Raw genomic sequence first — 144,179 nt, 5'->3', positions numbered from 1 at the left:
GAGTACAGGAGAGCATAAGTCTAAGTGGACGTCCATGACATGCGGAGTCCCACAAGGCTCAATTCTTGTACCGCTCTTTTTTAGCCTGTATATGCTCCCACTAAGTCAAATAATGAGAAAGAACCAAATTGCCTATCACAGCTATGCTGATGATACCCAGATTTATCTAGCCTTATTGCCAAATGACTACAGCCCCATTGACTCCCTCTGCTAATGCATTGATGAATTTAACAGTTGGATGTGCGAGAACTTTCTTCAGTTAAACAAGGAAAAAACTGAAGTCATTGCATTTGGAAACAAAGATGAAGTTTTCAAGGTGAATGCAAACCTTGACTCTAGGGGTCAAACAACTAAAAATCAAGTCAGGAATCTTGGTGTGATTCTGGAGACAGATCTTAGTTTCAGTAGTCATGTCAAAGCAGTTACTAAATCAGCATACTATCATCTAAAAAACTTTGCAAGAATTAGATGTTTTGTTTCCAGTCAAAACTTGGAGAAACTTGTTCATGCCTTAATCACCAGCAGGGTGGACTATTGTAATGGTCTCCTTCCCAAGAAGACCATTAGACAGCTGCATCTTACCAGAACGCTGCTGCCAGGATTCTGACTAGAACCAGAAAATCTGAGCATATCACACCAGTCCTCAGGTCCTTACACTGGCTTCCAGTTACATTTAGGATTGATTTTAACGTACTTTTACTCGTTTATAAATCACTCAATGACCTAGGACTGAAATACATTGCAGATATGCTTACTGAATATAAACCTAACAGACCACTCAGATCATTAGGATTGAGTCAGTTAGAAATACCAAGGATTCACACAAAACAAGGGGAGTCCGCTTTTAGCTAATATGCCGCCCGCAGTTGGAATCAGCTTCCAGAAGAGATAAGATGTGCTAAAACATTAGCCACTTTTAAATCTAGAGTCAAAACTCTTCTGTTTAGCTGTGCATTTATTGAATGAGCAATGTGCGTTATCCGACCTGATTGCACTGTATTTTATGTATTCACTGTATTTTATTTAAAATCATTTTCTATTTTTAACTGTCTTAAATTCATTTTAAATCAATTTTTAAATCATTTTCAAAGTTTAAAAAATATATATTTTTTTTATTTTTTTCATGACTATTTTACTTTCTTTTATGTAAAGCACTTTGAATTACCATTATGTACGAAATGTGCTATATAAATAAATTTCCCTTGCCTTGCCTATATGGTTGGCTCAAAATTAGAAAAGTTTCCCACAATCTATATTTCTCACACACATGCCACACAAAACCAAAATGTGCACACACAGTCACTCCATTAGTGAAGTAGTGGTTAGGTTTAGAAATGAGGCAGAAGATTATAGCCCTCAGAAGGTGTTTGAAATAGAAAACTCTGCAAAGCTTTGTTCTGTTCTGTTTTTGTCTTGTTCTGCATGGTTGTGTTGATAGGTGTTTAAGTAGCAAGTCAAAAATAACTTTTTGTCTGAATCTGCAGTTGAATACACTTGACCTGAAATGGGTGTGTCAGACAAAGGAGAGATGCAAAGTGTGCAGTGGGTGGTGGGGGATGCTCCAGGAACATGGTTGGAAACCACTGGGTTAGATCATTTATTTACCTCCATGTTCATGTTCTCCGTAAATTAGAGTTGGAGCTAAACTCTGCAGGACAGTAGCCCTCCAGGACCAAACTTGCCTATCCCTGCTATAGAGTCTAAAAGTCAATCTTCAAGTTCCTTTGTATGTCAGTAAGTTTAACATCACACTTAATTGAATGGGCAAACAGAATGGAAGATCCAAGAGATCAGCCATTTTCTGAGAACATACTGCCACAACCATCAGCACAACTGGAACCGATACCTTCCCTGGGCCAAGTATGCAAAACTTTCAGACAGCTCACCATCAAACTCATCCCATTCCAGTGCATGCTCGCCTTTCAGTTACCCATTTCCCTGGTTAGGTGAGCCATCAGGAGTTCCAGCTGTTGGTTCAATGAGACTGAGAGGGTCTGGGACCCATGTAGGGGCGTGCTCACAATCACTAGACTTCATATCATGACTACAATTAAGTTCCACTTCCCCTCACTCAGTTGTTTACCAAGTGAATATAGGACTCCACCTGCCCTACTTACCTGTTGATGCCAATCTTCTCCAGTCCTCTTCTTCTGTTTTGTTCTTGGTGTTGTGACAGAGCCCTGACACTCATGTGTTGTCTAGTCTTTGTGGGAATGTGTGATTTCAAGTGTCCTTGGGCCATGTGCTTTCTTGTACACATGATGTTGCATGAGCAGAGTGTTGTGTTTGGAACCTGGGACTCCTGTCTAGTTCAGATTCAGTTCAGTCTCATAGTCTGGCCATGCATGCCTCATGTTTAGTTGTGAGCACATAGGTAGATTTTTTTTATTGCTTCACCTGTTTTGATTGGCCAGGGGTCTGTTCTTTGTACCTCACTTAATACATCTGAGATGATTTGACTGTTTCCAGATCTTCTAATCTTCTGATTATTATTATTTCCTTTGGTTCAATAGTCTTGTAAGAAAAAAGCAGTGACTGGGATAGACTTTCAGTACCACCTCCACTTAAAAAAAATATGTAATTTAATCTTGTTTACGTGAAATAAACCTGAGCATGATTGAATTTATGGACCTGTTGCTATGACAGCAACTCCTGGATGAGCTCCAGGTGTTACAAATCCAGATAACTGAGTTATCCACATACGAATAATTGAATACTTTGTATCCCTGTTTGTGTTCCTGGTTGGTCTAGTCTGGTGGTAAAGTTAACTTTACAACTGAATATAACAAAATGTTATAAATGTCAAATAACCTCTGCACTGGTTCTCACACAGGGCACCAAATAATAATAATAATAAAAAAAACTGTAAACACGGCATTATCTCAAGAAATATCTGTATACACATGAAGCCACTGAAACCAACTCAAAACTATTTAGTATACATGCCAGACCATTATGTGGTGCTGCAATTCTGCCGCAGAGATACACTAAAAACAGAGAAGACTTGGAGAATGCGCATAAACCTTGCAAGCTGTATACAAACATTTTTGCTTTAGTAATTTTACATTTTTCTTTAGTAAAGCTAATAGGCTCAATAGCATCTGCAGCACGAACACAAGCATGCAGTCTGCCATTGTTGTTGTTACCATTACGTGACACTAGCAGTGTCTGATTAGTGTTGAGACATGGGGTGATGACATCATTGTTTCACAAAATATAAGGATTGGTTATACACATGAAAATGCAAGGGTCATTTTCAGATTCATTCACTCTGGGACCCGGTTTCAAAAAATAGCCTTTTCAGGCTCCCAAAACGCTGGATCCATCTGGACGAAATGCTAATACGATACAAAATTTTTAGGTATACATCTAAACACATCTCCGTGTGGACCGGCTCTTTGTCACACATCACTTAAGGGAAGTGTGAGAGACAGATGACTCCTTCCTCTTTTTTACCTCAGGGTACTAGTTAAGGAATTTCACCTAAACAGAAAAGAACAATTAATTAAATTACATTTTTGTATGCTGTAAAATCTGAAGGATTTATGAGACATCAGTACCTTGTAGAACCTCTTACAGTATTATTAACATAATGCATACCATGAATGGATAAGGAAATGCATAAGACTGATAAATACAAGTGATTAAGCTGAGTGTTACTATGGTAGAGTAATGTTGTTCTACAGATAGATAAACTTATGATGAACAATTGACTATGGAACAACCGAGCGACTTATCTCGGGTCTGCAGATGTGGGAAGATATGTAAAAATGAGAGGGGTCTGAAGATACATCAGTCAAAGGTGAAGTGCTTGCAACCTGAAAATAATGTGCAGTGCACAGGGAAACCTGGTGAGACGGAGGAGAGGCCGGGGCAGGAGGCAAACCACAGTCCCAAGAATCTCCAGGCACATGATGAAGACAGGAACAGCATCATTGATGTGTCAGAGGACATTAAGCACCAGACAGAGGCGGAGGGTACATTTGGCATTAGACAACCTGGACAGGATATATGGGTAGGAGTGGTCCGAAAGGAACTGGTGAACTGGCCTGCTGCAGTGGCAAGGACAGAGTGAGAGAAGTTTGATCATGATGTGGATGAGGTGCTGGAAATAGCTTTGGCAGGAGATGTGGGTAAGAAGCTCAAGGCTATGGCTTCCATTATTTGGAGCATAGGTGCTGATCGCTCTGGAAAGAAAGAGCCGAAGATTAAAACATACACTCAGCCAAAGGAAAACAGACGGCTGAAGGAGATAGCAATCCTTAGAGGGGATTTGCGGAGGCTGAGGAAGGCATTTCGTGAAGCAACAGTGGAGGAGAGACCAGCATGTAAGGAAATTTGTGATAACCTGAGGGAGCACATTAAAATTTTGCGAAGAGCTGAATGTCATCGCAGGGATAGGAAGCGACGAATGAAAGAGCAGACAGATTTCACCAAGAATCCTTTCAAATATCTGTCAAAACGTCTGGGTGATGTAAGATCAGGTCAGCTGAAAGCAAAGAAGGAAGAGGTGGAGGAGCACCTTCGGCAGGTCCATAGTGATCCTAGAAGGGAGGACAGTTTGGAGGAGATGGCCAGAGTAAAATCAGCCCCAGGGCTGAATGGCATTCCATACAAGGTATATAAATATTGCGAAAGGCTCAGGGGATGACTTTGGAATCTACTGAGAGTGGCATGGAAGAAGGATTTTCTCACTGACAGTTGGCTGGTTGCCGAGGGATGCTTCATCCCTAAGGAGGAAAATTCTTCAGGAGTCAAGCAATTCCATACCATCTCTCTCCTCAATGTCGAAGGCAAGATTTTTCTTGGGATTCTGGCAAAGAGGCTGACCTCCTTTAAATAACGGGTAAATAAATAACGGGTAAATAATGGGTACATGGATACGTCCATCCGAAAGGGGGAGTTCCGGGGGTAGCGGACTGTCTTGAGCACACTAGTATAATTACTAAGATCATCAAAGATGCAAAGAAGGACTGTGGTGACCTGGCAGTTTTGTGGCTGGATTTAACAAATGCATATGGGACAATACCCCACAAGTTGGTGGATTTGACATTGAAAATCTACCATGTCCCAGAAGCTTTTTCAGTGCTACTATGACAACTTCAACATGTGCTTCACCTGTGGAGATTTTACCACCGAATGGCAGAGGCTAGAGGTGGGCATTGTCACTGGCTGCACGATTTCAGTGATCTTGTTCTCAGCAGCGATGAAACTTCTCGTAAAGTCAGCAGAGAAGTTGCGGCAAGGTGCAGTGTTGACCAGTGGCATCCAGCAGGTACCCATAAGAGCATTTATGGATGACCTCCCCATCACAGCAAAATCAGTACCCGAAGGGAGATGGATCTTGAAGGATCTGGTTCAGCTCACTGATTGGGCAAGGATGGAGTTCAAACCTGAAAAGACCAGAAGCCTGGTATTGAGTAAGGGGTGCATCCAGGATTAGTTCCACTTCAGGATCAAAGATACCATCATCCCAACAGTCCAGGAGAAACCAATGAAGAGCTTGGGGAAGTGGTATAGGGCAGACCTTAATGATAAGCAAAGTGTGAGGGAGATTATCCAAGCAGACACCTGGATGACAACCTTAGAGAAGAGTGGCCTACCCGGCAAATATAAGGCCTGGGGGTACCAACATGGGGTACTCCCTAGACTGCTCTGGCCTCTGCTTGTTTATGAGGCACCTGTCTCGACTGTATAGAGACTGGAGAGAAAGATTAACACCTATTTAAGGAGGTGGCTGGGTGTCCCAAGAAGATTTTGCTCCATTGGCCTGTACAGCACACGCAGCAAGCTTCAGATGCCGGTGACATCAGTGCTTGAGGAGTATAAGACAGCAAAGACACGCCAGGCCATGATGCTGCGAGATAGCAAGGACAAAAGAGTACGCCAGGCAGGCATTGTCGTCAGGACAGGCTGTAAATGGTCATCCAGCAGAGCATTGACGGCGGCTGGGGATCGGCTGCAGCATGCGGACATTGTTGGGACAGTAGCCCGGGGCAGGCTTGGACTGGGTCGTTTCACCAGAATGAGTTGGAACAAAGCTGACCCAAAGTAACACCGCAGCATGGTACAGAGGGAGGTCCGTAAGGCAGAGGAGGAAATCCTACATGTAAAAGCTGTAGCCATGAAAAAAACAGAGCAGCTGGACTAGATGGGAGGGCGTACGAGAAAGGGCCCTGATGTGGCAGGACATTTGGATCATGGAAGGACGCCAGATAAAGTTCTTGATGTGTTCTGTCTACAATGTGCTGCCTACTTCATCAAACCTCCATATTTCGGGGATGGCAGAGAATCCCAGCTGCACATTGTGTGGAAAGCAAGACAACCTTGAGCATGTCCTCTCAGCATGTCAGTCAAGTCTGGCAGATGGGAAATTCGTCATGATAAGATCCTGTCTCAGTTGGCAGATGGTGTGGAACAGGCAAGGAAAAGGTTACATTTTCCAGCAAGCACCACTTCATTCAGTTTGTCAGGACAGGAGAGAGCACTGGAGCAGGACGGAGCATTGTCCTCTGGTCTAGAAGCACTAAGCAGGTGGTGCTTATAGAGTTAACAGTACCCTGGGAAGAAAGGATGGAGGAGGCTCATGAGCATAAGCACAAGAAATATCAAGACCTTATGCTTGAGAGCCAGCAAAATGGATGGAAGGCCTGGAATTCACCAGTAGAGGTCGGCTGCAGAGGTTTTGCTAGGCAGTCACTATGGAGAACCCTTGGGCTGCAGGGTATTGAAGGCATGGCCAGGAAACTGCTGGTAGGGAAGGTTACCGAACAGGCTGAAACAGCATCTCAGTGGATCTGAATGCAGCAAGAGGTGCGGTGGCAGATCCAACCTAATGAAGGGCGAACAATGACATAGAGTTGGTGGTGGTCAGCAGGGGTAGATCCAGGATGCTGGATCTGCTGTCGAGCCTTCCCGAGGGCTTAAATCGGTGAAACACCAGTGAAGGGGGGTGCCCATCGGACGACCACCTGTAACTACCAACTCTTTGGTCTGGTGCTTGAAAGGAAGAGAGAAGGAAAGGAGAAGTGATGCTACTGGCTCACAGTTGATGCAAGGCTAAGTGCCTTTAAAGGTGGGCCAGTTGCGATGGCCTCATCGTATTTTCCATATATTCTGTTGCTAATGAGAAGATTAATATTTAATATGTTGAATTTTTGTTATATAATCTGATTTTTAATTCTGGACAGTTAAGTGAGTCCAATGATGGAAATGTTTTCTACTGGTTGTGCTGAGCCATGATAATCTTGAACATTAGTTTCTAATCCAGGGGCCTGTACCATGATGGTAGATGAACAAATTCAGAGTTACAGGATAAATTTCGAGTTGACAAAACCAAACCACTCCAGTCCGGCTTTGTTGGTACCATGATGCTGATCATCAACTTTCTTTGTCAACTCATGCTTTGATCCTGAGTTTGTGGAGCATTTGCACATGAAATGTGTGACATCACTGGCGAACAGCCAATTAAGAGCTTTGGTTAAAGATGAAAGGTTTTGCTAAAGGTTAAGAGATTGAAAAATAAAGATGAATGTAAATGCATTTACAAGGAAAAAAGTACTTGTTCATGAAAGAGGAACCAATAAAAGAAATCATCTTACTTTATCAGTGCAGTCACAAGTGAAACTTGTTGTATATATACAGCGATTCTACAGCTTATTTATATTACATAAGATCTGTATATATTAACATTCATTTTAAAATAAATGATTTATAATAACTGATCAACTAAAATTGCTTGTGTGTAATGGATTAATAATAGTATAAATCATATAATTATATAAATCATATAAAATAACTAAGTAATTATCATTAAAGCCAGACATTTTTTCTAGTACTAGTGACCCTTAATTTGGAGCAAGATAAATTGGGGGAGTGACTTTTTTGTGTCAGGCATGTCTCTGTGCTCACATCTGATTGGTCCAATTTCAGTTTGAGATCTCCAACTCAGAACATAACCTGCCCCGGAGCAGGTTAGCCATGGAGTGTAAGTACTAATGAGCTGTTGAGTTGAATCAGGTGTGTTTGATTAGGGAGGCATCTAAAATTTGTAGTGTTGGGGGTTCTCCAGAACCAGAATTGGGGGTCACTGGTTTGGGAGATTCTGTTTTAACAGCTTAGAAACACAAAGATCTGGGGAATGCTGAACTATGCTCTGGTCTCCTCCCTGCTTACCTTGGTGACGAGATGCATAGCAGACTGTTGTCACTCAATGGCTGGAAGTCTAAGTGGTGCCCGCAGAATAACGTTGGATTCATAGACAACTGGATGAGTTTTTGGGGCAGACCTGGTGTCTCATTTATAAAACTCTCCGTAGATTTCATCCTAAAAGTGTACGTGTGCACAAAAGCTAGTTTCTCTTCAGGAACTCGAGCTGCATCGAACACTATGGGGAACGCCTTCAGCGTGAGCGACTCTGAATATCGTGTGCAATCTGTCAAATGTAAGGGTGTGACGTCAAGGGGGTGGTAACGTAAGCAACCAGGAAGCTATAAAAGCATGTTCCACGCAGCTGGCATCAGCTTTCTTGTCTTTCAGCAAGCGCTCTGTGTGTGCATGTGTTATAAGTCTGTCTTGTGAGTCTTATTTGGTGTTGTCTGTCCTCATAAGCTCCACAATGTCTAAGAGCAAAGCAAAGACAAAGCATTTGGGTGACAGCAGATCATGCTTCAGATTGTGTGTTCCTCCCTGCCTCTGCTACATTACGAGTGGGGATACACACAGTCTGTGCGTGGTCTGCTTGGCAGTGTAGCATGCCAAGTCGGCTCTCGAAGACGCATCACTCCCGGAAAGCTCTCTTCGAGAAGGGAGCCTTCGCCAGCGTTCCCCGTGGGTCTGGCCCTGCTTCTGCCAAGGCAGAGCGGCAGCTGCACTCGTGGGGTTCGCAGGTAGATCTGACAGAGGGAATGGAGATGGGCAAGTCCCTATCTCCTTCCTCATCTGCCAGATCTGGCGCCCATTCCCTGGGTTTAGAAGCCCGCTCCACAGTTTCTTCCCCCCGGGGAGAGGGATCGACACTTTGCCTATCTTCCTCAGAGAAAGTTGATGTGGAGAGTGTCAAAGAGGATTCGCCACCTCAATCGCCCCAGTACGAGGAGCTTTTGGAGGTGGTTACTCGCACGGTGGCCAAGCTTAACATCGACTGGCCCGCCGAGAAACAATCTGAACTGCAGAAAAGCAAGCTTGATGAACGCTTTCTGCAGGCGAGACAGCCACCTCCATGCCGGATCCTACCCTTTTTTCCCGATCTGCATGATGAGATCGCCAGATCATGGAAGCCGAGATTCAACGGAGTTATTCCAACGTTTGTCGGACCCTAGCATGCTCTGGTTATGGAACAGGAAGTGAATACCCTATTAAGTAAGGAGGCCATTGAGTTGGTCCCTCCTCAAGAGAGGGAATCCGGGCTTTACAGCCGATATTTCATAGTTCCAAAGAAGGATGGGGGGTTGCGTCTGATCATAGATCTGCATCAGTTAAACCACTCAGTCATGTGACTGAAGTTCAAGATGCTCACCATCAAGCATGTTGCATCTCAAATCAGGTCCGAGGACTGGTTTGTCACAATAGATCTCAAAGACGCATACTTCCATGTCTCCATCCTTCCCCAACACAGGAATTTTCTGAGGTTTACTTTTGGGGGCGAAGCATACCACTATTGAGTACTTCCGTTCGGCCTTGCACTCTCACCCTGCATGTTTACGAAGTGATTGGATGCTGCTCTGGCTCCACTGCGACTGCAGGGCACCCGCATACTAAATTATATCGATGATTGGTCGATTGTGGCTCACTCGGAACAGATGGCGGTTCGACATTGAGAAGCCGTTCTTGTCCACATGGGGGAGTTAGGTTTGAGACTGAACACCAGGAAAAGTGTGCTTTCTCCATTACAGAGGACCACTTATCTAGGTGTGGTATTCGATGCAGGCACGTCTGTCCCCTGCTAGTATCGAGTCAATCCTCACGTCAGTCAAGAGAGTCAGAGAAGGCCAGACACTCACTGTAAAGCAGTTTCATAGATTACTGGGTCTAATGGCAACTGCGTCCAACGTGATACCTTTTGGCCTGCTGTACATGAGACCCCTACAGTGGTGGCTCAAGACCAAGTGATGCGTGTACACAGGGCATGTAGCTTAATGAACATTACATAGTAATGCGCAATGAACCTCGATTTATAAATGTTTATGCAATTTAATATTTCAATCCTACTGCTCAAAATGGCAATTAAGGACAGATGGGTCTAATGATAGAGCTGATGTGAGAGCTCAGTCTGAAATTATGAAATATCGGAGAGAGAAATATTCCAAATTCAGTCCAAATTCTATGGGCCTACACAGCTCAGCATTTTGCTGCAGTATAGTGGAGTAAAGAGTGCATATGCTTTGCAATGATTTGTAAAGTAAGCTAATGCAAGCAAAATGTGAATTAAATCTTACTGTACTGTACTGCAGAGAGTATTAAGTCATATATTTTACAAAATACAAAGAGGCAGGGTAAAAGTAATAATGATTTTTTTGTCCATTGCAATATCAAGTCAAAACACAGGTATACAAAACATAGCATTTACACAGGTGTGACTTTGCTACAACTGCAAAGACAAAAAGATTTAACTGTGCAAATACCGCTTCAGACCCTCACGTACATCCCTGCTCTCCTCCTCAGCACCCTGTGCCAGAGGCACCACTGGCTCTGCTGCAACAGGTGTATCCCATTCGTGCTGGTAATCCTCTCCATGACTTTCACAAAGATTGTGCAGAGCACAACAAGTCAACACCATGGATTTCACCAGTTCAATGTCACTGTCATTCCTCTTCATAAGGCACCGCCAACTCCCTTTGAGTCTTCCAAAAGCATTTCCTACCACCACCATGCCCTGCACACTTTCTTGTTGTAGGTCTGTTGTTCTACCATCGTCAGGGAATGGTTTTAGGAGCCAATTCTGCAAAGGGTAGGCAGAGTCTCCCAGCACATAATAGCCAGCAGTAATCCCACCAATGTTCCTGGTGTAAACTGAGTAAAGGGCTCCACGCTCAACTAGCTCCCACAATGTGGACAGTCTCAGAACCCGAACATCATGCAAACTCCCAGCCATTTCTGCATATACACTCCAAAACAGTCCTTTTCCGTCAACAACTCATTGCAGGATGATGGAATGCCAGCCTTTTCTGTTGAAGTAATCACAGCTTCTTCACCATCCTCAAATATCTCCTGCTTTTCCTGGGTAAAAACCCAGCAGAGCACTTACCTCAGTATCAGAAAGTGTTAAAGATATAACATCATCCTCCCGAGGCTCTCTCTTTTGTCCGCCGCCATTACGAACGCAAAAGGGAAAGTCCCTCTCTAAATTATTCAGACAGATCCACCTGAAATTCCCACGAGCTCATTCTCCTCCGTGCCTCAGCAGCGGCGCGTCCTGAACCGTGGGAAGCAGATGGCTGCCTTTTTTTTTTCTCGGAAAGAGAGTCGAACGAGAGCGGAGCTTTTTCATTGAAAAAACGCTCACAATGCACGCAGATTGCCTCCTCAAAGACATCGCTTGCAGGCTCTTTACCCAAACAAATGACGCAAAGATCGTGTGTGTCATCGGGTGTCAAATAACGCAGACACGGATGCACACATTATCTAAACGCTTGCTAGTAGTCACCATGATAGACAGAGAAAGAGCGTTCTTACTGGTTCTTTCAGATGCACGCTTCAAACAAAACAGTCAGTGAAGACGAAGAAGAGAATGACGTGTTCCCCCGGTGCCTGTTTATAGTCACGCCGGTAGTGACGTCAGAGGCTGTCGCCGGCCAACAAATTGGTGTTTTTTCAATGTATGCTTCAGACACGGGTCACGACGAGGTGTTCCCCATAGCGACCCCTAGAGGACACAGTTCGAAGTTCCCTTGAAAGGGAACTGCCTACTGCATATTGTCCTGTGGAAGATGATCTGGTCGAGAGTGAAGACCGAATGTCCTGTATGCGTTTAAACAACTTTGCAGTACTAAGTAACTTAGACTCGTATCTTGCTCACTATAATTGTGCTGATTAAATTATAATTGTGTTGATTCTATAAAAGTATTCCACCATGGATGTTCCTTGCCAAACTACCATTCTCACAAACAATATTGATATAGGTGACTCTGTACCTATTAAATTGCATCCTTACAATGTCAACCTGCAAAAACGAGAAGTGAAGTCAGAGACTGAGTATTTGTTGCAACAGAGTCCCTGGAGTTCACCATGCTTGCTAGCTCCTAAATCTGACTCGCCATACCGAGTTACCATAATGTTAATAATGTTACCAAGTCCAACTCTTTTCCTCTTCCACGAATAGAGGACTGTGTCGACCGAGTTGGTTCCGCCTGGTACATCACCAAATTGGATCTGCTAAAAGGATACTGGCAGGTGCCCCTTACACCACAAGCCTCAGAAATCTCTGCTTTCGTTACCCCTGACATCTTTTTTAAAATATTCTGTGATGGCATTCGGGGTGCAAAAATGCACCTGGGACAAATTGGGAAGACCATCCGAATAGTCTTAAAGTTATATTAGATTATCTGAGGCATCATTGACCATTAAACCTGGTGAAGTGTAATTTTGGCAAGCATGTCGTTACCTATCTTGGTTAAGACGGTGGGCCCGGGAACAGTAAGGCCTGTCGAAGAGAAAGTTACTGCCATACTGAATTTTCCCCCTCATACTAATAAAATAGAACCAAGGAAATTCCTAGGTATGGCTGGTTACTACAGAAGTTTCTGTAAAAAATTTGCCTCTTTGGTTGCCCCGTTGACAGACTTCCTCAGCACCTCCAGGAAATTTGTGCGGAGTCACGATTGTAACTATGCATTTAATGCTGCAAAAGACCTGTTGTGCCATTCCCCTGTCCTTTCTGCCCCAAAGTTTGCTCTCAACCCCCTAGTGTGCCTCAAATCAACGCCTGATGCACTGGTCGCTCGCTAATCATTCAAGAATACAATCTTGATATTCAACATCGGAAAGGTGTAGAAAATGTTGTAGCCAATGCACTTTCCAGAGTGTGTAGTATAGATAAGTAGGATGTGTGTGTAGCAGCTATGAAAATGTTGTTGTGAACCTACTTCATGATTTTAGAAACATTTATTTAAGGGTATTGTTTGTAACTTATGGTTTGGGGTGTTACGTCCCAAAGATGTATAGTTTTGTAATGACTTTAGGATACTGTGTGTTTCCTTCTGTTGTTATGTGTGTCTCCTGCTCTCCTCTGGCTCCTCCCACTCTTCACTCTGGCAGGTAGCCTGATTGCTCCCCCAGCTGCACCTGCTTACCAACCGGGGGAAAGCAGCATAAAAGCAGAGCAAAACTCAAATCTGAGGAGAATCCTTCTCCAGAGAATGATCTGTGTCCTGCCCAGTCCAGTTTGTTTAAGCTGAGATGCATCCGTTGGGGATCTGTGTGGTTGTTAACATTTTAACTCTTTGGTTTAAAATGCTGATGCTCTAGTTGCCTATTCTCTAGTGAATGCTGTGGTCCTGCTAAACATGAGTTAAGAGATCTGTTGCTCTGTTGTGACAGAGTACCTTAAATTCTTTGTTATTTCTAGAACTGTTATCTGTTATCTTATTAACTGTTGTGTGTTCCTGTGATATCCACGGCTGCCTATTTGCGTCCCTGCATTACCAAGATTGACTTATATCCTGAACATGCGTTATTTGACTCTTGCCCTTTGTCTTGTTGGAACTCTTCATAATAAATTGTTATATTTCACATTTGCTACTGAATCCTCCTTTGTATTTGTGACAAACAATCCCTTGACACTGTTAGGACGTAACAACAAATATATATATATATATATATATATATATATATATATATATATACAGTATATATATATATATATATATATATGTATAATACGTTAGGGGAAAAAAAGGAAAATACTTGTTCATTTACCAATAGAAGCAGGTTAAACATTTGAGTTACAAAACTATGCCTTTTGGAATATTCAGTGTTATTGTCACGAATCCAGTCTGTGGTCTTCTGTCCGCTCGCCACCAGTGGTCTTCTGATTACATCGACTCACACCACACAAACTCTTGCACGCCACCCTGGACTACATTTCCCATGCTCCACTGCACTGATTGGACTCACTTGCAGCCAATGACAAACACACTATATTACAACCACTCAAATCCTTCTCTAATCACCGAGTATTGTCTGTGTTTATTACTCTCCTAGTGATAGCAGCTTTACGGAGCCATTCCGTGTTTCTGGAATTTAGTCCCTGTCAGTCCTGTTTGTTTCCTGTTAACCTTGATTCTAGCCTGGTTTACCTCATAGTGTCTGATCTCTGCCTGCCCTGGAATTATCGCCTGTCTGTTGGATTACCCATTTGCCTTGCCCCCTGGGTCACGTTCACCGCCGATCGACTTCTGTCTGTTCACTGGGCTACTCTTTTGTCTTGCCTGCACCATACCCGTTTTCTGGTGTTCGACCCTGCCTGTGTTTTGACCATGTTTATTAATAAAAGCTTGCATATAGGTCCACACGCTTCGTGTCGCCCCATTACAGTATTAAGCATGTTGTTGATATTCAGGACTGTGTGTGTGTGTGTGTGTGTGTGTGTGTGTTTTTCTCTCTGGTGTTCTGTGCTTTATTTAATTTCAGTTCTAATCCAAGTCTTCTTTTTTCCACATAAAAATGAGGAATATGTGGTGTATTGAAATACATGCATAAACAGTAGACCAGTATTCCAGTTGTATAGAGGGCACAGAGAGGACACATGAAGAAGAGAAAAAGTGAGATGTAGTAATAACAGAAGAGTTGTAAGCTGAATACTTGTGGTTCTGAAGTTTGTTACTGTAAAATATACAGCAATAGTGCACTATAAATCCCCTGAGGAACAATTCAACTCATAATCTGCTATAAGAGAGGAAGAATTGTATAAACTTGTTAAATCATCTAAACCAACAGCATGTTAGACCCTATTCCACCCAAGCTACTAAAAGAGGAGTCACACATCCTCTCTTCTGAATATTATTAATTTGTCAGCCATTAGCATATGTCCCAAAAACCTTCAGACTGGCAACTATAGGTTGACCCGAATCACCTAATTTATTCTTAAAGTTTAGGCTAGGACCACAATTTCTTTGTGTTCATGCAAGTGTCTTATTAATGGTACTTGACTGTTAACACAACAGTTCGCAGCAAGTGACGTATTAAAGCATAACACACTACTGTAGTGGAACTCTGAGCCTATCCCATGGCACACAAACAGAAATAACCAGTGATGCTGGACTAATCTTCTGACCGTGTGCAACATTAATACAAACTTACCAAACTTCTTTGTATATATTCTTTACACTCTTTATATTCTTTATACTAATAATATATATATTATGACCTCAAGATCCCTTTGAGATCTTGAGAAAACATGTTCTTATATAAGAACATGTTTTCTTTATATATGATGTTCCTATGATATTCACATTTTATGTTCAGACATTTGTCATGCACATACAAAATTGAGTTTTGATGAGTTACTTATGGATCAATGTTGAAATGAGATGCAAATTGTCTCAAATGTTTCAGTTCTATTTGCTGGACTAAATTCCCTGAGGGGCCTTGTTTAGTAAAGGGCTGTAATGAGAAGTGTACAGAATGCAATGGACCTAGAGAAGGCTCAAATTTCATATTAAATGCATGGACTTAATTTTTGAATTTGCATACCTTCTGACAAAATTAATAAATGACTGTCTGTCAGATTACTAAATTGTTGATATTTTTCTCATGCAGTAAGGCTTGCCAATCAGAACTGTGGTTATTTACTGACAAGCCTTAAGGGAGACATCACATAAAATGGATTGTATTAGACAGAGAGTTTGCAAATATATGATTTGCATGTGAAAAAAAAGAAGAAAAAAAAGATTCAACCTTAAGTACATATTAAAGAACATATCCTCAAAGAACAAGAAAGAAAGAACAATCTCATGCTTTAACAGAGAATAGAAAGAAACTATGTTTGCACACATGTGCAGTGTGTGAGAATCTGAAAGTCTATTTGGATTTATCTCCCTTTGGAGGACTCCTTCAAACTTAATTACTTACGCATGTGGGGTATTTTACACACACACACACACACAAAACTGCAGGACTAAATAATAAAACTATGTCCTCTCTGTCTCTCCTTTGCAAGGGTCGAAGTTCAAGCCCAATTGGACACAGTCTTCTTGTCTCAAAAGAGGGGGAATGCTGCAGCTGACCTGCAAAGAAATACCCTTATCTGGATCAAAGCATAAGAAAAGTTTAATTTTAAACTCCAGAGAAAAAGACCTGCTGGTTACGCTGTTTTAACATCTATTCTCTTGTCCTGCCTGTCAGACCCCATCCTGAACAGTTTACTGACATGTTTCCAGAGGTTTGAAGAGTAAATATGAACCACTTGAGCTAAGAGAATTTCTCTGCTTACAATTCCAGCACATTTTTTAAATGTTCCATAGAGAAGCAGAGAGACAAATTAACCCAATTAACTAGTCTATGTGACTTGGTTACTCATCCTCATGTTGTTTCAAAACCATGTGTGTTTCTTTCTTCCATGCAACACAAATAAATAAATTCAGAATAATATATTTAGTCCCTCTCCCTCTCTCTGTTGCATGCTGGGAGTGGGTTGAAAGTGGTGTTGGGTGAGACCGGAGCTGTGTGAATTCACCTAACCTTTATTAAGGTTTTCTGTTCTTCCGAGTACAACACGAAGGGATAACTTATATGGTGTATGCAATAAATGGAAGTTTAAGGTGCTTTGAATGTGGCAATTTAGGTCATAAAAAGTTTGCATGCCCACATAAAGAGTGTGAACCAGAGAATTGGCCTACTGTCTCAGAAGAGGGAGAAGTGGAGGAGCACACTGCTCAGGAGGAACAAGCAGGTTCATCAGAGGTAAGTGATTCTGGTGCAGTGCCGTCCACTATGGAAGTACATAAGCATGTTGTTAATGATACAGATTCCAATGTGAATGAATGTCAGTGAAATTAAAACACTGCAAATACTGTAACTGTACAAAATATAAATGCAGATGAACAGCAAGATACTATTGTGGTAATTGCAAGGCCAAGTTCAAGTAGATGTGAGGAGCCTGTTTGTTTAGGTACAAAAAAGAGAGAGTGTCTCAGCAATGATGGTAGTGCAATGGACGATGTTGTATCTGACAAAAAGAGTTCTATTCTTGATTATGAATGTGACTCTGTATGTGGACCTGAAGGTGATTCTCAAGATATGTCCATTAAAGATTATTCTTTGTAAACATTGGAGGAAATGAATGTCTTTCTTGAGATGACTGGAAAACAAGTCAATATCAAAGATTTTTTTCCTGATGTTGAAACATTCAAGATGTCAGTAGCATTTCTGCAAAAGTCTTGACCAGATTTTAGTGATGGAAACATCATTATTGGTGGAGAATTAAACTGTACAGAATGTTTCATTGTTGACCATAACAATGTAGAGCCCCATATGTTTTCCTCCAACTATTTGTCAAGATTGGTGAAAGAGGCTGAACTTTTAGATATGTGAAGAATCAACCATCCACTAGACAAACAATATACATGGATTAAAATTTCTGACAATAGAGTAAGTGCTGCTCAATTAGAGAGCATCTATGGTTTCTGTGGTTATTGATTGTTGTATTTCTCCTATAGGTTTTTCTGATCACCATCTGGTTTTTATTTCAGTAAATATAGCACAGTTTCCAAGAAAATCCTCTTATTGGTATTTTAATGCTAAATTGTTACAGAGTGCTTTATTTTCTGAACATTTTGTGGCATTTTGGAACTAGTGGGGGGAGGGGGGGGGTTATTAAACAAATTTAAAACAATGGTGAAAGGTTGGTAAAACCCAAATAAATAATCCTGTCAACAGTGTGCTGCATATTGTACCACCACTCAAAGAGAAACCATTCAAACCCTGGAAAGAGATATACACTCTATAGAGACAGAAATACCAAGAAGACACGACCAAGCCTTTATCAACAACTTACAACAGAAAAAGAAACAGCTAAGTTTTCATCTGAATGAGTGACTGAAGGCAGCATTGGTGAGGTCACGATTTACACCAGTCACTGATATGGATGCACCAAGTGCCTATTTATTTATTTAATTATTATTTAATTTAGAATGTTCAATGGCAAAATATAAGCAGATGACATGTTTACATCTTCCAGATGGGAAGATTACAAATGACATTATAGAAATGTGCTGTCATGCTGTTGTTGTTTATTCTTCTCTCTACAAAGCTGATCATTGCAACTCTATTTGTGCAGCACAACTTTTGCATGAACTTCCTCAAATAGACTCTGCTTGTAGGACTGCTTTGGACACGCAAATTACCTTTAAAGAACTCACTATTGCTGTTGGACAACTAAAACCTGGTCATTCTGCTGGCATTGACCGTTTGACTTCTGGATTTTATAAACATTTTTGGCAATATATTGGAATGGACCTTTATTAAGTTTTCTGTGAAAGTCATAAAGATGGCATTCTACTTGCTACATGTCAACATGCTGTATTGTCTCTACAACTTAAAAATGGAGCTTTGACTTTGTATAATAACTGGAGACCTGTTGCTTTATTAACAACAGAATATAACATATTATACAAATGTCTTTCTAATAGACTAATTGAGTTTTTACATTTGATAATTCATCAACACCAAACCTATTGCATTCCAAAGAGATCCATAATGGATAACCTGTTTTTGTTGAGATATGCGGTGGATATCTGCAATATGTTTGATGCAGAGGTTGGATCGATTGCTTTAGACCAAGAAAAGGTGTTTGATCAAGTTGATCAAAATTATCTTTTTAATCTACTTGTTGATTTTGAGTTCAGTCAGGGTTTTATCAAATGGATACAGTTGCTATACACCAGAGCTTCTTGTATGGTTAAGGTGTGGAGTAGCCTAAGTCAGCCTATTTTGGTTTCAAGGGGCATTAGACATGGATGTCCTTTATCAGTGCAATTGTAGAGTATTGCTGTTGAACCATTAATTTTAAATAAAACGAAAATTTTAACTGGTTTATCAATACCCACAATGCCTCAATATATAAGAAATCAATGTTAAGATTTTACAAGAAACTCATGGTGATGAAAGAAATGAAACTGATTGGGGATTATGGTGGGATGGAGGATGTATTTTAAGCCATGGTAACAATTTGAGTGCAGAGGTGGTAAACCTTTTCTTTTCAAAGACAAATATTAATAGTTTATCTCAATGTGAAGTAGACAAAGTATGTCTCCTTGTTTTAAAGTATCGATAAAGAGTATGATTTTTTATTATTATTAATATTTATGCTCCTACTGTAGGGAGCAATAGATGTATTTTTTTTCAGAAGCTCGAGATTGTTCTTTGTGATTGGGGTCAAGATGATTTTTATTGTGGGAGGAGACTGAAAGTGTAGTATATATATCATTAATGACAAGAATGGAGAGGAGCCATTTATTTAACCCTTTTTACACTTTATTTGCTTTCTACTTAAAAACAGTTATAAAACAGTCAGAACTTATTGATATTTGGAGAAAGAAAAATGGAGTGAAAGAATGTACTTGGGTTAGACTAACAGAGAATAAGATCAGTGCTGCTCGTTTAGACAGATTTTAGAAGAAGAAAAGCATGAGTAATAGAGCAGTGAACCCACAAATAATTCCAAATGTTATTTCAGATCATCTTGTTACTTTACATATATCATTGTCACAAACATTTCCTAAAATTTATTATTGCAGATGTAACACCAAACTCCTATAAGATTTTTTTTGAGGTATTGGTCTTCTCAGAAAAGTGATTATGAGAATATTCTTCAGTGATGAGAAGTTTTTATTGCATACACAAAATATATTTAAGCATGGTCAATATGTTGTAGAACAAGAAATCTGTGCAGTTCAAAACAGTCTGGTGAAACAAAATGAGTCTTGTTTGCTAGATCATTTAAATGCTAAAAAACAAGAATTAAGAGAAATGTTACAAGAGACTTGTCTTAACTAGAGCATGTTTTGTTTCTGTGCAAGATGGATGCTCCTACGTTTTTTTTTTTTTCTTTAATTTGGAGAAAAATATTATTCATCCAAATGTTGTGCATTGCCTTCATAAATCAGATGGGACAATTACCTCAAATCCTCAAGAGATTAGAAGGCTTGCTGTGGACTTTTATACTATACTTTTTCCGTAAAGTGAACTTTTTTTCTGATCTGCCAGTGTTGGACACATTTTAGAATGTGATTTTTCTTCTGGGGAATTTTCTTTCGTTTCCAAACAAAATGGATGAGATCCTCACCAGCGTTTCAATTCAAAGGGAGTACAGAGACTGTTGTGCCTTAATATTTACTGAAACGTGGCTAAATGTGGATATTCCGGACAATGCAATCTCTTTACAAACCCACTCCGTATACCAGAGTGATCAGACAGTTGCCTCCGGTACTTTAACGCTACTTTTATCACAGCTGTTTACATTCAACCACCAGCGGAAACACAGACAGCACTCAGTGTTATTCACGATACTATCAGCACACATGAGACCACAGACCCAGACGCTGTTTTTATTATTTCTGGGGACTTTAATCAGTGTAAACTGCGTTCAGTTCTACCAGAATGTAATCAACATGTCAACATTCCTACTAGAGAACAGAACATACTGGATCATGTATATACAAAGTTAAAGGGAGCTTACAAAGCTAAGTCCCGACCTCATTTTGGACGCTCAGACCACAATACAATTTTTCCATATCCAACCTACAAACAGAAGCTGAAACAGTGTGCTCTAGAAAGGAAAACCATCAGAGTGTGGTCTGAGACAACTGAACTAACACTGACTGCCTGCCATGTACTGACTGGGATGTATTCAGAACAATCAGAAACCATGGGTTACTGCACAAGTACGCTCCAGTCTACGTGCTTGCTCTATGGCTTTTAAATCTGGGGACTCTGAAGCCTACAAAAAGTCAAGATATGATGTTTGCAAAAGCATTAAATCTGCCAAAGCATCCTACAGTCATAGACTGGAAACTTACTATGCTACACATGACCCAAGGAAATTGTGGCAAGGCCTAGCTCACATAACAGACTACAAAGGCCGGACTTCTGCAAACATCTCTGCATCTCTGTCCGATGAGATCAACGTTTTTGAACGTTTTGAAGCCCTGAACACAGAGCCCTGGACAACACTGGAAGTGACTCCTGAGGAGGGGGAACGGGCACTGACGCTAATGCCAACACAGGTTTATAAGTCACTGAGTAAAGTGAACTCATGCAAGGCAGCAGGTACGGATAACATCCCTGGATGCGTGCTTAGGTTTTGTGCTTCAGAGCTAACCAATGTAACCACTGAGAGCTTCAATCTTTCCCTCTCAATGACTACAGTCCCTATCTGTTTCACGTCCACCACTATCATCCCTCTCCCAAAAAAAAACAAACACAGTTTCTAGTCTGAATGACTACAGACCTGTGGCTCTCACACCGGTTCTCATGAAGTGTTTTGAAAGTCTCGTCAAGAAACACATTCAAAGTATTGTACCAGCCACCCTGGACCCATTACAGTTTGCGTTCAGGACTAATAGATCAACAGAGAACGCCATTTCATTTACCCTTCACAAAATCCTAACTCACCTGGAAAATAAAGACAGCTATGCCAGACTGCTTTTCATTGATTACAGTTCGGCATTCAACACTATCATCCCCTCCAAACTCATAAACAAGCTATATAACCTAGGCCTGCCTTCTACACTGTGTAACTGGATACTGAGCTTCCTCACCAGTAGACCTCAACATGTCCGCCTTGGAAAACACTCCTCCAGCACCATCATAATGAACACAGGCACTCCCCAGGGCTGTGTACTCAGCCCGTTGCTGTAAACTCTTTCACTCATGACTGTGTTGCTAGCCATCCTAACAACATCATCATAAAATTTGCAGATGACACCACAGTCATTGGCCTTATCATTAACAATGAAGAGAACGCATACAGGAAAGAAGTGTCTGAACTGGTCACATGGTGTGAGGCTAACTATCTCACACTGAACATCAGCAAGACCAAGGAGATGGTTGTGGACATGAGGAGGAGTGAGCGTGTCTATCAGCCTATGCTGATCAGAGATGCTGAGGTTGAGAAAGTGGGGAGCTATAAGTTCCTGGGTGCACACATCTGTGAGGACCTCAAATGGACAGTAAATACAAAGAAACTAGTAAGTAAGGCTAATCAAAGAATGTACTTCCTGAGGAGGCTAAGGAAATTTGGCATGTCATCACAGATTCTCCATGACTTCTACAAAAGCACTGTGGAGAGTGTGTTAACTTGCTGCATTGCTGTGTGGTTTGGCAACAGCACAACACAGGATAGAAAGGCTTTACAGAGGGTGATAAATCTGGCCTGGAAAATTACAGGGACTGATCTCCCCTCACTTCAGGACATATACAAAAAAAGGATCTGCAAATGGGCTTGCAACATGATCAAGGACACCACCCATCCCATCCACAACTTCTTCACCCTCATGAAGTCTGGCAAGCGGTACCGGAGCACTGCAGCCAGAACATCCACACTCCAGAACAGTTTATACCCCCAGGCCATTAGACTGATAAATAGTCAAAACCCACTGCCACTTCCACCTGTATCATCAGAATAAACTCAGCCTGTTAAATGGCACTCTGCACTTTACCTGCTGGACCTTCATACCCTCATAACGCATCTGACTGACAATTTAAACACTAGTCTTTACACTGACACTTTATCACCACTTGACACTTTACAATTAGTCACTTTATTGCTACTTGCAGTGCACATTTATTCTGTGTAGAATTTTTTATTGACAGTTTTTTTTTTCTAATTAGCATACGGGTTCTGTTTTCCTTTTCTTTCTCTTTCATCTCTTTCTTTTTTAAGCTATTATTATTTATATTTTTACTTACTGTATTTTCTATATTTTTTACATACTTGGTATTGCCTGTGTAAGATATATTTGTTCCCATTATACCTGTAACGCCACGCCAGCAGAGGGAGCTCTCACCTGAGTATTGACTGTTCACCGCTCCCTCTGCTTCTACAGTCATTTCCTGTATGGGACTATTTAGCATGAGTCAGCATGTTACTTCACTGCGAAGTATTGCCAGTTTACCTGCCTTACAGAGTGGTTTCCTTGTGATTATTCTGACTGCCTGTTTGTTTATGATTCTGCCTGTTTCCTCGTTCATGTCTCTTGGATTTCCCCATTGGATTTACTGCATGATTGGACGGATGTTTGTGTTTGACCTGTTTGCCTGCCTACTCGTCTCTGCCTTTTGGATTACCCCTGTGCATGTTGAAAGATCGGACTGCCATTACGGTACTGACACTTTGCCTGGTTTCACGACTCTGATTGTAAGATCTTCCCTTAATAAACTCCTGCAAATGGATTCTCATACTGCCTCAGCCTTGTCGTTACAGAATACTTCGCCACAACTGAATCCAGCAGAAGTTACTAACATACAAGTGGCGTTCGCTTATCAAAGTGAAGTATTAAAGGGGTACCAAGATCAGTTGGGTAAACTTCAAGCAGTCAACAAGCACTTGACGAGCTACATCCAGTCACTTCCATCAACCATGCCTAGAGCGGTGAGTTTTGCACTACCCGATAAATTTGATGGTTCTGCTGATCAATGTAGGGGCTTTGTTCGTCAAGTGAAGATTTATTTCGACAACCAGGAAGACAAGTTTAACTCTTACGAAAAGAAATGTGCCGTCATGATGTCCTTGTTGTCTGGAAAGGCGATTGACTGGGCTGCAGCTGTTTGGGATACTGACATGCGATTCAGACGATCCTTTGACTATTTCCTGCAACAACTTCAAGAAGTGTTTGAATATCCCGCAGGGGGCAAGGATATATCAACTCAACTTCTGCAAATGTCACAAGGAAACAGAACAGCTGCAGAGTACGCCATCTTGTTTCGCATTCCGCTACCCTTTGCCATTGGTTCCTTCAGCTCTGGAACAGCTCCGTGAAGCAAGGATATACACCAAACTAGACCTACGAAGTGCATACAACCTCATTCGAATCAAAGAGGGTGACGAGTGGAAGACTGCCTTCCTCACCACTAAAGGGCACTATGAGTATCAGGTCATGCCGTATGGACTTGCCAATGCACCCGCTGTTTTCCAGTCCTTCATAAATGAAATCTTCCGTGACTTGCTGAACCAGTACGTAATTGCCTACATTGATGACATTCTCATCTACTCCAAGTCTGAAGCAGAACACGTTAACCATGTCAAGACCGTCCTCACGTCGGCTCCTGAAGAATCACCTGTACGTCAAGGCAGAGAAATGTGAGTTTCACGTCAAGCAGACATCGTTCCTGGGTTATCACATTAGTCATCAGGGTTTCAAGATGGACGAAGCCAAGGTCAAGGCAGTAACGGAATGGCCCCAACCTTCCACCGTCAAGGAACTTCAGAGATTCCTGGGATTTGCTAACTTTTACAGAAGGTTCATTACAGCATGGTTGCATCACCGCTGACATCACTCCTCAAGGGAAAACCTTCCAAACTCAGGTGGAGTGAGGAGGCCACTCAAGCGTTCAACATCTTAAAAGTTAAGTTTACCACAGCTCCTATCCTCAAGCACCCTGACCCCAACTTACCCTTCATTGTGGAAGTAGATGCCTCAGACTCAGGAATTGGAGCCGTGCTCTCCCAGCGCCATGGTCAACCGGGTAAACTGTACCCTTGTGCATTCTTTTCCAGGAAGTTAACGGCAGCTGAGCAAGACTATGATGTGGGGAATAAGGAACTCCTGTCAGTGAAAGCAGCGATAGAGCAATGGAGGCACTGGCTCGAGGGAGCAGTCTACCCGTTCCAGGTGATTACCGATCACAAAAACCTGGAGTACATTAAAAGTGCAAAACGACTCAACCCACGCCAAGCTCGATGGTCCCTCTTCTTCACACGCTTCCAATTCACAGTGACTTATCGCCCAGGAAGTAAGAACAGTAAGTCAGATGCTCTGTCCAGGCAGTATGATCTTCTCATGGACAACAATACCTCAGAATACATTCTTCTTCCATCTGTAATCATTGCCCCAATTACTTGGGATATCATGGAGGAGATCCAACGGGAACAGATCCAAGATCCAGCTCCTACCAACTGCCCCCCAACCTCCATTACGTTCCACAAGGTCTGCGTCCCAGGGTCATTCAGTGGGTCCACACCTCAGTCAGCTCTGGCCACCCAGGTATCTCCCACACTCTACACCTATTACGTAACTCATTCTGGTGGCCTTCAATGTCCAAGGACATCACTAATTACGTCAAAGACTGTCAGGTTTGTGCTCAATCCAAGACCCCCAAGGAATTACCCTCCGGACTCCTGCAACCTCTGCCCATTCCACAACGTTCCTGGTCTCACCTCTAAATAGACTTTGTTACAGACTTACCGCTGTCCCATGGTTTCACGACAATCCTCGTTATCATAGACCGGTTCTCCAAGTCCTGCCGGTTGGTCCCCTTGAAAGGACTCCCCACAGCCATGGAGACTGCACAGGCTATGTTCCACCACGTGTTCAGGAACTATGGAATCCCGGAGGATATTGTCAGTGACAGAGGCACCCAGTTCACATCCCAAGTATGGAGAGCATTCTGCAAACAGCTGGATATCAACGTCAGTCTCACCTCTGGTTATCATCCACAAGCCAATGGTCAGGTGGAAAGATTAAATCAGGAACTAGGCAGATACTTACGGTCCTATTGCAGCAGAGAGCAGCATCGATGGTCAGAATTCCTCCCATGGGCAGAGTATGCACAGAACTCACTGACATCATTCGTCAACAGGTCTGACCCCTTTCCAGTGCATCCTCGGATACCAACCCCCTATGTTCCCGTGGTCTGGCAAACCATCATCAGTCCCCGCTGTGGATGACTGGATTCGTCATAGCGAGAGGGTGTGGGACAGTGCTCACTTCTGCCTCCAACGAGCTGTAAGAGTACAGGAACTCCAGGCTAACAAGCGATGTCAGCCACACCCTCCCTACCAACCAGGACAATGGGTCTGGCTCTCTAAACGGGATCTCAAGTTGCGGCTACCAAGCAGGAAGCTCAGCCCAAGGTATGTTGGTCCTTTCAAAATTCTACGAAGAATCAATGAAGTCACGTACCAATTAGAGCCTCCTGCTAATTACCGTATCTCTCCCTCCTTCCATGTCTCGCTGCTGAAACCGGTCCACCCGAATGCTGACCCCAATCATGAGGCTCAAGAGCCACCGCCGCCACTGGACATTGGAGCGCCGGCCTACAAAGTCAAGGAGTTACTGGACTCTAGAAGGAGAGGGGGTCAGCTCCAATATTTGGTGGACTGGGAGGGCTATGGACCTGAGGAGAGGTCATGGGTAGCCGACAGCGACATTCTGGATCCGTCTCTCACGTAGGACTTCCATCGAGCCAGACCCGATCGACCAGCACCACGACCACGGGGACGTCCGCGCCGAGTGCCAGTTCTAAAGTTCTTGAATCTTCTTGAAATGACTGAAGCAGTGAATCAGCTTGGTACAGGAAAAGCAGCGGGCATTGATAGTCTACTGGCAGAGTTTTATAATTTTGGAAAGAAATTGGACAAGATTTTTGTAGTGTTTTAAAGGAAACTTTAAATCTGAAGATACTCCCTAAAAGTTTTCAGGGGGCTGTTCTCCCTCTAATCCTCAAAAAAAAAAAAAAGGATATCTGTGTATGCTAAAAAACTGGATGCCTGTGGTTGTTCTTACCACTGATTATAATAGACTTTCTAAGTATATTGTTAATATATTTAAAAATGTCTTGGAGAAGTTCATTTTTGAAAACCAATCTTATAGTATACGTAAGAGGTCTGTGACGAGTGGGTTGGGTGGAGTAAATGATGAGCGACACCTGCGCCACTCACTGGTCTTGAGTTCCACGGAAGAGCTCCGGAAGGTTTTAAAGGAGGAGTGACTACAGTGCAAGACGAGAGAGGACCAGGCCTGGATTATTTATGTTGTTGTTTTATTATGTTTTATGCAGCAGTCGTCTGTGAGGGGCTGCAGCTTTTACTTTCGTTTTGTGTTTGTTTATTTGATTATTAAAGCTTTGTTCCCTTCAAAATTCAAGATTATTTTTTATTGTCACTAGACTAAAGGACAGTGCAATTAGAGCAATCCCTCACATAAATTAGTGTAAACTAAACATCTAATTTAATTAGAAAATAAACAATAACAGCAAAACGAACATATTATAGAAATATTGCATGGTGGGCAGAAAAGTGCTGCATGATATTGCACACAATAAAAGAGAGTTAAGTGCAACAGAATATACACACAAACTGAATAATGTAAGATTTAAACTTGTACTAATTAGACACACACAGAGGTATACAGAGGGTGTTGTTAACTGGTGTCGGCTGAGATTTTAGATGCCCCATCCGATTGGTGCATTTCTAATTTTTTGTTGTGTGTCTGGGTATGCTGACAGCGTTTAGCTACCGTATAGCGCTGGGGTAAAAGCTGTTCTTAAGTCTATTGGTCCATGATTTGATGGACCTAAAACATTTACCAGAGGGCAGCAATTCAATCAAATGATGTACTGGACAGAAGGTATTGGATGAAATTAGACTCAAAATGATTAATAGATGAATGCACAGTTATCCATGTACTGCATACATTTTATACATGTATCTTACTAACCACAAACAAATGCCTTTCAAATTGAGTGTGTGGAATTCGGGATTTAATGATTGTGCAGCGATTTGTACAAATACAGAAATGTTTGCGAATATAAATGTTCTGTTCTGCATTAATATATAATAAAAATAGCTTGTGCAAAAAGGAAACCATGCAATAGGTTATAGTCCATAAAACACTCGTTTAGAATAATTTAGTTTGTTAATTTAATAGTTTAATTAAACATAAACGTGCAATTACTAATGGCTTAAATGGTCGACTATAATAGCCCTTTAAATAATAATAATAATAATAATAATAATACAAGGAAGGAATAACTGACAGTGTGCCGTTGAATTACAGAAAGAAAAAAAAAAAACCAAGGTACCATCACAAAGTTCTTGTTTGGCAAAATTTGTATAAGCTATTCTGTGTCTTAAGGCAAGTTAAGTCAGAACAAGTTCAATAAAACATCTTTATTATATTTCTATGGTAGAGGAGAATAGCCAAACCAAAAAGAAACAAAGAAAACACAATGTAACATTCATAAAACTGTACAATGGAATGCGCACATGTGAGTGGGGCTAGTGCCATCTAACGGTCGCTGATTTTCTTTGGCTCAGCTGCGTGTGGATCACAACCTGTGTGTATGTGGATTGGGCAAGGCTAAAAGGGCGTAACGAAAGTCTCAAAATTCAAATGAATCAATCAAATAGTATCGACTCAGAAGACACATGAATGAATGCATGTGTATCGCCTGATCCACAAATGCACATTTTAATCGCTACATGCACAAACTATGATAATAAAATACAAACTATAACATTTGTATTCACAAATATGTCTCTATTTGAACAAAATGCTGCACATTAATGTAATTCTTAACTCTGCAGACACTGGTTGAAAAGCATTTGTTTCAGTGTAGTAACGCGAATTTTTCAAATCGTGTACACTTTAATGAATTGCACAGGGCCTTGTTCGTTGGGAGTTGTGTGTGTGTTTGCGGGATGTGAAATGCTGTAAACTGTGAAAATGAAGTCTCAAATGTCTCAACGTCTCAAAATCCAAATGAACCAAACAAGATTGACTCGAACTAGATGTCAATTAATGCATGCGTGTCACCTGATCCACTTATGCATGGTTTTCTTTTTGCACAAGCTATTTATGATATATTAATGCAGAACAGAACATTTATATTCGCAAACATTTCTGTATTTGTACAAATTGCTGCACAATCATTAAATCCAGAGTTCCACACACTCAAATTGAATTTCATCCCATAGGAAGGGATCCTTTAAAATGTTCGCTGCCCTTCCAAGTCAGTGTGTAGTGTAAAGTTCTTTTAAAGAAGACAGAGGACAGCTAATGATTTTTGATTTATCACCTACTGGAAAGCCTTCTTGTCTGCTGCTGAGCTGTTGGTGTAAAGAGACAGTAAGTTATCACACTTTCAATAGCACAGTGATAGGAGAACACTAGCAGCTGCTCTTGTAGATGGTTCTTCCTCAGTGTCCTCAAGAAATAGAGTCGCTGCTGTGCTTTTTTGACCACTGCTGAAGTGTTTGTGGTCCAGGAAAGATCCTCTGCAATGTTCATGCCCAAGAATCTGAAGGCCGGATCCCTCTCCACACAGACCTCGTTGATGTGCAATGGTGTAAGGTTTGTGTTGTGTTTTCAGAAATCAATGATGAGCTCTTTGGTTTTAGAAGCATTCAGAGCCAGGTTATTTGCCATACACCATTCTGTCAGTCTCTGAATTTCATCTCTGTAAGCTGTTTCACCTCCTGAGATGAATCCCACTACGGTCGTGTCATCTGCAAATTTGATGATGGTGTTGGTAGGATGGACTGAAGTACAGTCATGAGTATAAAGTACGTAGAGAAGTGGACTCAACACGCAGCCCTGTGGGGCAACTGTACTCAGAGTTAAGGTGGAGGAGAAATGGGAGCCTAACCTAACCATCTGAAGGCGGTAAGTCAGAAAGTCCTTAATCCAGTGACAGTTAGATGTATAGTTTATCTACCAACCGATCAGGGAGGACTGTGTTAAACGCTGAACCGTAGTCAATTTAAAAGCATCCTCACATAGCTGCCTTGGTGTTCCAGGTGGAGCAATGCTGTGTGCAGGGCAGTAGCAATGGTATCTTCTGTGGACCTATTGGTTCTGTATGCAAACTGATGTGGGTCGAAAGTTACTGGGAGGCTGGCTTTGATATGCTGCTGAACCAAAGTTTCAGAGCACTTCATAATAACTGGGGTAAGTACAACCGGGCGATAGTCATTAAGACCACTGATGACTGTTTTCTTTGGTAATGGAATAATTGTTGCAGGATGGGATGGTGACTGGTAACAGGGACAGGTTGAAGATCTTTGTGAAGACTGCAGAGAACTGATCTGTGCATTCTTTGAGCAACCTTCCCGTCACTCCATCTGGGCCTGCAGCCTTCCTTGGGTTAACAGCCCTGAGCACACTCCTCACCCTGTGTTCCTGTATTGTGAATTGGGGTACGTGTCCATTGGGGGTGGGTGTGGGTGATGTGATCGTCTTTAACGCTTTCACTTCAAAGCGGGCAAAGAAGCAGTTAAGTTTGTCTGCCAACGAGACATTAGCATTTGTGATTTTGGGATTAATTCTTTCGAAGTTTGTAAGATGTTGAATCCCCCGCCAAAGTCATTGTGGGTGAAGTGGTCCTCAATATTTCTTTTGTACACTGCTTTTGCATCCTTTATGACTTTCTTAAGGTTAGCTCTGGCTGAACTATAGAGGGATTTATCTCTGGACCTGAAGGCAGCATTACGTTCTTTTAAAAGGGTCCTGACCCCTCTGGTCATCCAGTTCAAGTTTATTTGTATACCGCTTTTTATGATACAAATCATTGCAAAGCAACTTTACAGAAAATTAAGTTTCTACAATATTTAGGAGTAGCCTTTCAGTGGTGACTGTCAGTTTATGAACATACGGCAGAAATGTTCAGAAAAATCAATAAAAGACGTAAACAAACAGACGATTAACACTATTAACAGCAATTATGCAATCAAACTTGTAGCAAAATGTGGTAGTTCTGTATGTTGTCTCTGGGTTAGCATCATCTGAGGTCCTCTGTGTGGTTGGCATCGTCTCTTCTCAGGTGTTCTGGATCCAGACTGGAGCTTGTGTACATCCTAGTTACCACGGGATGTAAATCCCATGGCAAAACAGAGAAACAAATAGAGACATAATTAGCATAGCTGCTGTTCCAGCCAAGTAAAATTAATTAGTTTAACCCAAGCTAAAGAATAATAATGCACATTTGATCAGATATAACTGCAGTCCAAAATTGTGAGATGCATTATTTGAATGATTGGCCAAAGAGGTGTGTTTTTAATCTAGATTTAAATAGAGAAAGTGTGTCTGAACCCCGAACATTATCAGGAAGGCTATTCCAGAGTTTGGGAGCCAAATGCGAAAAAGCTCTACCTCCTTTAGTGGACTTTGCTATCCTAGGTACTATCAAAAGTCCAGCGTTTTGTGACTTTAGGGAGCGTGATGGATTGTAGCATGGTAGAAGACTAGTTAGGTACGCAGGACCTAAACCATTAAGGGCCTTATAAGTAAGTAATAATATTTTGTAACTGATACGGAACTTAATAGGTAGCCAGTGCAGAGACTGTAAAATTGGGGTAATATGATCATATTTTCTGGACCTGGTAAGGACTCTAGCCACTGCATTTTGGACTACCTGTAGCTTGTTTATTGAGGATGCAGGACAACCACCTAGCAGTGCATTACAATAGTCCAGTCTAGAGGTCATGAATGCATGAACTAGCTTTTCTGCATCAGAAACAGATAACATGTTTCGTAGCTTGGCAATGTTTCTAAGATGGAAGAATGCTGCTTTTGTAACATGGGAAATATGATTTTCAAAAGACAAGTTACTGTCTAATATAACACCCAGATTTTTGACAGTAGAGGAAGTAACAATACATCCGTCTAATTGCAAATTGTAATCTACGAGATTCTGTGTAATGTTTTTTGGTCCAATAAGTAATATCTCTGTCTTATCTGAATTTAATAGTTGAAAATTATTGGTCATCCAATCTTTTACATTTTTAACACACTCTGTTATCTTAGATAATTTAGAAGTTTCATCTGGTCTCGTTGAGAGTGGAAGAGTGGAACAGTGGAAACAAATCCCGTATTTTCTAATGATATTACCAAGGGGCAACATGTATTTTGAAAATAGCAGAGGACCTAGGACAGATCCTTGTGGCACTCCATATTTTACTGGTGATAAATGAGATGACTCCCCATTTAAATAAACAAAGTGGTAGCGATCGGACAGGTAGGATCTAAACCATCTTAAAGCCTGCCCTTGGATACCTGTATAGTTTTGTAATCTATCTATGAGTATGTTGCGATCTATGGTGTCGAATGCAGCACTAAGATCAAGTAAAACTAGCAATGACATGCAGCCTTGTTCTGATGCAAGAAGCGAGACATTTGTAATTTTAACAAGTGCGGTTTCTGTGTTATGATGGGGCCTGAAACCCGACTGAAATTCTTCATAGAGATCGTTTTTTGCAGGAAGGAGCACAATTGAGCAGACACAACTTTTTCTAAAATTTTAGACATAAATGGAAGATTTGAAATGTGTCTGTAATTTGCCAGTTCACTAGGATCTAGTTGTGGTTTCTTAATAACAGGCTTAATAACCGCCAGCTTGAATGGTTTTGGTACGTGACCTAAAGACAACGACGAGTTAATAATATTGAGAAGTGTTTTTTCTGCTACAGGTAACAACTCTTTCAGTAATTTAGTGGGTACGGGATCTAATAAACATGTTGTTGGTTTAGATGCAGTGATAAGTTTATTTAGCTCTTCCTGTCCTATAGTTGTAAAGCACTGCAGTTTATCTTTGGGTGCGATGGATAAAACTTAAGTATTAGACGCTGTAGAATCTACATTTGTTATTGTATTTCTGAGGTTATCTTTTTTATCAGTGAAAAAATTAATAAAGTCATTACTATTTAACTGTGAGGGAATATTTAGATCGGGTGGCGTCTGGTTATTTGTTAATCTAGCCACTGTGCTAAATAAAAACCTTGGATTGTTTTGGTTGTTTTCTATGAGTTTATGGATATGCTCGGCCCTGGCAGTTTTTAGAGCCTGTCTATAGCTAGACAAACTGTTTTTCCACGCAATTCTAAAAACTTCCAAGTTAGTTTTTTTCCATTTGCGCTCAAGACTACTAGTTTCTTTCTTGAGAGAGTGGGTATAACTGTTGTACCATGGCACAGTACGTTTTTCTCTAACCTTTTTCAATTTGATGGGGGCAACAGCTTCTAATGTATTAGAGAAGATAGTGCCCATGTTGCCAGTCATTTAGTCTAGTTCATGTGTATTTATGGGTACACAGAGCAGTTGAGATAAATCAGGCAGGTTATTTGCGAATCTGTCTTTGGTGGCTGGAACAATAGTTCTGCCCAGACGATAACGCGAAGCCATATAGTTATTATCATCAATACGCAGAATGCATGATACAAGGAAATGGTCAGTAACATTATCACTTTGAGGTACAATATCTATATCAGTAAGATCGATTCCGTGCGATATAATTAAATCTAGCATATGATTAAAATGATGAGTGGGACCGGTGACATTTTGCTTTACTCCAAAACAGTTTAATAAGTCAGTAAACGCAAGTCCTAATGCATCATTTGTATTATCAACGTGAATTTTAAAATCTCCGAAAATTTGCGCTTTATCAACGGTAACCAACAGGTCTGAGAGGAAATCTCCAAATTCTTTTAGGAATTCTGTATACGGCCCTGGTGGTCTATACACAGTAGCCAGAGCAAGATATATGATAGATTTCTTTTGCATATCTGACAGTCTAGAATTAAGCAGAAGTATTTCGAATGATTTAAACCTGTATCCTGCTTTCTGGGTAACATTGAGAATATCACTATATATTGTTGCAACACCTCCCCCACGACCAGTCTGACGGGACTCATGTTTATAACAGTAGTTTGGTGGAGTAGACTCATTTAGACCAATATAATCATTTGGTTTTAGCCAGGTTTCAGTCAAGCAGAGTACATCAAAACTATTATCTGTGGTCATTTCATTTACAGTAATTGCTTTGGGTGTGAGTGATCTAATGTTTATGAGCACAAACTTTAGAAATTGTTTTTGTTCATTTATTTTACATTTTTCTGGTTTAATCATGATACGATTTTTTCTTGATCCTACATTAAATTTATATTTTGACCTCACTATTCGGGGGAACAGACACAGTCTTAAAAGATTGGATAGTGCACGTACTTCTAACATTTAAGCGGGTAGAACAAAAGCCATCATAGCAGTTATTTGAGAATTGGCTTACTAGACAAATGGAGTGTAGAGTCCTGGAGATGTTGTCCGAGAGGAGATCTGCTCCGACTGTGCTGGGGTGCAGGCCATCAGCGCAAAAAAGCCTAGGACGCTCCCAGAAAAGATTCCACTTATTAACAAATAGCAGTTTCTGTTCTTTACACTTCTTGACAATAACCATTCATTTAGAGCAAAAAGTCTACTGAACCTTTCGTGTCCTCGTCGATACGTGGGCAGTGGTCCTGACACGATCGTCGCCATGGGCGTCGTGCTGCGAACCGTCTCGATCAGGCTTCTGAAGTCATGTATAACGGTAGACATGGGGATCCAGGCAACAAATGATCGAAAGGGTCATTGAGCAGGAAAAAGCCATAACACAAGTCCTGCAAGCTGACAAAAAGACCAGACATTTGGCTCTGACATGGCAGGACATGGACGTTCTTGAATCTGTAAATAAGGCATTATGCCCACTCGTAGAGTTTACAGATGCCCTGTCTGGGGAACAGTATGTAAGCGTTTCATACTTGAAACCCGTGCTTTATCTTTTTAATGAACAGGTTCTTAAGCCACAGGATGATGACACGCAGCTCACCAGGGACATTAAGGTGAACATTCTTGACTATTTGAATGAAAAATATGCAGATGAATCCACCCAGGAGCTGCTTGACATGGCTTCCCTTCTCGACCCTCGCTTCAAAACCACATACATAAATGCAGAACGAGTGGACTACATGAAGACCAGAGCTGCAGCAGAGATGGAGAGTCTTGCAGCTGATCCAAAAAGGCCTGTCGAGGGAGTCTCAGTGCCACTAGCTGAAGATGCTGGAGAAAATTCAGAATGTCCTGCTAAAAAACAGAAGAAAAGTTTGGGAAGCTTCTTCAAAATTGCTTCACGCCAACGGCAAGCTGTCCCCCAGTCAGAAAGGGAGTCCATTGAAATGGAACTTAACAGCTATTTACAGGCAGTTGAAGTGGATGGTGAGACCAACCCCCTGGAATGGTGGAGGCAGCACGAGGCTAATTTTCCACGTGTGGCCAGCCTGGCAAAAAAATATCTGTGCATCCCTGCCACAAGTGCTCCATCTGAGCGTGCTTTCAGCACAAGTGGGAATATTGTCACATGCCGCAGATCAGCACTAAAACCTGAGAGAGTTGACCAGCTTGTTTTTCTTGCACACAATTTGTAATTGTTTTGTTTGACAGAATTTTTTATTTATTATTTAATTTATTGAAGTGTTTATATTTATTTGATATTTTTTAAAAAAAAATGTTTCAAAAAGAGTTTACATTTCTCTTGCTCAGGAAGTGTTTACAGTGTTTTTTTTTTTTTTGTTGTTTTTTTTTTTAGAACAAGCGTTTAGATTCTGACATTTTCCCCAAATGTTTACATTTTTATACTTTCTGCAAAATTTGTTTTATGTTACTGAAGTTTTATTTATTTCAATGCTCCGAGAAAGTATTAATAATCTGTTCTGATATTAATAAAAAGTCTGTTCTCTTTAAACTACACACATGTGGCCTATTTAATGTCATGGTGAGGTTGATCTAAAAGTTCACTCATTCACTACTAATGCTCTAAATAAAAGAAAAATTAATAAAATAAGATGAGAGCCTATTCTTTATTTTTAAAGTGGTATTTAATATATTAAGCATGTCCCTTTTGTTGATTTAACTGAAAAATTATTATTCCGTGATATATACCGCTACCGTGAAATAAAATAACTTATTCCGTGAAATAAATTTTTGGTCATTCCGCCCACCCCTAGTTGCCAGGATTCAATAACAGTGTTAAACATGACACTTCCTGTTGCCAGCAGGTGGCGCTATGACTATAACCGAATACGGGCATGTTGATGTGTTCAGGACAGGACTCTTGTCAAATGTGTGAAGTTTAAAGCAGTCTGTCTTCTTTATTATTAAAACAGCAAATTATATTAACAATAATAAAATAAAATTACATTTGTTTCTTTGTTTTTTCGATATCTTTTGAGTTTAGTAGGAATTATGGAAGAATTTATCATCATTTAACAGCAAATTACCATTAATGTTATTTAACTTAACAAGGCTACATTTATAACAACATTTTTAAAGTGGAACATAAAAGATGCTTTTTTTTCTGATTTCGGGTTTTTCAAAGTGCAACATAAGGGAACATCAGGAACTTAATTCATAAACTCCTGGCCGCAAGTCCTGCTGCTTTATTTTTCGGTTTTGAAGTTTCTTGCCAGATAAAAACCAACATGTTCACTTTGTCTGGTTCCAGCGAAGATCTTAAATGGAGTGATGTTGCCAGCCGCACTGAATACACTCTCCGAGGGAGGGCTCGTAGTGCATATAGTCATATATTTTCTGGCAACTTTCGAAAGAAGAGGGAATCGAGCCTGAGCCCTGCATTTCAGCCCAGGACTGATGGGCCCCGACTTTTTTACGCCCCTCAGGCCAGGCCTGTTTTAGGCTTCTCCTTATTTTTATATTTCAGACATCCATCAACTAGTGATGAAAAAAATTCCGTGCTGGTGGAAACAACAAGAGACCGTGCTACCGCGACTGTCAAGAGCAGCTCGACGAATTTGGTGTGTGCCTCAGTGCAGCTGAACTGCTCAATGTGACAGGGGGAAATAGTAAGGAGATATTTGAATAATTTACTAATAAACTAGTGTTTTCTGAGTCTGTGTCACAAGGATGAAGTTGTAGATCCTGACTCGCCATCTCATTAAATGCACCTTTAGAGACAAGTGCATCCTTACAGATTATGATTATAATGAAAGAGTTTTTGTTTTCGATGTGTTTTATTTCGTTAAGCAGTCGTTTAAAGCTTTCTATAGATATATTTATCATGTCTGTGAGGCATCTATTCGCTGATTTTTGGTTAATTTTTTTACTCCTGGTAAAGACGAGAGGGAAGAAAGCGCATCATGTTTGTTTTCTTTATTTTATGAAAGCACAACGATTTATTAATATTAACAGTACACACAAATTAAAAAAAAAAAAAAATTAGGTACGAATGATTACACTTACTTTTATGAGCAAAAAATGACGGCATATCCACTGAAAAAAATGCAAGTGATCGCGCTGGCTCCATATCCTGCAAAGTGTCTCTGCACAAACTATTGGATATAGCACGCATTTATCTAGGTTTAACGTTTAACCATTGTTATATGCTTGAACTGTTTTACATCTATAGATTTTATTTTAGGCTAGTCGTGATGATTTGAGAAGGATAAAATTTATTAAATAGGCTCACTGTCTGCCACTGGCTGCTTGATCATTACTTTAAAAAAACTAAAACTTATATTTAACAAACAAAAAATGCTCTAAACATTTTTCTGAATTAACTTAAAAAAAACAAAACAATGAAATACAATCACTTTGCTATTACATACAAAACTGAACCATTTTAGTAGCTGAAACAAACCATATTTTTGCAAATAGCCATCAGCTTTGCCTTGCCGAGAGCTGCAGTCAGAGAAAATGAAAGAAAAACACTGCAGTTAAATTATTGAATATACAGATGAAAGTTTAGTACTTATGAAGTTATGTGCGTTTCTTAGAATGAATTCAAGCAGGATAAATGTCAAGCCTATGAGCTTGTGCTTATATTTTCTCTAAGCTACACAGTATTACACCTTATTTTATATTTGACACATTTAATAGGTGTGCAGTATTATTTATATAATATGAATTATGTGTTATATTATCCTAAAGAAATGGTGATTACTTTGCATCGGAGCATTAAAAGTGGTAGCCTATTTTAGTGAGCTAGGCAACATGGATTTATATGCAAAATGTCAATATTCTCACATATTAGGCCTATATTTGTCACAAATTTATTTTTAATTTATATAAAACAGCATGCATTTTTGTCACGCAGTACTTTATTATTCGTTACCTGTCCTTTATTTTGACAGATAATTTCTTGGGAAAAAGATATCTGTCTGTACACTGATTAAGAAATTGTTGCGTGTTTTATAAATTATTTCCTTTATTTTAGGAAAACGTGAGGCGCTGTATAATTTCTCTCCCATTATTTAGGCCTAATCAATTAAAGCTGCACGATTTAGCTAAATCAGTGAAACTCTTAAGAATGGACGGATTAATAAAACTTTCTCACATTTAAACTCAAGTTCTCTCATTATAATCAACAAAATGCACACAATGTAAAAAAGAGCTTCATTAATTGAAACTTCAGTGATTTTAAAGGAAGCCTTCTTTACTTGCTTTCATATATTTTAAGAAAAAAAAAGTGCAGCCGCATTTAAATGCAGGTGTGTATCATATTCCTTAAAATATCAGAGTGCAAGATTTGCATGGCGTGCATGAAGCTGAGTGTGACTCGCAGCATTTATTCTTATTTGTCTATATATTTTATCTTCATTACAAATCTTGTTTGCTATTATTTTGGATAATTGCATGTTAAAAAAAAAAAAAAAGATTTACTTTGTAATGCACAAGCAAAATGTGAAACTTCCATCTTATTTGCAGTATAGCATTTTATAATTATTTGAACAATAATATTTAACTTAACCTGCTTTATATCTTTATTATTTAATGCAAAAGATATTTATTAAAACAAGTTTATAAAAGTCATGCATCCATTTATTCTTGATCAAGAACAACGAATGATCAATAATTTGGAGCGACATCAGCCGTTAGACAATTTTAAAACGTCAAATAGCCTTCAATTTACAGGTTATAACTGCATCTGTCTCGGTTGTAGACTTGTGAAGATTATTTTTTAATGTGGATCCCGTACTGTAACTGAAAAGCAAATGTGCTCTATTATTATTCATATTCAAGTGTTTGTGCGAAAATTATTAATGCGCATGCATGTCAGGGAGGCGCCCTCTCGATCACTTGATTTTTTTTTTCCTGAAAATGAAATAACTTAAAATTAGGGTGCCTCACATACATGAGAAATATATATACAGAAAGCTTGAAATGTAAGCATTATGTAATCTGTGAAGGTTGCATTTCTCTTTAAAGGCGCGTACATTATACTGTGGAGATGAGAGTCAGCCCCGTGAATTTCATCTTGCAGCCAACAAGAAAACATTTGTTTATTAATAAATAATTAAAATGTCTCCTTTTTCACAATTATTAGGCTACTTCTGCCTGTGCTTTGTGGCAAAACTTAATGCGTGTGCTTGAGCGCGGAATATATTAAGGATCATTATGGATTATAGATGTTAATTTAATATAAACGTGCGATTAGTTGAATAATGACTTAAATGAACGACTAGGCTACTAATAACCCTAGAAAAATCTTAGGTGGGGGGCAGGCAGACCTATTAAATACCCTCTAGAACATCTCTGTTAAAGTTTTTAAAGCGTTTTATATGCGTTTTGCATAAATTTCGAGAAGATTTTCGTGAAATCCGCCCAAGGTTTGCCATAAGCATTTATTCTTATTTGTCTATATATTTTATCTTCATTACAAATCTTGTTTTGCTATTATTTTGGATAATTGCATGTTAAAAAAAAAAAAAAAAGATTTACTTTGTAATGCACAAGCAAAATGTGAAACTTCCATCTTATTTGCAGTATAGCATTTTATAATTATTTGAACAATAATATTTAACTTAACCTGCTTTATATCTTTATTATTTAATGCAAAAGATATTTATTAAAACAAGTTTATAAAAGTCATGCATCCATTTTTATTCTTGATCAAGAACAACGAATGATCAATAATTTGGAGCGACATCAGCCGTTAGACAATTTTAAAACGTCAAATAGCCTTCAATTTACAGGTTATAACTGCACCTGTCTCGGTTGTAGACTTGTGAAGATTATTTTTTAATGTGGATCCCGTACTGTAACTGAAAAGCAAATGTGCTCTATTATTATTCATATTCAAGTGTTTATGCGAAAATTATTAATGCGCATGCATGTCAGGGAGGCGCCCTCTCGATCACTTGATTTTTTTTTTCCTGAAAATGAAATAACTTAAAATTTAGGGTGCCTCACATACATGAGAAATATATATACAGAAAGCTTGAAATGTAAGCATTATGTAATCTGTGAAGGTTGCATTTCTCTTTAAAGGCGCGTACATTATACTGTGGAGATGAGAGTCAGCCCCGTGAATTTCATCTTGCAGCCAACAAGAAAACATTTGTTTATTAATAAATAATTAAAATGTCTCCTTTTTCACAATTATTAGGCTACTTCTGCCTGTGTTTTGTGGCAAACTTAATGCATGTGCTTGAGCGCGGAATATATTAAGGATCATTATGGATTATAGATGTTAATATAATATAAACGTGCGATTAGTTGAATAATGACTTAAATGAACGACTAGGCTACTAATAACTAGAAAAATCTTAGGTGGGGGGCAGACCTATTAAATACCCTCTAGACATCTCTGTTAAAGTTTTTAAAGCGTTTTATATGCGTTTGCATAAATTTCGAGAAGATTTTCGTGAATCCGGCCCCAGGTTTTGACTGCGAATGTCACATCAGTAACTAATTGCCCAGGGCCGGGTTTCCTGATAACTATTAATCGTAGCACTTAAGAGCCTTTTCTACGAGTCATTTTATGATCATTCGTTATTGTTTCACGTGCGTTTCCCAAAAATGCACTTAACACAGTGGCACGTAGCTGTGCTTTAAGTGCTACTTAGGAGTCGCTATCCGTTAGTCAAGTGCTGAAATGTTACCTAATAGAATGGCTTGTAATTGTGGTATGCTACTTCACCCTCGTTTATTGAAATGTAAACCTTATGCTGCATTCTAGACAACTCGGAAATAATAACTTTAATACAATATTATTTTATTATAATTTACATAATAATATACTTTATATAAATATATACATATATTATAGTACTACAGTATATAATATAGAGATGTTATTTCCAGGTCCAATACATTGCTGGTGTTCGTGCACGTCAGCAAGTCATTGTTTTTTTTCTGCCCTTTTTAATTAGTTAATTTATATATTCATTTAAAACAACAACAACAAAAAACAAGTAATAAAGTGTTCAATAAAGTACAATCAAATCCTTATATTATAATCACATTGCACTTGAATAAACTTAAAGGTGTAATCTGCCGATTGTCCTGCAGGTGACCGCATAAATCTGTCTTCTTACATTGCCCTTAGGGTTTTACGATTACTCCAGAGCACGTGTAGATCTACGATGATTTTCAAGTACTACTTAAGTTACAATACTTTTGGGAAATAGACCGTAATATTAAGATCAGTCGTACGATCGTTTTTACAAACTTCTTAGGCTTACGGAGCTTTTGGGAAACTCAGCCCAGTAATGAAACTAAAAATAATTAGGCCTACATGACGTCTCGGGACAGTTTCTTATCACTGCAATATAATTTTACATTTGTATTGCCAAAACGACTGCAGCATTGCCGCGAACAATTAAAACTGAAAATAGTAGCTACAAAGCAACAAATACATTAAGAACAAATGTTTTTGTCTCTTTGGCAGATGCACGTCTCTTTCTGCAGTTTCTTTGTCTCTCTCTCAGAGGTGCCTCATCTCTCCTGAGGAAAAAAAAAAATCATATTATATTGTAATGTATCTAATACTCTGTATGCAGTTGCAAAAATGACAAAAGCCAAACCAAACAAGGCATTTGTCCTACTTTGACTAAACCTGCTCTGCAAGTTTGAAACTCTCATAAGACACTGTCCATATAAAGATTCACATCTTTATTTCAGCCCCTACAAGCTATACAGAACAAAGCCCAACCCCCTCTAGCTGAACTGAATTCGGTCTATTTTTTTTTTGGCTGCGAGGAACGGTGTGTTGTCATGTTACTGGGTTGAAATGTGCTGCCTGCACTCACAGCAGCCCTACTCTTTTTATTTATTATTTTCTCGCAGCCCAAATTATTATTTTCACCAGACCATAATAATAACAAATTCACAATTGATAATTAATCATGCTTTGGTAACACTTTACTGTAAGGGTACACAAATTACCATGAATTAATGCATAAATTAATGTGTGAATTATGCATTACTTCATGCATTAATATCTCATGAATTATCAGGAACTAACATGAGTTCATAGTCTTTCATTCATGACTTCATGAATGAACAACACCTTAATTAAGACATTAAGTAAGGTGAGTACATCATCGTGATTTATGATTTATTACACATGATCATGATGTTTTCTTTGTTCACAAAAAAACAAGGTCTTTACAATACATTGTGGATAAAGCTATGCTAATGGTACATTATTCAAAAGAGTATTATTTCGTGCATGTAAGACTACTTAAATTATTAAATTAATATACAAGAAACACTGAATCATTGAATTTTGTTGGTAACAGTGGAACTTGCGACCACAGCTAGCTAACAATGGTTTTGGGAAATGCATAGCAACTCCATATCAACACACTAACAACCACTCAGCACACCTTAGCAATGCCTTGACAACCATCCATAACACCCAGACATCATGCCTGTAAATTTTTTTTATAGACCACTCACATTTTGTGATGACGACTGTATTTGGATGTTAACAGAATGCATGTGATATGTGCTGTGATTGGCGAATGTTGGGGTCTGGTCACCACTTTAGTTGAGGGGCCACACACATGATGAAGTTATGCGAAACTAATGCTTAGTTAATGATGACTACTGTATTTGGATGTTAACAGAATTCACATGAAATGTGCTGTGATTGGCCAATGTTAAGGTCTGTCTATTTACGTACTATGAAGAAGAAATGAACATGCTTGATAACTCGTATCATATTTAATGAAAAACATTAGTTTTCACATTAATTAATATACTCTTCTAGCCTGTATACATGCATGAGGTAATGTGGATTTTTTTTAATATTCCTTTAATAATTAAAAAAAAGTATTTCATGCACGAAATAATGCTTTTTTGAATCATGTACCATAAGCATAGCTTTATCCACAATGTATAGGAAAGACGAACAAAGAAAACATCATGATCATGTGTAATAAATCATAAATCACGATGATGTACTCACCTTACTTAATGTCTTAATTAAGGTGTTGTTCATCCATGAATGAAAGATTATGAGCTCATGTTAGTTCCTGATAATTCATGAGATATTAATGCATGAAGTAATGCATAATTCCCACGTTAATTTATGTATTAATTCATGGTAATTTGTGTACCCTTACGGTAAAGTGTTACCCATGCTTTTTGCGAAAATCATTGTTATTTGTGAACATAGGCATTCGAGGAAGGCTTTAAGACCGCGTGGAATCCTCTGCCAGCTGCTCCTGCTTCACAGCGAGCACGACTCACGCTAACTGCACCCAGGTTCACAGTCCGCAGGTTTTGATTTTACAAAATCAGTTTGAGGCAAATGCAACTTATTTATCATGAGCCCAACATTTAGCAAGGCAGGAAAACATTGTCTACCTGAAGGGAGACGTATTTCATTGTAAGTTAATGCTGTTAAAAAAAAACTAGTGTAGGCTATTCTTAAACTTGGGCCTCATTATATTGAAGTACAAATCCAAACACAAGAAGCAACCTACACTCTCTAAGTGTTCTTTCATTGAAAAGTATGCATTTTATTTATTCACAGGCTATATGGTTGAAATAATATTTTAGTTCAAAACTTTAAGTGCCATTGTTAAAAAAAAAATGCTTTATTGACTAACATTTCATAGACCTTCAGTTGTTATGCTTTAAAATTCCATGCCATTTGTAATTTCACAGTATTTCACCTCCTAAATAACCTTGTAAAGTCACAATTCTATAATGGTCAAATTTACTCATTGGTATTTTTTGTATGACATTATTTATTTGTTTATTTTTTGAATAATTGTAGCCTACATAAATGGGTGAAGCAAAACAAATATGATTATTTCTGATAACTTTTTAACTGCAGGTAGATATAGGCCTACATTATTGTAGGCTACATTACAAATATTTGGATCATCCCTTATTCTGTCCCTTATTTTCTTAAAGAATAAACACTTATTTTCTAGAAGAATAAGCACTATTTTCTTAAAGAATAAAAGAGAAAGAATCACAATTAGCCCTTATTTAAAAAAAAAAAAAACCTGTTGTAGAAGATATGCGAGCGAATATTAGATTTAAAAAAGAAAAAAAGTGGGTGCTTGGTTTCCGAAAATGGAAAACGATTACAGCTCATTATCACACTGTAAAAAATTATATGATGAAAAGTCATGATAACATATTTTTAAGTTAGGCTACTTTAATTCATAGAAATAATTTAAGGAATTTAAAGCTTTTTTTTATACTAGATTCAACTTGAACCTCAATACTATTAAACAGATTTTAAAATCCCTCAACAAATTTGAAGATGATCCGATTAAAACTGTAGGAGGAGTTTGTCAAAGTATGAGGCATGGAAATGGCAAAAACTTCACAAAAATTTTAGAGGAAATTTAAAATAACGTACTTCCTGTTGGGTTTTGGACTTTGTACCAAGATACTTTTTTTTGAAGGTAATGGTGTTATACGTGTGTACCAATTTTCATTCATGTACGTGAAACATAACTCAAGGCGCACTCCGTTGAAATTTTACAGGTGGTGCTATCGAGCCATTTTGCCACACCCACTTCTGAAACCTATATCAGATGTAAATTTTTGCCAGTTCTGATGCGTGTGCAAAGCTTTGTGAGTTTTGGAGCATTTTTAGGGCCTCAAAAATGCAATTCACTTTGAAGAAGAAGAAGAAGAAGAAGAAGAAGAAGAAACTGAGAAATTCCAAGAGGGTCCTCGCACCGCGGTGCTTGGGCCCTAAATATCCAATGCCAAGTCCTGACTGGACGAGAGGAGGAGTTGGGGATGGAGGTAGGTGATTAGCTCCTGAGCAAAGTGATAGCTGCTGAATAATGACTGAAAGGACTTTATAAAGGGAATTATGATTGGCGTTGTATTCCTATAGGTAGACGTGGATCAGCTGTCAGTTGATGCAAGCTTGACTAACGTGACCTGCCAGAACTAACGCTACGCTCCATTTGAATAACATTTGTAAAAGTTTCAGTAGTCAAATACTGCACTTATGAAATAGTCCTTGTAAAGTAAGCAAAACCTCAATCTTTTCTGACAATTTTATTGTTCTTCACGGAAAGATGTTTAAGAGCCTAGCCTGCTTACCTAAAAAGTGCTGGCTTGGTGTCAGTTAATTCAAGGGCCATGTACTGTTAGTAGGTGGTGGAGTAGTCACCTTGGAAAGTCACCTTGCTGACTGTTCTGCACCATTCTGAAATCAATGGAGAGAAGGCTAAGTTGATGCAGGGTTTCTGTCAGTCAAACTGATGGTGAGAATGAGAAGTAGAAGGAGATTTAGTTTTAGATTGATCAGTGTTTCAAAGGAATCAGCACTGAATCCATGCGTTTAAAAAAAAAAAAAGTTTTTTTTTTTTTTTTTTTTTTTTTAAATTAAAATGTCATTTCTAGGTGAACTATTACTTTCAGTTCTTCCACGGAACATTCTTCAGTGGTGCTTGCCATAAGCTTAAAGGGATAGTTGACCCAAAAATTAAAATTTGCTGTTAATTTACTTGCCCTCAGGCCATCCAAGATGTAGGTCGTTTTTCTCTCTCTCTCAATTTCAATTCAATTTAGGTGAGCTTTATTGGCATGACAAAAACTGTACATTTGTATTGCCAAAGCACTTGCAACTAGGCTGCTTACAAATAGTGCACATATGCCTACTTTTAAACTAAGAAAGTGCTACCAAAAACAAATATTCTGTGATAAAGTAATCCATATGAAACCAACGCGATGTCCAGTCTTTCACGTATCCCTTCATTATATCTAATGTGATCACACCCACGCGCCGAGCGTGCTATTGGCATTATAATGGTCACAGCAGGTAAACGCCCCATAACAACAAACAAAGCAGCGAGTTTTTTACATTTTACTTTGCACTGAGATGAATGAGACTGAATTCACCACAGAAAAGACTTGCTGTGACAAATAAGAAAGAATTCACCTCAAGAAACTTTGGATTATTGATGCAGCGGCTTGATCAAGCAGAGATCCTAAACATGGGTAAGTCTTTTTTTTATTATCCTGCTTGTATTAGTTTTCACATGACCTGTACACATTTTACTAGTTAGACTTTTTTCAAACTATAATTCCTGACAAAATGTATAATCAAGTGAAACATTATAAAGTTTCATTCACAGCATCTAAATGTCTCAGCATGCCAGGATGTTTTTTTTTATGTTATATAACATAAACAGCAATACGATATAAAAAAAAAATATTGTTGCTAGCCTAATATCAGTAAGAACGGTTAGACAAAACTTTACTGAGATAGGCTATTCTCTGTTCACGAATATAGCCAAATATGTTTATAACTATATATATTGTATAGGCCTACATACAAAGCATGCTTGTGTTTCTGAATGTAACTAAGCTTCTGTTCGTAAATATCTACTCTGGTGTAAGTATTTTGAATGTGTTATACCCGGGATCCTCTGAGGTGTAAATGTATCAAGTAAGGTGTAAATATCACTGATAATATGTGTGCTATGTGGTAATTGTGATCTTTTTTCTATAAATTAGTACTAGTATCAGTGACCATCACAATAATGTTAATAATGTAGTTTTAAAAAATGTATTTTGTCCTCAGAGTCTATCTTGTAACTCTTCTCTCTCAGTCACACACCTGACTGAAAGGCTCATTATGCAGCTCATTATGCGGGCCTTTGTCTTCTCAGGTGTGAATCACAGCATTATGCAGGATAGTTGACGCCTTCTCGCATATACCTTTCCTAAACAAAAAGTGTCTTAAAAAATGTAAATCAATATATTGTTTTCTGTGAGCGAGTAATCAAGATGATTTTCACATCATTTTGAAGCAAAAACTCTTAGGCTTCAAAATCTGTTCTCAAAAGTCTTGTGAACAAATGTTCTCTAGGTGTTTTTTTGCCTTATTTCAGTGACTTCAAAATTTTAGTTTTTCACTAACCACGCATAAACGTCACTTTCTCAAAAACAGTCATGTACATACATGCTGCTCACATATTATTGTAGCCCAGTTTGTGCTGATTACAGTGTTATTAGACTTTAGCCATTTGTATTTTATAAGCAACTGAAAAAAACATGAATATCAGGGTATGTCAAAACTTCTCTATAGGCCCCCAAAACACCCTCAGGCCCCAGAGGGTTAACAGAAAGAAAAAGAATAATAGTAATAGTAATAATAAAAATATATAAAAGTATTAATAATGTAGTGCAAAATGAATTAGTGTATCTAATTAGTGTAAGTTAGAAATAAAATAAAATAAAATAAAATAAAATAAGATAAAGTTTTAGATTTACAGAGGCAAAATATACATCTAATTAATATAATACAGTAATATGGCATAACATAATCTACATGTGCTGGAAACATCAGATCAGGGCAGGTTGAGTGTTTTCTCTTCTATGGTGACATGCTGGCACATATTGAGCAGCAAACACAGCAGTTCTTGTGTTCACCTAACAGATACGGCAGTTTCTCCTGGTTTGAAAGAGTTTTAAATGTCTGATGGATCTGCTGTATTTTATCATAGAACACTGTCCGTATGTCTGTGTATTTGATAAGGTCATAGGTTTTACCTCCCATGCCACTTTCAATAAGTTTGTAAAATAGTCCTTGGTGCCAAATTGAGTCAAAAGCTTTTTTTAAAGTCAATAAAGCATGCATATATTTTACCTTTATCTTGGTTGACATGTTTTTCAATTAGAGTATGTAATGTATAAATGTGGTCAGATGTACAGTAATTTGGTAAAAATCCAATTTGACTTCTGCTCAGTACATTGTGTGTGGTGATTAAGTCTAATAGTTGTGCATTTATTATGCTATAGAATAACTTTCCCAGGTTGCTGCTCAGGGAAGTAACCTACACTCAGAATCACATTGAATAGTTTTAGAATGGCCAAATGAAATTTACTGCTTCTGTGTTTTATCATTTCATTTAATATCCCATCAGGTCCAGATGCTTTTTTGAGTTGGAGGTTTTTGATTTTTTTCTTTAAGTTCTTTATCAGTTATTGGGAAATCTAATAAGTTTTGGTTATCTTTGACGGCTAATTGTAGTTTTCCCAACTGGTTGATTGTTTGGTTTTGTTTACAGTTTGTGTCTGTTTGTACTTTATTAAACACTGTTTGTACTTTATTAAACAATGTTTGGAAATGACTTTCCCATATTTCTATATTTTGGATTGCCAATTCTTCATGATCAGTTTTTTTTTTTTTTTTTTTTTTTAGATTGTTCCAATTATTTTAAAATTGGTTTGTGTTCACTGACTTCTTAATTATTGTGTGTTGTTTTTGGGTGTATTGTGCTTTTTTGGTTCTGAGTGTATGTTTGTATTGTTTTAGTGTTTCATAGTAAAGAAGGCGGATCTCTGCATTATTTGGATCTCTGTGTTTCTGATTTGATAATGTTCTCAGCTTTTTGCGAATAGTTTGGCAGTCCTGATCAAACCAGGTTTTGACATTTTTGGGCATTTGATTTTTTCCATTTTTTGTTTTCAATTTGGATAGTTTTGCTGATTTTTTCAAATATGTAATTTATATCTTTGATCGCAAGATTGACACGTTGATTAGTGTGAGCATAGATGTTATTTAGAAAGTTATCTATCGGTTATCTATCACTTGTATTTTTTGGCTGCTAAGTGCTTTCTGATATTCTTCAGCACTGTTTTCAGCCCATCTGTATGGTTTTCCAATGTTGTACAGTTTACTGGGCTTTGTGTTAATGTTATTTTCAGTCTTTTTGAGATACACAGTGATTTGACTGTGATCAGACAGAGGGGTTAGTTCTCTAACAGTGAATGATCTGAGAGACGAAGGATCTATGTCTGTAACTGTGCTATTCCCCAGAGGTGAACTAAATGTGATTCTCCCTAAAGTGTCTCCTCGTAACCTACCATTGATGATATACAGACCCAGGCTTCAACAGAGCTGCAGGAGGTCTTTCCCGTTCTTATTTACTAAATGATCATGGTCATTTCTGTGGATATGGGAGAATGTGTTATTAAAGGGATAGTTCACCCAAAAATCTAAATTATGTCATTAATGACTCACCCTCATGTCGTTCCAAACCCGTGAGACCTCCGTTCATCTTCGGAACACAGTATAAGATATTTTAGATTTAGTCCGAGAGCTTTCTGTCCCTCCATTGAGAATGTATGGTACGGTATACTGTCCACGTCCAGAAAGGTAATAAAAACATCTTCAAAGTAGTCCATGTGACATCAGAGGGTCCGTTAGAATTTTTTGAAGCATCGAAAATACATTTTGGTCCAAAAAATATCAAAAACTAGGACTTTATTCAGCATTGACTTCTCTCCCGGGTCTGTTATGAGCGCGTTCACAGCACATCCGGTTCGCGAACGAATCACTCGATGTAACCGGATCTTCTTGAACCAGTTCACCAAATCGAACTGAATCGTTTGAAACTGTTCGCGTCAACAATAAGCATTAATCCACAAATGACTTAAGCTGTTAACTTTTTTTAACATGGCTGACACTCCCTCTGAGTTTTCAAATAAACCAATATCCCGGATGAGTAATTCATTTACTCAAACAGTACACTGACTGAACTGATGACCGAGCCAGATAACGAATGAAACATTGACTCGTTCTCGAGTCAAGAACCGGTTGCATCGGTTTTCGGATCACCGGTAGTGATGGGAAGTTCTGTTCTTCTCCGCGAACCGGTTCTTTCTGACAGTTTGATTCAATAAACCGGTTGCCGAAAACGGTTCACCAGTTCTTTTGCGCTCGACATAATGACTTCATTGGCGATGATAGCCCTTGATTCAAGCCTTCAGTTTACCCGCGCTCATAACATTAGCACAGAATCAGTTCAGAATCAATCACCAAAAGAACCAGTTCAGTTCAGACGCGCTGTGTGTCAGTCTGCTTCACGCATGCGCAGTATCATCAGCTCCTCGGTTCTCGAACCAGATGCGTCCGACAGAACCGGTTCTTGACTCGAGAACTAGTCAATGTTTCGTTCGTTATCTGGCTCGGTTCAGTCAGTGTACTGTTTGAGTAAATGAATTACTCCGGGATATTGGTTTATTGGTTTATTTATTTATAACTCAGAGGGAGTGTCAGCCATGTTAAAAAAGTTAACAGCTTAAGTAATTTGTGGATTAATGCTTATTGTTGACGCGAACCGTTTCAAACGATTCAGTTCGATTTGGTGAACTGGTTCAAGAAGATCCGGTTACATCGAGTGATTCGTTCGCGAACTGGATGTGCTGTGAACGCGCTCATTACAGACCCGGGAGAGAAGTCAATGCTGAATAAAGTCGTAGTTTTTGATATTTTTGGACCAAAATGTATTTTCGATGCTTCAAAAAAATTCTAACGGACCCTCTGATGTCACATGGACTACTTTGAAGATGTTTTTATTACCTCTCTGGACGTGGACAGTATACCGTACATACATTCTCAATGGAGGGACTGAAAGCTCTCGGACTAAATCTAAAATATCTTATACTGTGTTCCAAAGATGAACGGAGGTCTCACGGGTTTGGAACGACATGAGGGTGAGTCATTAATGACATAATTTTGATTTTTGGGTGAACTATCCCTTTAATAACAGTCAGTTTGTTGTTGATGTATTTGCTCCCTTGTGTGTCTATGAAGTCCGGCTGTAGTCCTGTTCTTGCGTTCCAGTCTCCACAGATGTGCATGTTTCCCTGGGCCTGGAAGTGGCTTGTCTCTTCCTCTAATGTGGAGAATGTGTCTTCGCTGAAGTAGGGGGACTCTGATGTCGGGATGTATATGGCACACAGGAATATATCTTTTCTGGATGGGAGCAGTACCTTGTGGATTTTAAGCCAGGTGTAGTATTTGAATTGCTTTACTGTGTTGATGTGGTTGTGGTGTTTTGATTTGTACCATGCAGATTATTTGTCCTCCTGAGTCTCTTCCCTGTCGGACTGTGTTGAGTTTTTGTGATGGTAGGATGATTTCTCTGTAGTTGAGTGGGCAGTGGGTGATGGTGTCTGCCCTGCTCCATGTCTCCTGTAGAATTATAAGATCCATTTCCTTGATGCTCTTCTGGAATTCTGTGTTCGAACTCTGTAGCCCAAAGGCTGTTGAATTCAATCTTTGAATATTCCACATTGATATTGACAGAGTCATTTTAAGAGTTCACAGTATAGAGTTCTTGTTTCCAAAAATAGAGGTAATCCTTTTCTAATGTAATATAATGTTTTGAAAAAAAAATATATATATATATATTTTTTTTCATTGTTAGGCAGGTGTTTGCATGCTGTGTGGACTGTCATGCTGTCAGCTGGGCACTGATGTAGTTCAGCAGCTGTCGGATCTCACTCATCTCCAGTGTATTTGCTTGTCCTTTCAGGGCCTGAGCGTAGCTCCTGGAGTGTGGGAGTGGTGCTGGGTTCGGTGTGTTATCAGCTGAAGGTGCATGAGCAGGTGGAAGGCTGGTTGCTGCTGCTGGTGGTGGGCTCTTCCTAGTGTTGCTCCTCTGCCTGGAGTGATGTTTTTGTGGTCGGGGGTGTCTTGGATGGTGATCTGGTGCAAACTGGGGCTTCTGCTGATGGACTGGTGTAGGTCTGTGGTGGTGTAGTGCTGGTGCATGGGGTGTTCTGATGTGGATTTTAGCATGGTGTGGGGGTCCCTGGTATTGTGCAGCCAGTGGTGGTCGTTCTCTGTGATGAGACTGTAGGTTTCTGGTGGGTGTCTGGTTTTGTGTTCTGTAGGTTGGCAGTTGTGTTGTTTTCAGGGTTGTAGAGTTGGTTTGTCTGCCCCATGCTGTGTCTTTCAGTGTTTTTGCAAACACATTGACTTTCTCTCTCTCTCTCTCTCTCTCTCTCTCTCTCTCTCTCTCGTAGAACAGTAAACAAGATTTTTTATCTAAAACAGTAGTCCTTGATGATTCATAAAATGCAAGTCAGCGAAGTCCAGTGTGTGGCCACTATATATAATTATTCTGATTACATAATCATGAAGTATTTAAAAATCATTGTCATCAAATTGTCATTTGTGTATGCCGATGGCTGAAGAGGAAGCGAGAAAGAGAGAGAAATTATTTTTTAATTTGACAGTCAATGGTTAAAAGAAGGCAGATCCAGCCATATTTTAAAGTAAACTGCGTAAAGCTTGCTTGTTGGCCCCTTGGCACTGCATCCATGACATGATTACTAAAGATCTCTCTCCAACCACCTGCTCCTCCTGTAGTCTGTCTATTCTTTGTTCCACTCTACACTCCACTGCTTGAGTGCTTAATAAAGCATCATCAGCCTTGATTAAGATAGATGATTCCATGGCTATGAGAGCTCACATGTGAGCGCTCACAGTAAATTACAAGAGGGAAATGAAGTCTGCCTGAGTGTGTATCTGTACAGGTTGGATGTCAGTATTTGTCCGAAACATTTTGGACTTAGTCCCTTTTTTCTTGTCAAAAACTATTTTTGATGCACTTCCACAGAATAGCATGCTTTTTTAGAGATGTGAAGAAAGAAATGTGTGTCATTTTGAAAATGTAAGTTTCTTAAAGGCATTTCTTTCATGGAACACCACACACACACACACACACACACACACACACACACACACACACACACACACACATATATATATATATAGTAGAAAATGTATGCTGCTCTTTTCCATACAATGAAGAATACAAGTGCAGGGGGGCAGGAGCTCTCAGGCATCAGAAGTTAGAAAAAAAAATAAGTAAATACCCATTCTAAATTTTATAAAGCTATTTATTATTATTATTTTTATTAATGTTAATCTTACATTTAATTAATGATGCGGTCATTGTGTTCAAATCTTTTAAAATATTAATTTCTGTGTTCCTAAGAATGCTTGATTATGATCACAATTATTTTGGTCAATACTGTAATCATGATTATTTAAAATGATTAGAAGTGGCCAATATGAGTTTTACTTATTCTACCTTTTATCGTCCGGTCTACTGCATCGATGTATATATCTGTGTGCGCGCGCTTCCTTCTTGTAATGGATTACCCCTATGTGGATTATTAAAGACTTTATTTTGTGATCTTCGCCTTCATGCGTTTATCCCACACTACACCGTGACAGAAGACTGGACCTAAACAAGAAAGTAATTTAGTGGCTTCTACCCCTCGTTTTGTTTTTCCTTTTTTTGTTTTGTGTATGAAATATCCTGCTGTCCTTGTCCCCCTGACCGCTCTCTCAAGGATTATATATAATCCATTCAGAATTGTATAAAACTTGTTTTTCATGCTGCTAAAACCAACGGCCACATACACGCTGCAAAGTTCAGGAATTACATCAACATATAAACGCGGGATTCACTCTTGAAATAGCTATGATTGACATATTGATAGCCATAGTTAGTTCCTGAATAAAGCAGACTTTTGGACTGAAATGGTTGAATAGTCTGATGACTGACAGACTCACTCATAACAGTCCCTTACCACCACCTACTGGATGTAACTATGTAAAATGCACTGAAACCGTTGAAAAATCCCCACAACACTAACACACAGACTGACACAATTTATATTTTTAATATCTAATAAACTAGTTTCTTGCATTTAAACAAGCCTTTTGGAACAAACACTATTACCACAAAGTGTCAATCATCCAGTTGTTTTTAGGGAAAATAATAAATACCACATTGGTAAATAATGCTACAATTATTCTGTTGGACGTGCATTACTGTTCGAAAGTCCTTTCTGTTCACCAAGCCTGCATTGATTTGATCCAAAATACAGTAAAAACAGTAATATCATGATATATTATTACAATTTAAAATAATAATAATACAATAGTAAACCATTTTCAGCATCATTACTCCAATCTTCAGTGTCACATGATCTTCAGAAATCATTCTAATATGCTGATTTGGTGCTCAAAAAACATTTTTGATTATTATCAATGTTGAAAACAGTTGTGTACAATATATATATATATATATATTATCAGGATTCTGTGATTAATAGAAAGTTCAAAAGAACAACATTTATCTGAAATAGATATAATTTGTAATATAGCTGCAAGCAGCGATGGTAAACTGTGCCCAGCGGGCACATGCATTTACAGTAATCCTCTGGCACTCAGGTTTTAAGGGATACGGCAATTAACGGGTTAATCCGAACCATCAAGACTTTGAAATCACATACACAGAACAATATTCATTAAGAAAGTGAAATTAAATGATTAATAAACTATTTATTCGAACCCTTGCTATTTTCTATCCTAATAAGAGGTCTTGGCTGTGGAACACCTGTAATAGAGTTGGCTAGCTGGATGCAAATAAAGTCATGCCTTTTATTTGTTCCCCTGTTTGCTATTTCACATTCCTGTCACTGAAGCGTTGTGGCCAAAGACACAGAAGGTAACTGAAACAATGTGGTTTAAGTCCAGGTGATCATAAGGGGTCCAAGCACAATGGTTTGTGTAGATGATGCAGTTAAACAATGGACGTGTCTCTTTTCAAGTAAATTATTATACGCACAACATGAAAATAGATAACAAATATAGTGTCCCTTCTTCACTTTTTCAGTAATGCGTGATAACTTGAGAAATATGTTGTCAATACTATTAAAATAAGATAAAAACGTAATGGTATTTCAGAGATGATAGTTTTTGCATAATTACTATATTGGGCTTTATTAAAGTTTATGAAAAAAGAATGAATGTATATGCATTTTTGATTTATTTACATAAATGAAACATTTTCAAGTCTTTGAACAGATCTTGAAGTATTTGCTGTCCTGTGGCGCCATCGAGTGGACAACATTAGCATTGTGCCCTTCATTTTTGAACAACATTATGAAAGGGGCCAATATTTTTTGATTGATTATAAATATTTAATGATTAGTTTACTGATAATATACCCACATTAAAATCGAATTTACTGAGTCTGTATCTTATTTCATGCTTAATCATGAGTTTAATTTTCAACTTACATTTTTAAGCAGTGTTGAATGATTACTATGTGAGTTGCTAAATTTGTTTTGTTTTTACAATTATAATACATAAACTATATAATGATGAAAAATACAACAGTTATTGTTTTCATAATATTTACTATTGACAATCGTTATTCTGTATTGTAAAGAAGAAGGTTTTTATGACAACAAAAATGGTCATTACTAAAAATTAATACACTAATTTAATTCATAGTTTTATTTTTCTATAGGTTAAGCACCTTTTCGTAAATATGGCTGTTTCCCAGTTGTATTTTTTTTTTGTTTTTTTTTTTTTTTTTTTTTTTGTTTTTTTATTTTAGGATTTACATTTAAAAAAATGAGCCTACTTCAAACATTTTAAGCAGCTTGAACAAAACCTGTTAATATTTATTATAGACCACTGCAACTGTCTATTATCTAAAAAAAAACACATTTATTATGAAAATAAAAGTGTGTACACCAGTTAAACTGGACGATAAAGAAATTGCTAACAATAGTTTAATAGAGCATGTTTTAGGTTTATAGGTGTTTAGATGCAGAAATGGACAAATCAAATGTAAAATAACATGTCATTTTAATTAAATATAGATTAATTCTTTAAAAAGCAAAAAAAAAAAAATAATAATAATAATAATATAATAAATACATGAATACATACAAAAAAAAAAAAAAAAGCAGCCAAGACGAATGATTTCCTGTTTTTATAGATTAAAATTAAAGACAGAAAGCAGCTGGTAAATGCAGTCACTTTAATATTCAAATCCAGTATCATGATACACTTCAGATTTATATCTCAACTGTTTATGTTCACGTGACTGTTTTCGTTTATATTCGCCAAGCTATTATGTATTTTGAAATAACCTTGTTCTTGATTTGTTCGTTCTTGCCAGAATCAGCGTCCTCTGGAGCTCGAGAGATCGATGTTATTCTGCCCTTAGACAGTCTCGCGCTGTCAAATAGTCTTTCAATTTTCACAATCAAACAGCTCACAAATACCTGAATTTAGCTCTTGTTGTGTTCTAATGGGTGGATTGTGTGCATTCGCGCGGTAATATTTTATTTTAAAAAGCTCTTAAAACTATAAAAAATGCTTTTATTGTGAGCTCGTGAGACTGCACGCGCTGATGCAGCGGTGATTTCTCTCTGGTCTTTCTCACTGTTCTGGCCAGACATCAATTATTAATGAGATCTGAGCCGGTAATAATAACATATGTTGGTTCAGCTTGTCAGTGTGAATTAAATGTGTATTTATTTGTCCGTTCTCGCCGAAAAAAAAACCATCACCGTGTTCTGGAGCGCAGAGCAATCGATGTGATGTTCAGCCCTTAGACAAAGAAAATCTCACAAGCACTCATAAACACTCATTTTCATCTCTATAATATGTTTCTTCTAAATGGTTTTGTGTTGATTCGCCGCTGTGTTTTAATGTAAAAGGCTGTAGTTTCTGTATGTACACTTTTTTTCCCTTCAAGTGTTCAGACGTCTCGCGCTGTCAGACAGGCTGCTGCAAATATTTCATTTTAACATGTTAACAGCTCACAAACATCTGAATTTAGCTCTTGGTGTGTTTCTAATTGGCGGATTGTGTGCAATCGCCGTAATATTTTATTTTTAAAAGGTCTTAAACAAGAATAAACTCGTTTGTTGTGAGCTCGTTGAGACTGCACGCGCTGTTCGGAGCGGTGACATATCTCTCGTCTATCTCTCTGTTCTCTGTCGCCAGACATCAATTATTAATAAGCCCTGACCCGCTAATAATAAGATATGTTGGTTTAGATTGTAAGTGTGAATTAAATTGATTTATTTAGTTGTATTTTTAACCGATTTAAAAGTGAAACTAAGCGAGACTCCTCCCTCTCAGTCCCGGGAATTGCTCCTGTAGAGGCGCATTTTCTCTCAGACAATGAAAGTCTCAGCACACATACATTCCTCACACAGAGCCAAAAATCCATATTCAAATCAAAATAGCCGACTTCCTGTTGGTCGTAGCTAATGACTGTAAATTAGAAAGTTGTCCGTCTTAATAAGAACAATATATGTACCTTTCGAGTTTGGTGTCTGTAGCTAAAACTAAGCCCCCCACTTTTGACAAAAGGTGGCGCTATAGAGTGCCTCCTCCACGCCCTTTTATGACCTTTTGCCAGTGTCTAGCTATCATTAATACTGATATGTGTTCTGAGTTTCATGAAATTCTAAGCATGTTATCTGCCTCAAAATCAGAATATATTATACAGAAAAATATTCCAGTTTGATATGTTGCCATGGCAACACTATATTAGATATCAATATCCCCTCAACAGTTTTACATGGGCCGTGTTTTGTCATTATTCTGATGAAGTTTGAAGCAAATTGAGTAAAAATAAGATGCTGAATTCAAAGCATTTTGAAAATGACACACTTCCTGCTGCCAGTTGGTGGCGCTATAATTTTGACTCCTAATAGTCACATATATTCGATCGGCATCATACAACGAACAAATTGATGAAGTTTAATTAAAATCAGGATATGTATGTGGATGTTATTAGACACTTCCTGTTTCTCATTTCTCGCCATAATTTCAACGCCTCGCCACGAGCAAACCATTCGAGATATCAAAAATCCCCTGGCAATTTTGCATCCCCAATGTCTTGAGATCATGTTGACCAAGTTTGGTGGCAATCGGGTAAAAAACCTATGACAAGTATATCAAATTCCAGAGCATGCACTTTTTACATAGCTCTAAATAGCTGACTTCCTGTTGGGCGGAGCCTATGACATGCAATACGAAAGTTGTTCGGCACAATGAGATCTATATGTGTACTGAGTTTCATATGAATACGTGCAAGTATGTTTGAACTATACATCAACATTTCTGACTGTGTTCCAGGGGGCGCCGTAGAGCCCCTGTGCCACGCCCGGGTCTCAGCCTCTGCAGCCACCTAATGGCCACAGATTCTAAGGTGTGTGCAAATTTTCAAGAGTTTTTGAGCATGTTAAGGGCCCCAAAAGCCCCCACAACTTTGACGAAAAATAAGAATACTAAACCCTAAATAACCAACTTCCTGTTGGGGCGGAGCCTATGACATGGAGTACGAAAGTTGTTCGGCTTGATGAGATCTATATGTGTACCGAGTTTCATACGTCTACGTGCAAGTATGTATGATATATGGCCCTCCATATTCCAGGGGGCGCTGTAGAGCCCCTGTGCCACGCCCGTGTATCAGTCTCTGCCCGGCCCTAATGGCCGCAGGTTCCAATGTGTGTGCCAATTTTCAAGAGTTTTCGAGTATGTTAAGGGCCCCCAAAAGCCCCAGAGACGTTGGAAAAAAATAATAATAATAATAATAATAATAATAATAAAATAAGGGAAAAGCAGCGATGGCGGGCTCAAATAATCCATCAGCGCCCTAAATATAGCGCCAGCAGCGATGGCGGGCTCAAGCCATCAGCGCAAACGCCACCCCGGTGGCATCAGGTAAACTGTGCCCAGCGGGCACATGCATTTACAGTAATCCTCTGGCACTCAGGTTTTAAGGGATACGGCAATTAACGGGTTAATCCGAAGCATCAAGACTTTGAAATCACATACACAGAACAATATTCATTAAGAAAGTGAAATTAAATGATTAATAAACTATTTATTCGAACCCTTGCTATTTTCTATTCTAATAAGAGTCTTGGCTGTGGAACACCTGTAATAGAGTTGGCTAACTGGATGCAAATAAAGTCATGCCTTTTATTTGTTCCCCTGTTTGCTATTTCACATTCCTGTCACTGAAGCGTTGTGGCCAAAGACACAGAAGGTAACTGAAACAATGTGGTTTAAGTCCAGGTGATCATAAGGGGTCCAAGCACAATTGTTTGTGTAGATGATGCAGTTAAACAATGGACGTGTCTCTTTTCAAGTAAATTATTATACGCACAACATGAAAATAGATAACAAATATAGTGTCCCTTCTTCACTTTTTCAGTAATGCGTGATAACTTGAGAAATATGTTGTCAATACTATTAAAATAAGATAAAAAACGTAATGGTATTTCGGAGATGATAGTTTTTTTTTGCATAATTACTATATTGGGCTTTATTAAAGTTTATGAAAAAAAAGAATGAATGTATATGCATTTTTGATTTATTTACATAAATGAAACATTTTCAAGTCTTTGAACAGATCTTGAAGTATTTGCTGTCCTGTGGCACCATCGAGTGGACAACATTAGCATTGTGCCCTTCATTTTTGAACAACATTATGAAAGGGGCCAATATTTTTTTATTGATTATAAATATTTAATGATTAATTTACTGATAATATACCCACATTAAAATCGAATTTACTGATTCTGTATCTTATTTCATGCTTAATCATGAGTTTAATTTTCAAATTACATTTTTAAGCAGTGTTGAATGATTACTATGTGAGTTGCTAAATTTGTTTTGTTTTTACAATTATAATACATAAACTATATAATGATGAAAAATACAACAGTTATTGTTTTCATAATATTTACTATTGACAATCGTTATTCTGTATTGTAAAGAAGAAGGTTTTTATGACAACAAAAATGGTCATTACTAAAAATTAAACACTAATTTAATTCATATCCTTATTTTTTTTCTATAGGTTAAGCACCTTTTCGTAAATATGGCTGTTTCCCAGTTTTATTTTTTTTTTATTTATTTTTTTTTTTTTTTTTTTTTTTTTTTTTTTTTTTTTTTTTTTTTTTTTTTAGATTTACATTTAAAAAAATGAGCCTACTTCAAACATTTTAAGCAGCTTGAACAAAACCTGTTAATATTTATTATAGACCACTGTAACTGTCTATTATCTAAAAAAAAAAAAAATTTATTATGAAAATAAAAGTGTGTACACCAGTTAAACTGGACGATAAAGAAATTGCTAACAATAGTTTAATAGAGCATGTTTTAGGTTTATAGGTGTTTAGATGCAGAAATTTAATTTAATTAAATATAGATTAATTCTTGTTAGAGCAAAAAAAAAAAAATAATAATAATAATAATAATAAATACATGAATACATACAAAAAAAAGCAGCCAGACGAATGATTTTCTGTTTTTATAGATTAAAATTAAAGACAGAAAAGCAGCTGGTAAATGCAGTCACTTTAATATTCAAATCCAGTATCATGATACACTTCAGATTTATTTCTCAACTGTTTATGTTCACGTGACTGTTTTCGTTTATATTCGCCAAGCTATTATGTATTTTGAAATAACCTTGTTCTTGATTTGTTCGTTCTTGCCAGAATCAGCGTCCTCTGGAGCTCGAGAGATCGATGTTATTCTGCCCTTAGACAGTCTCGCGCTGTCAAATAGTCTTTCAATTTTCACAATCAAACAGCTCACAAATACCCGAATTTAGCTCTTGTTGTGTTCTAATGGGTGGATTGTGTGCATTCGCGGTAATATTTTATTTTAAAAAGCTCTTAAAACTATAAAAATGCTTTTATTGTGAGCTCGTTGAGACTGCACGCGCTGAAGCAGCGGTGATTTCTCTCTAGTCTTTCTCACTGTTCTGGCCAGACATCAATTATTAATGAGATCTGAGCCGGTAATAATAACATATGTTGGTTCAGCTTGTCAGGTGTGAATTAAATGTGTATTTATTTGTCCGTTCTCGCCGAAAAAAACCATCACCTTGTCCATAAGCGCAGAGCAATCGATGTGATGTTCAGCCCTTAGACAAAGAAAATCTCACAAGCACTCATAAACACTCATTTTCATCTCTATAATATGTTCTTCTAATTGTTTTTTGATGATTCGCCGCTGTGTTTTAATGTAAAAGGCTGTAGTTTCTGTATGTACACTTTTTTTCCCTTCAAGTGTTCAGACGTCTCGCGCTGTCAGACAGGCTGCAGCAAATATTTCATTTTAACATGTTAACAGCTCACAAACATCTGAATTTAGCTCTTGGTGTGTTCTAATTGGCGGATTGTGTGCAATCGCCGTAATATTTTATTTTTTAAAAGGTCTTAAACAAGAATAAACTCGTTTGTTGTGAGCTCGTTGAGACTGCACACGCTGTTCGGAGCGGTGACATATCTCTCGTCTATCTCTCTGTTCTCTGTCGCCAGACATCAATTATTAATAAGCCCTGACCCGCTAATAATAAGATATGTTGGTTTAGCTTGTCAGTGTGAATTAAATTGATTTATTTAGTTGTATTTTTAACCGATTTAAAAGTGAAACTAAGCGAGACTCCTCCCTCTCAGTCCCGGGAATTGCTCCTGTAGAGGCGCATTTTCTCTCAGACAATGAAAGTCTCAGCACACATACATTCCTCACACAGAGCCAAAAATCCATATTCAAATCAAAATAGCCGACTTCCTGTTGGTCGTAGCTAATGACTGTAAATTAGAAAGTTGTCCGTCTTAATAAGAACAATATATGTACCGAGTTTGGTGTCTGTAGCTAAAACTAAGCCCCCCACTTTTGACAAAAGGTGGCGCTATAGAGTGCCTCCTCCACACCCTTTTATGACCTTTTGCCAGTGTCTAGCTATCATTAATACTGATATGTGTTCTGAGTTTCATGAAATTCTAAGCATGTTATCTGCCTCAAAATCAGAATATATTATACAGAAAAATATTCCAGTTTGATATGTTGCCATGACAACACTATATTAGATATCAATATCCCCTCAACAGTTTTACATGGGCCGTGTTTTGTCATTATTCTGATGAAGTTTGAAGCAAATTGAGTAAAAATAAGATGCTGAATTCAAAGCATTTTGAAAATGACACACTTCCTGCTGCCAGTTGGTGGCGCTATAATTTTGACTCCTAATAGTCACATATATGCGATCGGCATCATACAACGAACAAACTGATGAAGTTTAATTAAAATCAGGAAATGTATGTGGATGTTATTAGACACTTCCTGTTTCTCATTTCTCGCCATAATTTCAACGCCTCGCCACAAGCAAACCATTCGAGATATCAAAAATCCCCTGGCAATTTTGCATCCCCAATGTCTTGAGATCATGTTGACCAAGTCTGGTGGCAATCGGGTAAAAAACCTATGACAAGTATATCAAATTCCAGAGCATGCACTTTTTACATAGCTCTAAATAGCTGACTTCCTGGACTTCCTGTTGGGCGGAGCCTATGACATGCAATACGAAAGTTGTTCGGGGCACAATGAGATCTATATGTGTACTGAGTTTCATATGAATACGTGCAAGTATGTTTGAACTATACATCAACATTTCTGACTGTGTTCCAGGGGGCGCAGTAGAGCCCCTGTGCCACGCCCGGGTCTCAGCCTCTGCAGCCTCCTAATGGCCACAGATTCTAAGGTGTGTGCAAATTTTCAAGAGTTTTTGAGCATGTTAAGGGCCCCAAAAGCCCCCACAACTTTGACGAAAAATAAGAATACTAAACCCTAAATAGCCAACTTCCTGTTGGGCGGAGCCTATGACATGCAGTACGAAAGTTGTTTGGCTTGATGAGATCTATATGTGTACCGAGTTTCATACGTCTACGTGCAAGTATGTATGATATATGGCCCTCCATATTCCAGGGGGCGCTGTAGAGCCCCTGTGCCACGCCCGTGTATCAGTCTCTGCCCGGCCCTAATGGCCGCAGGTTCCAATGTGTGTGCCAATTTTCAAGAGTTTTCGAGTATGTTAAGGGCCCCAAAAGCCCCGAGACGTTGGAAAAAAAAATAAAATAAATAATAAAAAATAATAAAAAAACAATAGGGCTCTCGCTCAAGCAGCGATGGCGGGCTCAAGCCCATCAGCGCAAACGCCACCCCGGTGGCATCAGGAAAATTGTGCCCAGCGGGCACATGCATTTACAGTAACTCTATGGCAGTCTGGTTTTAAGGATTCAGCAAATAAAAGGGTTAATCCAAACCATCAAGACTATGAAAGACACACACACACACACAACAATAGACTATGAAATAATAAAACTTTATATACACTTTTAGTAACACTTTTAATAAGGTTTCAGTTATTAACATTAACTATATTAATTTACATGAACAATAATTATATAGCATGTCAATGTCAGTTAATAGTCAAAACTTAAAAAAAAAAATATCTGTTAACATAACATAATTCACTTCAACCTAAAATAAAAAAAAAAAACAAAAGTAAATGAACATGAAAAAATATATTTTTACAGAATTTATTAATGTTTACAAATTACACCTTATTATAAAGTGTTACTAAAACCTTTATTGATTTACACTGTGTGCACAATTATTAGGCATGTCGATATTCAGATTTTTTTTTTTTCCCAAACAAATTTTACCAATTCCCAACGACATCAATCTTAATAACTACCATTAATTTTGTATTCAATCATTTATGAGTGATATATAATTGTCCCTGAAGGCTGGAAGAGAAAAACTCCTTATATTCAGGTGTGCAGAATTATTAGGCTATTTTTTTTTTTACAGATGAAATGAGCCAAAAAAGAGTTGTAACTCAGACTGAAAAGTCAAAAATTATTAAATCCCAATGAGAATTATTCAAAACTATTGCAATACAGAAATTGACAGGTGGAGAAAAGACACAAGTTAACTGAAAAAGAATTAAGAATTAAGACTTTTCAGAATAGAAGATGGAATAAAAATGAGCTTTTTAAGAGTAAACTTTATGGAAACTAAAATAGACAAAATATGCAACTAAACCCATCATGAAAAATATTACATGATGCTGTTTACACATTACTTTCACTGAAAAAAAAAAAAATAAATCTACAATATATATCCATCCATTACCATAAGGAAAATTCAAAAAAAATCTCTACAAAAAATAATTACTTTCATGTTATATGTTATAACATCTGCAGAACAGTATGGTTTTTTTTTTGCTAATTTTAATTTTATCAGTAAAAGAAAACATGCCTAATAATTCAGCACTCCTGAATATAAGCAGTTTTTCACTTCCAGCAATAATGGACAATTATATATCACTCATAAATGATCAAATACCAAATGTATAGTAGTTATTAAGACTGATGGGATGTGGAATTGGAAAAATGTGCTTGGAAAATATCATCAGAATATCAAGTGCCTAATAATGATGCACGCCGTGCATAGCATTTTTAATGACTTTATTGATCTATAAGCATTTGTGAAATATTTTTTGCTGGCATTACAGCTTAGTCTTCATCTGTGAGCTGAACTGTTTTACTGTTACATCACGAGTTTGTGTAAATTCAGATATATGTCATGTCACAGGATGTCATAGGTCAGTATTTAAATGAGTTTGAAATTATTATTATTATAAGCAATTTATTATTATATATATATATATATATATATATATATATATATATATATATATATATATATATATATATATATATATATATATATATATATATATATATAGCCTATATTAGGGGTGTATTGATTCATCGATATGGATCGATGCATCGATAGCACCTAAAAAAAAAAAAACACCTAAATAACCTTTGTAACATCAAAAACGATTAATATATATTTAGTTTTAAACAGTGAAGACTATGCAGTTATTTACATTTGATATATTAGGGGTGTATTGATTCATCGATATGGATCGATCGATGCATCGATAGCACACGTACAATATAGATATCTGTTATATAAATAGGCAGCTTATTTGACACTGTCTACATTTTCACATAATGTCCGTCAACGGGTGCATTCTCGTTCAAACTCACCGATTATGACTCGGTATAAGGCACAAGGTGAGCATATAAAACGCGCTCGGGATTGTTCGCGGAACAGTCGAGCGCTGTGTGTGTGAAGTTTTCACCGCACACATCTGAAGCGCGTGCACGCACACACACAGACAGCCGCACGCGCGAATACTAAACTGAGCTATCTTCCGCTTTTTTTGTGCATGGATCAATAAATACATAATAACATCTAAATGCGCGTTTTGGGGAATATCCTAGTAAACACAGTCAGTTAGGCATATTTCTTAATGTTAACAGTTCAGAAAGAAAAGGCATGTGTATATTAAACCCGTGATTGGTTCTTAAAGTGAAAGCAAACTAATAATAAATCTAATGCTGTCAAAGAAAAAATACAAGTGCTCACTGCTTCTGACTAAATAACCTTTGTAACATCAAAAATGATTAATCTATATTTAGTTTTAAACAGTGAAGACTATGCTGTTATTTACATTTGATTTTTTTCTGATTTTTTTGGAAAAAAAAAAACACCTAAATAACCTTTGTAACATCAAAAACGATTAATCTATATTTAGTTTAAAAAAATAAACACTATATGATTAAAAATTTTTGAAAAAAAAAAAAAAAAAAAAAAAAACATTAGCAACAACATAAACAATATCAATTTAAAATACTGATTTTTTTTTTCTGATGATTAAAGAGATGTTTAAGTCTCTCTCTCTCTGGATAGCTTGATCTCTCTCTCTCTCTCTCTCTCTCTCTCTCTCTCTCTCTTTCTCTGTCACACACATACTCTCAACACACACACATTCTTCAAAGGGCAATGGCAGAGCCATCAGAGTGACTCAGCCCCCTCCTTTTTCTCACACAGAGAGAGTGGCCTCAGAGTGATATCAGATGACTGACAGTTTTTTAATTTTCTGTTATCCATAGAGCATAGTAAAGTCGTGAAACTATGCATATTTGCTCAGAATGACTTGTCCTCTATATATAAAAAATTTGAAGTGTTTGGAAGCTGCACTTTAAGAAATATAAGACAATTTATGTTTACTTTTTTACTGTTATTTCAATAAATCACTACGGCGAAACCGTTCAAGCTATCCAAAATCCATTCGCAATTTAAGTTCCTCAATGTTTTGGCATCATGTAGACAAAGTTTGGTGTGTATACTGTAATTCTGCTCTGAGCAGTATGCATTAATTCACAGCTATATTTTTCCAAAAAATCCATATTCAAATCAATATAACCGACTTCCTGTTGGTCATAGCTGATGACTGTAAATGAGAAAGTTGTCCGTCTTGATAAGAACAATTTATGTACCGAGTTCGGTGTCTGTAGCTAAAACTAACCCCCCCACTTTTGACAAAAGGTGGCGCTATAGAGTGGCTCCTCCACGCCCTTTCATGAGCTTTTGCCAGTGTCTAGCTATCATTAATACTGATATGTGTTCTGAGTTTTATGTAATTCTGAGCATGTTATCTGCCTCAAAATCCCCAGAAAAGAATATTCAAGTTTGAAGTGTTGCCATGGCAACACTATGTTAGATATCAATATCCCCACAACAGATTTACATCGGCCGTGTATTTGTCATTATTCTGATGAAGTTTGAAGCAAATCGAGTAAAAATAAGATGCTGAATTCAAAGCATTTTGAAAATGACACACTTCCTGCTGCCAGTTGGTGGCACTGTAACTTTGACTCCTAATAGTCACATATATGCGATCGGCAACATACAACGAACAATCCGATGAAGTTTGATCAAAATCAGGTAATGTATGTGAATGTTATTAGACATTTCCTGTTTCTCATTTCTCGCCATAATTTCAACGCCTCGCCACGGACAAACCGTTCGAGATATCAAAAATATCTTCGCAATTTAGCATCCCCAATGTCTTGAGATCATGTTCACCGAGTTTTGTGGCGAACGGGTGGAGTTCCTCAGAGGAGTATATCAAATTCCAGAGCATGTGTTTTTCACAAAACCCTAAATAGCCAACTTCCTGTTGGGCGGAGCTTATGACATGCAGTGCGAAAGTTGTTTGGTTTGATGAGATCTACATGTGTACCGAGTTTCATATGTATACGTGCAAGTATGGATGATATATGGACCTCAATATTCCAGGGGGCGCTGTAGAGCCCCTGTGCCACGCCCGTGTACCAGTCTCTGCCAGGCCCTAATGGCCACAGATTCTAAGGTGTGTGCCAATTTTCAAGACTTTTTAAGCATGTTAAGGGCCCCAAAAGCCCCCGAACCCTTGGAAAAAAATTAGAGGAATAAAAAAAAATTTAAAAAAATAAAAACAGAAAGGATGCATTAAATGTATCAAAAGTGACAGTAAATTTATTAAAAAGGACAGTAAGACATTTAAAATGTTAAAAAGGTTCTATTCTAATTCTAAAGATTCTAAACGGGACACGTTTTATATCACTCAATATATACTATTATGGTTTTATATCTATATATTCGAGTTTTAATAGGTTTACATGTTGTCTTAGCCATTTTATTACTCTTAATCATTTTAATGTGTCTTTGTCTTTTTAAGGTTCATGGGTCTGCCTGTCATGTGAGCAATCACATGCCAGGAATCAGGAAGAAGGCCTGCATAAAGGACAAAGCACTGAACATGCTAGACTGAGGAATTGTTTTAAGGACTAAACCATTCCAGCATCTCACTTCTATTGGATTATCACTTACTTTTCAAGTATTGCTCTGAAACAGGAGCAGATGGGGGAGTGTTTAGTGTGCACAAGTGGCATATTGTGAGAACCTGTCACTTTTGGTTCAAATCCTGGGTGAAGCATGTACAGTATGTAATTATAAAAATATGTGAAAGTTGTGTTTTTATTGTCCTATTTTTCTAATGTGTTGTAACATCTCTCTGACAACTGAATTAACTCTTTGTGAATATGTTATTTTGGTCATAAAAAAATAACAATAAAAGACCTCAAGCCACAACACCTGCCATTTTTATTTTTTACATATAAAGATTTTATTTGAATACAATAATTGTTCTGCTGCATTAACTTTTATACTTTGTGGGAGTTAGGTTAAGACAGATGTGTGATTGTGTGGTTTGTTCCTGGCCCTGTCGATCAAAAGCAGAGTCGGGTCTCGAAACACTTGTGAAACGCCCCAATGCTTTGATTTGCCTTAGTCGCGTGACATGGGTGTTTTGAATCACACTTCGGAGCAGTGTTCGTAACATCTGTGCTTCGGGATCTCGACAAAGTGTTGAAACGTTAGTTTCACATCAGCCTTCCCTACTGTTTTAGGGTATGTTACAAATGGACTCCACGTATTTAACAGCCTAAGTTATTCTAGTTTATTGTGTTGTTTTAAGTTCCCTGTGAATACTGTAAATACAATACAGAGTTCTGGCATGAAACTCTGACGCAGTCCGATAGGTCTAACTCAATCTGGCGTAATGTCATTATTATCACATGGCACAGCTGATTGGTTCTCTCCTGTATTGAGCTCGCTGCTCAACATTTAAATATATGACTAGAGCTTGCCGTAGCAGTGCCGCGATTATCCCAGTGTTCACGTTCGTTATTTCTAAGGATGATGTTTTCATTGTGATGAGAGTGTGGTTGATTTCAGCTGCACACAGCGTCAGAAGAACATGTGCCTATCACAGTCATATGAACTGGCTTGTTCGACTTCATGCGGCGCCGCAAAGATCGGCTGCTGCCTGACAAAGCAATGCATTCTGGCTTGTGCAAAAAACACAAATTGGCTGTATGACACTTCCATGTAACTTAAGTAGAACATCGATGTGGAGAGATCACTAAACTTCAGCACAGGTATGTTTTCATATCATCAGCGCTTGTTCCGCCATCAGTGAGTGCGCACAGGGTTGCCAGATTGCACAGATTAAATAAAACACTGGGTAGAAAGTGTATCCTTAAAGGAGAAAAGCTCTGTTTGGGGACTAAAGCTCTTCACATCGGGCAACCACAAGCATAAACACTATTGTAGTAAAGACTTGTTAGAAATGCAATATAGACTCAGATTAAACAAGTGGTGGCCGCACAAGAGTTTGTGACTGTGATGGCCCGAGTGGTGGCCGCACAAGAGTGTTAATATGGGTGTATCATCTCTCACTCACACACCACACGTGGATCCGTATGCACTCGCAGGAACACACCTACATCTATACGAAAAACATGTTTATTCATTTAAGGTTTATCTTTATTTAAATTTCCCTGTTTTGTCATTTGCATTCATTTGGTTTCCTTTTATAATAACCACCCAATATTCATTAATTCTTTATTGTTATGTTTATATCTACAGCTCATTTTTATATACATTGTTACTGATTTGGAGTGCACACAGATTAGTTACTTTGTATCTGTTACTTACATTTGTTTCTATTTTAAGTTTAAGTTAACCAGTTATGTTTGGCGATGATCTTCCGACATGGTCCGATGCAGCCGCATCCTGGTGTGACGAAATTAGTGTGCGAGCAGGAACAGAGAATTTAAGCATTAATGGCTCTGCCCGGATATACCATTCACTGAGTTTCCCCGGGGGAGGAGGAAAAGTTTATGTTTTTGATTAGTTGATTTAGTTGTTTGTACATTTATGGTATTTAATTTATATTTTGTTTTTCTTTATCTTGATTTAATATTTTTCTATTTGATTTGATTTTGATTTAATGTTATATGTTGAATGTGACTTTCATTGGTTTCCCTCTTAATTTGTAATGGGCCCATCTTTTCCTTAATAAACTGTTGCTTTGTTCATTTGAGGGTATTTTTTGTTTGTTTGTTTGTTTGTTTCTGTCTGAATGTTTGACTATTTTATTTTTGTTTGTTGGTTTATTTTGTTGTGTGATAAGATTTATTCTTTTTGTAAAGATGTTTTTGTTGGGTGGGTTCAAATAAAGACCCATCTTTCAGTGGAAAGCTTGTGTTCCTTGTTCCTGACTTCTCAGTCCCTCACAGTGACAATTGTTTTAATTATTCAAATAGGGTGGATATTGTTATCAAGATTAAAATACAATTTATCGTGCAGCCCTAATCTACGACTGCTGAAACGGTTAGTTCCGAGTGAACTGTATTACGGGTAGTGTAGTTCGGAGACATTTGCTCGTGTGACGTGTGCTCTCGCTGTGCTGTGTAATTCAGAAATGGAGAAAGAACATCATTCAGGTCAGTCCACCCAGGGGTTTTTGTGCACTGTAACTTTGACAACTTTATCTGGATGACAGAGTAAAAGGCATGCATCGGATAACTTGTCCGTCTCATTTCATGAATATGAGTTAACAAGCTGTTACGCTGCCGCTGGGACAGATGAAGTAGAGAAAGCAACAACAGTTATCAAATTACTAAATTATGATATTTTCTCAGGTAGGTGCTGGGGTCTTATCTATCAGATTGCAACGTATATCCATTTTGTTAATTAAACATTACATAGTTTACGTCTAATTAGAGTTAAGCCAGTCGGCGTAGTAGCCCAGGCTCACATAGTCATAGCCCACTACTGTTAAGCCAGTCGGCATAGTAGCCAAGGCTCACATACCCATAGGCCACTAGCGTTAAGATGGTCAGCGTGGTAGCCCAGGCACACATAGATACAGTAGGTAGACATCCAAAACGTCACTTCTACCGCCGCTCGTACCGCCGCCGCGGCGTCTGCAAAGTGCATTTGCAGCTTTTGACCGCTGAGTGGCGCTTTAATCACAAGTTTTCAAACAAGCCCATCAAAGCACATTTTCGCAAATAGACGTCAGTTTTGCCTCTCTGATGTGTTACATTTGACGGCTGCAGTCAGGGAAAATGAAAGAAAAACACTATAGTTAAAAATATTTAATATTCACAGATGAAAGTTTGGTAATTATGAAGTTATGTGCATTTCTTAGAACGAATTCAAGCAGGATAAATGTCAAGCCTGTGCCTGAGCCTGTGCTTATATTTTCTCTAAGCTACACAGTATTACACCATATTTTAGATTTGACACATTTAATAGGTGTGTAGTATTATTTATATAATATGAATTATGTGTTATATTATTCAAAATAAATTGTGGTTTACTTTGCATCAGAGCATTAAAAGTGGCTGTTTTAGTGAGCTAGGCTACATGGATCTATATGCAAAATGTCAATATTCTCATATATTAGGCCTATATTTTAATTTATATTTTAAAATTCCTTTAATAAAACAACATGCATTTTTGTTATTCGTTAACTGTCCTTTATTTTGACAGACAACTTCTTGGGAAAATATATATTTGTCTGTAAGAAATTGTTGCTAGTTTTATAAATTATTTTCTTTTAGTAAAACGTGAGGCACTGTATAATTTCGTTCCCATTATTTAGGCCTGATTAAAACAAGAAACGAAAAAAATAAAACTTCCACGATTTAGCTAAATCATTGAAATTCTAAAGAATGGACGGATTAATAAAACGTCCTCACGATTAAACTCAAGTTCTCTCATTATAATCACCAAACTGCAAATGATGTAAAAAAAAAAAGAGCTTCATTAATAGACAACTTCAGTGATTTTAAAGGGAGCCGCCGTTACTTGCTTACATAGAATTTAAGTAAAAAAAAAAAAATTGCATCCGCATTTAAATGTAGGTGTGTAAAATGTCTGCGTGCAAGATTTGCGCGGCGCGAGTGATGCTGAGTGCATGCGCAGCATTTATTCTTATTTGTTTTATCTTCACTACAAATCTTGTTTGGTTTTATTTTGGATAATTGCATGTAAAAAATAATTTACGTTGTAATGCATATGCAAAATGTGAATAACTATTCATATTTAAGTGTTTGTGCGAAAATTATTAATGCGCATGCAGGGAGGCGCCCTCTAGAACACTTGAATTTTTTCCTGATAATGAATTAACTTAAAATTGTGGTGTCTCACATACATGAGAAATATATCTACAGAAAGCTTGAAATGTCTTTTAAACGAATCAATTCAGAACGAAAGCATTGTGTAATCTGTGAAGGTTGTATTTCTCTTTAAAGGGGCGTTCATGTGGAGAGAGGCAGCACTGTGAATTTCATCTTGCAGCCGACAAGAAAACATTTGTTTATTAATAAATAATTAAAATGTCTCCTTTTTTTACAATTATTGGGCTACTTCTGCCTGTGCTTTGGGGCAAACTTAATGCATGTGCTTGAGCGCGAAATATATTAAGGCTCATTATGGATTATAGATGTAAATGTAATATAATCCTGCGATTAGTTGAATAATGACAGATGAACGACTAGTAACTAGAAAAATCTTACATGGGAGGCCGCCTATTAAATAGCCTCTAGACATCTCTGTTAAAGTTTTTAAAGCATTTTATACGCGTTTGCATGAATTCTTCTTTCAGAACGGTCTGTAATGGAGAGATGCCTTAACACTGATTTTTCCCCTGAAAACACAAAAACAAAAACTGAAATAAAATTGATTTTTTTTTTAGAGAATGGCCAACCCTTCTCTGCAGATATTGTTGCTTCTGGTTTGTGCATTGTAAATAGGCTACAAAAAAAAAAAAAAAAAAATTAATAATAATAATAATAATAATAATAAAAATAATGTCTCCAAAAAATTTTGTCATGTCTGTAACGCATGTGTATTCCCAAATCTAAAAAAGCCTATAAAACATCATAGACGGATCATACTGATGTCTGGACTGGTCTGGATGTCGTTTGCGAATTTATTTATTTATTTTATTGAGTCAAGGCAACTTCCTCTGAAGTTATAATAACTAATAAACTATATTGCTATACATTAGTCAACATTTGAAGTGGATCAAAACCTTTCTTCAAAGTTGCCCTAAAACCAAAATGACGAGTCCTATCTAAACCTGTTCTGCAAGTTTGATACCCTCATAAGACACTGTCCATATGAAAGACCAAGAGATTCACACCTTTATCTCGACCCCCACAAGCTAAACATAACTACCCCAACCCCCTCCAGCTGAACTGAATTCGGTCTGTTTTTTGGCTGTGAGGAACGGTGTGTTCTCATGTTACTGTGTTGAAACATGCCTGCACTCACAGCAGCCTTACTCTTTTTATTCATTATTTTCCCGCAGCCCATATTATTGTTTTCACAAGACCATAATAATAACAAATTATCAATTGATAATTAATCATTATTTTACGAAAATCATTGTTATTTGTGAACTTAGCGTTTGCGGAAGGCTTTAAGACCAAGCGGAGTCCTCCATCAGCTTCTCCCGCTTCACAGCGCGCGTGACTCGCGCTAACTGCGCCCAGCTTCAAAGTCCGCAAATTTTGATTTAACTAAATCAGTTTGAGCGAATACAACTTACTGATCATGAGCCCAACATTTAGCAAGACAGAAAACCATTCAGTCTACCTGAAGGAAGATGTATTTCATTGTAAGTTAATGCTGTTTATTAAATAGAGAGTTAAAGAGAGAGAGAGAGAGAGAGAGAGAAATAAAAAAAAAACCGTGTTGGCTATTCCTAAACTTGGAGCTCATTATTGAAGTACAAATCCAAACACCAGAAGCAAACTCTCAGTGTTCTTTCATTGAAAAAGTATGCATTTTGTTTATTCACAGGCTATATGGCTGCAATAATATTTTAGTTCAAAACTTTAAGTGCCATTATTTAAAAAAATGCTTTATTGGCTAACGCAGCGGTTCTCAACATGCGGCCCGTCACGAATTCAAATGCGGCCCACCATGCTGAACACAATTAAAAAAAATAACTTTCAGTTTTACAATTCATTTTAGTTTTTACATTCATTTAAAAATGTACTAAAGAAATATAAGCTATAGCCTAATGTTTATATGTAAAATTATTTTGTTTTTCATATATTATTTTCAGACATGAGCAGACCTACGTTCCGCATTTTATGAACACATACAAGCACGCACTTTGGCAGAATTCAATTCAAATAGTCATCAACAGCCATTAGTTCGGTAAAATTGAGCATCAGAATTGACAAATTTGTTTTTAAGGGAGTAAAAAGAAGTGTGGAAATGCCAGCAAATGAACACATACAAACAAGAATAGTCACAGTATCAGCAGTGAAGGAGAGTGCTGGATTTTCGGTTTGCGCCGTAACTCACTTGAAGAAGTTCAGGCAAATAGAAACACCCATACTACGCAGCAATCATCCTTAATTGCAGCAGAAATGTGGCAAAACATCTCTGGAGAGAACCTCATATTATTAAATTCGAAAGTGCTTTCCATATTTGGATCAACATAGGCTACATTTGTGAACGCACATTTTCTGCAATGTCGCGCGTCAAGTCATGCTCCCCGTGCGCGTCTTACAGACTGCAACTTACAGTCGCAACTTCATTGTGCTGTTACTCCTTTCGAGCCGAATTTCACAACATTAGGTAAGCTCCCGACAACATCAGGTGTTTTATTTATGGTGAGTAGAATTATTAATTTATTTCAATGAATGTAATCGATTAAATATCATAATATTTAGGCTATAATATTATAAATCAGGTTGGTTTGTATTGATGACGTAATATGTAAATGATATGCGTGCGGCCCGCGAGACTTGCACTTGGACCATAGTGCGGCCGTTGGAAAAAAAGCTTGAGAACCACTGGGCTAACGTTTCATAGCCCTTCAGTTGTTATGCTTTAAAATCCCATAACATTTGTAATTTCACAGTATTTTCACCTCCTAAATCACTAACCTTTAAAGTCACAATTCTATAATGGTCAAATTTACTCAGGCCGATGGCACTTTTAATTACATTATGTTTTTTTTTTTTTTTTTTTTTTTTTAGAATAAATAGGTGAAGCAAAACAAATATGAATAATATTTGGATCGTCCCTTATTTTTTCCCTTATTTTCTTAAAGAATAAACACTTATTTTCTACAAGAATAAACATGATAACATATTATTAATTCATAGAATAAATTTAAGCAATTAAAACCTGATAACATATTATTAATTCATAGAAATAATTTAAGCATTTAAAACCTTTTTTTTTAAAAACTTGAACTTCAATACTATTAAACTGACTTTAAAATCTCAAGGAGTTTATAAGTTAAAAAGGGTAAAATGTCACAGTGCATGTTAAATAGCCTAAATTAACTTGTGTTAACAATATAATTAGAACTAACAATATAATTCGATTTTTTTTTTTTAAATGAACAATTCCTGTATAAAATGGGACAGCAACCTTTATATCAAACATTTTTAAATCGTCCACAGCTGAGCAACGCGCCAGGCAGGTTGAGCGTGAATGTGCTGCACAAAGTCATTTTCAGATGCAATGAAACTTAAAAAAAAAATAAAAAACCCTGGATAGCCTAGATTAGGCCCAGACCTCTGTTCCTAAGTATATAATAATTATAATTACCCCACAGTAACAAATTTTAACCGATTAATCGCCTATTTTCGTTTGCTGCATGTTATTTTATTTATTTATTTATTTATTTTTTTAAAACAGGCTAAAAAATAAATTAAGTTTGTGAGAGGAAAAAATATATAAGTATATATATAAGAATATATAAGTCATGTATAAGTTGCATTTTATTACATTCAGAAATAATAACGGCTGGCCTAATAATGTTATAATGTGCCAACAGGATATTTTTAGTTCTCTTCACTTAACAACAAATCCTTTAAATTTAACAAATTTATCAGAACAGAACAATAATTACAAATATATAATTCTAATGGATAAATAAAATTGCAGTATATAATAATATAGGCTTAGCTATAAACAAACAAAAAAAAAATATAATATAAAGCGAACCATAAGGTAAGGTTGGGCTCTCATTCGGGAGAAATCCAAACGTTTCCATATTCGTGATGTTGCCTATTTCAAGCTTAACTATTATTCATTAGGAAAAATAGGCTTTGTAGTACACGCGTGTTTCAGTATCGACGGGGAAAAAATTAAAAATCATAATTAACAAAAATATGCCAAAGTGGACCGCTGCTCGCGCCGCATGGCACGGTGACCGGCTACTGTTTCCAATGAATGTGCGCGAGGCACCAGCGCGATCAAACAGCTGAAACAGAAAATACAAAATTTTTTGGTCACACAGTAAAGGCATAATTCAAAAATGCAAAGTGTTAGCAGTTTGAAAAATCAAGAATAATAACAGAATGAATCATAATTATTGCTAAATGCTGGACCGTTCTCATTATCTGCAAATGGAACCTGAAGGATTTTTTTTTTTTAAACCAAGAATGAACCGAAATGAAAACATTTAGCTATTTATCCGTATATATAGGCCTTATATTTAATGACTGTTTAATAACAATAGCAAGCATAAGATCCTTTGTGTAAAGGTTAATTTTTGATGAGTAGACTGTAGCCTAAGACTATCCTACATTTTGAAATTAACTCTCTGTACATTTTTTAATGGTTTTTTTAAAAATGGTACAATGTTATATCATAATGTTATTGTTGTTTTACCTCCTCCTTTTATCTCATTTTACAATTACATTCAGTTCGCAATCCGTCCCTTTGCTCCCCCTGGTGGTAGTTTCGCGAAGGATTTTAACACTTGACTGACTTGAAGTTAACGCCGCGGCCCTGCGGCGGCGGTACGCGCGGCGGTATTACCCATTTTGGTTGTCTACCATCTGTAGCAATACACGTGGTTCAAATGGCTCTTCGGAGCAGCAGCAGTACATATGTCTTGGTGATAGATCTGCTTGTTGGGGGTGTTTTGTTCTTGTTTTGGCTTGTATTGCTCCTATGTCTCCTGCTTTGTGTGGGTTATTTCATGTATGTTATATTTGCAGCAGCAATATTTCTTACATGCTCACAGCAGCATGTTGGATGTACTGGCAGTAGCAAATCTCCGTACTTGCTCTGCAGCAGCAGCGTAGCAGATCTATTCCGCCAAGAACAAATACATCAACATTGTCATGTACATTACCCATGCCAATCTCTCAGAGAGTTGTCACGACAGAAATACAGAGTTCTGGCATTAAACTATGACGCAGTCCGATAGGTCTAACTCAATCTGACAATGTCATCATCACATGGCACAGCTGATTGGTTCTCTTCTGTATTGGTAGCCAATGAGCTCGCCGAACGGAAGTACAATAATGCCATATGTCTTTGAAACAAAAAAGTATGTTGAATAGCACTAGCTGGAAAAATATTGCATTGCATTAACAGTGCTTGCATTTTAATGCCTTGTATTTTCAGGGCTTGCATTTTTAGGTCCTGAAATTTAACAGTTGTTTATTTAAGCTGTGAATATTTCAATTCAAAATATTTCACACACATTTTCATAATTAAAAATTAAATAATTAATATTCACCTTCCAGAAATAACTTTCAAAATATTCAATCTGTTTAAAAATACGATGTACAGTATTTGACAGGGAAATTACGGTCCATTTTGTTTCACTTTCGAAATTCGCTTCCACAAATTCAGTGGTTATAATTAGACAGAAAATTTACCATTGCACAGCCGGGATCTGCAGGAATAGCAATAGAGCACCGATGCATGATTTCCAGCTAATGTCAGTCGCTCACCAGCAGGTGGCGAAAGTGGCTGTTGATGAAGACCACAGTTGCAGGTGGCTTAGGTCATTCATTTACAAAAAACTGATTTGCAGAAATGAAGCAAGTGCTAAGCAGTTTTGATTATCACAGCCGGTATAAACATGTGGAAAAGATGATTGGCTCTTACAACGCAATGACAGCTATTAAAAGACCAAATTCAGATCTTACTTATGATGCAAACTATGCACAGGCAGATGCGGATATGAAAAAAACTTAACGAATACTAAAAACTCAATATAAAAAATTACTAAAAAAGAAAACAAATAAATTTTATTGCCTCAAGACAGTGATAATAAAGTATTAAATTTGGCATCTAATTAATAAAATGTATTACTGTATATTATGTACATTTAAGCAGATGAGCCCAGCATATGAGCCCATCACAAAACAAACCACAAAAAAAAAATTTTTTCTCCCATAGAAAACCAAGCGCAGTAGTTTTAGATTTGATATTCGCTGCATATTCGCCTAAGCTGCTTTAGGGACCATCTGCAAATTTACCTCAAAACAAAACAAAGTACAATAATTTATTCAAATTAATGTTTACAGTAAATGAATAATTTACTCAAACTGACTAAATGTATATTGACAATAACTTGCCTTAGACAATACTTTCCCTATGTACACTACACAAATATTTTTTTTAGAAATTTTTTTTTTACAGTAATTCACCAAAATGGGGTTTTTCATGTTCCAAATGTTGTATGTTACTAGTATATTACTAGTGACCAGACTGACTTGTTACAGTTTAAAGTTTGCCAATATCTTTCACATGGTATATAGGGTATATAATTATTCTTAAAGGTATCATATGACATTGCTAAAAAGATTTTTTTTTCTTTTTTTGGTATAATCACATCAGACAGTGCACTATAGATCCCCTGAGGAACAGTTCCACTCATTCTCTACTATAGGAGAGGAAGAATTGTATAAACTTGTTAAATCATCTAAACCAACAACATGTATGTTAGACCCTATTCCATCTAAGCTCCTAAAAGAGGTGCTTCCAGAAGTCATAGATCCTCTTCTGACTATTATTAATTCCTCATTGTTATTAGGGTATGTCCCAAAATCCTTCAAACTGGCTGTTATTAAGCCTCTCATCAAAAAACCACAACTTGACCCCAAAGAACTAGTTAATTATAGACCGATCTCGAATCTCCCTTTTCTTTCAAAGATACTAGAAAAGGTAGTATCCTCACAATTATATTCCTTCTTAGAGAAAAAAATGGCATCTGCGAGGATTTCCAGTCAGGATTTAGACCGTATCATAGTACTGAGACTGCTCTGCTTAGAGTTACAAATGACCTGCTCTTATCATCTGATCGTGGTTGTATCTCTCTATTAGTGCTATTGGATCTTAGTGCTGCGTTCGACACCTATTGACCACACTATTCTTTTGCATAGACTAGCACACTTTTTTGGCATTAATGGAAGTGCATTAGCATGTTTTAAATCATACTTATATGACCGCCATCAATTCGTAGCAGTGAATGAAGAGGTATCATATCGTTCACAAGTGCAGTATGGAGTACCGCAAGGCTCAGTAATAGGGCCGTTACTCTTCACGCTTTACATGTTACCCTTGGGAGATATCATCAGGAAACACGGTGTTAGCTTTCACTGTTATGCTGATGATACTCAGCTCTATATTTCATCGTGGCCTGGCGAAACATACCAATTTGAAAAACTAACGGAATGCATAGTCGATATAAAAAACTGGATGAAGAGTAATTTCTTACTGCTAAATTCTGAAAAAACAGAGGTGTTAATTATCGGGCCTAAAAGCTCTGCATGTAATGACCTAGAACGCTGTCTAAGCCTTGATGGCTGCTCTGTCAATTCTTCGTCATCAGTTAGGAACCTAGGTGTGCTATTTGATAGCAACCTTTCCTTAGAAAGCCACGTTTCTAGCATTTATAAAACTGCATTTTTCCATCTCAAAAATATATCTAAATTACGGCCGATGCTCTCAGTGTCAAATGCAGAAATGTTAATCCATGCGTTTATGACCTCAAGGTTAGACTATTGTAATGCTCTATTGGGTGGTTGTTCTGCACGCTTAGTAAACAAACTCCAGTTAGTCCAAAATGCAGCAGCTAGAGTTCTTACTAGAACCAGGAAGTATGATCATATTAGCCCGGTCCTGTCAACCCTGCACTGGCTCCCTATCAAACATCGTATAGATTTTAAAATCTTGCTTATTACTTATAAAGCCCTGAATGGTTTAGCACCTCAGTATTTAAACAAGCTCTTGTTACATTATAGTCCTCCACGTCCGCTCCGTTCTCAAAACTCTGGCAATTTGATAATACCTAGAATATCAAAGTCAACTGCGGGCGGCAGATCCTTCTCCTATTTAGCACCCAAACTTTGGAGTAACCTACCTAACATTGTTCGGGAGGCAGACACACTCTTGCAGTTTAAATCTAGATTAAAGACCCATCTCTTTAACCTGGCTTACACATAACATACTAATACACTTCTAATATCCAAATCCGTTTTAAAGGATTTTTAGGCTGCATTAATTAGGTAAACCGGAACCGGGAACACTTCCCATAACACCCGATGTACTTGCTACATCGTTAGAAGAATGGCATCTACGCTCATATTAGTCTGTTTCTCTCTTATTCCGAGGTCACCGTGGCCACCAGATCCAGTCTGTATCCAAGTCAGATGGTCACTGCAGTCACACCGGATCCAGGACGTATCCAGCCCAGATGGTGGATTAGCACCTAGAAAGGACCTCTACAGCCCTGAAAGACAGCGGAGACCAGGACTAGAGCCCCAGAGACAGATCCCCTGTAAAGACCTTGTCTCAGACGACCACCAGGACAAGACAACAGGAACAGATGATTCTTCTGCACAACCTGACTTTGCTGCAGCCTGGAATAGAACTGCTGGTTTCGTCTGGTCAGAGGAGAACTGGCCCCCCAACTGAGCCTGGTTTCTCCCAAGGTTTTTTTCTCCATTCTCTCACTGATGGAGTTTTGGTTCCTTGCCGCTGTCGCCTCTGGTTTGCTTAGTTGGGGACACTTCATTTACAGCGATATTGTTGACTTGATTGCAAATTATTGCACAGATACCATTTAAAACTGAACTGAGCTGCATGATGACATCACTGAATTCAATGATGAACTGCCTTTAACTGTCATTTTGTATTATTGACACACTGTTTTCCTAATTAATGCTGTTCAGTTGCTTTGACGCAATCTTTTTTGTTTAAAGCGCTATATAAATAAAGATGACTTGACTTGACTTGACTATAATGCAATGTGTTTGTGGCTTAAGGTTAAAAAAAAAAAAAAAAAAAAAAAAAACATTTTCCACATTCTGTACATTATTGTTTCTTCTCTATGCCCCGCCTTTCTGAAACGTGTTGATTTTTACAAAGCTCATCATTCTGAAAAGTGAGGTGTACGCTGATTGGCCAGCTATCCAGTGCATTGTGATTGGCAGATTGCCTCAAGCCTGTGACGGAAACGTTATGCCCCTTAACACTGTGATGCCGTGTGTCCCAGTGTGAGACAAAACCAATAAAACCCATTACAATTGAGACATTTGTTGCATCCAGTGGGGACATAATTACAGATTATAATGACTTATACTATCTTTTTACGCATTGCGTATCGCGCTGCGTAAACATAAAACCATGTCTGCAATTTTGATCCAAGAAATGACAAACAACAAGCTCTTACAGTTACTCTACACTGCTCAAAACATGTTTGAATCATCAGTTGCAAATACTTTGCATATGAAAACGTACTTACAGACTGTGAGTGAGAAGTGCCAGAATGTCCTTGGAAAATTGGAATTGCCCCACTTTATAGAAACAGACACCAGCATTGTAGGCTACTCTCATAGGAAACAGTCCTCGTGCTCCGCAAAATGCGCTGCACACATCTGAATATTTGGGTTGAACTGATCTGGAACAGTGTTGTAAATACAACTTAAGCACTGGTTTCTAGTTGTGTCCTCTTTTGGAATGCCAAACAAAGTAGCTTCGCTTTCACAACGAAACACACAGCGAGCGTCCCCACAACATGGCACCGGTGGCAACAGTGAGAATAAAAGTTATGCCTTCTTTCTTTGTGTGAACATTTGGGCAGCGATATGCAAATCTTCCCACATCATGACATAGACATGTGGAGGCGTTAGAATGAGCCGTTTTAGGTAGGTGTGGTTGACTCTTAACTTTTATAAAGAATATCTCTTTGGTTTGAGACTTTAGTCTTTGCAACTTTACATATCTTCTTTAAGCACCAAGAGCTTGTAACACTCCAAAGAGAAAGGAAGAATTTTAATTGCATCATATGACACCTTTAAACTAGCCAAACGTACTGAACGCTGACGTCAATTGAACCCGGGAGCGCACCAAGCATGCTAGTGTGAAAGTGCCCTAATTAGGCCAATATTTTTCGTGCACCCCTACTAATTTTTTAAACATATCAGCCTGGTTCACTTGCAAAACTGTCCTTGTGTGCAAGGCAGCACTAGCCTGACCTGCTGCTGCGTATGCTATAGAAATGTTTGTAGTGTGTGTTTTCTTAAGGGGTTTGGATGGCAGGGCTGGAGCCTTCAATGTCGATGTCACCCCCACTGAGAGATAGCTCAGATAATACAACTGAACACCCTACAAATACAGTCTGCGAATACAAGCACATAGAACAGTGGCACCTGAGGAAAAGAAAATGCCTTGAAAGGCATATTAGACAGAGCACTGACCACACAAGCCTTATGTTTGATGTTTGTATAGTTTTAATTTAAGACCTTCCTATTTTTAGGTAGTTCATGCATTCATTTATCATTTAAAGGCATAGTTAATGACTTTAAAGAATTTGCTGATTAGTTAGTGCTTGCTGCAGATAAAGTTTTAATTGTTGGTGACTTTAAGATCCATGTTGATAATGAAAAAGATGCATTGGCATCAGCACTCATAGACATTTTGAACTCTATTGGGGTTAGACAGCACGTGTCAGGACCTACTTTGACATTGTCGAAATCATACTGTAGATTTAATACTGTCACATGGAATTGATGGTGATGGTGTTGAAATTATGCAGCCAAGTGATGATATCTCAGATCATTATCTAGTCTTGTGCAAACTTCATATAGCTAAACCTGTAAATTCTACTCCTTGTTACAAGTATGGTAGAACCATTACGTCTACCACAAAAGACTGCTTTGCAAGTAATCATCCTGATCTATCTCAATTCCTCAGCATATCCAATACCTCAGAACAACTTGATGTAACAAACTATGGACTCTCTCTTTTCTAGCAATTCAGATACGGTTGCTCCTTTGCGCATAAAGGAAGACGAAGGAAAACAGTCTGACACCATGGTATAATGAGCACACTCGCACCCTAAAGTGAGCAGCCCAAGGCTCTAACGAAACTAGAGGTATTTCATATTGCTTGGTGGGAAAGTAACCTATCCTACAGAAATGCATTAAAACTGCTAGATCTGATTAATTTGTGTCTCTTTTAGAAGAAAACAAACATATCCCCAGGTATTTATTCAATCATCAATTCGTCATCAATTCATAGCATCAATTCATAGCAGTGAATGAATAGGTATCATATCGATCACAAGTGCAGTATGGAGTACCTCAGAGCTCAGCACTAGGGCCATTACTTTTCACGCTTTACATGTTATCCTTGGGAGATTTCATCAGGAAATACATTAGCTTTTACTGTTATGCTGATAATACTCAGCTCTATATTTCTTTGCGGCCCAGCAAAACATACCAATTAAAAAAACTAATGGAATGCATAGTCAATAAAAAAAAAAAAAAAAAAAAAAAAAAAAAACGGATGACAAGTAATTTCTTTCTGCTAAATTCTGAAAAAAAAAAAAACCCAGAGGTGTTTATTATCAGACCTAAAACCTCTGCATGTAATAACCTAGAACACTGTCTAAGAATTGATGGCTGCTCTGTCAATTCTTCATCATCAGTTAGGAACCTAGGTGTGCTATTTGATATCAGTCTTTTCTTTGAAAACCACGTTTCTATCATTTGTATGCATCATCTCAAAAATATATCTAAATTACGACTGTGACGAGTGGGGCGGGGCCGAGAGCCATGGGAACGGCGCGAGGCCGGTGGAGTGATTGGGAAATGAGCGACACCTGCTCCACTCACCGGTCTCGAGTCCCACGGAGGAGATTGGGAGGATACAAAAGAGGAGCGACGACAGTGAAGGACGAGAGAGGACCAGGCCTGGGCTTTATTTTGTGGTTTGGTTTTTGTTTGCGTGGCAGTCGCCCGTGAGGGGCTGTCGCGCTGTTTTGTGTTTATTTTATTATTAAAGTTTTATTTGAGTGTTTGCCAGTTCCCGCCTCCTTCTTCCCGTGATTGTGAAGTTTTTATTATTACAACGACCTATGCTCTCAATGTCAAATGCAGAAAATTTAATCCATGCGTTTATGACCTCAAGGTTAGATTATTGTAATGCTTTATTGGTTTGTTGTTCTACACGCTTAATAAACAAACTCCATCTGATCCAGAAAACAGCAGCCTAGTTCTTACTAGAATCAGTAAGTATGACCATTTTAGTCCGGTTCTGTCAACACTGCACTGGCTCCCTATCAAACACTGTATAGATTTTAAAATCTTGCTTATTGCTTATAAAGCCCTGAATGGTTTAGCACCTCAGTATTTGAATGAGCTCTTGTTACATTATAGTCCTCCAAGTCCGCTGCGTTCTCAAAACTCTGGCAATTTGATAATGCCTAGAATATCAAAATCAACTGCGGGTAGCAGATCCTTTTCCTATTTAGCACCCAAATTCTGGAGTAACCTACCTAACATTGTTCGGGAGGCAGACACACTCTTGCAGTTTAAATCTAGATTAAAGACCCAGCTCTTTAACCTGGCTTACACATAACTAACACATTTATAATATTCAAATTCCTAGACGGCCACCGGGACAAGACCACAGGAACCAGTTGAGTCCTCTGCACAATGAGACTTTGCTGCAGCCTGGAATTGAACTGCTGGTTTCATCTGGCCAGAAGAGAACTGGCCTTCCGACTGAGCCTGGTTTCTCCCAAGGTTTCTTCTCCGTTCTGTCACCGTTGGAGTTTTGGTCCCTCTGGCTTGCTTAGTTAGGGAGACTTAATTACCAGCGATATCATCGATTTGATTGCACAGATACTATTTATACTTAACTGAGCTGAATGATGACGTTGCTGAATGATAAACTACATTTAACTGAAAATTGAGCATTATTGACACACAATTTTCTTATTTAATGCTGTAAAGTTGTTTTGACACAATCTGTATTGTTAAATACGCTATATAAATAAAGGTGACTTGACAATTTAGGAAAAAATCTACTATCAATTACTCATGCTCATGTCCTTCTAAAGCCATTACAGTTGTGTTCATCTTTGAAAGACAAATTAAGTTGTTTTTAATAAAACCAAAGAGATACGCTTTTTTTGTGAATTTTTAATCATGATTTGTATTTATTTATGTTTTTTATTTTTTTTATATTTATTTAGACTTACTTGACCTTGTCACATAGTCCTAAGGGTCGGAAATTTCAAACTTCCCACTTGTAATTCCAAGTTCGTCATTGTTGTGTTCTTTCGCAGTGTGTTGAAACTCTGACTAAACACCAAGTTAAACCGTAGCCAATGAAGACAGAGTTTTAGTAAGGTTGATCATTTACTGTCATTCTTCCTCATTAACATTTGCGGTGAAAACTGTAATAAAACAATGCAGCAATATTCAGTGTCCAGTGTCTTGACTAACATGGCATTATAAATGACTGCAACATAAGCATAAACTACTGTTCTCTTTGTAGCAGCAATTACAATGGCTACTAGCACCGCTGAGAGCTTGTACAAAATGGTCAACAATGGTTTTTAGCAACTTATGAAACATCGTATTTTTAACAAAATCATCATTAATATATGATCTTTAACATGTCTAATGTCATATTAATGAACTTACGGCATTGCCTCTATGATGCTTTTTAGTGGATGCAATGGATTATCAGCGAGAGCACACATCATGTCTGTCTCATTGTTTTAAAGCAGAAAGGGGAGCACTAACAGGAAGTGACTTAACAGGAAATTATTTCATTACATGAAACAAATAATATATTTTTTTACAAAGGAGGTAGATAAAGGAAAAGTAATTATTAACTTCACATTTTTACTTGAGAATATTTACCAAAAAAATATTAAAAAGCATATATTTGAAAGTTACATTTCTTAAAGGGGTCATATGATGCGATTTCAAATTTTCCATACTCTTTGGAGTGTTACAAGCTCTTGGTGAATAAAGAAGGTCTGTGCAGTTGCAAAGACTAAAGTCTCAAATCCAAAGAGATATTCTTTATAAAGTTGAGACTCGTACACGCCCCCCTGAAACGGCTCGCTCTAACACGCCCCCACATATCTACGTCAGTATGTGGGAAGATTTGCATAACGCTGCCCAGATGTTCATGCAAAGAAAGAAGGCGTACCTTTTATTCTCTTTGTAGTATTGTTGTTGCCACCATCGCCGTATAGACGCGGTGTGTTTCACTGTGAAAGCGAAACTACTTTGTTTGGCCTTCCAAAAGAGGACGATATCCACTTTGTCATGCCTGGAGGCTGATCCTTGCTGGTCGCTGAGGAAATACATTAACTTTGTGTGGCGAAGTGGACGAAGTGGCATCCAGCCCGGGGTCGTCACATGTGGTTGGTGCAAGACCAAGGTACGCAGCTGTGGCCTAATGGTTAGAGATTTGGACTTGTAACCAGAAGGTTGCAGGTTCGAGTCTCGGTGCTGGCAGGAGTTGTAGGTGGGAGGGAGTGAATGATGAACAGCGCTATCTTCCACCCTCAATACCCATGGCTGAAGTGCCCTTGAGCAAGGCACTGAACCCCCAGTTGCTCCCCGGGCGCTGGATATATAGCTGCCCACTGCTCCGGGTGTGTGTTCACGGTGTGTGTGTGTGTTCACTTCTCACTGCTGTGTGTGTGTGCACTTGGATGGGTTAAATGCAGAGCACCAATTCTGAGTATGGGTTACCATACTTGACAAATGTCACGACTTTCACTTTAATATTTTTTGTAGAATCCGCCTGCCGCACTGTTCTCAAGCCACCCGCCTCTGCTCACTCAAGCCGGCCGTGGCTCACTCTAGTTGATGCGTTTCAAATTGATGCGTTTCAGAAGGCAGGGCATAGAGGAGAAACAATAATGTACAGTATGTGGAAAAAAATAGTTTTTTAAACTTTAAACTGCATAAACACATTTTATTAGACCAAATACACAAAATAATGTTCTTTTTAGCTGCATCATATGACCCCTTTAAAGGGCAACACAGTCATGTTCAAGTATTTTGTTCTTGAAGGACAGGTCATTAATGAGTTTATTCTTGCTAATTTGTTGGAGAAATCTTATTAAAGCCAAAACGTATTGGAAATTTTCAGTCAGCATCCAAAAGATTTTTATTAAAATGTACCATGCCATTCATTGCTAATCATATAAACTTTCACAATGCTTTCTAGATGTTTAACTTGTTGTTGATGCTGAAAGTTTGGTCAAATATGCTATTTTTGTTGTTTACAATACATGAAATGTAAAAAATGGTTATTATAAAAAATTTACCTTACTGTAACAACAAGAGAAATGTAGATATTGAGGGAAGCTACAGCTATGTTTTCTGTCCTCCGCCATGTTTAAAGTTTATGGCACACCCGACTCTTAAAATTGGGTGTAAAAATTATCTCAGAGTTTCCTCATTGTAAATATGACTTGAGAGCCTTCATATCCCATTTCTGACTAGGAACTCCTATTTATGATAATTCTGATATCACATAAAGGCAGCATAATGCTGCGTTACAGACAATAAGGAACTTAATGAATAAGGAAAGATTTTTCCCACCTCCTACTTGAAAAAAATGTCTTGAATCTCCAATTCGGACATATCTCACTTACAGTAGGTGGCCATCCAAAACGTTGGTTCTACCGCCACTCGTACCACCGCCGTACCACCGCCGCCACGTCTGCAAAGTGCATTTGCAGCTTTTGACCTCTTTAATCACAAGTTTTCAAACAAGTGCATCAAAGCACATTTTCGCAAATAGACGTCAGCTTTGCCTCACCGAAGTGTTATATTTGCAGTCGGGGAAAATGAAAGAAAACATATTTAATATTCACAGATGAAAGTTTAGTCCTTATGAAGATATGTGAGTTTCTTAGAACGAATTCAAGCAGGATAAATATCAAGCCTATGAGCCTGTGCTTATATATTCTCTACACCATATTTTAGATTTGACACATTAAAAAAGTGTGCAGTATTATTAATATAATATGAATTATGTGTTATATTATTCAAAAGAAATTATGGTTTACTTTGCAATCTGAGCATTAAAAGTGGTAGCATAGTGAGCTAGGCTTGCATGTTTTATAAATTATTTTCTTAATTTTAGTAAAACGTGAGGCACTGTATAATTTCGCTCTCATTATGTAGGCCTAATTGAAACAAGAAACGAATAAATTAAACCTGCACGGTTTAACTAAATCATTGAAACTCTAAAGAATGGACTGATTAATAAAACATCCTCATGATTTAAACTCAAGTTCTCTCATTATAATCAACAAAATACACACGATGTAAAAAAGAGCTTCATTAATTGACAACTTCCGTCTTCTTTACTTGCTTTCATGTAATTTAAGTAAAAAAAAAAACAAGAAATAAATAAATAAATAAATTGTAGCCGCATTTAAATGCAGGTTTGTATAATATTCCTTAAAATATCAGTGCAAGATTTGCTCGGCGCGCATGATGCTGAGTGCACGTGCAGCATTTATTCTTATTTGTCTACATATTTTATCTTCATTACAAATCTTGTTTGGTTTTATTTAGGATAATTGCATGTAAAAAAATAAATAAATATTTGCTTTGTAATGCATATGCAAAATTTGAATTATTATTCATATTCAAGTGTTTGTGCGAAAATTATTAATGCGCATGCATGACAGGGAGGCCCCCTTTGTATCACGTGATTTTTTTCCTGATAATGAAATAACTGAAAATTGTGTTGTCTCAGATACATGAGAAATATATTTACAGAAAGCTTGAAATGTCTTTTAAACGAATCAATTCAGAACGAAAGCATTGTGTAATCTGTGAGGGTTGTATTTCTCTCTAAAGGCACGTCGATGTGGAGAGAGTTAGCACTGTGAATTTCATCTTGCAGCCGACAAAAAAAAAACATTTGTTTATTTATAAATAATTAAAATGTCTCCTTTTTCACAATTATTGGGCTACTTCTGCCTGTGCTTTGTGGCAAACTTAATGCATGTTCTTGAGCGCAGAATATATTAAGGCTCATTATGGATTATAGATGTAAATTTAATATAAACCTGCGAATAGTAATAATGACAAATGAACGACTAGTAACTAGAAAAATCTTACGTGGGAGGCAGATCTATTAAATACCCTCTAGACAGGTATTCTCTGTTAAAGTTTTTAAAGCATTTTATACGCGTTTGCATAAATTCTTCTTTCAGAACGGTCTGTAATGGAGAGATGCCTTAACACGGATTTTTCCTCTGAAACACAAAAACGAAAATTGAAGTAAAATTGATATTTTATGTTTTGAGAATGGCCAGCCCTTTTCTGCAGATATTGTGCTTCTGGTTTGTGCATTTTAAATCACATAAAGTCTACAAAATATATAAAAACTCTTGTGTTTTTTGTCACGTCTGTAAAAAAAGCCTATAAAACACGTTCATAAACGGATACTTTACTGATGTCTGGACTCTGTTTGGGATTTAGAAAAACTTCAATATATTGTTCATGAATAGGCTACATTCTGTGAAAATTAATATTTCACACTCTAAAAAATATTGTATGGACGCAACAAAATAAAGCCGCCGACGCTCCACTCAGGGCTCGTGGTTCTGATTGGGCTCAACCCTCCCCCGTGCGTTTGAGACATGCTGCCGAGCAGAGTATGAGCAGTGCGGAGTGATTCTGACTGGAGCGAGGAGAGGATTTTTTAAAAGTCGGAGCGTCGTGGTTTTCACTCACTCCAGCACCGCTCCATCACGAGTACAATTCATGCCAACAGCCCATAATATAACTGCATATTTAGCAAGAATTCACATGATAAACATATTTAGCTATAGCTTGATACACATAATCTCTCCGATCAGAAGGTTATAATGACGGCAATAGTCGAGCGTTACAGGCTAGTTCTCACGGAGTTTGTCTTCCTTTTACTGATTATTTTCGGGTTAAAGCATGATTTACAGGTACAGCGCATTCACACGTAATCGCTGTCGCAATAATGCTTTCAAACAAATATAATCTTACAGTGCTACTTCATCTGTATCTGATTTTGAAATCTGTAAGAAATGCATCGATCTGTAGATAAAATAACTGACGAAAATGTACTGTTATTTTCATCACAAACAAAATTTGCACAGCAGAAAGCAGCAATTATACCTTTTAATGCTGGCAATGTTATTAGTTTGGCATGTGGTAGGAAAAAAAGTTTGCACAAAATAGCCTAATCCCCTTTGAAACTCTCCTGTTATTTTATTTATTTATTTATTATTTTATTTTCATAGTCTACGTTATGAACGTAACATTTCAACTTTATCCACGGAGCGAGTGCGGAGCAGTGTTTCTGGTATCAGTGAGCGCAGAGCGGAGTGATTATTAAATGCTCGGAGCGCGGAGGGGAAATTGTTGCTGCTCCACTCTCACATACTCTGCTGCCGAGTGAAAGAGATGTTTCGCCCTACCAAATGAACAAGACTGTCCGGTGTAGACACGGTTAGACAGTGTCTGCTATATTTACAAATAATTGATATAAGAAATAAAAAATAAATACATAACCTGTGGAGCTGCCAGTTTTAATCTGAACAGCTCTTAACGCCGAGTGGATGGTTAGATGCATGATGGGCTAGTATTAAAAAAATAAATTAATAAATAAAATAAAGGTCTTTCCAGCATTAAGGTAATAACATTAGATACTGCTTTTTTAAAACATCTTGTTTCAGATATAAATGATAAAGAATTATATTAAAACTTGTTTTGAACAATTTATTTGTCATTTGAATATTGATTTTAAGTAGGGAGGCAAAAAATTGATTTAAATCGTAAATTGGATTTTTTGTGAAAAGAATCAGAGATTTTTTTTAGGCCATCGCCCAGCCCTAATGTAACAGTTTTTTTTTTTTTTTTTTTTTTTTTTTGCGCTATACAGTAGTCAGCATTTGAAGTGGATCAAACCTTTCTTTAAAGTTGTTTTAAAACCAATATGTCCTAAAAACCTGTTCTGCAAGTTTGAAACCCTCATAAGACACAGTCCATATGAAAGACCAAGAGATTCACACCTTTATCTCGACCCCCACAAGCTATACAGAACTACCCCAAAACCCCCTCCAGCTGAACTGAACTCGGTCTGTTTTTTGGCTGGGAGGAACGGTGTGTTGTTATGTTACTGGGTTGAAACATGCCTGCCCCTAACAGCAGCCCTACTCTTTTTATTCATTATTTTCCCTCAGCCCATATTATTATTATCACTAGACCAAAATAATAACAAATTATCAATTGATAATTAATCATTATTTTTGAGAAAATCGTAGACGTTTGTGAACGTAGACGTTTGAGGCAGGCTTTAAGACCAAGCGGAATCCTCTGCAGCTGCTCCCGCCTCACAGCGAGCGACTCGCGCTCACTGTCCCAGCTTCACCGTCCGCAAGTTTTGATTTTATAAAATCAGTTTGAGGCGAATACAACTTATTGATCATGAGCCCAACATTTAGCAAGGTGGGAAAACATTCAGTCTACCTGAAAGGAAGACGTATTTCATTGAGCTAATGCTGTTAAATAGAGATAAAAAAAACAAAAAAAAAAACAGTGTAGGCTATTCTTAAACTTGGAAGTCATTATATTGAAGTAAAAATCCAAACACCAGAAGCAACCTACATTCTCAGTGTTCTTTCATTGAAAAGTATGCATTTTATTTATTCACAGGCTATATGGTTGAAATAATATTTTAGTTGAAATCTTTAAGTGCCATTGTTTAAAAAAAATGCATCATATAAATGTTTCATAGACCTTCAGTTGTTATGCTTTAAAATCCAATGGACAGACATAGGCCTATATTATTGTACATTACAAATATTTGGATCGTCCCTTATTTTCTTAAAGAGTAAATACTTATTTTCTTCAAGAATAAACACTATAAATAAAGAATAAAAGAAAGAACCTCTATTAGTCCTTATTTTCCATTTCTGAAGTTAATTTGCAACCCTAATGATGATGTGACTCCCCTGACAGTGGCACGTTCCTCAAAAAAATAAAAAATAAAAAAATAAAAATAAAATAAAACCTTGTTAGAGCTATGTGAGCGATTAATAGATTTAAAAAAAGAAAAAAAGTGTGTGCTTGGTTTCCGAAATGGAAAACGAATACAGTTCGTAAAAAATGATATGATAAAAAAGTCATGATAACATATTATTAATTCATAGAAATAATTTAAGCAATTAAAACCTTTTTTTTTAAAATACCATATTCAACTTGAATTTCAATACTATTAAACTGACTTTAAAATCTTAAGAAGTTTATAAGTTGTAACGGTAAAATGTTACAGTGCATGTTAAATATGTGAGAAACAAGACCAGGATCCAACTGCGGATGAACGAATTAAGAGTTTATTAGATCTGAGGATAATCAGTAGGATAACGAAACCGCCAGCCCTCCGTCAGGAAGACCAGCAGGAAGACTTCACCGGCATCAGCCAGACAGCGGCGAGGGAAAGTGACGAGCCCGCAGTGGAGTCCAGCGTCCAAGCCGAGAGAGAGGTGAGTCGAGTCGGCTGCTAGTTGGTGCTGGCCTCAGCAAGAGAGAGAGAACAGGGCAGACAAACTCCCCAGAGTCCTAGAGTGATCAGGCAGACCGAGAGGGCAAAAACAGGGACACCAGACCGACAAGACAGGGAAAAAAATCGAATAAATAAAGCAGGGTCAAAAAACCTCAGAAAGCAAGGTGAAGGTTAGCGCTTCTAACAATGCTTACGGACCGACACAAGACAGCAAACACCAAGGCATGATAAAGGGAAGATAATCAGCGTAAAATGGGGTGCAGGTGAGGGAGAATACGTTAACAGGGATAACTAGAGGGGCGGAGAAACATAACGGTGATTGTGAAACACCTGGCGAGCCACCAAAACAAAACCCATGTGCTCCAGGACAGCAAAAGCCTCAGACCCCACTGAGATCGTGACAAAATAGCCTTAATGAACTTATCTTGTATAGTATCCGAAAACCTTGATGGTATGTTAGCATAAAACTAACAATATAGTTTTTTTTTTTTTTTTTTTTTTATGAACAATTCCTGTATATAATATGTGACAGCAACCTTTATATCAAACATTTTGAAATCATCCACAGCTGAGCATCACGGGAGGCAGCTTGAGCGCGCGGAGTGAATGTGATGCACAGTCATTTTCGGATGCAATGGAAAAATAAAGCTGGATAAAATTATAGCTACACGAAACTTGTAAATAGTTAACAACATAGCCTAGATTAGGCCCATACTCTGTTCCTAAGTATATAATGTAAATTTGTTAACCCACAATAACACATTTTAACCGATTAATCGCCTATTTTCGTTTGCTGCATTTTTTTTTAAACAAGCTAAAAAATATATTAAATTTTAAATCTAGTACAGAACACGTAGCCAGGGTTTTTTTTTTTTTTATGAATATGACAGACAAGAAAAAGAAAAGGTAAGTACTAGTATTAGTTGGTTAAGTGCAGGCGAAAAAGATGAGTCTTTAGATGTTTTTTGAAAATGAGTAAAGACTCAGCTGTTCGAATTGAGATCGGGAGGTCATTCCACCAGCTGGGAGCAGTCCAGGAAAAAGTCCGTGAGAGTGATTTTTGAACCTCTTTGGGATGGCACCACAAGGCGTCGTTCACTTGCAGAGCGCAAACTTCTGGAGGGCGCGTAAGATTGAACTAATGAGTTTAGGTAAGTTGGCGCTGTGCCAGTGGTCGTCTTGTAGGCAAGCATCAGTACCTTGAATTTAATGCGAGCGGCTACTGGTGCAGTTAACGCCGCGGCAGTATTACCCATTCTGGTTGTCAACCTACTGTATAAACTCAGAAAAGATCTATCAACCCTGACCTCAGCGAGATGTGGCATTTGACATAATTTCAAAGAAGCAGCCGACCAATGAGCATTGTATGAAGCTGGGTTATATGGAAGTTTAATATATTTTGCTGCTCAAACTAAATGATGATGCAATATACAATAAACATAAAATAAAAATGTATCAATTAACAATAAATCCTAACCTTTACCTATTTTTCTTTTTCAGTAATTTCTAGATAAAAAAGCTCTCTAGCAGCTTTATTATATTTAGCATTATGTAACTTAGAAGTACTTGCATTGCCTTAAAGGTTGCAGTGTAGCACACAGTCATATCTACTGAGCATATGATGCAATGATCTTCTTATTGCAACATGATTTCTGCAATCTCACAAATAGTTTCATTATAACTAACACAGTGAAAACATGATGTAAATAAAAGACTCGCCTGGGCATTATAAACAGTCATTAAATATAACAGGAGTTTTGATAAAATGCAAGAAATCAAAAAACTGATAGACTACAACAAGGTAGTTTTGGGTTTTGAAATTTAGTATGTTCCCAACCCCCATTACATTCATACAACAGAAATTCATACTACATAGAACAGACTCTTTAATGGTTATGAAGAAAATGTTTATTCAAATGAGGTACTAATGGTCAAAAGTTTGGAATAATTACATTGTTAAATGTTTTTGAAGGAAGCATGTTATGCTCACTGAGGCTACATTTGTTTCAACAAAAATACAGTAAAAAGTAATATAATTTTTTTTTTTTTTTTTTTTTAATCTTACTTGCGCCAAACATTTAAATGGTGGTGTATCACAGTTTCCACAAGAGTGGAACAAAAACTTTTCAATATTGATAACATTAAGAAATTTTTCTTAACCATAAATCAGCATAATCAGAATCAGAAAGAGCTTTATTGCCAAGTATGCTCGTGCATACAAGGAATTTGTTTTAGTGACATAAGCTTCCAGTACACAGAGACAACACAGACAAAAAAAAAAAAACCAAGGACAAATATTGCAAGATAAATCGAAAAATAAATAAATTGTATGAACAGTTGTGCTATAGATGATAATGGAATAGAATAGAGTGAGATGCAGGGCTATATTAGGATGGTGGGGTAAAAAAAATAAATATAAGGGTATTGCACATTTTTATTGCATAAGTGGGGAACATTTAACTGTTCATGAGGTAGATTGTCTGGGGGAAGAAACTGTTGGGCTGGCTCTCCTGGTATTTGTGGCTCTGAAGCGCCGGCCAGATGGCAAAAGTTCAAAGATGGGGTAACTTGGATGTGAGGGATCCAGAGTGATTTTCTGAGCCCTTTTCCTCACTCTGGATGTATACAGTTCATTAAGGGTGAGCAGGGGAGCACCAATAATCCTTTCAGCAGTCCGAACCGTTCTCTGTAGTCTTCTGATGTCTGATTTTGTAGCTGAACCGAACCAGAGAGTTACTGAAGTACACAGAACAGACTCAATGATGGCTGAGTAGAACTGTTTCAGGAGCTCCTGTGGCAGGTTAAACTTCCTCAGCTGGTGAAGGAAGTACAACCTTTGTTGGGCCTTTTTAACAATGGAGTCAATGTGATTGTCCCACTTCAGGTCCTGAGAGATGGTGGTTCCCAAGAATCTGAATGACTCCACTGCAGCCACAGTGCTGTCTATGATGGTGAGTGGGGGGAGTTGTGCGCTTAGCTGAGCGCATCTCAGGGTCTGCTCTCCCCTCTCTGCAGGACATCTACCTCAAACGCTGCAAAAGCAGAGCTGTAAAAATTATTAAGGACACAAATCACCCTGGTAACTCTCTTTTCATTTTACTGCCATCTGGTAAGCACTTCTGTAGCCTGATGGCAAAAACTGAGAGACTTAGGAGGAGCTTCTTCCCCCAGGCCATGAGGCTCCTAAACTCAAACTCAGTCTCTTAACCTCTACATGACTTCACTTAATTATCAGTAAGATACTGAATATACTGACATTGACACTTGCACACAGCAATTTCTATAATTTTTATTTTATTTATTTACTTTTTTACCTCTATTGCTGCTATGTAAATACCCTGTACAACCTGTTTGCACATTCTCCTCTTGTACATTCCTGCTCATCTTAATATTTATTAAGTCTACAGTATACTGTCCTGCACATTTTCTTATATGAGCATTTTATTTTATTCTTATTTATTTTTTTCTTTTTCCATATCATATTTTTTTGTATAATTTTCTTGTGTTTGTTTTCTTTAATAATTGCACTGTCCATGGAGCGGACCTGACTTACATTTCACTGCTGGTCATATGCTCTCCATATAACTATGTATGTGACAAATAAATGAATCTTTAAAAAAAATCTTGGCACACATCATCCTCACTGATTTGAAGTGCAGGGGTGGGGGGCGGGGGTTGCAGGAGGTGTTAACGGTTGTGTAGGGAGATGGTCAGAATGGGTGTGGGGGGTTTCAAATCTACAATGAAACTCATTCAGGTCGTTAGCAAGTAGCTGATTCGCCTAAGTGCAGGGGGGATGGTGTCTTGTAGTTTGTGATGGCTCTCAGCCCTTTCCACACTGTAGTTGACTCATTGGAAGTGAACTGATCTTCCAACTTTTTAGCGTAGGTCCTTTTAGCCACTCTTATCTCTTTGTTCAGTGTGTTCCTGGCCTGATTTTTCAAGACTCTGTCCCCATTTCTGTAGGCATCCTCTTTGGCCTTACAAAGATGTCTGAGTTTTGCTATAAACCATGGCTTATCATTGTTGAATGTTAAATAAGTCCTGGTAGGAATGCATAAATCCTCACAGAAACTAATATAGGATGTTACAGTCTCTGTGAGTTCGTTCAGATCGGTGGTAGCAGCTTCAAAAACACTTCAATCAGTGAGGTCAAAACAGGCTTTTAAAGGCCACTCTGTTTCGTTGGTCCATCTTTTTACAGTCTTTACTACAGGTTTAGCAGTTTTTGCCTGTATGTTGGTATAAGATGAACCAGACAGTGATCAGACAGCCCCAAAGCTGCTCGTGGGACAGAGTGATATCCATACTTTATTGTGGTGTAACAGTTATCTAGTATGTTACTGTCTCTGGTGGGACATGTAACATGCTGTCTGTATTTTGGCAGTTCATGGGAGAGATTGGCTTTATTAAAGTCCTCAAGAATGATTAAAACAGAGTCTGGGTGTTGTTGTTCTGTCTCTGTGATCTGATCAGGGAGTTTCTGTAAAGCCAGGCTCACATGCACTTGCGGAGGGATGTAAACACTCACAAGAATGAACGAGTGAAACTCCCGCGGCGAATAGAATGGCATGCAGTTAACAAGAGCACTTCTAGATCTGAACAGCACATCTTCTTTAACACAGTTACATCTGTACACCACCGTTCATTGATGTAAAAGCATGTCCTGCCGCCACGCGATTTCCCGGGCAGATGGAGCGTGCCGTCTGGAATGGTGTCATTCAGCCAGGTTTCCGTGAAACACAGAGCAGCAAAGTGTGAGAAATATTTATTTGTCCGGGAGAAAAGAAGGAGTTCCTCCGTTTTGTTGGGTAGAGAGCGGAGATTTGCCAGATGGACACTAGGCAACGGCGTTCACAATAAATTGATAAATTGATTATTAAATTAAAGTTTGATCAAATAAACGCACTCTTGGTGGGCATGAGAGTTATTTCAAAGTCAGTAAAAAAAATCATAATTATTTTAAACTTTTGACTGGTAATGTACACAGAGAGTATGTTTTTGGATGCACCCACAGCATAGAATACAAAAACAGACATTTACTATAAACACTCCAGAAACAAATAAACAAATGAAAAAATGAATTAATAAATAAATACATCTGTGAACATAACACTGTTTAAACATGATGATAATGTTCATCACACAGAATTAGCCCCACAGCACATCTACTCTTTGTTAGCACAAGCTGATGTTTCTAATCTTGCAAACTCAGATTTTCCTCCAGGTCTTGCCATCATGTTTTTTAGCCATGGTAGTTATGCATCTGTACTATTTCCCTTAAATACTGCCACCCTATTTGTGCCTGGGGGCTGTGTTGTCATTTGCATAAGTTCAAATATATTGGTCATGCCCAATTACTGTAGCTACATCAATGGATTTGAATGTTTGCTTAATTAATTGCCTACCCAAGAGAGAATGATTTTTCCTTCATTTAGGTAGCGTAACATGCAAGGAAGTAGTTATAATTGGCTTGGAGGTGTTACAGGCTAGCTTAGTGACATTCAGATTCTTACATGGACTTGATCCACCCACACAATCAAATCACATACTGATTATTGCCAGCACTAAACATCTTCATCATATCATTTTTTTTATTTATTTATTATTTTTTAATTTATGGTGCTTTGTAAGTAGGATATCATATGGTTACTGGCTTCAATATATACAGTGCGCTCCATAAGTATTGGAACAGTAAAGACAAAATTGCTTTCTCTGCTGTGGAGTCAAGACATTTGCAAATATGATTAAAAGATGAATATACAACAAAACTACAGAATGTCACATTTTAATATTAGGACTTTCGACACATACATGTTTTACCAAATAAAAAAGACAGCACTTTTAGAGTTCATGCCACTATTTGATGTGAGCATAAGCATTGGAACAGTTGAATTTAAGACAGATGTAAAAGATTAAAAGCTAATATTTAGTTGCAGATCCAATATGAAGTGCTTTCTAATGAGTTTGTTGGCATTTTCTTGAATATTGGTAGCAAATACGATTTTGTACCCTTCCAAATTCATTCTGCTACTGCCATCATACATTAAGTCATCATTAAAATTAAGAGGTCCTGTTCTAGAGACAGCCACGCATGCCCATGCCATGACACCACCTCCACCAAGCTTTACAGATGGGGTTGTGTGCTTAGGATCATTTGCAGCTCCCTTTTTTCTCCACACCTTTGCTTTCCAATCACTTAAAGGTTAATCTTTGTCTCAACGGTCCATCAACTCTACTGGCCCACATTTGTTAAGAATCTTGCCTTTCTATTTTTGGTGCTGATCAGAGGTTTGCATCTTGCTGTGTATCTTCTGTAATTCTGTGTCAAATTCTCCTGCGGACTGTAGGTTGAGAGAGCATCACCCCAGCTTTCTGGAGGTTGTTGGTGATTTTACAGACATGTATTTTAGGGTTCATTTTCACAGCTTTTATGATTTGTCTGTCATCAAGTACTGTTGTTTTTTCTCCACCGAGGTTGTCGTTGGTTGTTGATGTCGCCGGTGGTTTCTAAACTCTTGATTTCTCCATGCCCTTTGTTTTTCCTATAGTTCTAACTGACTTCCTAATTTCTTTTAGCATCCAAATTGCTTGCTTTTCTCTCAGAGTCAGCTTCCCCGTCTTCATCCTGGTCTGTGTGTGTCATCATCAAATGCAAGACGTAGAATGCAGAAGCAATGGATATAACTTATAAGACACATTCCCTGCTTTTAATATCTGAAGAATTAATGCAACAGGACACAGCTGATCACTTAGAAAGACCTGTGAGGCAATTGTTCCAATACTTATGCTCACATCAGATAGGGACATGAAAAGTGCTGATCTTCTTAGCTGGTAAAACATCTTTGTGTTGAATCACCCAATAATAAAATGTGACATTCTGTAGTTTTGTCTCATATTCAAGTTTTAATCATACTTACAGATTTCTTGACTCCTCAGCAAACAGAACAATTTTGTCTTTACTGTTCCAATACTTATAGAGGGCACTGTGTGTGTGTGTGTATATATATATATATATATATATATATATATATATATATATATATATATATATATATATATATATATATATATATATAGTCTTTACCACACAATTATTATTTTTTTTATTTGTACATCCACTTTATAAATATTTACTGTATATATGACAAACTCAATCCTAAGGGGGATATCACTATTGCACAAATAAATTTCCAGAGATTTATTTATTTATTTATTTATTTTTTGGCAGCATGCTCTGGATCAGTATAATGCTGGAATAGTCCTCTTCTGGTGACTAGGAGTCATCATGTCAGCCAGAATTTTGCTATATCAACAGACATGTATCCATTGAATGTGGTAATCCTGGCCGGGTTCACAGCAAACACGGTGGAACACATTTGACAATTAGCAATGTTCTAAAACATGTTAGAAACATGAACTCAAAAATACATGCCATGGAGACTTATAGGCTTATTTGATTCAGTCAGAACATATTGACATTCAGTTACAGCACCCTAGCAACCATCCTCGCACTTTCATTGAAAATGATGTACTCTACTGCCAGCATTGGCGATAAGATCATTGGCCGAAGCCATGCAAACTGTACACCGATCTGGCTGAAAGATTAGGTGACCAGAGGTAACACTTTAGAATGATGGTACATTGTTAACAAGTAACTATGCAGGAAGTAATAGGTAGTACTACATTAACACTTAACTTAATACTATTACCTAATAGAGAAGCAAGATTAACTAATCAGTAAGTAGTAGCAAATTTAGGACAAAGGTAGTTCCTTATTAGATATTTGATAATTATTAAATAAAAATATCCTCACTGAGAACTACTTGCGAACTATGACCAGTTAATAAAGAATAACCAATTAATTGCTAATCACAACAGTAATGTCTTAAAAAGTGAACTGGGTTCTTTGTGGAAATTAATTTATGAATTTGATATCGCCCAAATAAGTTGGCTGCATTTTAAAATTGTGACTACTACTCTTACCAAAGGACGGATGTTCTCTGTTTATTTAGAATTTAAACATAGGATAATAATAAAAATGCTAATCCACTTAAAATGTTAATAATTAGGAAGTGATGCTGACAAGCTCATGATTAAATTATTTCACAATTATGAGCTCTGTTTCATGTCAGTTTAATATATGTCCCACTCCAAAAGACCTACTGGTAAAATATCACTAGTGCTTCACACAAATGTATGACTGTACAGTATGTGTCAGATATAAAATATGTTAAATAACTTATTAATTCACTTATGAGTAATTACTGAGGGGTTAATGTGTTTTTCACTTTAAAATTATGGTCCAGATCACTAGTAGTTCCTTAATAGCACTTTATCTTTAAAAGTGAAAAATACATTAGCCCCTCACTAATTACTCAAGCGTTACCTTGTCAGCCTGCAGGAACCACTAGTGATCACAACCATTATTTTAAAGTGAAAAACACCTTAACCACTCAGTAATTACTAAGTAATTTAATAAGTTGTTATTATTATTATTATTATTATTTGTGATCAACTTTTTTACATTTTTTATTCAACAAAACAACATCCATTCAAACAAACAAAACAGGAAAAGGGAAGCAACAGACATATCAATACTTTTACAATCTGAAAGAAAAAACAAACAGCTTTGTATAGTCATTCCTTTATATAATCCAAAATGTTGTAAGAAAAACATTGCCATTCATCAATGGTACTAGGTTTAGCTCTGTTCATTCATGCTGTTGTATATTCACAAGTCACTATTTTAAGGAGGCTGTGAATCCAAAATGTTTTTGCACACGTGAGGAGTAAACCAGTTTTGTATTTTTGTCTTCTTTGCGGCTGTAAAACCATTAAACAACATTCTCTTCTTTAATGAACTTATACAGCAGTTGGAATCGTCATTGAGAAGACATAAACATGGATTAGATGTATAATCAATTTGTAGTAAAAAGGATAAAACAGAATTCACATGTGTCCATAGGTTGACAAAAATTGGACATTACCAAAACGTGGCGAAAAGTACCTGATGTTACAGTGTTACAGATATGGCAGTTATAGGTCGATTGCAGTTTAATTTTAAACCTTTTGTAAGGAGTTATGTATGCTCTATGGATGACTTTGAAATGGATAAGACGATGAAACAAGTTTTTAGAAGTAAAGATTAGATTAGACCACACCTTCTCCCAGTCGACCGATGAGTCAAAATCTGTTAATTCACAATTCCATATGTCTAATAGAAAGAGGCTTTGCAGTGTGATCACTAAGTTTACTATATATTAAAGAAACAGATGGCTGACCAGAGGATGGTGCGATCCAATCCCACATGGGATGAGAGGAAATGGGGGATGCCCAGGGAACTCCATAGGCCTTGAGAGCAGAACGTAACTGAAAAAAGACAAAATGATGCTAGTAAACAAAACTTAGTTCTTAGTTCTTGAAATGAGCAGAGTCCTTGGTTATCATATAAGTCACCGCATGTGTTTATGCCCAATTTAGACCAAGAGGGCTGGACAAATGGCCGATTTCCACATAAAAAAATAAAGTTGTGCCATAAGGGTGTGTTGTTACAAAATTTGAAAGGTCCTCCCATCAGGCGTTCCACCCTTTTCCAGATCTTAATAGAACTGGCCATAACCGGGCCAAATTTATATTTATCATTTTTGTTTCCTGTGCCAGCAAATAAAATATCTTGGACCCTATTTGGTTAAAACTTGTAAGCTTCGAATACTCTCCATGAAACTTTAGATTGAGGATCGACCCAAGTTTGAAGAGCCTTAAGTTGAAAGGACAAATAATATAATTAAACATTTGGTACAGCCAATCCTCCTGAAAGTGTAGGACGGTGCAATGTGACAAGTTTTATTCTGGATCATATACCATTACAGATAAACTGGGAAAGTATGGAATTGATCTCCTTAAAGTAACCTGGAGGAGGGGAAAGTGGCAACATAGAAAAAAGAAAATTAAACCGAGGTAACAAATTAATTTTGACGGTGGAGATTTTGCCTTGAAGAGAGACTTTAAGATTATTCCATCTTTGAGTATCACTCTTGACCTTGACTAACATATTATTAAAACTGTTTCTGGCAATTTTGTGAATGTCTTTATATATAGTAATACCCAAATAAATTAAAGAATCTTTAATAGGAATGAATGAGGGGATAGGAGAGTTAACTTTAACATTGTTAATTGGCATTAAAATAGATTTGGACTAATTTATCTGGTACCTCGATAAACTACTAAAGTGGTCAAATTCCTTTATTATACTGGTTATTGACAAATCAAAATGGTCTAAATATCAGGGGCGCCCCCAAGGGGTGGCCAGGGGTGGCCACGGCCACCCCTGTATAAACTCTGGCCACCCCTGTGGCCACCCCTAGGATGATGTGCAGTGGCTACTATTAATTTAAATCTATTTTAAATCTATTAATTTTAGATCTATATAATTTATATATCATTTAATATAGTTACTATCACACGAAGAGTGACGTTTTTCTCTAGAAGTCTGCATAATTGCAAATGTGACATTGATTTCATACAACAGTTCAATAAACAAGAAGTTAATATCAAGAGGTTTTACGTTTTTAGACAACATATTCACTTTTTGCGCTCTATTTCTAAAAACAAAAATCATTCCAAACACAGCCACTGTTTTGCGTCTCTGAGCAACATGATAGTGTTTCGTTCCTGAATGAATCAACCGTTTAAATGATTCGGTTCAATCGCAATGACTCACTTATTAACAGTGACTCGCTGCCACCTACTGGCTGTTTTAATTTCACATTTAAGGTACCATTTCATTTTTTAAACCATTTCAAACATCAGTTTTCAATGTTTTATGTTTAAAATTATCAAAACATTATTATTAATTTGTAACTCCAGGTTAAAGTATTCCATGTCCCTAAGAGCTCCATTAAACAGTGTGTAAAAACATCTAAATGGCACTTCAGATGCAGTTTCTGTTTTCTCTACATTGCAAAGATCAATTTTGTTGATACTGATTGCATTTGCTTGGTAACAGCCCAAATGCAAGTGCAAGATGGTGCACACTTTTAGAAAAAAAAAATGGCGTAAAGGTTAAAAAAAAATAAAAATAAAAAAGCCTCAGCTGTCAGCACACTTAGAAATAAGATATCAGCACAATAACACACACAGCAAAATATTGTCTAATTTTCGTTATCGATAAAATCCCAGAAAATCACAGAGATATAATTTTTTTTTGTCAATATTGCAAACCCTTTATTTATTTATTTATTTTTTGATGTGCCACCCCAAGATTTACTGTGGCCTCATCTGGCCACCCCTATTAAAATTTTCTGGGGGCGCCACTGCTAAATATAAGGTAATGTCATCAGCTTACAACAAAATAATATGATTATGGTCATTAATCTTAATCGGTGGAACATCAGATTTCCTAATAGCTTGTGCTAGTGGTTCAAGGGAAAAACAAAACAGTAAAGGGGAAAGTGGACATCCCTGCCTTGTTCCACGCTGTAAAGGCAAGAATGATGCCTCAGGTGAGTGGTAGAGTGTCTTAATCATAGTAATGTAATATTCATCGAAACCAAAACACTGCAGAATGTCTCAGGTTACGAATGTAACCATGGTTCCCTGAGTAGGGAACGAGACACTGCATCCTCTAGGGGTCGATATGGGGGGAACACCTCGACGTGACCTGTGTCTGAAGCATACATTGAAAAAACACCAACGAGTTGGCCGGCGACAGCCTCTGACATCACTACCGGTGCGACTATAAACAGGCACCGGGAGAACACGTCATTCACTTCTTCGTCTGAAGCTTGCGTCCGAAGCATGGCAGGGAGCTAGAGGACGCAGTGTCTCGTTCTCTACTCAGGGAACCATGGTTACATTCGTAACCTGAGATGTTCCCTTTAAAGGGAACTTCGAACTGCGTCCTCTAGGGGTCGCTATGGGGAACAGTATACCCACGCCGCCATGCTGAGGGGAGTGCAGGCCAGAATCATGGCGAACACTAAGTACCAACTCTACCATTACCATGGGAGTTGCCCCTGGGACGTTTAGACGGCTGTCTGTGACAGTACCCCTTACGGCCAAAGGCCTAAGCTACATACCCAACCTAATTGTTAGGGCCTCGGCCCGGGGGAGAGCGCTGAAGGCTTGGAATCAGGAAAGATTCCTTTAAAGGGATATGGCTAAGAACATAGCATTTTATACTAAGTCTTGCCTGTCACACAGGGGCTACCGCTTGCTCTCGTAAAAGCTTGCTGAAGGAGCTGTCTCAACAGATCTCCAGTAGCAACACCCTGTTTAGATAGGTATCCGAGGATACATAGGTGGAGTGGCGCCCAAGATGAATGGGGCTTTTACCAACTCAAGAAAGGGCACGAAGCAACCGCGCCAAGCCCTCACCATATAGGATTTTAGAAAGAACGCAGAATACTAGCGTGCAAACTTACCACAGTGTGGATTTTCAAATACTGTTCTAAAGGAAGGACTCTCATGGCACTCTGATAGAGCAACTCATAGATTGAATGGTGCATCTCAAAACAGTATGTTTGAGAGTCATCAACTCGATCTGTGGAAATACTGCTGGAGCGCTCTGGGGAAAAACAGTGAACTCAGTCTCATATGAGAGGAGAACTCAGAATCCAGAGTAGCGCACTCATAGGCGCCCCTTCTTGGAAAAGGGGAGCGTTGCTAACCTACCATGAGAATTGCCAAATAGCCCCTCATGTTGAGGGAAGCGATGCTTGAAGTGTATAAACGAATACACACTGGCTGAATGGAGCCCAAGGAACCAGAGTCTAATCATCTGAAGAAAGGGATCGAGACAGAGCGTGTAACCCTTACCATACAGGATTTAGAACGTGCGCAGAGTCTTGCGTGCACACTTACCAATACGTGGATTTTTAGAAAGTGCGCAAAGTGTTCACGTGCACACTGACTACCATGTGGTTCTCAGAAAGTACACAGAGCTTAGCGGGTGTACCTTAAGGTTCCTAAGCATCGCAGAGGCGCTGAACCGCACGGGAGAGGCAAGCTCAAATTTTACAAACCAATAACGAGGGGAGCATCACCTGAGGCAGCATATAAAAGAAGACTTCTGTAACTGCCACCTTCACTTCCCGCTGGATGCGACAGCACAGCTAAGCGGCCAGGAGACCCCTCAGGGTGACCTGGACGGACATCCATGAAATTCCCTGCAGTGCTGTGCCAGGCCTGATGATCAAGGAGGCTCCCGCAGAAACCTGTGATCTCAGCTGCCTAATACCGGAACATGAAGCCGGATGGCTGGTGCTGACAAGTGTTTAGTAAACACTGTAACTGAGCACTGCAAAGGAAACTCACAGAGTTTATTAGTAGACACATAACAACCAGCAATTTACACATAAGTATATACAGAAAGGGTTATTTATATACTCCCACCCTCCTGCGCTGGAGCCCCGCTCAAGGGGCGCCTCCTTTTAGTCCGGACCATCAGTAAGGTGGTTGCTATGAACATAGAACCAGACAAAAACATTATAGGTCCAGCATAGGAGACTGTTATGCGAGAGGTTTCCACCTAACCTCGATTAGGTGGAGAGCTGGTGGTTATAGGGGAATTAGGAAGGGTAGGATAAAAGCAGAAGTTAAAAATCCCTAAAGGGAACGAGTAGATACCTCGGTGTCGCTCTGATTCAGACGAGAACGCTGCCTCGTCTGGATCACATCCTTTAGGTTCTGCTTACCTCCTTGTGACCCACAATTCCTCTTACCCCTGCCCGCAGGTGGGGGAGGAGCGCGAGTCGCGACACTAGCCTTCTGTGCCCGTCTTTGATCCTCAGATCGAAACAGGCCAGGACCCCTATGTTGTTCGGGCTCAGCACCTGGACCTTCGTGGAACGAAGGATCTGAAAGCAGCGGAGTGCGCCTTCGTCTCCCCGAACTTCTCGATCACCGTCTCAACGGAAATACCGAAAAGTTCAGAAGGCGAAACCTGAGCATCGAGAAGAAAGCCTTTTCTTTCTTCCCGATGTCTGCCAGGTTCATCCACACAAGTCTCTCCGCTACCACCATGGCTGCCATAGTCCTGCACATGGCAGAGGCGGAGTCTTGGTAGCCTGGAGAGAGACCTGTGGTGCGGCGCAGTTCGGCTACCTGATCAGGAAAAAGGCCTTCGCCTCTATCCAGGTCTCTTAGCAGATCAGTCTGATATGCTTGAAGCACCACCATCGTGTGTAATAAAGCCACAGCCTGACCTGCTGCTGCGTATGCCTTGTGTTACAACCCCTTGGCTCAAGGAGCAGCAACATAAATGGAGAGTCCATACAACGTAACCAAATTTGCACAAATATGTATTTTAATCAAAAAACAGACATAACTACATTAAAGTAAAAGAAAAAGATACAAAAACACAACATCAAGCCTTGGACTGGAGAGCGTGAGAAAGTCCGCATGACCAGCAAACCGCGAGACCAGCAGAGACCAAGCCCCAATCTCCTTTCAACACCCCGAGGGTGAGAAAGCCAGCACCTTATAAGCAGCATGGTTAATCACCATCAATTTTCCACACCTGCGTCACAGCACTTAACCTGAAGACACAAAAAGTGTTACCCGGAGACACCTGCTGGACAAAATAAAATACTGACAGGAATAAATACATTGTACCTCCTTCCCCAAAAACAGAGGCCCTTATAAAAAGGTACTCTGTAAACATAAAAAAACAAATACAAAGAACAATCCAAATCACCAGGATAAGATTTTTAATCAGGTTTAGAAACCAAACAAAATTATTGGTTCCACTTACCCTCTCTCCTACACCACCTACCCCCTTATCAACTCCACCTCTTAATGCCCTCAGGCGCCTTGAGAACAAAACGAGGTGAAAGAAATAAAGACACGAACCAACAAAATTGTAATAGGTTACTCGTTCAATGGAGCTCGTGACAAGGTATCCGCCATAATATTATCTACCCCTTTAATATGACGAATATCCAGGCTGTATGACTGCAAGAATAAAGCCCAACGAATAAGTCGTTGATTTGGACTATGCAAAGACTGTAAGAAGGTAAGAGGGTTGTGGTCTGTAAATACTACCAAGGATACAGAACCTCCCCCCACATACACATCGAAATGTTGCAAAGCCCAAATTAATGCCAACAACTCCTTTTCAATGGTTGAATAATTCCTCTGACACAAATTAAACTTCTTAGAAAAGAAGCTAATTGGTCGATCAATGCCGTTGTCATCTTTCTGCAATAACACAGCTCCAGCACCCAGCCCACTCGCGTCTACCTTTAAATGGAACGGACGGTCCCAACAAGGTGCTGTTAATACAGGAGCAGAACTCAGCAAAAGTTTGGCATTATCAAAAGCATGTTGACAATTTGAGGACCATTCATATTTCTGTTTGCCTTTTAACAAGTCCGTTAAAGGAGCAACCACTGTCGAGAAATTCTCACAGAATTTCCGGTAGTACCCAATCATTCCTAGAAATCTCATTAGCTCTTTCTTTGTAGAAGGAACTGGGAAACTATCAATGGCATGGACTTTTGCCCGAATAGGACACACTTTACCTTGTCCTACCACATTTCCCAAATAAACCACGGTGGCACGTGCAAATTCACATTTCGCTAAATTTACCGTCAACTTTGCTGTCTCAAGACGAGTAAATAAAGTGTGCAATTGGCAAAGATGTTCCTCCCATGTCCGGCTATACACCACCACATCATCCAGATACACTGCACATCCTTCAAGCCCAGAGATTACCAAGTTCAACAGGCGCTGGAATGTAGCTGGAGCGTTTCGAAGACCAAAACTCATTCGCTTATAAGAATATAATCCGGAAGACGTCGTGAAAGCACAGACTTCCTGAGCACGGGAAGTCAGGGGTACCTGATAATACCCCTTAAGTAAATCAATCTTCGTAACGAACTCAGCGGACCCCACCGAATCAATGCAGTCTTCAATTCGTGGAAGTGGAAAAGAGTCGGATTTAGTAACAGCGTTCAATCTTCTATAATCGGTACAAAACCTAAATGTTCCATCTGGTTTCGCAACTAAAAGACAAGGAGAAGCCCAACTAGAACCAGACCGTTCCGCAAGTCCGTTCTCCAAAAGATACTTTACCTCTGATTCCAAAATTTTTTGTTTTTCGGGAGACACTCTATAAAATCGCTGCCGAATAGGTGGGGAATCACCAACATCAATATCATGCTGAATCATGTCAGTGCACGAAGGAGTATCAGAAAAAAGCACTTGAAACTCCTTTATGAGATGTATTAATTCCTCACATCTGTCCTGAGATAAATGCCCAAGCATAATCTCCAATTTATTTAATTGCTCAGAATTTCGAAGTCTAGGTTGGATTAAACATTCGTCAAAAATATCCTTCTCAACCCCACAGCAATCGCAACAGATTTAATTTCAGCACCCCCGACAGCGACGTTTAGTCCCATTGCAGGAAACAAATAAGGCTTCAATAGATTTACATGGCACAACTGAACCTTCTTCTTTCTATCAGGAGTGGAAATCATATAGTTTTGTTCTGAAAGTTGTTCAAGCACTGTATAAGGTCCAGAAAATCTTGCAGCAAAAGAGGAACCAGTCCTCGGAAGCAGCACCAAAACTTGATCTCCAGAATTGAATTCCCTGCTTTCTGCCTTATGATCAAACCAGGTTTTCATTTTAGATTGTGCCTTACCCAGATTTTCACGGGCTAATGTACCAGCCCAATACAACCTATATCGGAACCCATTTACATAATCCAAAATATTTATTGGTGGTTCAGTTTCCAATAAATCATAACGCAAAAGCGCGAGCGGTCCCCTTACCTTATGTCCAAATACTAGATCATTAGGGCTGAAACCCAAACTTTCTTGAATGACCTCGCGAGCAGCCAGCATCAACCAAGGTAGTCCCTCCTCCCAGTCTTTCATCAATTCAGTACAGTACGTTCTCAACAACTGTTTTAGTGTTTGATGAAAGTGCTCAAGGGCACCCTGACTCTCAGAATGGTAAGCACTGCTTTTTTGATGATCTACCCGCAACTGTTTTAGAATTTGGGCAAACATACGAGACGTGAAATTTGTTCCCCTGTCAGACTGAATTACACGAGGAATTCCAAATATGGAAATAAATTGAGTCACAGCTTTCACTACAGACTTTGTAGTAATACTTCGCAACGGATACGCAGCAGGATATCGCGTAGTTTGACACATCACGGTCAATATATAAATGGACCCAGTTTTAGAAGGAGGTAGTGGCCCCACACAATCAATCATTAGATGCTCAAAGGGATTTTTCACCACAGGTATAGGATACAATGGAGCAGGAGATATCACTTCGTTCGGTTTTCCGACCAATTGACAGACATGGCAAGTTTTTATAAAAGCAGCCACGTCTCGCTTTAATCGAGGCCAAAAGAAATAACGCATCACGCTGTGATAGGTTTTCTTCACTCCAAAATGACCAGCAATGTCACCGTGAGCAGTTTTTAAAATGAACTCCCGCAATCCCTTTGGTATCACTATTTGAACCACCGGGGCACCCAGAATTTTATCATAACATGGCGTCCATTTACGAAGTAATAATCCATTCTGTGTAAAATATCCGCTAGCCAAACTTTTCATCTCATATTCTGCTCTAACAGATTCAAACAATGTTTTTAGCTGCACATCATTTTTTTGGTCTACAATCAAATCCTGCCGAGAAATCGACAGAACCAACCAAGACAAATTCCCAGAAAGATCACAAGGAAATCCCTCCTGGTCTTCATACTCATCCTTACCTTTGTTCTTACTCATCGCTCGTGTTACGGCACATGAACAAAAAACTTCCGGCAGTTCTTGCACACATTTGTCTGATTCCACCAAGCCGACCGGAGTGGTTTTAACAATGGGAAACACTTCCGTACCCCATATTTTACTCCCAGCCAAATTATTTCGCAAAATCAAATCCACCCCCTCGATAGGCAAAACTGATCTTAATGCAATTTCCACCTCCCCTTTCACAACCTCAGAATCTAACTGAACTCGGTGCAGAGGAGCCAAAAATATGTCTAATCCAATACCTTGAATTAGAACGCTTTTTCCCGTATCTGATTTTGAAGAAAAAGGTAGTTTCGAATCCAATAAGAAAGATTCAGATGATCCCGTGTCACGTAATATCGTAACAGGTACCCTCGTCAAATCTTTCAAAGACACAGTCCCCATAGTTATAAACGGTTCGTATCCTGCCTGCAAAAGACCCTTATTCCTTCCGAAAGTCTTCACTTCTCCTACATCTGATTTTAAAATCAATCCGGTAGTAGACACGAGACCAACGGCTTTTGGAACCACGGGCTTGTACTTATTTCTTAATATAGGGCACTCTTTTTTCCAATGACCCTTTTCCAAACAATACCTGCAACTCGAATCTGGATCCACTTTTCTAACATGCTCTGATTTATTCGGACCCATTCTCACTGCACTTCCGCTGTTATTTGGCTTCTTATAAAAATACTCACTGGCGCTTTTATGGATTAGTACATATTCATCCGCAAGAATGGCAGCCTCAGCAGCCGTTGTCACCTTATGTTCATTTACATACATCACGACACGCTCTGGGATAATGTTTTTAAACTGCTCCAAAACTATTAGATTAGAAAGCTCTTCAAAGATACTAACACACAATGATGTACGCCAACGATTAAAGAGACTTGCCAATTCCCCTTGCCACTTCAACATGTGTTTTTACGCTCATCTTTTTTTCCATCCCCTAAAACGTCGCCGATACGCCTTCAGGGACAAGTTCATAAGCTTTTAAAACCGCCTCTTTTACTACCTTATAATTCTTTCGATTTTCAAAAGAAAGTGAAATGAAGGCTTCCTGAGCTTTTCCTTCCAAAACACTTTGTAGTAAGAGTGTACGTTCAGCATCGTTCCATCCCCTATCCTCAGCCAAACTCTCAAATAGAGAAAAAAACACATCTGGATCTCGATCATTGAATTTAGGTAAGAGTTTAATCATCTGTACTAAACCTGTTATCCGATCTCCACTCGCCCCTGCAATTTCCTGATCATTTAAGGAATCAACATTACCACCAGAAAGCTTTCCTTGTCCGATCAATTTTAACCGTTCTGCATCCTGAGCTAATTTCACTTCTTCCATTCTTTGTTGCATTCTAAATGTTTCAAAATTCCGTTCTTGTTCTCGCTCTTGGCTTTTCAATTTCTGTAATTCAAGTTGTCTGTCCAATTCACATTCTTTATTTTGTATCTTAAGGATTTCTAACTGTTGCTCATAGGTTAACCTGTAAGGTTCTAACAACGCATGAGGTGTCGAAGTACCTTCAGGTGTCACCTCTTCATCAGACTGTGTCTCTGAAGTCAAAATTAACATCTCTCTTAATTTCTCCTCTACAGCCCCTCGCAGAGGTTTTACCTTAGTACTTTTTGTTAAAGCCAATTCAAAATCGAAATGTTCAGCTACTTTAAATAATTGCTCCTTTGAAAGACCCTCTAATTTACCCATCGTAGGAGCAACAAAAAAATCCTGTAACAAATCCATTTTTACCTAACCTTGTCGCTAAAAGAACATTTGAACAACAAATAATACTCACCAAAGCCAACAGCTCACACTTCAACTGCCAGAAAGATTTTAAAGCCACCCCGCATCTAACTAATATATACACAACTACTTATACTCAACCCTAGTCTTCGGCACGCCCACATGCAGCTCAACTGCTAACCAGTCTACCCGCGTTCGACGCACCAAAAACAACAAACTAAAATAACAAACTAAAATAACAAAAAGCGTTAAGCGCTCTTCAGCCTAACACAGGGTTATTTACGGCTTATGCAGTCTAAACTGCAACATCTGAGCAATTTAGTGCAACTGTTGGGCAATTCTATCTCTCCCTCTCCAGTCCAAAACCCACTAATCAAAACAAAAATACACTTATAGGCACTCCCCAAACTTAATTTACCAAACCAATAATTTTACTTAATAGATGAACCAACTTTAATTCTAATTAAAGAATTACCCAAATCATAATTCTAATTAAAGAATTACCCAATTTATAATTCCAATTAAAGAATTATCCAAATCATAATTCTAATTAAAGAATTATCCAAATCATACCAAAACCCTAAGCCAATTTAGTAAATCCCGGACGAGCCCCCATATGTTACAACCCCTTGGCTCAAGGAGCAGCAACATAAATGGAGAGTCCATACAACGTAACCAAATTTGCACAAATATGTATTTTAATCAAAAACAGACATAACTACATTAAAGTAAAAAAAAAAGATACAAAAACACAACATCAAGCCTTGGACTGGAGAGCGTGAGAAAGTCCGCATGACCAGCAAACCCCGAGACCAGCAGAGACCAAGCCCCAATCTCCTTTCCCCCCCCCGAGGGTGAGAAAGCCAGCACCTTATAAGCAGCATGGTTAATCACCATCCAATTTTCCACACCTGCGTCACAGCACTTAACCTGAAGACACAAAAAGTGTTACCCGAACGCGGCAATTAGTGGCCCCGAGTCCTCTCTGTGAAGCGGGAGCAGCTGGCAAAGGATTCCGCTTCGGTCTCAATAAAGCCTGCCTCAAACACCTAAGTTCCACATAATAATGATTGATTTTTCCCCGCAAAAATAATGATTACTTGATCACTTGATAATTGTAATTATTATGGTCTTGTGAAAAAACCATATGGTCCTGCGAGAAAATAAATGAAATAACAAGAGAACGGCTGCTGTGATGCCAGCATTGTTTCAAACCCATTACATCAATTCCATCAGTTTATTTTGTCTAGCGCTTTTTACGTACAATCAGTGCAAAGCACTTTCAGAACTTCAGTTTCTACAATAATTAGTAGTAGGCTTACAGTTGGTTGACTGTCAGTTTATATGTGCTTAGCAGAAATGTTCAGAAAATCATAAAAGACGTCAAACCAACTGTACTGAAACCAGAACTCGACATCGGGTCCATAGAGGCTTTTTTCAGCAACTCGTAGTCGACAGGCAATGGTCACTACCAGCAATATCAGCAACGTAGGGAGAACAGAGAATCAAATCCATAAACAACAAGGTTTGGTAGGCAGGCAGCAAAGGTACGTAAAGGATATCAAACAGGATCGGCAACAGGAAAACAAACACGGGTAGTAACGCTCAGAAATGACAGACACAGCAAATCAAGACTTCGTGTTGAACTCTTGTGATAGTCCAGCTTATATACACAAGTTCGGATGAATTGCACCTGTGACGGTGATCAGAGTCCAAGGACGGGGCTTGTGGGAAATGTAGTGTAGTCAGTGTAAATGAATGGATGGATGGATGTGTGTGTGTCAGTATTCAGGTGAGGGTGCCCTCTGCTGGCCGGCAGAGGGAATCACGGGGTTCGTCTCCGTGACACAAACAGATGATTAACACTATTAACAGCAATTTTGCAATCAAACTTATAGCAAATGTGGTAGTTCTGTATGTAGTCTCTGGGTTAGCATCATCTGAGGTCCTCTGAGGGGTTGGCATCATCTCTTCTCAGGTGTTCTAGATATAGACATAATTAGCGTAGCTGCTGTTCCAGCCAAGTAAAATTAATTAGTTTAACCCAAGCTAAAGAATAATAATGCGCATTTGATCAGATATAACTGCAAGCCAAAATTATGGGATGCATTATTTGAATGCTTGGCCAAAGAGGTGTGTTTTTAATCTAGATTTAAACAGAGGAAGTGTGTTTGAACCCTGAACATTATCAAGAAGGCTATTCCAGAGTTTGGGAGCCAAATGCGAAAAAGCTCTACCTCCTTTAGTGGACTTTGCTATCCTAGGTACTATCAAAAGTCCAGCGTTTTGTGACCTTGGGAAGCGTGATGGGTTGTAGCGTGGTAGAAGACTAGTTAGGTACGCAGGAGCTAAGCCATTAAGGGCCTTATAGGTAAGTAATAATATTTTGTAACTGATACGGAACTTAATGGGTACAGTAGCCAGTGCAGAGACTGTAAAATTGGGGTAATATGATAATATTTTCTTGACCTGGTAAGGACTCTAGCCACTGCATTTTGGACTACCTGTAGCTTGTTTATTGAGGATGCAGGACAACCACCTCATGAACGCATGAACTAGCTTTTCTGCATCAGGAACAGGTAACATGTTTCGTAGCTTGGCAATGTTTCTAAGATGGAAGAATGCTGTTTTTGTAACATGGGAAATATGATTTTCAAACGACAAGTTACTGTCTAATATAACACCCAGATTTTTGACAGTAGAGGAAGTAACAGTACATCCGTCTAATTGCAAATTGTAATCTACGAGATTCTGTGTAATGTTTTCTGGTCCAATAAGTAATATCCCTGTCTTATCTGAATTTAATAGGAGAAAATTATTGGTCATCCAATCTTTTACATATTTAAAACACTCTGTTAGCTTAGATCATTTTGAAGTTTCACCTGGTCTTGTTGAGATATATAGTTGAGTATCATCAGCATAACAGTGGAAACTAATCCGTATTTTCTAATGATTTACCAGGGGCAACAGTATTTAAAATGCAGAGACCTAGACAGATCCTTGTGGCAACCCATATTTTTACTGGTGATAATGAGATGACTCCATTATATAAACAAAGTGGTAGCGATCGACAGGTAGATCTAAACCATCTTTAAAGCCTGCCCTTGATACCTGTGGTATTTTTTGTAATCTATCTATGATATTTTGTGATCTAGGGGTCGAACCAGCCTAAGATCAAGTAAAACTAGCAATGATGATGCAGCGCTTGGGCACAACAAGTCATTTGTATTTTTAACAAGTGCATGTTTCTGTGTATGATGGGGCCTGAAACCCACGGAAAAAGTCTTCATGGAGATCATTTTTTTGCAGGTAGGGCCCTGAGGTGGAGCAGACACAGCTTTTTCCTAAAATTTAGACATAAATGGAAGATTTGAAATGGGTTTGTAATTTGCCAGTTCACTAGGATCTAGATCACTTGAATGGTTTGGGACGTTGACCTAAAGATAACGACGATTAATAATCTTGGAGAACGTTTTTTTCTGCTACAGGTAACAACTTTTCAGTAATTATGGGTACAGTATCTAATACACATGTTGTTGGTTTTTAGATGCAGTGAAACCCACATAGCAAAATTTGTTTTGGCCCATTGTGGGCCACACAAATCCACTTTTCACGTGGCCCAAATACAGCAATAATTAGGGGACTGACTGGACCAGGGCTGGTTGCCAGAACCTCAGGGCCACATATGGCCCTGGCATAGCCATATCTCACCAAATGTATGACAATAGCTGGCCCTATTCTGGTCCTTTTAAGGGCCAAACAATTATTCTACATGTCAGCCTCAATTAAACCTTGACTAGCCCACTTTATACACACGCCCTTGGGTCCCTTGGCCCAAATGAAAATGCCAGAGAACAACCAACAGTATTCTTAACAAATATTTATTGTTTCACATTTAACGAACAATTACAAAAAAACTTGAATGACACGAGGCATTGTGCACACTTCAACATCTGATTCAGTTTTTATGAACAAGAGGCCTGTGCCACTTCAACATCTGCTTCATTCATGAACAAGAGACACTGTGGCACACAACTCTTCAACAAACTCTGTCAACATCTTGATTCAGTTCATGAACAAGAGGCATTTGCCACCACGTCGCAGTTGGTACCTGTTGACCTCTCCTGACGCGTCTTTTCCTCTTCACCTTTCTTCTTCTTCTGCCTCCATCCCTATAAGGGCAGATTAGCCATCTCTTAATGGTGGAATCGATTTCTTTTCGGTGTCTTGCAGACGTCAGGTGGTTACGCCCTCACAGCCGCTGAAATAAACATACATGGTCTGAAATTAGTTTCTGTATCAAAAGAAAATATGGCTATTGGATTTTTTAAATAGGGATAGTTTCACTTTCAATGAAAATTCTGTCATCATAATGCTCACCCGCAAATTTGTTTCAAACCCTTATGCTGGAATTCTTCGAAATATCTTTCCATTGTGTTCAGCAGAAGAAAGAAATTGATACAGGGTTGACATACTTGGGGTGACTATAGAAGACAGAATTTCCATTTAAGTGAACTATCCCTTTAGGACATTACATTTAAAACTGACCACAGACCTTTTTTGACAGACATTATGTAACATCTACCAGAACTGTAACTTTGATGCAGACAGTCGTGTGAGTCTGGCACCATCCTCCTACCAGGTTCCAATATGAACTACCAGAGAAATCCAGTCTAAGCATGTTTGCTTTTTATACGGAGTCATGTGCAATTCAATAAGGACAGATATATACTGCATTTTGCTTTTCTTTTTTTATCTCGGCCTTAGTGCATGCCTCATGATTTGTTTCAACACATTTGCTCAGCAAAAATAATAAGTACATTATGAATCATGTGAACCGTCATACATATACGTCTACAACTTTCAATTTAAAACTGGTCGTATGTATGTATAATCACACCAGAATGTCCCGGTTCGGTTTAGTGGAATTGTCCGGTTACCTGTTTTAACGGTGGTCCTTTTTACACAGTTGTAATTGTTATTTAAGAACAGCAGTAAAATTATGTATCATGTACTTACTATAGTGTTAGTATTAAGGTTTGGTTTAAAGTACTGCATGTAACTATTCATAATTCACTGTTATTATTACAGTAAGTACAGGTCGTAGCAGGACATTGTAAAATAAAAGAATAACAGAATTGTTTTCCTTCTCTCCCCATCTACCTCCTCTACAATTCCTTCTTCATTCCCCCCTCCTCATCTTTTTCTTTCCTTATCCCCACAATTTCCTCCACCCTCTCCCTCCTTCCCTCTGCTTTTTTTTTTCTCCATCCCGCTTTCCATCCCCACATTTCATCAGCTCGTCCCTCTGCTTTTAACATCTACATCCCCCCTTGTAACCTGAATTTAATACTTTTAATTATTCCTTAAAAACAACGTACCACTCTTATGGCATTAAGTAAAACTACCACTCACAAAGCCTAAACGCAGTGCTGAACCAATTTTTCCATTTATTCCTCTCATACATGGCATTTTTTTTGGGGCCAAATCGGTCTAACCAGTCCCATGCATAATCTTCCAATGCACTCCATGAACTCCACCCCCCCTTTGAGAGCCAGTGTGTTACCTGAATCATAATGTTTTTTTTTTTTAAAATCAATGGTTTAATAACATCATGAAATGCCTACGAATACGATAGGTGACACTGGTAACAGAGTTCTCTCTCTCGCTTTCTCACAAACACACACACAAAAAAATACATTACAATTACATCCGTCTGTTAGAAAAGATGACCATTTTGATGAAATTTGTCTTTATTTGTTCATCAAGCACAAAAAGAGCAGAAGAGAAACTCAATTCAGTTATTGCAAATGCATCCTGGATGTGGCTTGTCGGTGGTGTGTGAGTTCTTTGAATGTGTGCCACAGAGAAGCGTCTTTACTGTCCAACATTTAACAGGGGAAGTGCCCACAAATAGAGTGCAAGTCGTGAAAACAATGAAGCTAGTCATTTAGTTTGGATTTGCAACATACCAACTGTTTCTGGAGGTCAGGAGTACTTCGCAGTGTGTTCCGCCATGTCCTGAGAGAACTGACATCTTTAATTGGCAAAACATTTTGAGCCATGCCTGTCGTGACTCATCAGTCGCTTTCATACTTTGCAGGGTCTTGAAGATGATTCGCAGTTGGTCCACAATCATTTCCTTTTTTTTGTTAATATCAGTAACCAGGAAGGGCTAAAAGCAAACAAGTTTTCAGTCACTTAAATTCGGTAAAAGATACATTGTGCTGGATTAGTATTATTTCTTACTAAAGCATTCCAATAAAAAGCAAATTTACAAGTTAACATGCTAAACCATCAGGACTTCTGGGAACATCACAAATTACAACATCTCAACAAAACATTTTTGAGATATGATTCTTGGAGGTTGATGGCAAATAGCTGAAGTCATTTTGGTTATTAAAACAAACAACTACAATAAACATTAATATACTCAATGATTGCAAACTAGATGTCTGCTCCCTGACTGGTTGCTCAGTATGTTTTCAATGGGTCTGGATGAGTGCAGTTGTGCATGTCTACGGATCTCATAGCTGGCAATGGCATGATCAAGAATTTTCTCCCTGCTGCATGATTGGTCTACTTATCTCACTGCTGGTGTTTGCTTGATGTGTGAATCTCACTGCTGGCATGCCTTCATTGACGAATCCTCAGGGCTGACGTGCCCTCGATGTACCATTGCTCAGTGATGGTTGTGCCTGCTTGAAGATAACTTGGTGCTATAGGGATGACTTGAATGGATCTTAGACTGTGAGCCTCGTTGGGTAGAGCTCGGAGGCTTCGTCACTTGGGTAAAGCTCAGGACTGCTGTGGCCTCTTCGATGGGGTCAGAGTCCTGTGGTCTTTTGGTTGGAGGTCATCCGTGCTGTGGCCTTTTGGGTGGACCAGGGGTGCAGGATCTCTGTGGCCTCTGGTCAAGCTTGGGGCTGTTTTGCCTTTCCTGGTTTCTAAGGAAGGACCTTGTGCTGCCCTCACGAGTTTGGAGCATCTGGCCACTTTCTGCTCAGAAGACCAAGATTTAGCACTTTATCCTGTACTGATAAAATAACTATAATTTACCAATGGCCAGAAGATGCTTAACACCGTTTTTGACTTTTTTTTTCTTTCAGGTGCTTTCATCTCTCATCATCCTCTCCAGGAACATATTTTCCCTTTCAAGGTAACTTCGAACATGCGTCCTCTAGGGGTCGCTATGGGACCCCTCGTCGTGACCCGTGTCTGAAGCATACAAATGAAAAAACCCCAACGAGTTGGCCGGCGACAGCCTCTGACGGTCACTTACCACGGGTGCGACTAAAAACCAGGCACCGTGAAACACGTCATTCTCTGCGTCGGCTCTTCACTGACTGTTTTGGTTTGAACCGTGCATCTTGAAAAGGAACCGTAAGAGCGCTCTTTCAACGGCTCTCATGTCTGTCATGGCGACTACTAGCAGCGCGTTTAGACACGGTATGCATCCGGGTCGGCGTTATTTGGACAACCCTAAAGGACACACAAACGATCTGGTCGTGATGGGGGGTTGGGTAAGAGCACGCAACGCGATGTTTTGCGCAGGAGCAATCGGCTGCGTGCATGGCGAGCAGGGGTTCAAAAGAAAGCGCCGCCGTCCATCGTTCGTCTCTCTTTTCTCCGAAAAAAAGCAGCCATCTGCGTTCCCCTTCCCGCGGTTTCAGAGACCCGCCGTTGCTGAGGCACGGAGAGAAAATGAGCTCGTGGGGGAGAATTTCAGGTGCGATCTGTCTGAATGGTTTAAAAAGAGACTTGCCGTATATGTCCCCCTTGCGCGCGTCAAAAATGGCGGCGACGAGAGAGGAGCCTCGGAGGATGGATTTATACGTCTGTTAACGCGTTTTCTGATACTGAAGGGTTAGTGCGCTGCTGGGGTGTTTTACCCAGGAAAATCAGGTGATGAGTTGAGGATGGTGGAAAGAAGCTGAGGCTGACTGCCTTCTCAATTCATCTCTTGCCCTGCGTATGTAGAGCTGTTGGAGTTTATGGTCGCACCCGATGAGCGGTTATTCTTTCCGACCCATAGCCCCTGCCATCTCAGTTGAGCCCTTCCATTTCTCTTGCCTGATCTCCATACATAGATCGACAAGGAATGAAGAGGCCGTTTTCTTCTCCGCATCCATCGGTTTCAGCATAAGATTTTGGCCACGTCATCGGGGGGGGGGGGGGAGGCGATGCGCGAAAACGGCTATGAGAGGAGTGCCCCCTGCAGCAAAGAGCTTTCATTCTGCGGGGAGACATCCTCTCTTAATCTCCCTACCTTGCTATCTAGCCCCTTCAATCAATGCATCTAAATGTGCTTAAATGGCAAGGCATACGCAGCAGCATTCATCAGGCTGTGTGCGTTATTACACAAGAAATAAATGCTTCAAGCATAGCAGACTGATCTGCTGCAAGACCGGGATAGAGGCAACAGGCCTTTTTCCTGATCAGTAGCCCGAGCTTCGCCGCACCAACGGCCTCCTCCGGGCTACCACGCAGTCCGCCTCTGCCAAGCGCATGACCTATGGCGCCATGGTGGTGTCGGAGAGGACTCTGGGATGAACCTGGCAGACATCGGGAAAAGAAAGGCTTTCTCCGAATGCTCAGGTTTCGGCCTTCTGAACTTTTTTTCGTATTTCCGTTTAACGGTTATCGAGAAGTTCGGGGAGACGAAGGCGCACTCCGCTGCTTTCAAATCCTTCGGTTCCACGATGTCCAGGTCCTGAGCCGAACAACATAGGGGTCCTGGCCTGTCGCGATCTTAGGATCAAGACGGGCACAGAAGCTATGTCGCGACGCACGCTCCTCCCCCCCGTGCGGGCAGGGTTAAGAGGAATGGTGGGTTCAAAAGGGGTAAGCAAACCTAAGGGATGTGAGACAGACGAGGCAGCGTTCTCGTCGAGTCAGAGTGATACTGAGGTATCTACTCGTTCTCCCTTTAGGTTTTTAACTTCTGCTTTTATTCCTCCCCCTTCCCTAATTCCCCTGTAACCACCACTCTCCCCAACTGATCGAGGTTAGGTGTAACCTCTAACACATAACAGTCTCCTATGTCTGGACCTATATGTTTTTGGCTGGTTCTATGTTCATAGCAACCACCTTACTGATGGCCGGACTAAAGGAGGCGCCCCTTGAGCGGGGCTCCAGCGCAGGAGGGTGGGAGTATAAAAATAACCCTTTCTGTATATACTTATGTGTAAATTGCTGTGGTTTGTTGTGTCTACTAATAAACCTCTGTTGATTTTCCTTTGCAGTGCTCGAGGATTACCGTGTTTACTAAAAAACCTAAACACTAGTCAGTTCACCAGCAGCCATCCATTAACATCTCCGGCTTCATGGTCCGGTATTAGGGCAGGTCGGCTGAGATCACAGGTTTCTGCGGGAGCCTCCTTGAATCATCAGGCCTGGAAAGCACAGCCTGCGGGATTTCATGGATGTCCGGCCAGGTCACCCTGAGGGGTCTCCGGCCGCTGAGGTGCTGTCCGCATCCAGCGGGAAGTGAAGGTGGCCAAGTTACAGAAGTCTTCTTGTATAGCGGCCCGTCAGGTGATGCTGCTCCCCTCTCGCTAGCGGTTATAAAATTCGAGCTTGCCTCTCCCGTGCGTTCAGCGCCTCTGCAAGAAAAACATGAATTAGAAACCTTTAGTACACCTCTAGCTCTGCTGTGATACTTTCTGAAAGCCACAATGGGTCAGTGTGCCCGTGAACCTTTGCGTACTTTTCTAAAAATCCACGTATTGGTATATGCACGCAAGACTCTGCGCACTTTCCTGAAATCCTGTATGGTAGGGTTTACGGCCTCCGCCTCGTTCCCTTTCTTGAGATGATTAGACCTTGTTCCTTGGGCTCCATTCGCCATGTGTATTTGTTTAGTACCCGCAAGCATCGCTTCCCTCAACCCATGAAGGGCTATTCGGGGGCGTTCTCGTGTAGTTTTAAGCAGCGCTCCCCCGTTTCCAAGAGTCGCTATGAGCGTGCGTCTCTGTTTCAGGGTTCTCCTCTCATATGATACGGTTCACTGTTTTCCCAGAGCGCTCCGCGTATTTCCACAGATCGGTTGATGACTCTCCAACATACTTTTTGAGATGCACCATTCCATCTATGGTCTGCTCTAATCATAGTGCCACGAGTGCCCGGTCCTTAGAACAGTATTTGAAAATCCATGTATGGTAAGTGCGCACGTAAGTCTTTGCACACTTTCTGAAAATCCACACTGTGGTAAGTGCGCAGACGCTAGTACATCCTGCGTTCTTCCTAAAATCCATAGGGTGAGGGCTTCGCGCGGGTTTGCTTCGTGCCCTTTCTTGAGCTGGTAAAGCCCCGTTCCTCTTGGGCGCGCACTTCCACCCATGTTCCCTCGAGACATATCTAACGGGTGTGCTACTGGAGATCTGTTGAGACAGCCCTTCAGCAAGCTTTTGCGGAAGCAGCTGTAGCCCCTGTGTGCAGGCTAGACTTAGTATAAAATGCTAGGTTCCTAGCTTGTATCCCTTTACGAAGGAATCTTTCTGATGCAAGCCTTTAGCTTACACCGGGCCGAGGCCCTAACAATTAAGTTGGGGTATGTAGGCCTTAGGCCTTTGTGGCCGTAAGGGGTATTGTCACATACAGCCGTCTAAACGTCCCGGGGGCACACTCCCATTGAATGGTAGAGTTGGGTACTTATTTCGCGCCATGATTCTGGCCTGCACTCCCCTTCAGCATGGCGGCGTGGGTATACTGTTCCCCTAGCGACCCCTAGATGACGCAGTTCGAAGTTCCCTTGAAAGGAACGATCTCAGGTTACGAATGTAACCATGGTTCCCTGGTAGGGAACAGACACTGCGTCCTCTAAGCTCCCTGCCATGCTTCGGACGCAAGCTTCCAGACGAAGAAGTGAATGACGTGTTTCCCGGTGCCTGTTTTATAGTCGCACCGGTATTGACGTCAGAGTCTGTCCCGGCCGGGGCCAACTCGTTGGTGTTTTTTCATTTGTGTATGCTTCAGAACCGGTCCCGACGAGGTGTTTCCCCATAGCGACCCCTAGAGGACGCAGTGTCTCGTGTCCCTACGCATGGACCGGGTTACTTCGTACCTTGAGAACGTTTTTAGTGTCTAAGGACAATATTCCATAAATTCAAGATATGCAATTATGAGTCAAATGTTGTGCACCAGACCAACAAATAATTTAAAAATAAAAAAAACACAGGCATTCTTCCCTACATACTTTTTCTTTTAAATTGAATTGGTGAGTTTCCCCCATCACTCCAATGTCAGTGTGGATCAACAGCTTGAGGAATTTTTCTTTCTTCTAGCTTCCATTGAGTCACTGGGTAAGATTCATTTTAATTAATACATGAGGGTTTTAGTTAATACATAACATAAGTTCAGTTTATAGGAAGAAGTGACAGAAAATGTACGTACGGGATGTGAATATAATTCTGGCCTTATGGGGTTTCCATTCATCTCCAGGAACATGCTTGCAAGTTTCAGCTTTTTGCTATAAATCAAGTTTATTTGGTAGGCCCAGGCAACATCTCCATTTTTTTTCCATAGTGAAGGCAACAACTTCTACCCATTGGTGTTGTCAAAAACAACTATGTGGAAAACATCTAAAGATAAAACACAAATCAAACATACTCTTTAGCCAACTGAAAGACTAGACTAAAAGGGCTATTTGTCTCAATGCAATAGGGGAACAACAACAATTGGTTTGGAATGGTAATCCGCACAAACTTCTGGCTTTATTCGAAGCATGAACTTTTGATGTTAGTAGAGAGGTTGGAAACAACATAATTCCCAGCTCTCTTGAGTTGATAGGATATGTGAAGAAGTGTTCCACCTGTGTTATTCATTGGCCACAATGTTAACACGACTTCCTTTATCCTCACCAATGTCTGGGACCACACCAACTTGTTTTCAATTTTGATGCAACAATCTCTCTCTTTTGACCTTCACACAACTACCTCTCTGAAACAAGCACTTTATATTGACAAACTTGTCGTGAGCAGCATTCTGGCACTGGCCCAGTCCCATGTGCTCATTTTCGCAGTTTTTTGAGTTCCTCTTTAACATTATGACTGTAGCTACCATTTTCCATCTCTATAATCCTGCGCATCACCTTAGTCAAAGGATTAGTGGCCCTTGAACCCAATGTTTTAAAGTTTTCCTAAGAAATTTTCAAAGGGAAATGGATATAAGGTCTAACTTGCCATGGACTTTGACATCTTCATGAGATGGCACGGAACCATGATTTGTAACCAAAACTCGTCACTGTAAAGCCTGGCCAAAGGGTTCAACGAATGACACCAACAGAGTTTTAGCAAAGGCAATTGTCAACTCCAAACATATTTTTGACCTTGCCAAAATGTACACACCTACTGACAAACTGTCATATTAGTCATAGATCGGAGGCTGTATAACACCCCTCAGACACAACGGACCAGTGGTACAACAAGAATTGGGCGTAGTTCAGTGGCTTTCCCCACCTACATCGTTCAAACCAAGCCCGTGGCCTTCGAGCAACTCGCTTGGTTGTAATTTCTCAGTGAAGAAGTCTATCTGAAACCATGGAAGCTTGCTAGATGAAATGCGACCACTGCAGGGACCAGTGGTGCTGATCCACAAGTCAGAGACGCCTCATTACCCCAACAAACAAGATGCATCTAATCGTATGGACCAACAAGTGATCATGTCAATGCCAACCTCTGTAAAGTGAGGGTTGGACGTGGTGTTTCTTCATCTGGTTTCTTGCCAAAACTATTATCAGTTCTGCGCTGGCATTGACCTCAGGAACATGTCATTCTATTCGATTGTTCGGACACCTGAATTGGTGACACTTGTCACATCCATAATATGCAGTGTGGACTTTACACCTCTGATGAAGGCTCGGGCTGGGGTGTCCACACACAACGGAAACACCATGCAAAAAGAAGGTTTTCTCTGATTGAATAAACCCATCTTTCAACACTTTCAGCCTCTTGAAAACGCAGATCCTAAGATATTCAGTCAATGAATTTGGCTTAGGATGTACCACAAAAACAATCCAATCAAAATTGGTTTCTTGGTGTATCCTGCAACAAACCAAGAATTGGCCAAGTCCTCGTGAATAGGGAGACCATCAAAATTCAACTGTAGTTTTAAAAACATGTCTGTCTGGTACATTAGACCAAATTGCATCTAGAAGTTTCCTAATAGGAATCAGAATCCACAATATGGCACATTTCCACCAGCTACACTGCTAATTTTGTTAGCTCTGTTCATTGTTTTTCAGCAACGTTCATTCCATCCTTTGGCAGAGAGGGATTTATAGACATCCTTAATAACCTGTCTTTCCGTGTTGTTACCATAGCTTGATATGGTTTGAGATTCCATTGTTGATGTGAATCTTATCCCTTCAACACCAACGGCATAATGTTCAGACTTTTTTCCCCCATCCTTCCTGTGTGACAATATATGCACCGTCTTCCTCTGGAAATGTGTACCATTATTTGGGGAATTCAATTCGATCAAACCGACCTCCCATTCACCTTTTAGGGCTTATATTCTTGCCAGATGGTTTCTATAACTAGAAATAGTATTTTCTGGATAAACGGCTAACGACGCATTACAGTGAGCGTCAAGTACCCTCAGACATGTTGTTTTTAAATGAATGCGCACACATCTGTGGTGTTTTTCATTTTATGGCATCTGCACATCTCCACATCCTTTCTCATTCACACCAGGTGTTGAATTTTGAAGGCCATCCGAACCACTGGACCTTAACCTTTGTTGACCGGCCTTCTCGCCTCCTGTCCAAAAATTTTTTTTTTTGTTTCTATTTTAATGTTTGTTTGTACTCAACAGATATTTTTTGGCAATGCTCCTCTAAAAAACCCCCTCCGATAACATCTCCATCATAATCGCAGAGTCTATAGACTTGGGGGATCTCGCTGAATGCATGTTTTTAACAGTGAAAAACTCTTCTGTTAGTTTTTTCTCATATCCTTTTTGCAAAATGGACCCCTTACTTTAGAGATTCTTACCTGTGTCACCCATCTTATACTTAATATAGGTTTTGACTTTGTGGTATAACCCATACCCCCATATAGGTTATGTAGCACCACGATTAACGTTTTCTTTTGTCAAACATCTATCGGTCTCATCGTGATGCTTCGGTGATAGCTTGCGTTGAATCCATCTGGTGAGGTCTTGAAGTATGTTGACATACCGTCTGGAGTTTGTCTTTAAATATCGAACATTCTGGCCTTATCCTGCGGTGCTCGCTCATATGCTAGCTTTTAACTCCTGTGCCTGTTGCAAAATGTTAGTGTTGTACTTTCTCATTACTTTTGGAATGTTTTGTTAACTCTTTTTCCTTTATCTGTTGTAATTTCCTGAGTACTCTCCCCTCTTTCATATGGATCAAAAGCTTTAAGGCCACCTCCACCCACTCTTGTTTTTAACATCCGTGTCGCATATTTACTGAAAATATCTATGCAATGACAGAAAAATGGTTGTTGGTCATTTCCTTGGCATATGCCGACTATTGACTAGATCTGCCTGGAACTGCAATGTTCGATACATAGACAAAAAAAACCCTGTTCCTTTTGTAGTTTAGTGGTGCCTGTCTAAATTTGTAGAATCCTCACCGGCTTGCCAGGCTGAAATTTGTTTATCAGTTAGCGAACGCCTGGTCCTTTAAAACTGCATCGTTTAAAACGCCTTTTAACCCCCTAAAGTAACCAGGTTAGAAGGGTAGAGTAAATATTTTTCAGAATCTGTTCATACATAATCATCAACCCCCCAGAGTCTACAAAAGAATAACACATCTGCTTTAAGAGTGATTTTGCTTTTTATTATCAACATTGTCAATGTACTGAAAACCTTTACACACATTACAATTTTTTTTTCTCAATCATGTAGTCAACCGTGTTTCAATAATCTCATCACAAACTTAGTCCTGATCATTTTTGAAATCATCAACCACACATAGGCTGTTACAGATGTACCCAGACCATAAACGTCCAGCAATTCCTTATCTTTACCACATTCAGTCATTAGATCCAGTATTTTTTCTGATAGTTACAGAAATTATCGGTTCACAAGCATTAAACACATACGCAGCATCGGGCCACGTCATTTTGACATGTTCTTACAATTTCCATTTGTTGCTTGAGGTGTGTAAAACGTTTTGACATTACATCGCATTCCATTTACTTTAAGGATACATCAGATTTTTCGTTAATGATCTTGTACAGCAATTTGGTCCATTTCACATCTACTACGCTGCTATATATACTTTCGTCAGAACATTAACACACCATCTGTTCCCCATGGCCTGTTACACTTGTTCGTGTGCGCACCGCCCTTCAGCAGCCACTGCGTCATAGAAAATCTGTTCACCAGCGAACATCCACAACTTTTTCTTGATCTCGCGAAGCTTCTCCACATGAAAACCTCGTCAACGCAATTCGGCAACGACAAAATAGGTCCCACCGAACCCTAGACCCTCTGCGGATGAATCCTTAAACCGAAATCGGGTTTAGTGCTTGATCTATATGTGTTTAAGCTCAGGCGTGTAAACCAGATTACTTGTAACTCGTCAAGTAAGATCAAATAATAAGGCGCAGGCTCACACCCCAGGAGTGTCTAAGTTGACTAGGATGATCAACTTCACACCCCAGACAGGTTCCTTAAGCTTTTGCTGATTAGGTGTTCCAGCAGGATTACAATAGTTGCCTTTAATAATTTTGAACGCTAGTGCAATACAGCCTGCCATGCTTCGGACGCAAGCTTCAGACGAGAAGTGAATGACGTGTTTCTCCCGGTGCCTGTTTTGTAATAGTCGCACCGGTATAGTGACGTCAAGAGGGCGCCGCCGGCAACGCGTTGTGGTTTGTTCATTTAGTAATGCTTCAGACCCGGTTCCGACGATGTGTTCCCCATAGCTACCCCTAGAATAGGACGCAGTGTCTCGTTCCCCTACTCGGTGAACCATGGTTACTTCGTATTCCATAAATTCAGATATGCAATTATTAGTAAATGTTGTGCACCACCAAATAATTTTAACAATAACATAAAACACATTCTTCCCCTTACATACTTTTTCTTTTAAATTGAATGGTGAGTTCCCTCCATCACTTCCAATGTCAGTGTGATCAACAGCTTGAGGAAGTTTTCTTCTAGCTTCATTGTAGTCATCTGGGTAAGTCATTTTAAGTATACATGAGGGTTTTAGTAATACATAACATAAGTTCAGTTTATAGGAAGAAGTGAAAGAATGTTACTTACGGGATGTGACATATAATTCTGGCCTTATGGGGTTTCCATTCATCTCCAGGACATTCTTGCAATTTAACAGCTTTTGCTATATCAATTTATTTGGAGGCCACACATGCACTCTCCATTTTTTATCCAGATTGAAGGCACAACTTCTACCTCATTGGTGTTGTCAAAAACAACTATGTGAAACATCTAAAGATAAAAACAAATCAAACTACTCTTTAGCCAACTGAAATACTAACCTAAAGGGGGCTATTTGTCTCAAATGCAATAGTGGAACAACAACAAATCGGTTTTGGAATGGTAATCTCACAAACTTCTGGGGCTTATTTCGAATCATGAAACTTTTGATGTTAGTAGAGAGGTTGGAAACAACATAAATTCCCAGCTCTCTTGAGTCGATAGGATATGTGAAGAAGTGTTCCACCTGTTTATATTCACTGGCCACAATGTACACTACTCCTTTATCCTCAACAATGTTCTGGACCACCACCAACTTGTTTTCAATTTTGATGCAACAAATCTCTCTCTCTTTGACCTTCACAACTACATCATCTGAAACAAGCACTTTATATTGACAAACTTGTCGTTAGAAGCATTCTGGCACTGGGCCCATCCATGTGCTCATTTTCCAGTTTTTGAGTTGCCTCTTTAACATTAGGACTGTAGCTGCCATTTTCCATCTCTGATAATCTGCGCATCACCTGAGTCAAAGGATTAAGTGGCCCTCGAACTAATTTTTTAAGTTTTCCTAAGAAATTTTCAAAGGGAAATGCTGATATAAGGTCTAAATTGCCATGGACTTTGACGTCTTCACTGAGATGCACCAGACCATGAATATTGTAAACCAAAAACTCTTCACCGTAAAGCTGGCCAAAGTGTTCAACGAATGACACCAACAGAGTTTTAGCAAAGTCATTCAAACTCCAAACAATATTTTGGACTTGCCAAAATGTACAACACCTACTGACAACTGTCATATTGTCATAGATCTGAGGCTGTAGAACACCCCTCAGCACAACTGGACCAGTGTACAACAAGAATTGGGCGTAGTTCAGTGGCTTTCCACCTACATACGTTCAACCAGAGCCCGTGGCCTTCGAGCAAACTCGCTTGGTATGTAATTTCTCAGTGCAAGAAGTCTATCTGAAACCATTGAAGCTTGACTAGATGAAATGCTACAGTGCAAGGGACCAATGGTGCTGATCCACAAGTCTAAGAGACGCCTCATTACACCCAGACAAACAAGATGCATATAATCGTATGGAAAACAAGTGATCATGTCAATGCCAACCTCTGTGAAAGGTGAGTGTTGGATGTGGTGTTCTTCATCTGTTTCTTGCCAAAACTATTATCAGTTCTGCGCCTTGCATTGACCTCAGGAAATGTCATTCTATTCGATTTTCGGACACCTGATTGGTGACACTTGTCACATCCATAATATGCAGTGTGGGACTTTACACCTCTGATGAAGGCTCGGGCTGGGGTGTCACACACAACAGAAACAACATTCAAAAAGAAGGTTTTCTGCTTGAATAGAAACCCATCTTTCAACACTTTCAGCTCTTGAACCAGATCATGAAGATATTCAGTCAATGAATTTGGCTTAGATGTACCACAAAACAATCCAATCAAAATTGGTTTCTTGGTGTATCCTTGCAACAAACCAAGAATTGGCCAAGTACTCTTGAAGAGAGGCAGACCATCAAAATTCAACTGTAGTTTAAAAACATGTCTGTCTGGTATATTAGACCAAATTGCATCTAGAATTTTCCTAATAGAATTCAGAATTCCACAATAATGGAACATTCCACCAGCTACACTGCTAATTTTGTAGCTTGCATTTGTTTTCAGCAACGTTCATCCATCCTTTGGCAGAGAGGGATGATAGACATCCTCGTAATAACCTGTCTTTAGTGTGTTACATAGCTTTGATATGGTTTGAGCTCCATTGTTGATGTGAATCTTAATCCCTTCACCAACGGCATAATGTTCAGACTTTTTTCCCCCATCATCTTCCTGTGTGACAATATATGCACCGTCTTCCTCTGGAAATGTGTACCATGATTTGGGGAATTCAAATTCGATCAAACCGACCTCCCATTCACCTTTTAGGCTTATAGTTCTTGCCAGCATGGTTCTATAACTAGAAATAGTATTTTCTGGATAAACGGCTAACGACGCATTACAGGGGAGCGTCAAGTACCCTCAGACATGATTGTTTTTAAATGAATGCGCACACATCTGTGTGTGTTTTCATTTTATGGCATCTGCACATCTACCACATCTTTCTCATTCACCCAGGTGTTGAATTTTGAAGGCCATCCTAACCACTGGACCAGAACCTTTGTTGACCGGCCTTCTCGCCTCCTGTCCAAAATTTTTTCTATTTTAAATGTTTTGTTTGTACTCACAGATATTTTTTGCAATTCCTCCTCATAAAAAACCCCATCGATAACATCTCCATCATAATCGCAGAGTCTATAGACTTGGGGGATCTCGCGGGATGCATGTTTTTACAGTGAAAAACTCTTCTGTGTAGTTTTTCTCATATCCTTTTGCAAATGGACCCCTTACTGTAGAGATTCTTATTGTGTCACCAATCTTATACTTAAATATAGGTTTGACTTTGTGTGAACCCATAACCATCTATATAGGTTATGTAGCACCACCGATACATTTTCTTTGCAAACATCTATCGGTCTCATCTTGATGCTTCTGTGATAGCTTGCGTTGAATCCATCTGTGAGGTCTTGAAGTATGTTGACATACCGTCTGGAGTTTGTAGCTGTTAAATATCGAAACATTCTGGCCTTATAGCTGCGGTGAAATCGCTCAATAATGCTAGCTTTTAACTCTGTGCCTGTTGCAAAATGTAAGATGTTGTACTTTCTCATTACGTTTTGGAAATGTTTGTTAAACTCTTTTCCTTTATCTGTTTGTAATTTCTGAGGAACTCTCCCCTCTTTCAATATGGATTCAAAAGCTTTAGCCACCTCCACACCACTCTTGTTTTTTTAACACACGTGTCCAGGCATATTTACTGAAAATATCTATGCATGTCAACAGAAAATGGTTGTTGTCATTTTCCTTGGCATATGCCGACATATTGACTAGATCTGCCTGGAACTGCATGTCGATACCATAGACAAAAACCCTGTTCCTTTTGTATTTTAGTGGTGCTGTCCTATGTAATGTGTATGTATCCTCACCCTCTCCACACTCAAAAATTTTTATAACATAAAAGAAAACCCCTTTCCTTCAAAAAAAAATCCATCAAACAAACTCCACCCACCCCATAAAGAACCAGGGTTAGAAGGGGTATAGTAAATATTTTTCAGAATCTGTTCAGACATATCATCACCCCCCAGAGTCTACAAAAGAATAACACATCTGCTTTAAGTGAATTGCTTTTTTATTTATCAAACATTGTCAATGTACTGAAGAAACTTTACACACATTACAAATTTTTTCTCAATCATGTAGTCAACCAGTGTTTCAATAATCTCACAAACATTAGTCTGATCATTTCTTGAAATCAGCACCACACATAGGTCTGTTACATATGTACAAAGACATAAAACGTCAGCAATTCTTATACTTTTACCCACATTCAGTCATTAGATCCATCCAGTATTTTTCTGATAGTTACAGAAATCGGTTCACAGGCATTAATACACATACGCATGACATCAGGCCACTCATTTGACATTGTTCTTACAATTTCCATTTGTTTCTTGAGGTTTGTAAAACGTTTGACATTAACATCGCATCCATTTACTGTTAAGGATACATCAGGATTTTCGTTAATGATCTTGTACAGCAAGTTGGTCATTTCACATCTAATACGCTGCTTAAATATACATTTCGTCAGAACATTAACACACCATCTGTTCCCCATGGCCTTGTTACACTTGTTCAGTGTGTGCACCGCCCTTCCAGCAGTCCACTGCGTCATAGAAAATCTGTTCACCAGCGACATCCACAACTTTTTCTCTGATCTCGCGAAGCTTCTCCACAATGAAAACCTCGTCACGCAATTCGCACAAAATAGAGTCCACCGAACCTAGAACCCTCTGCGGATTAATCCTTAAACCGAATCGGTTTAGTGCATGAGCTATGATGTGTTTATAAGCTCAGGCTTTTTACCAGATTACGTGATAACTCGTCAAAGTAAGCATCAAAGAAATAGGCGCAGGGCTCAAACAAACAGGAGTGTCTAAGTTTGACTAGGATGATCAACTTCACACCCCAGACAGAGTTCCTTTAGCTTTTTGCTGATTAGGTGTCCAGCAGGATTACAATAGTTGCCTTTATAATTTTGAACGCATCAGTGCGAATACAGCCGTCTATGTCGTCGATGCTGGCACAGACCGCTGCTCCAGCTACCGCACCGCTAGTGCCGTAAGGTGTCGTAAGAAACTTCAGGTTGTGATACCCCAGCTCCATGCAGAAGTTATCCAACCAGGCGTTGTCGCAGGTTTGTGGGAGGATCTCCAGAGTCGTAGCGTTGTCATCAGGCATTGCAGGCAGGGTTTCGGGGCTGTTGCTGTAGCAGCAGGCTGACGTGGATTCTTGAGACATGGCGGTAAATGAATCTAGCGAGTGTACCGATCTGCAGACTTTTTTAATGGCTGTAATATGTGGGTGGAGATAAGAGGTGGTCAGTTGTCTTGGGAACGCCCTGTTCAGGGTGGAACAATTTCACCTTTACAGAACTGTAACGATCATACATATCACACCATCTAAACATCTTATAATTGATGATGTTTTTACATCTATTGATATGAACATCTTTCCACTGAAACAAAAACTTCATGTCATAGTGCATGTAGTGCTCAGCTTCAGGTATAGGCCACACACGCTCACGGATTTTGTCTTGTCATTGCAGCAGAAAATGTAAACACAGTCATCAGGTAACTTTTTACTGTGATCCGCAACCACTCTAAATCTTGTGTCAGGAACTATGCCATCCCATTCTGCAATGTACAACGGATCGTCACCACAGTCATTCAAATCTCTCCAGACGTAGTTGTAGAATAACCACCAGTCTTTGCCAGGGAAAATCAGACAGGGCTCCCGCGTTGTAAAATTGTCTTCAATATCCATAGCATAGATCTTCACAGTACGCATCACTTTGTCAAACACATATCTTCCGACACGATCACCGGACATTGAGAAATCACCAGTCGTCATATTAATCTCTTCATGAAGAAACTTTGTCAAACTAACACTTTGTTTTTTCCTTGGTGCAAAAGTCAGTTCCTTTCTCATTTCAACAGGCCCTCTTGTTGGTGAAATACGCATCACTCTTCTAGTGGTTTTAGGAGTTTTTGGAGCAGTGGCAGCCATTGTAACAGGATAGTTGAGAATATCTTCTCTGTTTAAATTACTATTTCCTTAACCCCTATTTAAAACATAGTTTCAGGATGTAGGCACGGTCTTTAGGTGTGAACAACGGGTCAGGAAGGAAGTCCACAGGAACCTCCACAGTTCTGGTTACAAATACAACCATCATATATCCAGTAATAAATGCAACACAAGTCAAATCTGAGATCTATTTGATCTTTTGATTTACACACACCTCTGTCATGTTAATCAAGGGTGACAGCACCCGGTGACATGGCAACCACTGTGACAGACAGGCCATATAGCGATAAATCAACACATAAATCTGTACACATTGGACATAGGACAACCTGTCAATCAACGCTGACTGGACCCTCCATAAATCAGGGGTCATAAATCAAAATGACACTTAGGATATGATAATACTACTTGCGTATAAAATGCTTTAACAACTTTAAAGGAACACTCCGACTTTTTGGGACTTTAGCTTATTCACAGTATCCCCCAGAGTTAGATAAGTCCATACATACCTTTTTCATTTCTGTGCGTTCTGTAAGTGTTATTTGACGCACCCACCGCTAGCCTAGCTTAGCACAAAGACTGGATGTAAATGGATAATGGTAGCATAGTAATCCCAGTAAGTGACAAAATAATGCAAACATTTTCCTATTTACATGTTGTGATCTGAATAGTCACAGCGTGTACAAATAACAAGGCTATATGAGACAGAGACCATTTTTAATCGTATAAATACTGGGAACTATATTCTCACTAGGCGTAGGAGCACAGCTAATGTTACTTTGGCGGAGTGGCTACTTGGGCGGAGTGATTAGCGCAGCACACGAGACGCCCTGTTGATGGTTCCGTAAACAAAACAAATGTGACTAACTAGCTAGAGTTGACGTGTGCATATTTTGTGTATTGACACACTGTATGCAATGGCTATACTACAATTTCATTGAACTATGAATGATTATTATAACAAAATCACTTACTTGGTGAACAGCTGACCATTAGGTTCACTCGGCATGGGGCGTTTCTTCCAGTTGATCTTGTCACAATGGGGAAAAAAAAACGGACACAACTGCCGGGTGTGTATTAGGGCAGAGAAATCTCTTCCGTGGTAGTGACGCAAATATTTTGATTGTCATCAAGCCTTGACATTGATGGCAATACCCGGTCCCATTCATTACAACAAAGGCACTCGGTTTCTGTCGGCATAGGTTGGCATGTTCCACATTTACACCACCAGTCCGTGTTCGTTCTGATTCTCCCTTCGACATCAATCTGTTCGGCATCTTGTCTTACAGCTTCCAAAGTTTGTAACTCCTCGTCTGTGTATTCTGGCTCAAAACTATATGGTTCTGGATCTTGGTTTGATACACAGTAAAATTCCTCTGAGTCTGACAATTCCTCAAAGTCAGCCATGATCACGAGTCACGTCTAGCTAGTTAGTCACGTTTGTTTTGTTTACGGAACCATCAACAGGTTGGTTGATGGTTCCACATGGACCCGCCTTTAGAGAGAAATGCAACCTTGACAGATTACATAATGCTTTTGTTTTGAATTTATTCGTTTAAAAGTAGACATTTCAAGCTTTCTGTAGATATATTTCTCATGTTTGTGAGACACCCCAATTTTAAGTTAATTCATTATCAGGAAAAAATTGATTGAGAGGGCGCCCCCCTGTCATGCATGCGCATTAATAATTTTCGCACAAACACTTGAATATGAATAATAATAGAGCACATTTCTTTTCCGTTACAGTACTGGATCCGCATTAAAAATAAATCTTCACAAGTCTACAACCGAGACAATTAATGAAGCTCTTTTTTACATCGTGTTTGATGATTATAATGAGAGAACTTGAGTTTAAACGTGAGGACGATTTATTAATCAGTCCATTCTTTAGAGATTTAGCTAAATTGTGCAAGTTTAAATTTATTAGTTTCTTGTTTTAATCAGGCCTAAATAATGGGAGCGAAATTATACAGTGCCTCATGTTTTAGTTAAATAAAGATAACTTATAAAACACGCAACAATTTCTTAATCAGTGTACAGACAGATATCTATTTGTATTTCCCAAGAAGTTATCTGTCAAAAAGGACAGGTAACGAATAACAAAGTAGTGTGGACAAAAATGCATGCTGTTTTATTGAAGGAATTTTAAAATATAAATTAACCCTCTGGAGTCTAAGGGTATTTTTGGGGCCTGAAGAAGTTTTGTCATGCCCTGACATTTGTGCTTTTTTCAGTTTCTTATAAATATCTAAATGGCAAAAGTCTAATCTCACTGTAATCAGCACAAACTGGGCTATAATAATATGTGAGCAGCATGTATATACATGATTATGTTTTTGAGAAAAAAAAAAATGTTATGCGTGGTTAGTGAAAAACTAAAAATGTTAAATCACTTGAATAAGGCAATAAAACACATACAGAACATTGGTTCCCGGGACTTTTGAGAACTGGAGCTTGTAGCCTAGAATTTTTTTTTCTAAATGATGTGAAAATAATCTTGTTTACTCACTTACAGAAAACAATATATTGATTTAAATTTTCTAAGACACTTTTTTGTTGGTAAAAGTCATATGCGAGTAGGCGTCAACTATCATGAATTCACACCTGAGAAGACAAAGACCTGCATAATGAGCTGCATAATGAGCCATTCAGTCAGCTGTGTCACTGAGAGGGATGAGTTACAAGAAAGAATGTGAGGACACAAAATAAATGTATATAATTTTATGTTTGTAGTTTATTTAGAATATATTTAATTATCCCACATCATAATTTAATATTCACTTGTGAGTGCAGTTAAAACAGTTTATTAGGAACAATCAAAGCTGACTTTCAAACTGAATTTTTTTGCATCATTACTCCAGTCACACAATCCTTCAGAAATCCTTTTAACAATCTTATTTTCTACAAAAAAACATTTATTGTTATGATTATTATCATTATTATTATTATTATTATTATTAATAATGTGTTGAAAAGAGCTGAGAATATTTTTTTTCAGGTTTTTTAGGGGGGATAAATTGAAAGAACAGCATTGTTTATTACATTTGTTACAGTTACATTTATTGGTGCATTTATATTATTTACATCAAGCTTTTGAATGGTATAGTAGTGTATATTGTTATTGAAACTTCATAATATTTCACTTGATCATACATTTAGTCAGGAATTATAGTTTGGAAAAAGTCTAACTAGTTAAATGTTTACACGTTATGTGAAAACTAGTACAAGTATATAAATAAATAAAAAGAGACTTACTCATGTTTATGATCTCTGCTGAATAAAGTGCTTCATTCTTTTTTTCTGAGGAAATCCAAATCTCAAATCCTCAACCACATCACCATCTTTTTGGGGAGAATTATGTCTTATTCCTCTCATCACGAAGCAAACAGTAAAATAAAAAAAACTTGAAGAACAATCTCGCTGCGTTGTCCTCTGTTGTGTGGGCGTATTCAAAAGCCGCGCGCTTCAGTGAAACATTTGAATCTCAAAAGCGCGCTCGGCGCGGGGGCGTGGTCGCATTAGAAGATAATGAAGGGAGACGTGAAAAACGGATATCGCGTTGTTTTCCATATGGATTACTTTATCACAGAATATTTGTTTTCGGCTGCACTTGTTTAGTTTAAAAGTAGACATGTCAGGCTTTCTATAGATATCCCTCTCATGTCTCTGTGTTGAGTATTCACTGAGTTACAGTTCATTTTAATGACGCGTTTGTAACTGAAGATCAGCCCAGACGAAGGCTGCAGACAGCACTCCTTGTTTGTTATCTTTATTTTATAAGTGCACAAAGTTTTGTTGTTATTATGTCTGTATACAAAAAAAGTAGACCCCTTTCCAGATTCGATTGATGTATTGCTCTTATCTGTACGATCAAAACTGAAAGTGTAATTTAAATCATTTCAATAATATCAACAGAAAAAAAACACAAAACGCTAACATTCTGTTGATGTTAGTACAACACATTTTCATGTAAAGTATGTTAATCATTTGTACTGTTTGAATAGATACAGTGTTATCAGATGTTTAAAATTTAAATTAAGAACTGAAAAGTCCCATCTCATAAGTGTATTTAGTAATTCTGTTTCCGTGTTCACAGTTGCCGTGACCAAAGAAGAGGTTGACAATAGCCAAGAGGCTATATGCGGAGCGCCGTGTAAGTACAGAGGCTGCACCGCTTACTCTTAAAATAAGTGAAGCAGAGTTTCCGTCACTTCCTCTTAAAAAAAAAAAGGGCAGAGGCTGCACGACCCCCTCTTAAAATGTACAGGGCCGAGGTAACGCCGCTTCCTCATAAAAAAATGGCCGACTGCTCTGGCAGTTGTGATCCCGGTCCCACCCAGAAGGTTCCACCCCGTCCTGCAAAAACAAACGGGAAAGAGGCTGCACCACTTCTTTTCAAAACAAGTCAAGCCGAGGTTATGCCAGGTCCTCGTTCAAAAAAAGGCTGGTTTTGCCATCGTGTAGAAACCACCCCTCAACAGGTTCCACCCCTTCCTGTGGGTACGATTGGGGTAGAGGCTGCAGCACTTCCTCTTAAAACAAGTCAAGCTGAGGTTATGCCAGGTCCCCGTTCAAAAATAGGCTGGATTTGCCATCAAGTAGAAACCAAACCATGGGATCCACCCCGGCGTCCTGCAACAAATGGGGTAAAGGCTGCATGAACTCCTCTTAAAACATACAAGGCCGAGGTGTCGCCGATTCCTCGTAAAACACAGGCAGTTTTGCTTGAAGAATCTTGCAAGTGCCATTGTGCCTCAAACCAGCAGGTTCTAATCCGTCCTGCAATAAAATGGGTAGAGGCTGCACAGCTCCCTCTTAAAATAAGTCAAGCAGAGGTTCCGCCATATCCTCTTAAAAAACTGGCAGGGTTGTCACCAAAAAGTGGCAGCTTAGAGAACCCTTGCAAACTTTGTGGAGTGCATTGTGAACTTTGTGGAGTGAATTGCAAACTTGCAAGAGTAAAACCAAGGAGTACATATGAAAACCTTATGAAACCTGAAAAAGTGCTTACAAGTGTACGTTAAATTTCTGTGAAAACTTTACCTGCATATTGTGATTTTCCACAGCAATTGGTGCTAAAAGGTTTTTTTTAAATAAAGCTGATGCCCGCTTTGGGGATTCATGCAACAGACAGTGTGGAGCCATCAGTCTGACAGCGGTGTTGAAAAGCAAGATGAAGAACGTGCTGACGTGGTCGACACAAGATCTGGATGGTGTCCTGGTTGCAGGAACAGGCCTCTATGAGTCTCTAAGAAACCAGGGTAACATAAAAGACCGGGAAGTCAAGGGTAGGAATTACATTGCAGTCCATGAATTACCGAGGAGACATGTGCTGGGTAATACTGCATTTTCCATTGAGTACACTCAGTCTCTGACTGGTTTTGTTAATGTCAATGAGTACCATGAGTATGACAAAGCCATAAGTGGTGTGGCCATGCCACTTGATGTAGCCCTTCAGCAAACTATACTGAGTGCTGATGCTTTCCTGTTAACTATCTGTGCCAACACAGCTGCAGTTATTAAGCAGGGGTCATAGTATGCAGTTGTTGACTCTGATACACAACACAACTTGTGTCTGTTGTGATAGCATGAAAGTACCATAGAGTCTTTGTACAACTATATTAATGACATAGCACAGTTATTTGGGGAACCTGAGCCACCATTTGAGATAACTGGAGTTTTGGTTCATGCAGATGCAGAAGTTTGTGATCCATTGGAAGAAGCAGTTGGCAGCATTTTTTCGTGCTCTTCTGGTAAAGCCCTTTACAGTGAAGTCTTAAAACGCACACCTAAGGTATGTGAATCTGTGAAGACTGAGGTAAGGACACCTGATTATCGAGTACCTGTGGATGAAGTTGCAGACAAGAGAAGCAGTAACCTTCCAATGCAGACAGCCTGTAATGTGTTGCCAAGTAAAGGTAAAAGACTGAGGAAAGAAAAGCACAATGAGCTGTCAGGTAAACGGGTTACAAAATCACATGCTGAAACTGTTGTAACTGATGACATAATACATCTGGAACTGAAACATCAGTGAGGATTATTTTCTCCTTTAACTCATAATGATAAGCAAGCTTTATGTGAGCTCATACTTCAGACCAATGATAACAGTGACCATAATGTCATAAACCTTGGTCCCATTGCAGCTCCGTGTCAGACAAAGACCATTAAACCAGATGGTAACTGCTTTTTCAGATCGTTGGCACATGTGATATGTGGAAGTGAGGAGAAACACTTGAAAGTTCACCGCGCAGTTGTGAAACATCTGAAAATGAATACTTCGCTGTTTGGGAGGTATGTGAGAAGTGAGTATTCTTCAGCAGAGGATTATCTGACATGATGTAGAATGTTTTCTTCTGGCTCATGGGTAACAGAAATTGACACATTTGTTTCGGCCGATCTTTTCAAAACCACAATAATGACTTTTAATGATGGCCGATGGAATGCACACAAACCTAATGGAGAGGTATCTACTCAGAATGCAATTTATCTGAAACACTGTAATGGTAATCATTATGAAGGTGTGACGTATTAAGCACAGAGATCGAGACAGTGTTTGTGCAGGAGCATGTGGAAATGCAGTGTCAAATGAGGTCAGCAAGCCATGTCTGCATAAAAGAAAGGTAAGCGATGCTGCAGAATGTTGTCCAACCAAAAGGCATCAGGAGAGATATCGCAATGACAGTGAGTACAGACAAAAACAACTGAAGTACGAGAAGTCAAAATATGGTAATGACCCTGATTACAGACAGAAGAAAACTGAATATGACAAAACAAAATATAGTAGAGATAGATATTACAGAGAGAAAAAAAGGGAAATTCTTTGTGGTACATATCTAAAAAGGTTGATGTTCATTTATCAAAGTGTGAACGTTCTAAAGCCAAGTACTCAAGCAATATTCAGTTCCAAAAACATGTTTGCCAGTATTCTAGATTGAAATATAAATATAGTATGTGAGTATTCAAAGAAAAATATCTGCAAAACCTGGCCTTCAGAACAAGATTGTGTGAGTATTCTAAGAATAGAAACATTCAGAATCCAGCCTTTAAAGTTAAAATGGCTAAGTATTCTATGATGAAATACCATAAAGATGTGAACTTCCATATAAGTAAAATACAAAAAGGTTGTGAAGTATATGCAAGAAAGAAAGAACAAAAAGACATTGATGTTGCTATTGATTATTTTAGACAATAAGTTAGTAGTTGTCCAGAGTTTGTGTGCTGTGTCTGTCACCATTTACTTTTCAGAAAGCAGGTTATTCAATGCAAAAGAGAATGCTATGAAGACAAAGGAGAAAAAATGCTGCTGTGGGTAGAGAATGCATCACAATGAGGTATGTTCGTGATGAACAGTGTGAACGATCTTCTGCTCATTCCTCAGGGTGCAAATTATGGATTTGTCTAACGTGTCATCAAAAAATCCTTTGTGGACAACTGCCCAAAGAGAGTGTTGCTAACAAAATGCATTTGGTGGACATTCCAAAACAACTGAAATGTCTTAACTCTTTGGAACAACATCTTATTGCGAGTAACATTCCTTTTATGAAATTACTCTGTCTTCCCCGTGATAAACAACATGGATGCCATGGCCCTGTAGTGTGTGTTCTGGTAAATACCACAGATGTGTCAAATATCCTTCCACGATATGAATGTTTGATCATAGATGGCATTGTTTCCTGAGAGATGTAATCATGTCGAGTTTCAACAGCATGGATCACCTCATGTTCATTGTCTGTTTTGGGTTGAAAATGCTCCAAAAAGTTCAATGGAGACGATGCTTTGGTCGCCAGTTTCATTGATCATTACATCACTTGTGAGACCCCATGAGAGGATGAAACTGTGCTTCTGAACACTGAAAGAGTTCAGTTTTAGACATTCAAAGACGTGTTGTAAGAAAAAGTTCTCATAAAGTCCAGTTTATTCCAATTGGATTGAATCCTGTAAAGATGAGTTTGCCTCTTTGTGTCATCAAAAACAAAGTTGATCAGTCTGGTGAAGAAACTAGCTTTTGGATGACCAGTCTGGTTGACCAATACAAGAATAGGCCAAACACAGAGGAGTTTGAGATTCAATGTCTTGCAAGTTTTTGGTCTGAAAACAGGATATTGTCAAAATCGGAGGTTTCTTCACAAAAAAAGTCTTCAAAAGACAAGGTGATTAAGCTCAACAATGACTGTGGTTATATGATGAAGAGAACTTAAACTGAACTTGCTGTTGTCAGATATCTGAGATTTTCTCCAAAAAAAGATCCTGAAAAGTACTTTCATTCATTGTTGCAACTTTTCTTGCCACATTATGAAGATTGTCAGCTCAAGCCTGAAAGTTTTACCACTTATGAGGAATTCTACAACAATGGTGCTGTGAAATGTGGAAGTGATGTAACAAAAGTCAAATGTATTGTCGATGCGTATCGAGCACTGTTCGAAAAGGAAAGTGACAAAAGATTGAGCTCAACAGTTTTTGGAGCAGGGTGTTGATTTGGAAGATGCTTGGGCTGCATTGTGTCGTGAAATAGAAACGAAACGTCATGAATGGATAGAACTAAAGAAGAGTAATATAATTCCCGATGAAGATGACCCTGAGTTTTTTTATTCCAGATGTTGTAGCGAACCCTCGAATTGCATACAGTATTGAAACCAACCATGCTGGAATATCTAGAGAAGAGGCATTATGTTTACTGAGATCATTAAATGAACTGCAATCTGTTCTCTTTTACAAAGTGCTGAAATGGTGTCTAGAGAAACTTCTTGGAGAAAACCCTGAACCATTTCACTTGTTCAATACTGGTGGAGCAGGCACAGGGAAAAGCCACTTGATTAAAGCAATATACTACGAATCTTCCAGACTTTTATCTCAGCTGTCCGAAAACCCTGATGATAGAAGTGTGATTTTAACTGCGTCAACTGGAGTGGCTAGTTACCAAATTGGTGCTTCCGCAATTCATAATACCTTTTCGATAGGTGCCAATGTCAAACTGCCATATCAGCCCCTAAGTGATGACAAAATCAATTAACTGCGTGCAAAAATATGATCATTGCAGATTCAGATCATTGATGAGGTGTCTATGGTTGACCGTCACCTTTTGTCTTATGTTCATGGGAGATTGAGACAAATTTACCAAAAATGGAGTAGTCGCCAGTTTGCTTGAGTCAGTTTGGTCTGCGTTGGTGATTTTTAGCTTCGGCCTGTCAAGGGAATTTCCCTTTATGTTGATCCAAAAGGAGTGAATATTTGGGATAACAACTTTAGAATTGCTGGACTAACACAAGTTGTCAGGCAACAAGATGCATCTTTTGCTGAAATGTTAAATCGTCTTCAAGTTCATAAAAAGAAAGAAACTCTATGCCTAAGTGACATTAACATGTTGGAGCAACATGAAACGGGTGAAGAGTGCGATGCCATTCATATATTTCCTACAAATGCCCAGGTTGATGAATACAATATTCAGAAACCTTAATGAGTGTTGTCCTGAGGCAATCACTATTCGAGCTAGAGACTTTGTGAGAAATCCAGAAAATGGAAGAATAGAACCAAAGTTGGATTTCATGCAAAAGTTTTCAACTCCTGTTTGAACAAATGTGTTTCCTTGGGTGTTGGAGCCAGAGTAGTGATCGTCATTCACAATTCTAAATCTCCCATAATCGCTCCTTCTTTCTTGAGCTAATAAGCTTCATCCAGCCAAGGTAACTGTAGTTCCCTTTCAAGGGAACTTCGAACTGCGTCCTCTAGGGGTCGCTATGGGGGAAACACCTCGTCGTGACCCGTTTTCTGAAGCATATATTGAAAAAACCCCAACGAGTTGGCCGGCGACAGCCTCTGATGTCACTACCGGCGCGACTATAAACAGGCACCGGGAGACTACGTCATTCTCTTCTTTGTCTTCACTGACTGTTTGAAGCGTGCATCTGAAAGAACCGGTAAGAGTGATCTTTCTCTGTCTATCATGGCGACTACTAGCAAGCGTTTAGACAATGTGTGCATCCGTGTTGGCGTTATTTGACACCTAATGACACACACGATCTTTGCGTCATTTGTTTGCGTAAAGAGCACGCAAGCCATGTCTTTGAGGAGGCAATCTGCGTGCATTGTGAGAGTTTTTTCAATGAAAAAGCTCCGCTCTCATTCGTCTCTCTTTCCGAGAAAAAAAAAAAAGGCAACCATCTGCTTCCCGCGGTTCAGGACCGGAGGAGAGGCACGGAGGAGAATGAGCTCGTGAGAATTTCAGGTGGATCTGTCTGAATGATTTAGAGAGGGACTTTCCCTTTCGCGCTCGTTGGCGGCGGACGAGAGAGAGCCTCAGGAGGATTATGTTATATCTTTAACACTTTCTGATACTGAGGTTAGTGCTCTGCTGGGTTTTTAGTGCTCTGCTGGGTTTTTACCCAGGAAAAGCAGGAGATATTTGAGGATGGTGAAGAAGCTGAGGCTGAGCCTTCTCAATTCTCCTGCCCTGCGTATGTAGAGCTGTTGGAGGTTATGGATCGCGCCACGGCAAGGTTGGACTTGCCATGAAAGTACGCTAACAAGGTGACGCCATGAGGCCGCCTCGATGAGCGTTATTTCCGTCGAGATGGTGATCGAGAAGTTCGGGGAGACAAAGGCGCACTCCGCTGCTTTCAGATCCTTCGTTCCACGAAGGTCCAGGTCTGAGCCCGAACAACATAGGGGTCCTGGCCTGTCTCGATCTGAGGATCAAAGACGGGCACAGAAGGCTAGTGTCGCGACTCGCGCTCCTCCCCCACCTGTGGGCAGGGGTAAGAGGAATTGTGGGTCACAAGGAGGTAAGCAGAACCTAAGGGATGTGATCCAGACGAGGCAGTGTTCTCGTCTGAATCAGAGCGATACCGAGGTATCTACTCGTTCCCTTTAGGGATTTTTAACTTCTGCTTTTATCCTCCCCTTCCTAATTCCCCAGTAACCACCAGCTCTCCACCTGATCGAGGTTAGGTGGAAACCTCTAACGCATAACAGTCTCCTATGCTGGACCTATAATGTTTTTGGCTGGTTCTATGTTCATAGCAACCACCTTACTGATGGTCCGGACTAAAAGGAGGTGCCCCTTGAGCGGGGCTCCAGCGCAGGAGGGTGGGAGTATAAAAATAACCACCAGCAATTTACACATAAGTATATACAGAAAGGGTTATGTGTCTACTAATAAACTCTGTGAGTTTCCTTTGCAGTGCTCAGTTACATTGTTTACTAAACACTCATCAGCACCAGCCATCCGGCTTCATGTTCTGGTATTAGGCGGCTGAGATCACAGG

General features: G+C 38.9%; 1 pseudogene; it reads left to right on the top strand.

The window, feature by feature from the left end:
* Positions 1-137,216: 137,216 nt before the first annotated feature.
* LOC122145188 lies at positions 137,217-142,579 on the top strand (annotated as a pseudogene).
* Positions 142,580-144,179: the final 1,600 nt, after the last annotated feature.

Source organism: Cyprinus carpio, chromosome A5 (genome assembly GCF_018340385.1).
Source record: "Cyprinus carpio isolate SPL01 chromosome A5, ASM1834038v1, whole genome shotgun sequence".
Taxonomy (NCBI): Eukaryota; Metazoa; Chordata; class Actinopteri; order Cypriniformes; family Cyprinidae; genus Cyprinus; species Cyprinus carpio.
The sequence above is the reverse complement of the archived record's forward strand: the minus strand, read 5'-3'. Positions and strand labels throughout refer to the sequence as shown.